The sequence below is a fragment of the Diadema setosum genome, chromosome 11 (genome assembly GCF_964275005.1).
Source record: "Diadema setosum chromosome 11, eeDiaSeto1, whole genome shotgun sequence".
NCBI lineage: Eukaryota > Metazoa > Echinodermata > Echinoidea > Diadematoida > Diadematidae > Diadema > Diadema setosum.
The window spans coordinates 35,300,109-35,444,287 of NC_092695.1; the positions used below are offsets into that span (position 1 = coordinate 35,300,109).

The 144,179-nt window shown below is 38.2% G+C and overlaps 8 protein-coding genes and 1 non-coding gene across 11 annotated transcripts; 6 read left to right on the plus strand and 3 right to left on the minus strand.

The window, feature by feature from the left end:
- Window positions 1-9,774: 9,774 nt before the first annotated feature.
- LOC140235509 (uncharacterized) lies at window positions 9,775-11,418 on the minus strand. The gene is made up of 4 exons (XM_072315531.1): window positions 11,290-11,418; window positions 10,818-11,121; window positions 10,336-10,667; window positions 9,775-10,178 (listed from the first exon to the last, which is right to left on the minus strand). Exons 1-4 carry the CDS (start codon window positions 11,410-11,412, stop codon window positions 10,143-10,145), a joined length of 795 nt encoding a protein of 264 aa, XP_072171632.1. The 5' UTR covers window positions 11,413-11,418; the 3' UTR covers window positions 9,775-10,142.
- Window positions 11,419-16,571: 5,153 nt separating this feature from the next.
- On the minus strand, window positions 16,572-26,625 carry LOC140234714 (protein YIPF5-like). The gene is made up of 7 exons (XM_072314747.1): window positions 26,532-26,625; window positions 24,792-24,948; window positions 24,031-24,194; window positions 23,632-23,666; window positions 22,505-22,615; window positions 21,498-21,679; window positions 16,572-19,415 (listed from the first exon to the last, which is right to left on the minus strand). Exons 2-7 carry the CDS (start codon window positions 24,914-24,916, stop codon window positions 19,253-19,255), a joined length of 780 nt encoding a protein of 259 aa, XP_072170848.1. The 5' UTR covers window positions 24,917-24,948; window positions 26,532-26,625; the 3' UTR covers window positions 16,572-19,252.
- Window positions 26,626-30,449: 3,824 nt separating this feature from the next.
- Window positions 30,450-35,900, plus strand: LOC140235249 (large ribosomal subunit protein uL6-like). Its single transcript, XM_072315281.1, has 5 exons — window positions 30,450-30,495; window positions 33,010-33,057; window positions 34,065-34,270; window positions 34,934-35,147; window positions 35,700-35,900. Exons 2-5 carry the CDS (start codon window positions 33,012-33,014, stop codon window positions 35,801-35,803), a joined length of 570 nt encoding a protein of 189 aa, XP_072171382.1. The 5' UTR covers window positions 30,450-30,495; window positions 33,010-33,011; the 3' UTR covers window positions 35,804-35,900.
- A 2,695-nt stretch (window positions 35,901-38,595) lies between these two features.
- LOC140235250 (mitochondrial import inner membrane translocase subunit Tim8 A-like) lies at window positions 38,596-39,639 on the plus strand. Its single transcript, XM_072315282.1, has one exon. It carries the CDS (start codon window positions 38,703-38,705, stop codon window positions 38,985-38,987), a length of 285 nt encoding a protein of 94 aa, XP_072171383.1. The 5' UTR covers window positions 38,596-38,702; the 3' UTR covers window positions 38,988-39,639.
- A 2,865-nt stretch (window positions 39,640-42,504) lies between these two features.
- Window positions 42,505-42,576, plus strand: Trnap-cgg (transfer RNA proline (anticodon CGG)). The gene has a single exon. It is a non-coding gene; the product is annotated as a tRNA-Pro (tRNA).
- Window positions 42,577-45,004: 2,428 nt separating this feature from the next.
- On the plus strand, window positions 45,005-115,408 carry LOC140235055 (F-BAR and double SH3 domains protein 2-like). Its single transcript, XM_072315093.1, has 19 exons — window positions 45,005-45,079; window positions 47,142-47,239; window positions 48,112-48,157; window positions 55,490-55,575; window positions 66,511-66,655; window positions 69,059-69,195; window positions 77,133-77,325; window positions 83,509-83,631; window positions 90,101-90,196; window positions 97,663-97,812; window positions 98,834-98,978; window positions 100,500-100,693; window positions 101,737-101,862; window positions 103,065-103,148; window positions 103,932-104,148; window positions 104,884-105,092; window positions 111,846-112,026; window positions 114,054-114,166; window positions 115,245-115,408. Exons 1-19 carry the CDS (start codon window positions 45,059-45,061, stop codon window positions 115,335-115,337), a joined length of 2,457 nt encoding a protein of 818 aa, XP_072171194.1. The 5' UTR covers window positions 45,005-45,058; the 3' UTR covers window positions 115,338-115,408.
- LOC140234887 (uncharacterized) lies at window positions 107,041-108,864 on the plus strand. The gene has a single exon (XM_072314930.1). It carries the CDS (start codon window positions 107,041-107,043, stop codon window positions 108,862-108,864), a length of 1,824 nt encoding a protein of 607 aa, XP_072171031.1.
- A 5,145-nt stretch (window positions 115,409-120,553) lies between the features above and the next one.
- Window positions 120,554-133,364, minus strand: LOC140234647 (uncharacterized). Its single transcript, XM_072314680.1, has 6 exons — window positions 133,215-133,364; window positions 130,644-131,644; window positions 129,923-130,052; window positions 129,090-129,196; window positions 124,403-124,499; window positions 120,554-122,639 (listed from the first exon to the last, which is right to left on the minus strand). Exons 1-6 carry the CDS (start codon window positions 133,320-133,322, stop codon window positions 122,526-122,528), a joined length of 1,557 nt encoding a protein of 518 aa, XP_072170781.1. The 5' UTR covers window positions 133,323-133,364; the 3' UTR covers window positions 120,554-122,525.
- Window positions 133,365-133,590: 226 nt separating this feature from the next.
- LOC140234719 (glucosamine-6-phosphate deaminase 2-like) lies at window positions 133,591-140,739 on the plus strand. 3 transcript variants are annotated; one of them, XM_072314755.1, is made up of 6 exons: window positions 133,591-133,861; window positions 134,859-135,042; window positions 137,273-137,374; window positions 138,222-138,404; window positions 139,176-139,360; window positions 140,451-140,739. In XM_072314755.1, the coding sequence occupies exons 2-6, from the start codon at window positions 134,919-134,921 to the stop codon at window positions 140,700-140,702; spliced, it is 846 nt and encodes a 281-aa protein (XP_072170856.1). In that variant the 5' UTR covers window positions 133,591-133,861; window positions 134,859-134,918; the 3' UTR covers window positions 140,703-140,739. The 3 variants fall into 3 exon arrangements, with proteins under 3 accessions (XP_072170856.1, XP_072170855.1, XP_072170857.1); XM_072314754.1 differs by having other exon boundaries at window positions 133,591-133,813; XM_072314756.1 differs by lacking the exon at window positions 133,591-133,861 and adding an exon at window positions 133,871-133,889.
- Window positions 140,740-144,179: the final 3,440 nt, after the last annotated feature.

Sequence of the window (144,179 nt, forward strand, 5' to 3'; positions counted from 1 at the left end):
TATAGAGTCTGTAAACCGGAACTAAACGCACACCTAAGCTACTGCTAAGGATACCATTACATACAGTACGAAATTTATCGTCTGCGCGGAACGGCGGTATGAATTCGACACCTGGCCCGGCAACCTGCCTCTTCCAACTTTTCATTTTGCCACTGAGATATCTTTTTCTCCTTTTTCTTTCTGCCGTTTTATTCTGTCGGGAGCTTTTTTGATGGACGGCGTCTCCTGTTTGATGAAAGAGAGCTGGCCGTGTGTTTCATCTTACAGGCCTTAAGGCTGTATACGAGAAAATACGCTGCTTAGGTATCAGCGATTGATGAAAAGGATATCGAGATATTTACATATATTCCACGTTTCGCGGCCTGACAGAGATTAAAGATCTCACTGCAACAACGACGGCGGCTACGACGAAACCCCTGGCCATCGTGCGTGCCATTAATAAGACAACACCACTCGCTAAGGTTCACGGTGTATCAACAAGTGATGCAATGCCCTGAAGGAAGCCCCTTGTCACTCGTAGAAATTACAGTTGACGAATTAACCCGATTGGAAGCGTTCTTTTCATTCAGGATCAGGAAAGTAACTAAGTTCATGCTTTGCTCTCAGAAAGGTCAGAAAGCAGAAAAAGAGGAATACTAAAGAGAACTGTTAGTCCCTGATTAATTGACCTCTTGACCCCGACATTCCCTGATTAAGCCTCTTTACCAGAGGTGAAAAGCATCAATAACCCCTAGATATTTATTACAAGCCTTGTCACAAGTGAGATACCGCATGCACACAATTCAGTCAGACACCTGCATGAGTTTAATCCTTTAACACTGCTCTCGTAACCACGGACAGGCTTACGTCAATAACGTATGCATAATGTATAATAACAGTCGAAGATGTTTATAATGTTATCTAAATCGGGTTTGCAGGACAAAAGGAACATTGTAAAGTCATCCGTTTTGTGATTATACGAATAATTCGCTTTTTTTCTTGTACCGGTATTTTTTCTCATAATAGTAGTTTTCATTTTCAAGAGTATAGTATCACAGACACACTTTTTGTTGACATACTACACAGAAATACTTGTCATACCCTGAGCATGTATTTAATGGTTCATATTATAAAATGGGGGGGGGGTCTTTGGACGGAAGTGTTACATGGTAGATAATATTATGATGCTGTCTTGGTATTGAAAGTGTCTTAAGTATAATGTGTAAGTGTCGTTCCGTGATAATAGGTGAGAGCAGGTGTATACAGAACTGTAATTTTCATAAAGTGAAAGTGCAATGTTGCCTCTCTGCCTGTTTTCGAAACGAACGAATGTTTTCTGAAGTTGATACAAAAATATGTAGATGACAATAAAATATGATTGTCGCTGGCAAACATTTTTTTTTTCATGATTCAAAGATCCAGAGTATCTGGTAAAACCCTGGGCAAAGCTTCTGATGATCAGTGGCCAGAAATGGGTAACCACATGTGATGGGCGTTTCAGACAGGAGGATTCTAGTTTTCCTCCGGCAGATGGTATTTGCAGCGTGTGGTTTTATTTCTTAATGATCAGATGGGGGAACTGATCGTAGGGCAAACGCATGTTTCATCCATTCATAAAACCAAAAATTAAAACTGGAACCTGCTTTTCTCGTTTCCTCGCTTCTATGTTTAGAAGTTTCTATCGCGGCATGGTTTTTACAGCCTCCAGCCCTATCCCCCCCCCCCCAAAAAAAAGAAGCTTAAAGAGTATTCGATCTACAATACGCTGTGAAAACACACCCCTTGTTTTGAATTTGTGCGTCCCTTAATTTCAGTCGATGCGGTTTTTTTTTTTTTTTTATAAACGTCGTTCTTGATTTATTGGCTGTCATTACGTAAAGTGTTGCCAGTCAAGACCGTATAGTCCTTTCGACCATGGCGTCGATCGGAGAAAGTAAGGGAGTGAGAGAGAGAGAGAGAGAGAGGTATGGGAGCAGCCGTGGAAGATTAATGCTTACACGTGCTTGATAACTGGCACACCTCATTTCAGCTGGTGTAACCAAACGGATGAGAAAAGACGACGACACGAAAAAGAATGGAAAAAAGTGAAGTTGACCATAATGGAGGCTAACCAGACACGCAACGTTTTTCAACACACACACGGTGCTAATCACGAAATTGCTTGTGCGCACACTGACACGTAGCCAACCTTATTTGAAAACAAGCGGGAAGATCGATTTCCCCTCCGAGTCAGTAGAGTCACTTTAAGAAATTGAAGAATTCGTCAGTTAACATACTATGCTACTGTAAACACATTTCCAAAAAACACAGATTAGACTGCTGAAGTGTTTATAAGTCATAAATCTATGGCTAAAATGTCATATAAACAGAAAAAGCTAGTGATGTAATACAGATAAAGGGGGCTAAGATGTTATTGTGAATAATACAGGTATGAGTATATTGACTCGTATGAGTAGTTGCACATGAAAAACCCTAAGGCTATCTTTTTGTGGCCCATTTAGGCACTCATGATTAAAAATGGATTTTCATTTATTATTCCTGCGGGGTTTTTTTTGTGTGTGTTTTTTTGTTTTTGTTTTGTTTTGTTTTTGTTTTTGTTTTTTTTTGGGGGGGAGGGGTGAAGGTCACCTCATACTTTATATATATATATATATATATATATATATATATATATATATATATACATATATATCGATGTGTTTGTATTTCTGGGTGTTGTGAGACAGCGAACCTTTCCTTTAATAGTCACAAGGTGCTTCAACATTTGTTTCTCAGTCTATGATATTTGATGGACAGCTGACATTGGCTCTTCAGGGCTCTTAGTGACTGGTCAGTAGGACACTCTGGGGGACGCGCGAGTTTTTGAGAGAGGGAATTGATCAGAGAAGTATGAGAGAGAGACACTGAAATTTTCCACTGACTTTGTCCTAAGTAATAATAAATCTTCTGAAGGCTATCTGTTATAAAGCGTTTGGTTTATGCGCGCGCGTGTGTGTGTGTGTGTGTGTGTGTGTGGCTGAATGTGTATTCTCTTTTCACAGCCGGTAGAGATAGAGAAGTAGAGCAGTTGTGTTGTTGTGTCGACGGCCTACTCGTCACAAGAATTTCCGTCGGGGAATTATAAGATTGACGCTGAGGGAACCTTTGACGAGCATAAAAGTACACACTGTATATAATTAAAAAAGGGGAATAAGGGGTCATTTAAGTTGTCTAATCATCCCCACACCCAATGTCGTTATTATAGTGTGATTACTTAATACGTTTATCTGCCTTTGCTGTCTATGCAAATTCAACATTCTTATTTATTTATCTATTTTTTCATTTTTGCGCTTCGTACTCTCTGGCAGTGAATGCCGATTGCATTTTACTTGTTAAGTTAAAAAAGATTGCAAACTTTTCCTTTCCGCTTCAAAAACGATATGAAAAAAAAGGCTTTATTTCATAAAGGCTTTCTTTTGTTTCATACGTCCAAGTCATTGACGTATGTCCACACACACATACAAACACACACAAAGGCCAGTACTGGACGGCATGATAAAGCATCGATTTCATTTTATATGGGAATCGATTTTCTCTCAACAGTTTGTCTCAATCACCAGCCGGCGGGAACCGGAAATATTGTTTTCTCAGAACCTCATAGCCAATCAGTTTAAAGGGATATCTCAGTCTTAAAATCATATGTCAATGCAAGTAAGTCCTATTTTATAGCTTAATCGATACAAAGAATCATCATTCACTAAACAAGGGCTAACTGTATGTTTATCAAAACAGGCAATGTTCGTCCGAACGCTACAGAAGGTCTTCATTTTTGGTCAAACATCAGCCTTGTGACATTTCGGTCACAGTAAAATTTAGCACCGGCAACTCGTTTCTTTTGAGCATTTAACATCGCAGCAAAAGTCAGAACAAACCCAGGGAGATAAACAGAGCTAATGCGATACGAACATGTATAGATAAAGACATTCACAGGCACAAGTAGTTCCAGTTTAAGTTCAAATCTAGTAGTGCACTTTTCATGGTCGCGACATGAGCAAAACTAACTCGGGTGGTTAAGGAGATGTTGACTAATACAAAATAATAACATGCACATCCCTATGCACATACACTCGCATTCTCACACACATCATCATACACTGACACACACACACACACACACAAACACAAACACACACCGTCATACATACACATTCTTTAAATCACCTGAGCACAACCAGCATCGAGTCTTTCATACATTTACGAACCTTCATGGATCTGGGTCGAATATACAGTAGCAAGTCGTCGAAGCAGTAACGCTCTTGGAATTGTCTCGTGTCGTTATCAGTTAAGCTTCCACTGCAAACATTAAACAAAGTTACTGCCTCATCCAGCACCCACAAAAGTAGCAATATACGATCGACTCATGAAAAGACAGACATGAAGAAATAATGGATTATTGCTTCCACTTTCTATTCGTCATGACACGCATTACTCATATCAAGTCTGACAGCGACCTTTACGGACGATTCCCACGTTTTTCTTCCTCGACTACAAATTACTTTTTTTTTTTTTGTGGGGAGGCTGCTGCAGTAATGTCACTCAGGTAACCCTTTCGGAACCAATACTTTCGCGAAGACCATGGAAACTCAATGCAGTATCGTTGCGGCGGTGATGAGAGAGTTAATTGCAGTGGTTTGTCGGTTTGCGTCTATCACCGTAGTTTGCAACGAGATCTTTTCAAAATCATGAGTAAATAGTGAAGTGGAAAAGCGATTAGCAGAAGTCCGTGAAACGCACACACCCATAAAATGTCCAAAGTCGAGTGGAGAACTAATGGCGTTACAGCAAATTTATATCGTTCATTAGTACTAAAAAGTTTATTTGCATTAAAAGAAAAGAGCCCTTTTATAGTGTATGTCTACAGACTATCATTAACATTCACCTTTTTAAAGACTTCTCGTTGTGTATCAAACGTCTGTGTAGAGGCTCATTTGACTTAGAAATTACCCCCAGGACAAGTCTGCCTGTCTCATGTTCACGCCAGTAATTCACGTGATCAATTACCTGGTAAATGCAGCGAAAATGATGTCTATGTTGGCGACAAAGCACTTATCATTAAGCTTGAAGACATCATTTTTACGATGCGATATGAACGGAACTTAACGCTGGGCACGCAGCAAATAATGGCAAGCATGTATTTGATATTCTTTTTTTGTTTTAAACTCGAAATTCATAATTTCGATGAGTCATCCGCTCATAGAGGAATGACAGATGGTAAAGTAATCACAGCAGGGTTCCAAACTATATTTTTTGAGACAGAGCTTAGTGTGCATATGGAAATAAAAATGAAAAAAAAAAATCATTAATCGAAAAAGTAATAGAACTATGTATGTATATAGTAATAGAAAAAAAAAATATATATATATATTATGATATCATATACATTAGCTACTGACGTGTATTTTTTTTCAAGCGATAAATATTGCCATAGACATAATTTTATGTGTAATAATTATAATCTACAGTTAAGCGCTCGTTCACATGCACCCACAGACACAGACACACACACACACACACACACACACACACACACAAACTGATCAATTTAATGCTGTTCAAGAGACCTGGTACCTGGCGTGGCAGTGTATTTATATTTGAGATTAATTTAAAGAGGAGCGGGGCTCTATGATGGAAAGGTTAATCTACGGTAGATATGGACATTGCGAACTCGTGGTACACTATATTACGTACGGCATGATTCGATCCCTTTAGTAGGGTGTAAGCATTTCATGTCTTTTTGCTTTTCTTTCTGTGCTTAGTTTTTGTTTTTCATTTGCTTAAAGTCTAGTATCAAGGAGCGCATGATTTTTAGTCCTCCCATAAAGATTAACGTAATCGAGGTTTAATCATTTTCTGAGCGTTTACTGGGAAAATGAATATTGTGTGTATATTATGTGTGTGTGTGTGAGTGTGTAAATGTCATCTGGCTATATAAAGTGAATAAGACGGAAACATGTGAATGCAGCACCATCTGACAAGGACAGAACAACTGACAAGATAATTTCCCCTCATCTTCAGTCATCACAGTTATCTACATTTTAGAACAAGCGGTATTTCTATTAGCTCTCTTCACCGCCTTTCCTCTTTCTTTCTATCTCTTCATCTCTATTTCTGATTCTCCACAACTCGCCCTCGGTCTCGATTTTATACGTTTCTATTATTCTTGTCTCTCCCCTACTTTCTGCTTTTCTACCATATTATTTACCTCTCTTCGCTCGCTTCCCCTTCTCTCTCTCTTTCTCTCTCTCTCTTCAATAACATTTCTCTACATCCGTTCTCATCCGTCGTAAGAGATGGTGCGCTTCTATATGTCTTTATTTTCTTTTTTAAGCACTGTGTCTGCCTTATTCTGCCCTCCCACACTACAGCTTGTCGGCTTATCTCGTATCACGCTCTTGCGGAAAAAGGTCACTGATATTTCGCGCCCTCCTTTCGAAAGCAATTAGAGCTATCTGCACACGCGCGGGGACCCACATACACTCGTGTGGCTGCGTATTGGTTTCCCTTTATATCGCGTCTAGTAGCAGGCTAGTCTAAGGATATAAAGGAAGAGAAAGAAACAAAAATACGGAACGAATCCGAGAACCCAAACTCCTTCTCACTGCTGCGGGCCTAGTTTGAGGTACAGGTGGCAATGCTGTGTTTCGACAAACATTATTGAGCAGCGTCACCGTACAGTTTATCCGCGAAACTGTAGCCGAGTAGCCGAGAAGCCGGCGAGCGGGGAATGACGTGAAAAGCATGGTCAGGGGATTTTTTTTTCTTCTCAATGTTTGTTACGTGCATTATTCCAGTTGATACTTTAGACTGTGGATGAGAGAAACGTAGGGAATGTATACGGATAGAGCTGATAAGGAAATTTTACTCGAACACAAGTAGGAACAAAGAAAGGATTGCTGGTATGTGTGTATAATTAATGTATGCATGATATGTATCTATATTATATAGTCTGATTGAGATAAGATATATTCGAATTATTAGCGAACAAAACAAAAGAAAGCTTCAGTGAAGAATATTATATATCATTGGTATATTTATCATTAGGAACAATGATGTACAACATTCTTTGTTTGGGTTTTGTTTGTTTGTTTTCTTTTATTTTGTTCGCTGATGATTCGAATATATTTTTATCTCATTCAGATTCTCATCAGTTATAGTTCAAATGATTAATGATGAATTATAAATTGTTGCGATTTGGTTGAAGTCAAATAAATAAATGTGTGCTTTCGTGTTTTTGTTTTTTTTTACACATACCAGGGAGTCACTTTACGTATTGGTTTTGCACAGCCCCAATGAATTTCTTGAGAAAAAGACTATTACAAAAGCTTTATGAGTAACGACGAACCTTATATCTATGGCCAAATGTGTCTTTCATCTCTTCCTCTGTTATCGTTAAGGTAAATGAGCTAGAGTGGTATACTCTGACATGGTCGAGACCTCTTCTCGCACACACACACACACACACACCTACACACACGCACTCTCCCTCCCTCCCCTCTCTCTCCCTCTCTTTCTCTCTCTCTCTCTATATATATATATATATATTAATTATGTTTGTGTGTGTGTGTGTAATATGTAAATTAATACAGACTGATGTGTGTAAAAGAACTGGTAAATTTCACAGCACTATCTTACGTGTCGAGCTAACATTGCGTTTGCGCAAAGTGAGGTGAGATGGGTTAATCATTAAAGTTAAGACGTTTATTCTGTACACACTCACACACACACACACACGCACACACACAAACCAAACATAAACGGTCTTAACTGCGTGCTATCCCAGGTACCATACGAAAGCTTGTGTGTGTGTGTGTGTGTGTGTGTGTGTGTATGTGTGTGTGTGTGTGTGTGTGTGCGTATATAGGCATACTTGGCGCAGCCTCGCCTACCCCTAATGAACACAGTAATCATCACAAAATGTCACTGCCGTTCGATAAACGTGCATTGATTGCCGTATACTGGTCATCTATACGTCACATCCCGTGGTCTATTCATAGGTACAGCGTGAGATGTGGTCAATATCTAAATGGGTTGCCTAAATTCACAGCATCGACTTAACACATAGATCTTCCGACCAGGAAATGACACCACGTATATATAGACAATACTGGAGCAGCAATTCTGAGTAAAGCGATCATGGCTCTGCTAATCAACTGTACAGTTCTAATTCCGTATACGTGAACAGTCGGGTTGCGTGACTGACGGGAAAGGTCAAGAGTTTTCTGCCTGGAGGAGGAATGAAAAAATGCTCCATTTTGTAAACAACGGGACCTTTTTTTGGTAAATCGATGGGGAAACTATATTCCCATTGATCACAACAGGCAGCCTGGATTTTGGCTGTGCTTTGTTTTTTGCCACCGAACATCGAAACAAAAAATATTTGCTGATTTTATGCTCACCAGCTTTCTTTGCCTTTTGTAAATGGGTTCGCTTTCCGTCTAACCAAGGAGGTTTAAGAGATGGAGTTCCAACTGGCTGTAATTATTCAAACAGTTGTCACTTTTCTATTGATGTACAAAATAATTCCACAGGTGCATCTGTGCCTTTGGTGGCGGGTTTGATGCCGCCGTCTTGCTGAGCAATCTGAAGATTCATTTTGAACGTGAACTTAATGTTGGCTATATTTTGCTTGTTTATCTATTAAATGAAACGAAATCTCACTTAATGATAAAGCTCACTAAACAAAGGTCAATCCCTTCAAGAAATACGTGCAAAAGTGTAAATCAGAGCTGTATCATGTGAAAGTGTTTAAACTTGTACCCTCCCGGAAAGCCGGTTTTATCACTTCTCCACTTAATTCCTCCAAATAAAACTGATATGGAATAATCTTCGAGTATAATTCTATATTAATAGATATATCAGATTAGTGGCCGGGCACGGCCAGTCGAGTAATTTTCATTTTCATTTCATCATTTTTTGCGCAATTTCTATTCGCGCATCCCCGTGTCTTTATCATTATATACCACCTATCTTTTATAAGTAGGGATGGCGAAAAGTAATTACCGTCACAAAGACATATTTTCGTTAGAAAGTGGCTGATGATTATGCAACGAGACATGAGTCAATTGTCTTCCTATCTGCGCGGCAGATCCAGTTTGCCACATGCTTCAAATACTTTCGAGTGGCGGCATCGAACGTGACTTCAAAGGAAATACGACAGTTGTGACTCCATTCTCTTGAACCTCCTTGGTCTAACAAGTTTGATAAGTATACGTCCTTGCTAACACTCACGAACAAAAACAAACAAAACAAAACAAAACTGTACATATTTTTGTTTCCATACTATTAAAGACAACAGATAGGCCTACATACGTAGAGGCACAGGCTGACTGTCTGTCTGTATGTTTTACACACACACACACACACACACACACACACACGCGTGCGAGGGCAGTAGTTACAATTGCAAGAGAACATTTCAAACGCAAAGTAAAGAACCGACAGCATATACTGTACCTCCTAATCCCACTGTATTTTTTCCGTCATGAGATACACCACAAATATTAGTATGTATGCGCGCTTTTCCATGTATGCTTCTCACACACACACACACACACACACACAAACACATCACACATCGCACATGAGCGAACAACAGACACTTATCACTACTCACGTCACCAATGTTGTTCATACAACCTATAGGAACACACAAGAGCTACGAAGATAAACAATGTGTAAAGTAGTAATTTTATAGTTTATTGCAACTCAGATATCTATTTACTTGAGCATCATCTGACCAAACAAGTTACTGCTGGTAGCTGATGATTACGTCATTTTATTCGTCGATTCAGAAATAGGTCTGGTGGTTCTCATTAATTGTCATTGCTCATATTTTTCAGGTTTGTTTTATTCACTCCAGTCTTCAATAGTTGTCTGCTTCGTTTCAAGTTGTCTTCTTTTTCGAGTTCTCTTTCTCGTCATTTTCATCCTTCTTCTCGCCTTCTGGTCCTCGACTCCTGGTGTCTCCTGGTGTTTGCACAACAACCACTTTCCGAGGAGACATCTTTTTTCCGACATTTTGTCACATTCCCGCTCAGATTCTTCATCTTCTCGCCTTCTCCGTCCTCTTTCCATCTTTGACACGGCCAAGGGTAACTGTCTCAGTCACGCTCAGTCATCCGCTTTCAAAAGAATGTCCGCCGAGTCGCCCATCGTTCCTCCTGTATGAGATAAGAGAAGATGAAGTGAACAATACTTAGTGATTACCATGCGTGTTCATACATTTATAGGGATGTCCCTGAATACTTCTCGATCAGAAAATGAATTTTATTCTTTCACAGGGAAAGTTTCATCATCATACATTAGATCTTGTCTCACCTGCTTATGTTTCTGGGCCTGTATCGGGTGTCTTGCGATGCGTGTCATCTCGTTGCCATGGTTATTCTGCATCTGGCTCCTTCCATTTCTAAGGACGAAGTCAGGGTTTTGGCAACTCGTACGGTTTCCATCAACCTCCTCTGGGTAGTGGAAAGAACGCCTGGGTTTATAGGAAGGTTCAGCTTTTGTCCTGTCGCGAGAAGGGTAGAGTGGTCCAACTGGTGGACGAACATCATCAACGGGGCTGACCACGGTACCCGGAATGTCTGGGATTGGGTTGGCCTGGTAAGTGGTGGTGACACCGGGTCCCGAGTGATCAAAAGTCAACACGTCTGCAAACAGCAAAAGAACAAAGGAATATACATATCAAATATTAAATGGCAATATGAAACTTGCTCATGGTCAATCATCGTATAGATTCAACTGCGAGAAGATATATCTTTAAGTTTAAGCTCCTGGAAAAGTGTCCATTCTGCATTTACCTGTTGCAACGTGGTTCAAGATTCGCTCGATTGCGTCATCTACATCTCCCTGGGAGTACGTCTTCTCCTCAACAGCAGTGGCACTACCATAAGAAGATCCTTTGACCCTCGTGGACTCCTCAATCCGTGCATCCACACTCGCAACCCACTCACAGATATGGGCAGCAGGCTTGGCGGAGCTGGCCAAGGGCGTGGGGATCGCGGTTGCTGGCATGCGCAAGGAGGATGCGCGTAATTCAGGTCTAGGAGATGGTGACGGCACAATGGATCTCGGTTCATCCTGGATGAGGTGAATCGGCCTCACCTAAGGAAAGAGAGATGTAGAAACCAATGTGAAATTTAACGCGATAAAAATTTCATTAATCTTGATCAAAATTGATTTGTCAACAAACATCCTGATTTGGCCACGAGCAAAATAAATATTACGTAAGAAGGTAGAGACAAATACTAGTAGAATGTTTCCTAAAATTACCAAATTTCGATTGGTGAATGGCAAACGCCCCGACCAAATACGCCGTCTACGTCGTTTTGGTTGTTTTCCATCTCGATGTCCAATTGATGGAAACAGGGCAGTCTTTGATAGTTGACAACCCATTTCTAACACTAGTGTTCGAAATGGAGAACTGTCGGTAGAATCAGTTTTACCACCAAAAGGCAATAAGCACGCTAGGAATCTTCCAGCATGAAAAGTCGCACGAAGAAAATCGATAGACTAATGTTTACATTGCAACAGCGCCTTATTTATAGTGTGAGGTGTGTACGCGCACTACGCGCTTTCTGTGACGAAACAATTGCTACCTAACAGGCTCGTTCCTAAATTTTCTCCGTAAAAAGTACTTAGATAATGTGAATTCTTTCAAAGACTCGCCTTCATTGTCCAATAACTTGTCCCACAGCACTTTTTTAAAAGTCAAAACTTAACTGGCAATCTTTTCTGTTTTAATGAGCAAAAGGAAAGGCAATTTTGACAGTGCTTCTTTTGGTATTATGACGTAGTGGGCACTTTGCGCAGTCTTTCCGCGTATCAGACACTACAACCCGCCTTGGTTGCTATTATGGGAGTCGTTGTCATGGTATGGCAAATATGACTTGTAGGCAACATCTGAAAAATTAAGATACAGTACACGGAGAATATCTCTTTGTTGATAATTTACACTTTCTATCTTTATTCACATGAAAAAAAAAAAAAAAAAACCACACACACACGCTAAAATCTCCAGCAATTGAAAGTATATACGACAGATTAATTTCACAAACATAATGATAAAAACATAGAAAACATAGAATGAAGATACACAACGAGTAGAAATACCTTTGCATTTGAATACAATATTTTCGCATATCACTGCATACTGATACATAATGTGGATGACACACTGAGAGTTTTGAATTATGCTTTAAGACTTTGTGGTTCTGATTTATAGCAGTCTTACCGACATGTGAAGCACATGTAAAGCACACACACACACACACACACACACGCAGAGAAAAGCTCTGCTTTTTGGAATATGAATTCAAATTAGATTGAATTAAAAGATTTGATACTTAACTCATATAGTTCGTTCAATTGTATTTGTATTACATACGTGTATATATGAAAAAGAAATTCAGAAATAAAATCAATCAATTAATCAAACTGCGCATACCACATCGCACAAGCAGATGAACACGATTTGTATAACAGTAGAAAAAATATACATTGGAATCCCTCTAATTCCATTCAAGTTCGATTCTAGTTTACTGCAACTCCCAGTTTCTGGGTTACCAGGTACGTCTGCATATGCCAATCAAGGCACCTTAGGAAGGCACGAAAATTCTCGCACGTTTGTCCAAACACCAATGCTATCAATCACTCTTTTGCCCTTCGTCTTTCCTCAGCCCACCTTGAGGTTTCTTCTGCATTTTCTTTCTTCCTCCAAAATGGTACGTAACTCTTCTTTCTCCTTAGTTTCTGTGTTTCACACTCTTTGTGAGTTTCCATTCTTCCTGCTCTTCGGCACTTTCATCGCCACCAGTAGGCCTATCCTCTGCTTCCCGGTAAATTTCCGGCATGCTGCTGTCACTGTCTCCTCGACGCGAAATCCTCTGCTTCACTCTCTCCGTCCACTTTCCATCTCAGGAACGGCCAAGGGTGACACTCAATCATTCAGCTTGTCTCGAAAGAATTTTCGCCAGGTCGCCCATCGTTCCTCCTGTACATTGCTAGGAGATCAGACGAAGATTTCAGTCACGACGCTTGTCTATATAAAGGAGTGTCTTCAAAGACTTCGGAATAGTGATTTGCTTCATTCAAATAAGAATGTCTTGTGCAATGTTGTTTTTATACCTTGTATTCCTGAGTCTGCTTTATGATTGGTGGTCTTGAGATGCATTTCATCTCGTTGCCATAGTTATTCTGCGTCTGGCTGCTAGTCAGGGCTTTGGCAACTCTATCGGGCAGAGTAGAAGGCTAGAGTGTTCACAGGTGGATCTACATAATCACAGGGTTGACAACAGTACCCGGAATGTATGAGATGGGGTTGGCTTGGTGAAGTCAATGTGGTGACACCGGGTCCCGAATAGTTAAATGCCGATAGCACTGCTCCATTAGAATATACAAATAGAATACCAAAGTGGAGATTTTTGGGAGTAAACATTATAAATAATCCCTGTCTTATTTTCAAGTTTGAAAAGAACATCAGACACTCAAAATAGCATCTTTCTCTCAATTTAGACCTGCACGTGAATGCAATTCATTGTATTCAACTGGGAGAAAACACTGAATTCTTTGAAGTTTAAACTCCTGTGAAATTGCCCACACTTACCTGTTGCAACGTGGTTACATCAGCTCATTGGCATTAGCTCAAGGATTATATCAAAGTAAACTTTTTCCTGAAATTTAGTGTCACAATTTGTGAATGAAAAAAAGCATCCTATTCCTTTCTATAGAATGTTATACTTTTTGCTGTTGATAGGAAATGTATCGGAAATGCATTTTATCGTATATACTGCGTGCGGTTGACGAAGAAAAGAATTAGGAAATAGAATATCCACTGCCGACTAGAATGACACCTTAAAGGGACTGTACAGTACTGGTTGAGGTGGGGATTCATGTTTTGAACATTCCTAACTGAGATAATGAAAAGCCTCTTATGAAATATGAAAGAGCATGTAATTTCAAGAAGGATTCAACGTTTATTTGATGAAAATTGGTTTTCAAATGGCTGAGATATCCAAAAAAGTGATATTAATAAAAGGCGACATGCCACATAAACTTATTAGGATCTCTTTGTTTCACCTTATTTTTGGATATCTCAGCCATTTCAAAACCGATTTTCATCGAATAAACTTTTGATATCCCTTAGAGCTGCATGCTCTTTGACATCTCATAGAGTGGTTTCTGAATATCTCGCAAAACGTTAAAAGCTAAATCCTCACCTCGACCAGAACTGTACACACCATTTAAACACTGACTAGAGAGAGAGAGGGAGAGAGAGAGAGAGGGAGGGAGAGAGATGGTGAGGGTGGGGAGAAGACAGAAACTAGCAACAGACTTTCTCCACTAAGCAATCATTTTGTGTAGGTTTTGCCATGTTATCTTTCTCGGTCTCAAAGTTCGTGAAATCAACTTATAGTGAACTTCCGTGACTCTTCTCGCACTGCCTTTCTCTCGTCAATGCATATTCATGAGCATATACAACAAATACTTTGTGAATGTCTATACCCCCAGGAGGGCCAGCATGGTTGTGAGAGCCGGATGGAAGAGGAATACATTTCCCATGAAATTTGCATACTGCGCTCATGATTATCATCAACCCTCTGTCTCCGAGATGTGGCAGTTCGTAAAGGAACTACAATACAGCATGTCAGGTAACTATGTATGCAATGACGTATATTTCGGTCATAACATTAAAAAATTAACATATAGGTGTGGTCAATTTAAAATAAAAATAAAGAAATAAGGAAATAAAGAAATTAAATCACATTCGAGTTAAGCTATACTTTCTATGAAAATATTTTAGCCAGTGAAGGATAAAGATTTTTTTTTTTTTTTTTTTTTTTTTAAGGCAGCCCGAATAGTTTTCGAATGTCTTATCTACCTCGACGTGTTGTCCGCAAGACACATCACTCGTACGTTTCGCGGTTGGCAATCTCGTAGATCACACAGGTGAACAAACGAGAAGCCACTTGTAAAGCAAATGGTATGCGATTTCCAATCAATCGTGGAAGTCAACAGATCGACAAAAGACAAACATCCGAACGGAGTTTCTTGTACACTGTAGTTTCCTGCAAGACAGTGTCGATGTGTTCACATATGCGACTGACATAGGAGAACAAAACACAAAAACAAAAACAAAAACAAAAAGAAATATGATTTATTTTCTTCTAACGCTTATTTTGTTTTGTGGAGTGTGAAAATGCAGCAAAATGTTTAAGAGCACTTGACGTCATATACTTCAACTCTTCCTTCAAAATAGTGAAAGTCCTCAAAGCGCCCATCTGTGTCATCTTGAGGTGTCTCGAACCGAGTGCTGATAAATCAACTCATCGAAAGCAAATCAACGAAATCAAGTTTTAACGATCTGTCAAAAGCTCCCATGAAAAAAAAAAAGAAAAAGAAAAGGAAGTACTATGGGGATATCATTAGAATGGCACGTTACTAATTTTCTCCTCACCTCCCTGATCACCCTCATCCTAATTCTAATACTCACATCAAACTAAATTTATAACCCTGTCACAACCCTAATCCTGACTCCTTGCAGAAAATAAGACCGGATCAATAAAATCTTCGCAAGAGCAAATGCCGTGTCACCTCCGGAGCCAGTCCCTGCATGCGTTTCTGTCCCTCCCTTTTCTGCCGAACGAGTCGGACTCATTCTAGTTAATAATATTCCACCCCCCCCCCCCCCCACACACACACACACAACACCAAGCAAGAAAACGCAGGAAGCTTTGGAGACTTCATTGAAACTTGCAAAATAGAATTAACATACGAGCCACTTCACTGCATTTACACTAATAATACGTAAACGAAACTGTATTGGCTGTTTCTCTCATACCACTTTCACACATTTATTCTTAAAGGAGTTTGCGAAGATCTCAAGTTGTTATCATAGCAGTTACCATGGCAATGTCTCCAATGCTCAAATCTTGTTGGTTGACACTGCGAATATTGCAATTTGTATTTGCTATAAATACACCCTTATGAAACTAACGATCCTGCAGTTGATAGGGAAAAAAAAAAATAAATAACGCGAGATCCTGACACTACGTAGTACTAGTAACTTGGTGTGCTGCCACCACTCGGCTGGCTATTGCCAGCTGGATGCGGCATTTTAGGCACCGCTTGCTCGAGTTTTTGAATCTGCAATACAATTACAATGTACAACACAAACCAAGCACTGTTAGAGTGGAAATTTTCACGTAATTTTTTCGCACCTAGCTGGGTAAAACGAATATGCATGCGTTAGTTCAGCTGCATTGAAGATATAGAATATTTCAAATCATGCACAAGAATATTCGTGAATGTTTATTTTTCAAGCTACACATTTCATGCTGTGCGAAATGCGCGAAAATTTCCACTTTTACAATAAAGGTGAAACCTGGAAACATGATCTCTCTCGATCTCTCTCTCTTTTTATATACATATGTGTGTGTGTGTGTGTGTGTGTATGTGTGTGTGTGATGTGTGTATGTGTTTGTGAATATTCATTCATATGTTAAACTACCAATCAGTAAACTAATATACTAATATTCCTATTGATCTTTCTTTTTTACAGTTCATCATTTATTCAAGCATAATGGATGTTCAGTACTTATACAATACATGTACATTATATTTCTTACATTTGTATGGCCCGGAGGACAGAGAACTGTACATGTTTTCTCATTCAGTTGAAACAGATGGGATAACGCCAAGTCTTGCAATTTCATCAAAAGAAATATCTACTTGTTTTGAAATGACAAAAACATAATGGCAAATTTCTTTTTTGGCCACAACCATTTCGCAAATGAGATCAAGTCAGCCTATCTAGACAGTACACAGCATGAGCTGGCTTTTACAGTTGTACTGATACATTGGGATGCATCCCACAAACACGCTTCATGGCAACTACTGTTATTTACTTTGCCATCATTAGAATGTCCATCAGCATGTTACACAAGAAGAAATATCGTCGATTCACTTTAGTAAATGTAGACATCTTTGAATAAGGATTGTTCCATACTCGGAAAAGAATATTTAGTTCCACTCTATATATGATGACAAATAAAGAAACTGTAGAGCAACAGATTGACAAATTGCCCTACATCAATGTAGATAAGCACTAAATTAATAAGTGCTCAGCAGTAGCCAAGATAAAAAATCATGGGCATACATACTCGTGCAAGATTTGAACCAACGACTCCCTGATCACTGGACAGGTGTCTTGTCCACTGTAGAACACCAAGCTTCCACCTGACAGCCAGTGCTGGTTCTAATCCTTAGAGCATACAGTGGGTACTGCGTACTCATTTTTTCCTTAATTCTTATCAAAAGAAACTGTAATGTTATCTTGTACAGAACTGCAGCATATCCACTATGTGCATTATGCAGGAATCCTGGTTGCTAACATGTGACAAACTGGCAAACACAATCATATTTCTACAATATCACACAAAAGAAGCCTTATTCACAATTTGGCATGGAACCTTCCAAGAGTGATAAAAGTATATGATCAAGGATGTATTCACAAGAAATTAAAACCAAATATATCTGTCTACACTAATACTTTGGAGTTGACAAAGAAATAGTTTTGATAGTTTTAACTTTTTTTCTTTGATAAACTCAAACACAGCTCTTTATGAAAATACAGAAATGCAAACAAGATAGAATTTCACAAACATCCGAGGACATCTATGTCATATCCTCAAATTACATCATAACCTGATATGATTCCTCGATCAAAAGTGTAAGTGTTTGCCCTTGTTAGTATCATCTGGAAGTCCTCAGTTGTTTGTACATATCTGGAAATTGTATGGCAGCTATATCTGTATGAACATGTACACACAACTCCATTGCCAACTTAAAAGGGGGGAAAAGAGATAAAAAAGCTTGACAGACTTTGCATAAAGTTCCTCATTTTGTCAAGAATCAATAAGTCAGAGTTAATCCATGCAGACTGATTACAGAGTACATGTACAATTGTAGGAACATTAGAATGTAAATTCTGAAACTGATAAAATTTCCTATTCTACAGATCGTGACCACGTCACTTGAAATCAGCTTAGGTTTAAGAAATAACTACACATGCACAAACAAAGAGTTCCTAATGTAGGGCCACATGTGACACTTTTGATGACTTGGTCTAGTAAAATTGATGAGCATTTTTTTTTTCTTCCTTTAGAGGTGCTAAGACTACAGGGAACTATCAAGGAGCACAAGATTTTCATCTCAATCTCTCTTTGTGTCTCTCAACATACTCAGATGTTAAATACAGCCAAGGTCATCAATCATATCAATTTTTGGTTAGATCTAAGCCCTGCAATTGTTCAGATGATCTCCTCACTCTTTCACTTAAATGTGACCGAGAAGTGAGTCCTCTATTGTGGAATTAAGCTACTCCTACAGTCCAACTGTACAATCAACCTCACCTAAGTCAACCTCGCACAAGTCAAAAAATTGGCAAAGTTAAAGAAAAATTCTAGCCGGATGGATAGAAATGCATTAATTTCATCATGTAAGTTGAATTTCATATAAATCAAAAGTATTTTCTCTAGTCCAGTTGGATTTGACTTTGGCGAGGTTGACTGCATATGACTTGCACTGAGCTCACTGTAGTCTTATGTACCTGGTTATTCAATATATCACCCTGCGAGGATCAAGCTTCCCAGTCCGTTTGCTTGACTTCAATTTTCAATGTCTTCTAACGTGCTGTGATACTGGTTCCAACCAGTCTTGAGTCCTAGGCGCACTCCTCATTCCTAAATCCAGTGGGTTAATCACATTTAGATAATAATGTGATGTCAGTCCTCGTGTTAATGTTATTTGGTTACTATTCCTTCTTCTGTATCAATTGTTAGTCACGTCCACGCGCTTCTTTCCATCTCTGGTTCTTCTTCAGAGCACCCACTGCTGACAAGATATACATGTACTGTTATACAGTACACGCGGTGTAGCTCATGGTCTTTTTTTTTTTTACTTACTGCAAATTTTGCGAGTCTACCGATACTGTAGTCACAAAATTAACAACTCATAAAAACATTGTCTCCCATTGTCACATACGTGTTGCACATTTGTCTCCGCAGTGGGCAAATGCCTAGCATTTCATTTGACAAATGATAATGCTTCTTTCTCAGTCTGTCAATGAGATGCTCGGTCACGAATTCAACCACTCTCACAGGTCCTGATTCATGAAGAATATCACATATGGAGTGAAAAGAATCCCACTATGCAGTGCTGAAGGTGAGATGGCTGCCTAGAAGACGGAGAGGAGAGCAAAGACGCCATAGAGGAGAGCACAGGGGTAGGCCACAAGGAGCTGCTGGGAGTCCATGGCTAATGCCGTCACAAAGAGGTTGGATGCCGAGAAACTACACCAACCTATGGCCAGGAGCGACGCTATCGTTCCAAATATACCCCTGCGTAGAGAAGAGAGATTAAGAGTGAGCGACTGTATTTGGCGTACATTCCAGAATGTAAACATTTCCGTTGTGAAATCAAGGAAGAGCATCTTGTATTCTTTGCATTAATGCATTACAGTGCTACAAGGAATGATGACTTGAAAGGGTGCACAGGTTGTTGGAGGCACCCCTAGATCTGACATGACTTAGCTTGAAACTGTTATCACAAACATACTTAAAGCAGGGCTCCACACTAACTTTTATTTTTGGTGGCCCAAAGGCAAACATCCGACCTTTTTTGGTGGCCCGATCAGGCCACCAAATTCTTCATTTCTGAAATTTTGGCGGCCCGACGTGCGTTTTTGGTGGCACCGGGCCACCGGGCCACCATTAGTGTTGAGCCCTGCTTAAAGCACTTTAGGTCTATCATTTCTGGCTGATTCTTTTCTTTTCTTTTTTTCAAGATTCTCTTATCTGGGGTTCTGGACCCCTGGTGCACCCAAGTGTGCCCAACTGCACAAATTGAGATCCTATCACCCTCAGGATGCTACCTGCCAAGTTTGGTGAAATTCCTTCATCTGGTTTTCAAAAAGAAACTGAATATGTAAAAAGTCTATGCGTGACACAAGATGAATGATCTCAACAGCTCACTTGAGCCTTTGGCTAAGGGGAGCTAAAAATTAGGAGTAGTCCAAGGTGAATTTACATCATCACCTCATCTAATTTGCATTTGTTATTACCATCAAGATCATTGCTTGACAAAAGTATGAAACTCGCTAACAATTCCATTACTCTCTTATCTCGTGTCTGATCTACAGAAACTTTTATCAATCCCATTTGTTTGATTTTATTCTACCCTCTCAAAGACAATGCCAACATGCAGTTGCTCTTCACTTTAAGTAACTGATCTTTCAAGAGTTGCCAAATCAAATGTTTGGATAGACATACAGATGGAAGATAAACACACAACAACATGCAAAAGTTGTTGCTCATTGAAGTTGTAAAGGAAGAAGTACGTGAATTGTAGTTAACTAGAAATGTCGCTATGGCGACTGGTATGCCTCCGCCATAATGCATGGTTCTCTGAATAGGTCTATAGCACAATGTCTTGACAATGTGTGATGAGAGTTTCACATAACTGGCAAAATATTAAAATGGCAGGTTTGTCAAAAATGCATAGAGTGTTCACTTTCCTTGAACTAGGTTTATTTGGATGAATGGCTATACTGTCTAAGAGTGCAGGTATTTGGGGATTCAAGGATTTGTACCCAACTTTTGACCCTTTTGTAATTCAAAGAAGAAGTGAAATTTAGCACTTTCACTTGACCTTTGACCTTTTTGAACTTTGACCTTTTGGCAAGAAACTTCCAAGAGAATCTGTATTGGGTAATACATGTACATGCATACACTTAAGTTTCCAAAAAAAAATCTTGCAGGCATTGCATAGCTAAGAAAGAAATTATGACATTTTGATGAGTTGACCTCGACCTTTGACCCCTGCCCCCTAAATTCCCTACATGATCACTGCCAGTCAGTACAAGCATATATACTAAGTTCCATGAAGATACCTTGAAATATTTGAGATATGGAGAAAAAAAAAGGAAATTTTAACATTTTCACTTGACCTTTGACCCTCGACCTCTGACCTCATGACCCAAAGCTCTCTCTGGGGAATCTTTATTTGGTAGTTCATGTATACACCAAGTTTCAAGAAAATACTTCCAGACATTGCATAGATATAGGGGAAATAGTGAAATTTTGAGCATTTGACCTTGACCTTTGACCTCGAGCATGTGCGCTGAAAAGTTGATAGGCACAACTTCGCCCACTCATATATATACATGCCAAGTTTCATTAGGATACCTCAAACAGTTTTTTAGATACGCTGTCCACAAAATTGATTACGGACGGAAGGACTGACGGACGGACAGCCCGAAAACATAATGCCTCCGGCGACACTTCGTGGTGGAGGCATAAAAACTTTTCTACTTTCATTAGCATTTACATGCAATGTCCTGTTCCGTGGAGAGGGCAAAAAATATCCTACTGACAGCACCCAGCCAAGAGTGTGAAGAGGAGAGTGAAGATGAGACTACTCACTGTAGGTTGATGACGATGGCAAGGAAGTTGAGGCAGACCATGGGCAAGAGGCAGTATCCCAGGACGCTGATGATGCAGCTGACACTGACTCCCGTCAGACTCATGAGGTTGAGCAGCATCCATATTCCCAGGCAGCCGATCCCTCCTATGCCATAGATGTAGCCAAACTGGACCTTTCCTGCCTGGTGAGGTGTAGAAAATACAATTCAGACAATAACAACAAAATACAACAACCTAACTACATTTACATCATCTTGCCTCACAGAAGGAGATGCAGCTAAAGTAAACTGGACATATCTTATCTGGTGAGGTGAATCAAATACAGTTCAGACAAATGAAAGAAAAACACACACACACACACACACTACTATGCCTATATCAACATTCCTAACAGAAGGAAAACTTGATTTTTTGTTTGTATTGTGTTTGATTTCCACATTGCTGACCTATGCAAAGTTTACTGCAATTAATTAATTTTCTGAAAATAGAGATTTATCTTTTACTTAAGGGGAAATCCAGTCCAAAAATAAGTTAGACTGATAAAAAAAGAGTAAAATCTTACGAGTTCAACGGTAACAATTTGACTGAAATCGGATGAAAAATAAGGAAGTTATGGAAATTTGAAGTCTTGCTAATTTCTGCAAAACAGTTCTTGTACAGTGGATATGAATATGCAAATGAGTTAGCTGACCATGTCATAACCTCAAAATTTTCCACTGATCATGTAAAAAAAAATGAAGAAAATTCAATGTTTCTGGCATTGAAGTCTAAAACATGACGTTTATTCCTGGTTGAATGACTTCAGAATAGTGATCAGTTAGATATATCAGGATTTGATATCAGGATTGGTGGGGTCCATACATTTATTGTAATTGCCACAATTAAAAAAATATCTAGATAATAACTGATGTCAACAGGATTGCACCTGTGCATCTATATATTCTGTTAATCATTAGTGAATAAATTACTTCAAAATTATTTTGAAAAATACTGTAGATGCATCACACCAGTAGCAATGTCCCTCCAAAGCCTAGCGCAAAGACTAGCGGCCCTGCCAGATCACAATCATTGATTGCTGCTGGGTCTGTCGCCCTCATGGGGTTGAGAACAGACAGTGTCTGTGGATACAAAATCATGACGATGACAATGACATTTAATAATAATAATGATAGCTATAGTAGAAATAGTAATACTACTTATATTCACTTTTCATGAGAAGGAGAGGGAGATGATGAACAGAAGGAGGAGGAGAAATAGGAGAACAGGGAGACAAAGAAGAAGAAAAAGAAGAAGAAGAAGAAGAAGATGAGCCTTAGGTCACTCTATTACATCAAGGTGATTTGGAGTGTACTGCACATGCCCCGACTTTCAACAGACAGGCCATCATAAACTTGACTAAAACATACAAACAATAACTTAGGTGACACTAAATCAGATTCACATTTCTGAAGTTCATTACATGAATGGTGAAGTTTCAGAACAGGATCAAAAGCATTGGCTTCCCTAACTTCAATCAGATGCTGCCTTTGATAACAGCACTTGAACTTCTATGAAACACTGTGTTAAATGTTACAATGCTGATGAACACAATTGTTACTTTGTAGAGGGTGAAGTTTTAAAACTTTGACTCAACTTAGGAGTCTACAATTGATATCTAGTCAAAGATTTAAGTCAATGATTGCCCTCCAATTCCATCTCAGTGCACAAAAACAAATGGATAAAGAGTAGACACAGATCACATACACACAGACTACACAACTCAGCAATTCTTTAGCACTATCATGACAACTTCCTTGTAAATTCCAGGGTAAGTTCATAAATTTTACGCAAATATCATGAGACACTTAAGATTAAAGCAAGCAAGATATTGTCTTTTCTCTAGCTATTGTTCTTATTCAAACAATACATTGCAGACAGCTCCAGTGCCGACTTTAAATTAAAATGACTCTCACTTTGCATTGAGCCATTGAACAATCATGCTCCACTGGGACACACACACACACACACACACACACAAAATTAAGAATTAAAAAATGAGTAATTAATTCACTGCATGGTTACTGCATACTCTCCAAGAAGAAGAAAAATCACATGAAAAGTGATGTGAAGCCACTGAATTATTGCGTACACTCACCTTCTGATAGATGTGTTCAAAATTGATCCCAAGTTCTGTTTGTGACAGGCAATGAAGAAAAGGAGAGATGCAGGGGAGTATGTACAAAATGATGCCAGGCATTTAAAAACTATTACCATTGCATGCAAAATATTACAAAGTTTACACATGTGCACACAAATGATTTCCAGTGAAGCAGGTTTGCTAAGATAAATTCATCAATAAATGTACTGTCTGTATCAACATCTAACACTGCATATGAAACATAGCATGCTGTGGGCTAGTTACAATTATGATAAAATCCTTTTAGTCAGATGTCAAATACAAGGTATGCTTTCTATTACTTCTCTTAACACTATGACCCTGGGCTGCATTAGAGCAGCCTAGTATTTCAAAATGAAATCCAGATTTTCTTGATACCTTCAAGAAGGGGAGGTTCATCATCAAAGCTGTCCGAATAGCCACCCGATGGTGGGATGGGCTCAGGGGTCATGATTTGACCTGTGTAGGGCACTTGAGGTGACATCATCTGTGGCTGGCCCCCATAACCCTGCTGGGAGTAGTCATATCCACCACCGTAGGCACTGTATGGAAAACAGGATTATAGAACTTCTACCTGACTGAACATCACTAAATCACTACAGACATAGACATGTGAGCACTGTGAGGAGAGAACACTCACCTTGCAGTTTGTATGACAATTTTAATATGTTATTCTCTTTATAGTATAATTACCTCAAACACATACTGAGAGACATTGGGAGTAAATCATGATTCCTGTGACTTGAGTCTAAATGTGGTATCTTTATTTCCAGTATACTGTTTCACAGCAATAACTTCCTTATGTCATCTTCGCATAATTGTAGCTTTTGGAGACACAACTATATACAACTCTGCATATATTTGCAATCATTGTATCCTTCTTGAATGGCATGTACAATGTATACATTCATGTTTATGACTTGCAATATAAAACTATTAACAACCCCTTCACTTTTGTGGCTTAATAATTACACAAGATTCACTATATCTCTTGTATGTATGACAATCTTAAGGGAAACACTTTCAAAGGCAACAGCATGATGCTTATTGTACCATGGTTGAAAAATGTATGTTACCTTAGATAGAATGCACAGTGCCAAGTATTAAGGCAATCAAGTAGTAGTGCTACTAAGACTTACCTCTGTCCATATGGCTGCGACTGACCACCACCCATATCATAGCCTTGCTGTTGGTCATAGTCTGTCTGGAAGAAACCCTGTTGGTCCATCGTTGGATTAAAACTCTGGTCACCGTATCCAGCCATATGCTGCAAAAGGCTTCACTTCATTCACTGACCTTTTGAATAGACGTCACAAATTTCAGCGTGTTAGAATTTGTGTAAACTGCACTGGAGTTACGACAGTATCCAAGGGTACAGAATTATGTAGTGCCATCTCATGTCCATGATCATAGTACAGCTATGCAATGCTGACGTGGTGACTATTTTCTCATCATCAGCAAGCGGTGATAACTATCCCAATACCGATTTTCCTTCCATGTCAGCTTGTGAAAGAAACTGACACTGTCTTGGATAATAAACAAAATTTAAATTCCAACCTAATTCAAAGCCAACATGATAAAATCAGTACTTGCAATAACATGTACAATAATATTAAACAGTGGAGATTACAACAGAGCATGTAAATGAGAAAAAAAGTTATTACTTGCATGCATTATTTATTGCATTTACTACAATGTACAATCACAAACACAAAAACATTTTTTTTTTGTGTGTGTGTGCATAATATATGTATGTACTAAAAAAAAAATACACATTTCTTGGTAACCCAGCTAGAGTACAGCGCTGCAAAAAAAAAAAATGCAAAAAAATGGCGAATTTTCATTTGGTACCCAAGGGCACCACACATCACTTGTGGAGTTTATAAAAATGGCCAAGCAATCGAACTCAACTTTTAGTTTAACTATACACAGCCCAGTCGCTGTACATGGTACGTCGCGACAGGGCTGTACGCGCGCGACCACCAACCACTAGGAGAGCGACGTAATCGTATTATGATAGCTTTGAATTTTGATACTTAACATCATTTTTGTCACCTCAAACTCAACGAGTATACTTTTCAATATTTACTCTACATCTGATGCTATCAGTATTCAAATGTACGCAATGAAACTTACCGAAATTGATCATCATATCCAGCATGTCCACACGGTACACAATCTTTCACGCCAGGCCTAACTATACACAGCCCAGTCGCTGTACATGGTACGTCGCGACGTACCGACGGTCAGGAATTGCGCCAGAAAGTGTCATTTATTTGTTCCACGGACTAATCGCAAGTGGTCTCCATGGACCCAGTGTGGCGAACTATTCTTCTGTAATAGAAACATGCATTTAACGTGAGTAAAGTATTCTGTTTAAAGGAGAAAAGTATACATTTTCCCAAGTTTTGTAGTGCTAGTTGTGTTGAGGTTCCTCACTTTGAGGCTGCATGCCGCGCTCGTCAGACGCTGTTTTCGCATAGCGTAACAGCGTCTGGTCGGGCTACTTTTAGTTTTACTTGATCTTGACATCTTCTCGGTCTTATCACAGTCAACAGTCAGTCTAGTCAGTCAATAGTAAAGTACAAAAATTAGCAAAATTCTTATTTCATGTCAATCTTAAAATCCAAAATAGGTCTAGAGACATCTGGGTTGCACAACACATTGATTAGAGAGATTTATCTCCTGCACCTGTCAACGTTCAGTTTTACAAACGTGCATTAGAACGTATGGGACTGATATTTACCAACTGTACACTAACTAGCCATCAGCACAGATGCACAGACGTGACAGATGATTGTGAAGGGCAATAAGATATTTCAGAGGAATATATTTCTTCAGCTTTGTTTCTAAATCACACACTTCTAAAAGTAACTCACCAAATTCTTAATCTCCGCTCAGTAGCAGCTGAATATTATCGTATCTGCATTGGTTCCTCTCATCACCACCATCACCATTAACCTCAATGCCTACGTGTCGAATACGCGTACGTAATGCATGCGCATACATTACATGCGTGTTGTATCCACCTCCCTGGTGGTGTCATCCAGTGAGATTCAGTTTGAAAGTATGTAATCAGTTTAGTGTGCGCCTGTTGCCAATCTAAAAAGGCCAAAGTACTTTTTTTTTTTTTTCTTTCAAGGGGTAAAGTGTAAGGAAACTTCCCACTTTCGTGTTTGGAGAAGATAAACTTATGTATGTATGTATGTATGTATGTAGGTTATGTATAAACATTTTCTTGAATAAAGAAATGACTCAATCAAAAAAAAAAAAAAGTGTTTGTCTTTGTGTTCAGAATGCATGTGCGAGACTTGTGTCCAGTTCGTCAAAATTTTCACATATTACACCTGTTTTAATGAAATTACATTGGTTGCCAGTAAGGCAGAGAATTGTATTTAAAATTTTGTTACTTGTTTATAAAGTACTGCATGGTCAAGCACCTGGTTATTTATCAGAATTGATATCAATGAAATCACATTCATATTCTCATAATTTACGAAGTACACGGGATAAGTATAATTGCTTCTAAAGCAACCTCACTTAAAACGAAAGTAACTTTGGGGGATTGTGCCTTCAGCTGTGCTGCTCCAAAACTTTGGAATAAATTACCTGAGAAAATGAGGAAGGCCTCATCACTTGCTGTCTTCAAATCTTTATTGAAGACTTACCTTTTTTTCAGAAGCCTTTGATTAATTTGTTATCTATTTTTCGTGTGTCTAATCAGTAACAATATCAGGAGCTCTGTTACATCACAGCGCAGTAGAGTATAAAATTTTACATAGTAGCTGTGCTATACAAATTTGTCTAATTATTATTATTATTATTATTATTATTATTATTATTATTATTATTATTATTATTATTATTATTATTATTATTATTATTATTACCATTATCAATATTTGGGGATAACGTTTGATTATAACATCGTATTTAAAAAGGCCTTCCGACCAATTAATATTACCGGTTTTATTGTATGGGTGTGAAGTATGGGGATTCAAAAAGCTAGATCTCAAATTGAGTCTTTTTATTTGAACTTTTGTAATATATATATATATATGATACAAATTGGGAGTTCACTGCATAAGAGCACTCCAAATCGTATGGTTTATGCCCGGATTTATGGGGAACTAGGAGTTTATTATTAGAATATGTCATTGCAAATGTATGTTGGTACAGACTCGTCCATGGGAAAGAGGGTAAATTATCCCACTTATTGTATTCTTTTAACTATTCATTATTTGTTGACATACAATCATAGCATGCCGTGGATTCAAATGATTAGAGGACTTTTTGATAGTTTAGGTTTCATTGATATTTGGGAAAATCAAGCACGGCACAGGACCACTATGAAAATATCAACATTTAAATGAACCAGTGTGACTCAGAGGTTATTGGATGTGTATATATATATATATATATATATATATATATATATATATATATATATATATATAAAGACGATGAAGACAAACAAGTTGACATAATGCATTAGAATCCAACTTCATTTATTTGTAAACCAAATTTTCGACCCTTGCACGGATCTTCCTCAGGGTAACAGTGACCCTGAGGAAGATCCGTGCAAGGGTCGAAAATTTGGTTTACAAATGAATGAAGTTGGATTCTAATGCATTATGTCAACTTGTTTGTCTTCATCGTCTTCATGCTCTTATTCCAACACGCGGATAATAATACCATTATTTATATATATATATATATATATATATATATATATATACATACATACATACATACATACATACGTACACTGGGGCGGATCCAGGAATTCTCTAAAGGGGGCGCAACTAATATTTCTGGTGCCACTTCCGGGTTTCATTTCATTTTTTTAATTTCTTTCATTTTTAACGAAAAGGGGAGGGGCGTGCACCGGTTGCGCCCCCCTCTGGATCCGCCACTGCATCCATATGTAAACTTTTTATGCCTTGTAGGCCTATGTTAATGATGACTTTTCCTCATCTTGGCTGAAACATGTACGATCCATATCATATAAAGATCACAGTGATAGCCTTTCTTTCATTTGGATAAATCAAAAGTTAATCTTAATAATCTCAATCTCGGGATTTGAAAATAGAATTCTCCTGAGACCCAAAGATCAATTTTGCAAAAAGTATAATCCTCAGATCGGGGTGCCTATCCAAAATTTCAGCTCATGCTGGAACTGTCAAATCTTTACCTAGTTAATCATAAATTGGAAAATTGATACTCAGCGGTGCCCCCCCCCCTCCACTCTTTATCATTGACTGTTATTAAGATTGTTGTACTAATTACCGCTATTTAAAAGATATCACTCTTATCATTGCTTTTATTGTTGTTATAACAATGTTGACCATTCTCAATGTAATAGGCCTACCAAGCGCGCCGGAACACTTCTGTTTTTTTTTTTTTTTTTTTGTGTGTGTGTTTTTTTTTTTGTGTTTTTTTTTTTTGGGGGGGGGGGCAAAATCTCAACGGGGAGGGTGTGAGAGGGGGATTTTATAGAGCATTTTAAATTAATTTTCTGAGAAATTAAACATAGTAAAAAAAATCACTGCGAAGGACTATGATTATAACTTACGAAAACTTTTCATTTTACTATAAGTACGGGCAGAACGAGCGAGCCACTTTCACTTTGCAATTTATCTGAAATGTACTCATTAAAAGCTTAAACGTGATCGCATCGTTCGAACAATAAAAAATATTCTTATACTGCTAGAAAGCAAAGAAAAAAATGAAAAATGTAAGGTTTACTAAAGGTATGTTTCAGCGGGCACACTCGAGGACACGAGGCTACCATCTATACACTAAATTTACTCATACGTTACTGTAGTGTATAGATACAATAATGTATGTTGTTAGTGTATTATGATTTTCGCCCCGTTAGGGGCAACAATTTTTGCATTTTCAGTTATGAAATTACAATATTTAGACAAGAAATATGCCTTTATTGTTCATTTTGGTCTTTAAATCAGTGATTATTTGTTACAGGGGGCACCTGGGGGGGGGGGAGAGGGGGCAAAAACTCCTTCTGCCCCCCCCCCCCAACATTTTGTTTGGGGGGGGGGCAAGTGTCACCCTTGACCCTTATTATAATAATAATAATAATAATGATAATAATAATAACTGCATGCTAACCAAAACAGGCCTACTATTACTGTATTGGCAAATCAATATCCATAAGCAACAGAGATGGTGCTTGGCCTTGGCCGGGTTCCTTTTTATCTTTTTGCAGGTAGAAAGTTGTGTCCTTGTTCATCCCTTTTGGGGTTTTTGGAAGGATCGTTAATAAAACTGAAACTGGAAGAACTGTAGTACGTGTGCTCCTTCCAACTGACTATGTCCTCGCTAGAGGACTAGCTCAGGGGCGAATCCAGGAATTCCGTAAAGTGGAAGCGCCTTTACAAAATTAAAGGGGGCGCCGCTCCCCCCCCCCCCCCAATTTTTTAATTTCTTTTGTTTTAAAAAATAAAAATAAAGAGGGTCACGCGCCGGGTGATGAGCCCTCCTCTGGATCCGCCACTGCCAGCTGGAAGTTAACTGGATACAGTTGTATAAAAGTACTGTAGTCAGGAGGGCCAAGTAGTCAAGGCTGTCGGCTGCTGCTGGTGTACATCCTGAAACTTTCAACCACCTACGTGTTTATTGCCGCTTAATAGTCTGGAAAAAAATACTCACTGCTTTTGTAAAAGAGCAACACGTATTGAGTAACACACACGTTTTTCCCGAGAATAGTATTTGAGTAGCTCAAGTGGCTGAAAAGTGCGTTGACACAATACTGTAGTATATCCCAGAATGCTACTGTGAGAGTACTTCCTCTTTCTTTCGCGATATCAGGCCCGAAAATAGGTGAGGGGAAAAAGCCTCTGAAATCCCTTTGAATCTGAGAAATCAACTGATGTTAGAGAAAGTTTGAGACGAAAGAATGCAAATTTGTATATGTACTTTCTGTTACATTGGGCATAACATCGTTAAGTCGTTATGAGTCTGAAATTTAACTAAATTTTGTAATAAATCAAATGTATTCCGCAGGTATATGATGTAGTCCCATTGCCGGGAAATCGCGTTGTGTTTCTCTCTGTAACAACGAACATGTGTAAATGTGCCTGCTGCATAATCTGAAGTTAGCTATCTAATATTAATGCGACATTTAAGCTAAAAAATCAATGTACAGTAACCCGATTTGATAATTTCGAAGTCGGTTGAGAAATGCAGTTCTGTGAGCACACATGAACCGGAACACTCACTCTCTGACACTCACAGTCACACAGACACATTCACAGATAGACAGACGGAGGCACGCACATACACGCACCGCACAAACGGCTTCTTTCAACATCAACTTGCCGTAGGCCGTAATTTATGCGTAACCATCGCATTGCACATAGAAATCTACATCGGCATAGAACATATCTACTTCAAATTACTTGAAATGTATACATTTTTTATTGGCCCATCCATAGTTCTAGATGGCTAACTTTAATGGTAGGTAAAACTTATGAGTGATCTTTTTACTTTTTTTTTTTCATTTAGGCCTATAATTAGCCAGGCCCAGGGAAGATGAATTTTGCATGTTACATCTTTAACTCTGCTGATATCAGAACATTAATAGTTCAGTAAATTAGATCTACATATAACACACATTTCCATTTTTACTGTACGCTGCAACACGAGGCTATTGACACATTGTTGAGGCTCGTGAATTTGAAGAGTGAGTTGTTTTGATCGGCACAAAATTCATATTCAAATTCAAATTCAATTCAGTGCTTCCCGAGAAGTGATTTAGTTTGAATTTATGTGATTGGAAATAAACCATGTATGTAGGGTAACTGCGACCAGCCCCAACGTGCAGCGTTGGGGGCTGCGCCGTTTTCGCATTCAGATCTTAATGTTGTACAAAACGGGTGCTGTTGCGGCGCTATATTTCCTTAATTTTTCAACAAAAACTACTAGGAATACTTACATGGGTCGATTAAACCTAAATGATTCTAATCGGCGACTTTTTGATGCATTTCGTTGCTTATGATGCAGAAAATGTTGTCTTATAAGGCGAATTGTCTTCAGCTCGCCGATGCTCACTAACGTTGCTAGCTAGCCTTTGGCAAGGCCCTCTCGCTGTAACGGACGAGCGAACGGACGAGCGAAGCGAGTCGCGCTACCTTACTCGGCTGGGCTCTCTACACCACGCAGCGAGAGGGCCTTGACAAAAGGCTACGTATTACTCGCTACATGCGCAGATGCTTACTAATGGATATACACGTTCAAAATGGTAGCACGGCTCTCCCACTAGGGCAGGCCGCTTACTCCTAAAAAATGTGGAAAATTTTGCAGTTTCCAGATAAATTCGTGAAAAGAACCAAGGCAATGGGGTAATGTGTATTTCATTTTTTATTGTCACTGTGTTTATGATAGAAATTTACCCATGATTTACGAGTGAAGTCGCCGTATGTGGCAATAGGGAGTTGTTTGTGGTTCTCACTTTAGCGAAACTGCGAGGTAGCCGCCAGGACCCCGCCGCATAGCGGCGCGGTCTCCGGGGCTAGTATGTAGGGTAGGGTCTAGTATTTCATTTGATTTTGGTGCAATTTGGTTTTGTGGAATCAAGATATGGACATGGATACGAAAGTACACTTGTGCTAGACCAGCTATCACACCAAGCCCTTCTAATGTAATGCAGTTTCCTATCCTATTCAAACAATTGTTTCAAATTCCACCTGATGAAACTACTCCATTTTAAAATGTAGATCTAGACATTATAGATTTATATGATGCCACTATGCCAAAACTGCACAAAATAATTTCCAACATGTCAGATCACTCACATTAATTTGAGTCACACCAGATGACAGGAAGTGTCATTTTCAGCCTTGCTTGATATTTTTCATTTCAGTTATTGGTATGTCCAGTGACTAGTAGGCCATGTTTGTTCATTATGAATTTTTTCCCTCAAAATGTGAAATTTCTGTAGATTGTCTTATGAGGAATGCTTTCAGCCTTGCATTGATAAACTTAAAATGACATATGCTAGCTTGCAATGTCTACAAACACTGATGACTGAAATGTATCAGCAGCTTTGCCTCTTGAATTTTCAGTTGAAACCCTGTAAGTTTTGTCTTTCAAGAGGAGTCCCTCTCAAATTTGACAAATTTATGGCTACTAGGTAAAGTGTGTTCTTGAAATCATTTTCATCAAATTCCCATCTGAGGTTTGGGCTCCTCATACTGCAGCAGTAACCAGAAAATGCTTGGCAGGTGAAGAACAAGGCAGGTCGTGGTAGATATGATGTCAACCAAGTACTTTCCAGATGTCTTACTCAGCACATTGTGACAACTGTAGTCTTTTATGTCTCTTTTTCTCATCCAGCCATGAAGACTATTTTGGCCAGTCGAAATGTCGAAGTCCCGGAAGGGGGTAAGTCCAGGTTTAGACTATTCAATGTCAAGACAGATCTTAAGGAAAAGTCATTCTAGTGTCCACATTGCTTGAATATTATGTTAGTCCATGATGTCAAGTACAAATCAAGATTCTAAACAGTAGGAATTTTGAAGTGCCAAACATTCCGGCAGAAGTTGCCCATTTGGGAGATGCATGTTAACATGCATGTGTATGTTCAGTTTATATGAAGGAGTTGAGCTCGTATAGAATTGTTTAGATTATCTTTACAGAGTTGTAAGGCGATTATTGGCCAAATACTAAACTCTACATGTACATGTACTACTTGTTTCATTTTAGATCATGATGTAAAACAATGATCTTATCATGTGAGCACCATTCATTTGACTCACATGCTGATGTAATCTATCTTTAATGTTGTATCTATTATTGCACTGAGGTCAAGATGTCAGCAGATATTGTAAAAGTTTAAGTTTTTCCTAATTCAAGTTTTTGTGTGTGTGTTGTTGTGTTTTGTGTGTGCATAAAATGTGAATAGCCAACAAAATACACAAAAAATGCTACAGTTTATATATTCTATGTGTACTGTAGTTACTGTATTTTTGCCCATGAAAGCTTTGTCCAAAATAAACAAATGAAGATTATGTACCAGATACAAACATATGCTAATGGCATATTATGAAATTCTTCACCGAAATCGATTTCTGAATATTAACAGTCATCTGCATGCATTTCATCTAGATTTTGTTTTCCTATATGATGCTTCCAGTGGGAAGAACTTTTCTGGAGACTTATTTCGAAATTTTGGTGTGCAGACAGTTTTTACATAATCTCACAATCATTTTATTTTAGGTTAACTTTGAAAGAGACAAACAGCCTAAAGATATCAGAAATGTACAACAGTGATTGAAAAAAGAGCATCAGAAAGGGATGATGGTCATTTGCTTCAAGCTGTGTTCCTCTTCTTGCCAACACAAGATCTTCCAAAAAATTGAACTGACAGTATTGATAATTTCCCATTGCAGTGGATATCGAGGTGAAGGCCCGCAGGGTGACGGTGAAGGGCCCCCGTGGGACCCTCTCGCGCTCCTTCAAACATCTGCGTGTCGAGATCCGCAAGCTGAGCCCCAAGAAGCTGCAGGTGGTCAAGTGGTTTGGTAGCCGCAAGGAGCTTGCCTGTGTCCGCACCCTGTGCTCCCACATCGAGAACATGATCAAGGGTGTCACGCTAGTGAGTGCCTTTAGAAAGTAACCAACTCTTGATCTGCCGACATCCTGGGTCTCTGATCTGTGTGATAAAGTTTGGATTATACCCGTCTTTGGCACAGCCTTATAATTTCCATACGATTTATGAATGAAGATGGCAGTCGGTTTTGGGTGTCACATGCCAAATTCTAGGTCAAAGAATTTGTGGGTACAACCTGTATAAAAATCACAATTTTTCTTGATTTTTGTTTAAAAATTTCAATACAACGGTCTTCCAGTTGCATTAAAACAAAATTATCAGTGTTGTAAGGTTAATGTTACATTTTTACATTGAGTAGTCATGTAGCAATTATGTAGCAATTATGAAGTTCAAATTAATAGGCTAATGGCACATTTTACTCTCCAAGGACAGTCAAGTTTGGCTTGGTTTAAAAAAAAAGATTGTAGGAATGAAATATTTCAGCCATAAATCAAAAAGAAAGAACAAATCTGATGCGATTGTGTAAGTATATGAAAACAGAAATGAATTTGTTAAATAAACCTGACAGTAGAGGACTAAAGTGCAGTCCTTTTAGTGAAGGGACAAGAACAATGTGCCTTGTCTAAATTTGAAATGCTGAGTGTAGCAAGTGCATTGTCGCACGAGAAGATAATATTGCTTGTCATACATCCTGCCACCATGATTTAGGGCTACCGCTACAAGATGAGGTCGGTGTACGCTCACTTCCCCATCAACGTCAACGTGCAGGAGAGTGGGAGCCTGGTTGAGATCAGGAACTTCCTTGGAGAAAAGTTCATCCGGCGGGTGTCCATGAGGGAGGGCGTCACCTGCATCCCATCAACCAAGCAGAAGGACGAGATCATCCTTGAGGGCAACGACATCGAACTGGTCTCCCAGTCAGGTAGGCAAAGGCTTGATGTTCTCTGTGAACCATATGGGTGCTTTGATTTTGTCAAAGATTGATTTACTTGTCAGTAACAGGTTTGGGGTTCTAGACCCAACCATGACATCACTAGCATTTATTGGCATGACATTCATTCACAGTGTCACGTGAAGGGCGCTAATTGGCCTTGGCCCTGTTGCATAAATGTTTTAGGTAAAAAGTAAGTTAGAAAATCAGAGATCCAATAAGTCACTGAATACTTATTTTTGATTGGCTAACACCTGACATCCGCTTGCTTTTCTGACTTACGTTTGAGTGCATATTTTTTTTTTTAAACTATATGGAGTTGTGTTATCAAGCACAAGGTCCCATTCTTATGAAATTTCTAGCTGTAGAGTCCAAACATTGTGTGGTAAAGACTGAGGTCTACCATATTGATAGGTTTATGTTGTTGAGGGATGTGTGACTATGCCCTTTTCAAATGTCATACTCGAATGATTTGTTTAAAGGCATGTAGCAGTGAACAGAACCTGACATGCAGTCTTTCCCGATTTCTTTCTTCCATTGTAGCTGCGCTCATTCAGCAGTCCACCACGGTGAAAAACAAGGACATCAGGAAATTCCTGGACGGCATCTACGTCTCAGAGAAGACCACAGTGGAGGATCCAGAATAGACATGCAAGTGATTCAGACCGCAAGATCATATGGGAACTTTTAACACCAAAATGTCCATGTGAAATAAAAGATCTTTGACACAGTGCTGGGAACGCATATGAGAAGCCTTTGGTTTCTTTCATTTTTGAGTGCATGTGTGATTGGAAAGCTGGAATGGGTATGATGCATGCGCTGCATTAGTGCTACACAAGGTGACACAGGACTCCATGGTAAAGAGATACATGCCATAACAGCTTGAGCTTTTGAACAGCAAGTGGAAGCAGGATTCTTTAATTTGAACAAAATGGAGAAAACAGAAATTATCACATAATACAATGTATACACAGCCAGCCTGTATGGAAAAGATATTTGCTGTAATATAAATCAGTTCAGGCTTTGTTGACTACAATGTTGTAATGATTTCGAAATTTGGCCGAAAAATATTTTTTAATATGTGTAAGAGCTACATTTCAGTAACCTATTACACCAAGAATCAGAAAAAAAAGAGTTCAATATTAGCAAAGAAAAATACATTTAAAGTTATAAACATACCACTAAAGCCAATGGGTCTGAAAAGAAGACTATAACTTTGCTATTGTTCCCAGGCTGCCTAATCTCTTGCTGGTTCCTGAGAACAAAAGAAAGTTGATAGTCTTTCCTTTCAGACTCACTGATTTAGTTCTTATTGTCTATATCAAAATATACTTTTTCTTCATTTATATGTAACATTTTTTTCTGATTGTTGGTGCAACAGATTACTAAAATACATCTCTTTCACATATCAAAAAATATTTTTTGGCCAAAGATACACTTTAAAATAAGAGGCATTCTTGGTAAGCGAACGATAAAGTATTCATAAACATGGTGAGAAGTTTGCTTATTCTAGAGTTACAGAGAAATAGAACCATTTATGCTATACAATGTATAGAATTTTGGCATTGTGTGATGTAAAAATTCACACGAATTACATGTAGCATCATGCCAACCACCACCTGCTTTGAAATTGATTTGATGATAAAGAGTGAGTGATACAACAGGCTATCCACTGCAATAACCTGTGTATGTGTGTGTGTTGTGTGCGTGTGTGTGTAGTGTGCGTGTGTTTGTGTGTTCAAAGATGACAGGGAACCAGACATTTCAATCCAAGGGTGATTACCTTTGAAGAAAAAACTACAGTAACAATCAGAATTGGTTGGTCATATCATTCATTCATTCATTTCATCTTATTTCTTCCAAGTAACAGGCTCTGCCAATGGCTGTGTTTTGGACAGTCAACATGAACTTGATACACACATGTAATGGGTTAAATTTGACAATTTGTAATTGTTGGGCATGAGGGACACATAATGGACAGAATTGAGATTGCAGTGTGCTGTGCCACAAATTGATTTGGGCAAATATACAGTGGACTCCTGTTATAACGAAGTCCTCGGTACCGGCAATTTTCTTTCGTTATATCAAAATTCCGTTTTAACTTTACCAATAAACAATAAAGAACAAACAGCAGATAATTTTGCGGCCTAAATTTTTACTTCGTCGTAACTGGAATTTCGTTATAACTGTGTTCATTATAACAGGAGTACACTGTACAAGTATTCTAGTGGAAGTCATCTTATTTAGGAATATTCTTGTATACTCCAGTACCTGGTACATGTGTACACAATGTTGGAAGCTCCTCTGAATACTCTTACAAAGTCAGTTCTGTGTGACATCACAAGTTACATTCAATTTCTCTTGAATTAAATCATTTAATTAATCTTGCCTCGGAAGTGAAGCTTGCTAACATGAACATGTGAGTAGGATGGGAGGTTATACATGTTCGTAATTTATTTGTTTGTTATACTGTACATTACTTTATATGAGTGAAGATTGCCAATAGCAAATACAATCTACATGTGCACATTTGCACACGAGAACTTGCCAAGAAAACTAAACCTGAAAACTAATTAGGCTACCTTGAATATCAGTGTACAATTTGTATTTTGGTTTCTGCAGACTGATTTTCCATTGATATATGTATACATTCATCATGGAATAGAAGTGGTCCTACCACGAAAAAAAAAAAATGATAATGATAACAATAATAATGATAATAATAATAATAATAAAAAAAAAAAAAAAAAATAATAATAATAATAATAATAATAATAATAATAAAAGAATGGTCAGGAAAGCTAGCCATCAGATGCACATACTTGTGAGAAAGTAAGAGGTAGTTAACCGTAGAAGAGGCTAAGCAAAATTCAAAATACATGTATAAATTTCAGAAACTTTGAAAAAAGAATATCATGCTGCCAAGTTTTTAGTTTTATTAATGAAAATATCTCGCCTCAAAGTCGTTGAACCATTAACGTTTAGATACCTGAACTAGTCTCAATTTTCATGTTTCAAGCATCTCGTCTATTTTGCCTTATGACTCTGGTCTGACATGTGTCAAGGGAACAGGGTTACAAGTCATACACGGGTTGAAATTGACACATAGAGCATAGATGCATTTAGTTTCTTCTGCATTCTGGTTTCTTCTACATTGATTAATTTCATTGGACATCTAGCGGCACACAGTAGTACATACCTGTTCACTCATCCACCTACTTCAGTATTGTTCAATTGTGAACAACAGTCAAATTCATTGCCCAAGTGGAGCGGATGAGGGAATTTGTGACAGGGCTGCGTATTGCATATTGCTGCGCCACCATAGTCTCCTAAAAATGGTCTCTAACTTCAGTCGGAAAGAAACCGAAATCACGCATCATGCATGTATGTACAGTAATACATGTACGTAAATGCACGCGCTTGCGCCGCGTAACATAAAGCTGTATCTGCAAGCGGCATAATATCCTGCGATCAAAGAGGGATCGTTTGCTCAGTGAAACGTTTTCAAAGGACTATAACCTTACAAGTTTGATACTCCTCTGCAAAATGGCCTTCAACGCTCAACAAGGAGCAGGAGGCGTCGATCCTGAGCTTGCCAGGTTCATCAATTTGGAGTCGCAGCGACAGAAATTCTCTCAGCTGGTGTACGCACTGACCGACACGTGCTGGGAGAAGTGTGTGGCAGACCTCCGCCTGGGGAACCGGCTCGAGAACAAGACGGAAACGTGCTTGGTCAACTGCGTGGAACGATTCATCGACACAACAAACTTCATCGTCAATCGTCTCGAGTCTGTTCAGTCCAGTCCAGGCAGCAAACTTGGCGCATTATGACGGAAATCCGCAGAGCTTTGTAATTAGGGACTGTGCGTCGTGGAACATAGCAGTATTTGTCTGTAACATCAAAATGACGTTTTTACAGTGAGATCGTGCAGCTACGCAGGACAAAATTCAACAAGCTAGTGACAGTCGGCTAGAAACGCGAAACGTCTACTGAGTACTACATTGTCTGCTGATCTTCGAGACAACCGTAAATGGAACAGTGCATGCAGTGTAGTTGGCAATCACACTCTCACTACTCCGGAGTTCCAGTTTCTTCCAACCCAGCCCTGTGTGCAAGAAAAGGAAGCATTCGGTGCCATGAAGGGCTGTTCAAGTACAAATTGTATCACTCAGATTGGATATGTGACTGTGACTCCTTGAACCTTGAAGAAGTAAAGTTTTAGAATCTAAATCCCTGTTGCAGCTTTTTGTAGGAAGCCATACTGGGATGGCACGGCACTCTGTAATCTCTATCATAGGCAGTAGCGAGGCATTTGTATCCACGTTGTAGAAATTTGATGTGATGTGCGACAATGGACAGACATGAATGCAGACATGTTCGACATGTACAAAGTCTAGATTCTCAATTGCTCAATAATTGAACTTTGTTAGTTACTGGGTATTGATTGTTATGGGATAGATGGTCTGTATGGGTCAACTTCAGTTCTCTCAACCAAATAAGCAGGGGTGGGTGGGTGGGGACACTGCATATTGTTAGCAAGAATCGACAAACCTAAGTAGGACTTATGATAATGGTATTGTGAAATTAACAGTACACGTAGTTGTGTGTTTTGAGTGGACTGTAAGTGTTATTATGGTCAGACTTGGCACTGACATACAGTGTTTCATGTTGTGTTTTTTTTAGCCAAACAAACAGACCAACTGACAACTTGGTACCATAGTGTACTACAATTGTTGATTTGTTCAGTCATTGAAAAAGAAGATTTTTTTTTTTTTTTTTTTTTTGGGGGGGGGGGGGGAACAAGTCATGCCAGATCACACATTTAGGGTTAATATGAATTTGCTGATTTCCTTACCCAGTGAGAATGGGACTATCACAAAAACAAAATTCTCTCAAGTTGCAGTCCTACTGAGGTGCTGTCTTCATTATGTGGTGTGAATTAGAATGGTACATGTACATGTACTTCTGTACATGAGCACTACAGTACATGTCTGGACTTGAGATCATATTGGCTTCATCCTCGACAATATAAGATGATTTATCAATGTAATGGACATCTTTTTGATTTTTTGTGAAGTGGACTGTCTTTGACCTATGATCTAGAAATTTGTATTAACATAAAATTATCACAGCCTTGACATTTCAATTTAGTCTGTCAAATTAAGTAACTTACATGTACTTCAGCAAGGCCATCATGGGAATTTTCGTTTAAGGGCGAGTCCTATTATAACAAAGTCCTCAGGACAGGCAGTTTTCTCTCGTTACGTCGACATTTTGTTATATATCCGAAAAAATTAAGTGTATAAAGATATCTAGCTGATACAAATGTACTTTCGAGCCTTGGGCCTTCAAGTTTACTCTGTTGTATACAGCTGTACATCTGAAACTTTGCTGTAGCCGTGATCATTATACAGTGTACAACATGTAATGGGAGTGTACTGTACTGTGTGACATTATGTGGCAATTGGATGGTGGAAAGGAACCTTTCTGATCTGAAACTATGTCGATTTATTGATAATAACAAGATGTACAGTGTAATTTGAATCATAAAGAACTTTACAGTAAAACTTGGTATTCAACCATGTTTATATACGTACAATACAGAACATTGTAGGTCATTTTGCCCATCAATATGAAAATCAAAAACAAAAATGTATTCTAGTTCATTATAAAATATTTCTGTTTGTCAGAAAAATGTCCATCATACTTTATATAGGGCCTACCATATGCAAAACATTGATTATAGTGACAGACTGTTGTGTATAGATAATGTCTATTACAGTCATTCTCAATGAAAATTCATTTTATGTGAATACACATCACAGTTGATGGTTTGCAGCAGCAACATAGATTGTGGCAAGATAAACACTGTACCTGGATATTTGACACATTGTGGAATTGTTATCAGAGTCTGACTGAGTTGGTTTCATTTCATTGGATACAGTATCTAGTGGTATACATGTACTACTCTAATAAAAGATACAGTGTATGTGATAAAGTACATGTATGTTTGCCAATACATGTGCTTTGTTACACATTGATAACATCTAATGAGTGCTGGATACTGTGTAATGCTTCAGTGTAGTTTTGAAAATGTGTATGTATAATCGTGTGTATGAGTATGATGAAATATGTGCCTTCTATAATATGTAATGTAGTTCATAAGAAGAAATTTGTGAATAGTGTGTGCAGTGTACACATTCTAATTTAGATGTATTTTACAATCCATGGGTCTTTTTAGAAGAGGCTTACAAAGTGTGTGTGTGTGTTTGTGTGTGTGTGTACAGGGAATTCAGGTCTAGTCTACAAATGTCAGTTTTTGTTTTTTATTAAGTGAGATGATTTTGGTGTACATTTATGTTAGTTGTGAAGGAAATACCATTTGTATGACAATTTTTACCACTACAGAGCAAACTCTATATACATGTACATGTAAAGAGACCTGAAATTGTATAACAAACTACCTCATACATGTATTATACAGTAGTGTAAAACAAATTACAGTGTACGGTACTTGTAATTTCTTTGGTCCCCAAGAAAATTTGGCTTTATTTTGTATTGTTTATTGACAACTAATACAAAAAATATATGATATAACAAAATATTTTCTGGTTACAAGGACCTTGTTATAACAGTTAGTTTCAACTGAACCTGTAATAATACATGTAATAATAATTTCAATTCATAAAGTGCAAAACCTTTACATTGCATGCACAGTATACATTGTACTATTGAAATATTCTGCCCTGCAAAAGCTTTTTTTTGATATGCTCAATAAAAATGTGTCTTGACTCTTGATTTTGCGGACCTATAACTTCAACAGTTTGGGATTTCTTGACTAAGTAGTAATGGCAAAGTTGTTTCACAGTTTGGCTGGGCAGGCAAATGCACTGTCTCCCAATGTTTTTGTTTGCTTCATAAAATAACACTTGTACATGAAGTGCCTTTGATAGAACTGCACAGATTGTTTTGTTTTTTTTTTTTTTTTTTTTTTTTTTTTTTTTTTTTACTAGTAACTGAGACATGGTGCAAAATTGCCCTTGAATAGTGAGATGACCACACGATGGCAAATCGAAACCTTAGTTTCCATTTCTTTTTTTTTTTTGTTTTTTCTTCTTTTTTTAAAGTGGGGGCGGGGCAGATGTACTCGAATGTGAATGCATGTACAGCTGTACTGTAATGCAGTGCATGGCGGTGCAACCCATCGAGAGCTTATGGAGCTTTGAGCAACACCATAACACTGTTCGATAACTTCAGGTTTATTTAATCTTGAGTTATGAGTTTGCGGCTACCGTACATTATGCCTCTATGGTTGATATTGTACATGAGGCTCCCCGAAAGCGACGAGGCACGTTGGTCTAGTGGTATGATTCTCGCTTCGGGTGCGAGAGGTCCCGGGTTCGACTCCCGGACGTGCCCCTTCTGAACTTTTGCCATTTATTTATATTTGATATACCCTTTCTATCTGACAGCCTTGTTGCACCACGAAATACAATGGAGCTTTTTTTTTTTTTTTTTTTTTTTTTTTTTGCTCGTTTTTTTTGTTTTTTGTTTTTTGTTTTTTAAAGACAACAATAACCATGCACTTCCCCCAAAAAACAGTTTTTGTTTATCATAACTAAAGTCTTGATACAGGTGTAGGCCTATTACCTAAATCTTAGGTTCAAAGGCCCGGTACTTTGACATACGGGAGGCTGTAAAGAGAACTTTTTCTACATTATAGATATTTAGCTGTCACTTTTCTAGAATAATGTTAGTTTTTTAAGTTGTTTGATGAAACATGCAGTCTTCTGTTCAAACATTCCAACATGGAAACTGTGGCAGAATGAAATCATGAAATAGTATTAATGATAAATGAAAATAGAGGAAAATAACATCACTAAAACAATGAACATAAATGAATTATTATACATGTTGATTGTGCGGGATCCTTTGAAAACAAGAACTGCTAATGAAGGTCAAGGTATTTCCACCGTAGGCCTTATTAAGTTGTCACTAATAAACGAGCACACAAATTGATTATGATACCCGTCAGTTATTTTCATAAAAAAAACAAAGATTAAACATTACATTAAACACTATATATCAACAGTGTTTACTAATCATCTTAGGAAATAAAAGCTTATTAAACACCCTATGCAACGATATACAGTGAACAAATGTTTTAATTTGTTCAAAAGTTATCAAAGGTGTGTGTGTGTTTTATTAATGTGACTGCATGGGCAGGGACTTATTGGACTTTTATCTTTTATGGCATACTGCATCGGTTCACCCAGTTAGTTGATTTGCTTCTGATTAATCTGCATGAGTATACACTGCATAGTCTGTTTATGTGCCACATTTTGATAACCAGCAGAATTTTCAAGCCGTTAAACAATGGAGCAGAATGTATATAGTTATGGTCTCTGCAATGGAATGGAAAGATGTATTTTCTCAAAATGTAATAGTTCTCAGCTTTGCAGTAAATGGAGACGACCAACATGACTTCCATAAGAGGGAGCTCCCCATAGTCCGCGAGAAATCGTAGCAAAATCAATGAATCATTAAAAAAAACCCAATGTTCTCTTATCTATAATTATACACTTTGCCCTATCCAATTCTTAGTATTCCTAAAGCACGTGCTTCTGTGATGTTACAGACTCTGTTTATCTTTGCATGTATACGCTTTCTCTTCCTCTAGGCTCTTCTTAAACCAAACAAAATCCCTCTTTGAACAGAGGTAACTGCTATTTTCTCGAAAAGTTAAAATTCCGAGCATTGCACCAGTAGGAATGCATGTTGCCCTACGTTATTTGGTTTTTTTTTTTCCTTCCCTAAAAATCATGTCAAATGGAAAATCATAGGTTGCTCAAATACTTACCGTCGGCAAATCAATATCGGTTAGCTATTCAAGGGAATTTTCATATTTTCCTGTAAAATACCGGTATACTATTGTATAATAGTATGTCACACTTGAGCAATTCTAGTGGCTCGGAAATTCTTCTGTTTCAAAAGAAAGATTAATCCCTAAACTTTCGAAGGTATAAGCATTTCTAGATTTTGGTCCACTCAAATTTTTGGAAATAATTCAAAATTGTATTGGACAGAAAGTATTATTTCTAGTGTTTTGTCATCTTGCCCTGACTTATTCCATTTTCAAGGGGATGAATTTAATCTTTTAACTAACGAAATTTCTTTTTTAAATGAATTTCGGTGGTGCACAAATATGATAAGTCAGTTGAACCTGCAAATATTTGTTCTTCTCAATTCTACAAGCATCTGTATTCAGCTCCGAGAACGTTTAATTTCGACTGTTTTTCCGACTTTTGGCCACATAATTTTTCACGCGTTCTTTCATTCTCATGTTCTTGTCACTTCAAATCACAGGAAATGACGGGTCGTACCGGTATATAAACTTGTCAGCGACAGATACTATAGCGCAATGGAAACTACGTCATAAATATGACAATGTTGTACTGTTCTAGATAGCTAGTTCGGTGAGCGGGACGCTCGCTCGCTCGCTCGCCGTTAGATGACTGCCGCACGATACTGCGCGGTTATATTACTGACAAACCACCACCGGCTTCATCGTCGAGCTGCTACGAGCCCACGAGCTTCCCGACCATTTGCGCCAGTTGTATTGTGAACACATTCCTCTATGTAGTCACTGGGATGCTGTATGCAACGCCTACCGAGCGAGCCACACGTACTCGCATAGCTGCCGGAGGGAAGCCAGCGAAGCAGTAGCAAGCGGCCGCCAAGCGACAGGGGAAGGTACCACTTCAAAGCACACAACAAATGGTCAATTTCGGCTTGGGTATGTGACAACAAGCGGCAGTATAGTACCTCTTCTAAGCGTCCGGCATCAGCCGCATTACAACTGGATTTTTAGTTTGCTTGATTGTTTACCTGCCATTCCAGTATGCAACCTCCGCCAAGAAAGGTAAGCCACGGCCCGGTGGAAAACACCATTAGGCCTACCCGGGGGCGGGGGGGGGGGGGGGGGGTGTTTCACGAAGTTGTGACTAAAAATTATGGCATGCCACTTGTATCCCTGTTCAATTCCATTAGCCTAATCCCACCACACACCTCAAATTATCATTTAGATCTTTACAGAATAATTCCATTCATTGTTATTTATTTTATCTTGAATTATCAATAGCAACATGAAAAAAGTCCCTGTTGTTAAAATCTTAATTTTCATTAGAAAGTTGAGCAATATTATTGAAGATACACATAGCATAGCTTAATTTTTAGTAAATCTTAAATTTTAAGTTTGACTTAAATTCTTCGTGAAACACAGTAAGTTTACAGTACGGTAACGAAGATACACATCACATGACGTAATGCATTTGTATCTAGGCCTACTAGTACTAGACAGAAAGATCCTTCTGTCCAGAGGAGTTTTATTTTTTTGACGTTATCGCTCTCCTCCGTAGACATGGAAGGAGTGGATTCCGTGAAGCCAGACGCAGTCTCTGCGGAACATAGAGTCTATCCCCGACGACCAGATACAGACCGATCTTTCGGTCAACGGTTCTTGAAAGTTGACATAGAATCTCTAACAACGATCGCGTGTCTATTAATGAATACTATAGTAGGCCTAATAGATACGAACATTAGTATGTCATATCGTCGGTCTCCACCATGTCCACCGGCTGTAAACTTGGCGTCTTGGTTGGAGTATACTCGGGGGGAGGGGGGGCGGGTGGTAGACCCTCTATTCTGAAATCCTTCCTAATATTACTAATTCATGGAAGAAATTTCTTCTTAAAGGGAAGATAAACCCCAAGAACAATGTGGATTGAGTGAAAGCAGCAACATTAGTAAAACACATCAGTGAAAGTTTGAAGAAAATCGGACAATCGATGCAAAAGTTATGAATTTTTAAAGTTTTGGTGTTGGAACCGCTGGATGAGGAGACTACTAGAGGTTATGACGTATGAGTGGACTACAATATCAAGAAAATATAAAGAAAATACTACAAAAATCCATTTTTCATGAAAATTACAAATTCCATCAACTTGATATTGACATATGTTAAGGGTAGCAATTATTCCCCCTGCTTTCTGAAAGCGGTTGGTCCACTGCTCTTTCATAATTCTAGAAAAGTGAATTTTTGTTGAATATCCTTTATATTTTCTTTGTATTGTTGTCCACTCATACGTCATATCCTCTACTAGTCTCCTCATCCAGCGGTTCCAACACCAAAACTTTCAAAATTCATAACTTTTGCATCGATTGTCCGATTTTTCTCAAACTTTCACTGATGTGTTCTACTAATGTTGCTGCTTTCACTCAATCCACATTGCTCTTTGGGTTTACCTTCCCTTTAAGTCAGCTCAGTCAGGATTTTTTCCTAAGTGGTAAATTCTGAAAATCTTGCTAAATTTTTCTCTAAGCGTCTTTCTAACTTTTTTCCTAAACTTGGGAAGAAACTTAGGAAGATATAGAGCGTTCTAGGTCTATGCAAATGAGAATGAGATATCTGCAAAAATATGTCCTATGTACATTGTAATAATAGCAACCTGCAAAACATTGTGATAGGCGCTTGTCATTCACTGCGCGCAACATTCACTTTGATGCGCGAAATGGGCACGAGAAAGGGGACATGCCGCGCACACATGTCCCCTGCGTCATAATAATATGCGATTCTCATTGGTTGGTGGTAATATGATACAGCATTTCGTAAAGACGGTGTAAGGATGGCCTAATTTGCATTAAGAAGTTCCTAGGAAGAAATTTCAGAATACCAATTCTGTCTTTCCTAGGCACTTCCTAACTTTAATAGGAAGAAACTTCGGAAGATTTTCAGAATACCACCCCAGACCCAGAGGAGTCGACCCGACCTGTCTAGTCTTTAAACTCCGCTTGAACTCTATGCACATTCATTCAGTAATATATAATCTAAATGTTATTGTTAAGTTCATCTTTGTGTTGTTGCAATCTCATACTACCCTGTCATTTTTTTTTTTACTAACGTGTTACATGTATTTATCACACAGGCGAAAATTGGACAGGACCTTAAAAATGTTCAACATGAACAATGGACAAAATTACAAAGCAAACACCAGGCAGACACGGATATACTGGATGATGTGAGGTAAGAAATTCTATATTAAAACTGTATCCTTTTTTATATTCGTGATTGTTTATGGTTGCCATGGCGAGGAGCAGGTAGATGCCAATCAAGCCGCCCAAAATTTGACCACAACTCCATCCAAAATTTGACTGCCAGCCACAGCTTTTGCGTGCAGTCAAATTTTGGCTGGGGAGGTCGAACCTTGCTTGATGCAAGTTTTTTTTTTTTTTCCATACATAGATTCCAGATTGTTTAATTCATAATGTGACACTCATCAGGTGTCCAAAATTAAGGGAAACTGAAATTAAAAATATGTCTTTGGATCAATTTAACACTCTTACAATAATATTTGAACAGTGTGGCAAATCTAGTTGCAATACAAAATATAGGTTTCCATAGAAAAGTATGCTTACCTCATCCAAGATGACCAGGGGCCCGTTGCATAAAAGTTACAATTATGGTAACTTTGCCATCCAATTGTAACTACCATGGTAACAATACTCAACAGCCAATCAAACTCAAGAATTCCATGGAAGTTACCATTGGATGGCAAAGTTACCATAATTGTAACTTTTATGCAACGGGCCCCAGGTGTCTATCTTACCCCCTGCTAACTTCGTAAAAAAAAAAAAAAATTAACAAAATTGTTTTCATCTGGCATATCTTCCAAGTGTCCTCCTGAGGTCTTCTTGGACAGGGGAACTCTATATAAAGAGGGGGAGGGGGGGGGGGGAGTGTGCTCAGAGTACATTAGATGTGTTTTGGTAGAAGGTATACGTAAGACATTTTTGTCTGAGTATTTCATAGTAGAACAGGATGTGCACATATGTCGTTTTCACAAAGCATGCATGGACATTCTTACTGACCCACTGTTCTTGATTTCCTCTACCCAGGGAATTTTCCAAACAGCGAGCTGCAATCGAGAGAATATATGCGCAGGTATGTTTCATATCCTTTGTTTGTGTCATTGTTGATATATAATACAATAGAACTCTGTTTTAAGTTTGTTTACACTGATTTTTACTTGCCTCATTTCAAGTGTAAAGTAATTAGGATGCCTTCTAATTGGGTTATCACAATTTTATCGAGACCATGTTACAAAAGGGCTGCTCAGAAATAGTTAACATGTGTGCTGTACATTGTAGTACTACAAAGATTGTCCTCCCTTTACAACATATTTGGAAGCCATACATAAGGCCAGTTAATGACGATTGCAATGCCAAGCTGCAAAATGTAACAATTGCTGTATTGGTGTACACCTAAACATAGCTGATAGTGGCTGGTTTTGCCTTGGGCATCCTCTGACCGCACATTGGCTTCTACCCACAAGTTACCCCAGCCACGGCATACCACAGTGGTCAAGGTTGTAGGGGCCAATGATATGTGTGCCTGGCTGTTGTACTCCTGGAATATATGGCGGAATAATTTTATGCTGGTGGAAAAGTTGCAAAATTTTCGGCTTGGTGTGAGTCACATTACATATCAGGAAGCTTTTGATTATCATGTTTTGAAAGCATGCAGCTAATTCCAGTCAGTTGTTGTATTGCTACCAGTAGACTGAGAGCATCGTGTGAAAAGAAGAAAAGAAAAGGAGTTCAGGGATGCATGATTGAAGGGGCCTACTGTGCACAGGAATTTTGGCTTCTCGCTTATACCTTGTGGAAGGAAACCAGTGTGTGATGTAGCAAAGGAACTGGATTGATTACTGAAGGTGGATCATCTGCTGGCAGAATCAAGTCCATTGTCGGATAATTTTGATGTCAGTGGACTTTAAAAAGCACTCATAATCAGCTTCTTTCTGTTGGTCATATTTTCAGTAAGAGTTGCAGAACAAAATGATACTAAGTAATACTACTATTCTGTTAGCATGGTTGAACGGTCTACAAAGTTCAAATGATAGATGTGGAACTATGAAAAACCCTAAAATAAATATAATTTTAAAAATACGTGAAGAGTGAAATGGGAATGTTCAAATCGGCATAACAGCTGTATAAAACTTAAGTTCAGAAAGTATTGCCACACCATTGAACAGTGCTTGGATGTGGCTTGTATGCACGTGCATGGCTGTGTGTACAGAGAGTAGTCTGTTGTCCATGTTCATAGTAGGAAGAGCTTTGTGGTTTGGTGACTGATTGTGTAGTGAGACAAAGGAATGCCTCCAAAGATATGAAGTGGCTTGCTAATCCAGGGATGTCCCCCTCCTTTGAAGGGACTATCTGACAAGACTGTTCACTCTAGCCTGTCATTGCTCTCTGACAAATAGCTGTCCTGCAATTATGTAGCATCATGTGGACTCTTTAAAGGAGTTACTGAAACTAATGAGAAAGTTTTCTAAATGAATGCATTGTCACATGCTCTATTGACTGGTTCAAATCAGGTTGAAATTCAGGCAAGTAATGTAAAAGACAAGAAAGTCATTACTGCATGAAGGTCAATATATCCTGTGATATGCCATCCTAATGGCCACGTATCCAAGCCTGTGAATTGGATAGAAACTGAAAGAGTGAGATATTAATTCTTATCTATCACCTTGAATGCATGCATTGCTCTGGCTGCCTGGCTGAAATAATGACTGCCCTATTTCTCAGTTTGAGTTTGAGCAGTCAATTGATTGGGGAAAAGACTGGTTCCCCTTTTAAAAGACTGTGAGCTTTGACATCTTTATGATAGACATTGAGTTTTCTTACCACTGCTTGCATGCAAGCATTGAGTATGGACTTGTTGCATCCCATTGATAGAGCTATTTTTTTTTCTTTGAAAATACATGTATATTGGTATATTTAAAGTACTCATCATGTTTGTCTTCACATAATGATTTTGTGTGCTTATTGAAAATCTGTACATATTGTTGTTTGATTTTGTTCAGTGTGGATTCAAAGTGTTTGAAATGGTACAAAAGCTTTGCTGAAGGCTATAGATGAGATTTAGGGAATTGCTTTAAGATTTTTGATTGATTTGAGTTTCACAGTCCTAGTTCATGTCATTGAAGAGCTCTATCTAAGTCAGAATTGTTTAATCCAGGTGCATTAAGTACATAATGAGTCTATGTTACAGTAAGACTGAACAGACTGACAGGATGGATAATACGCACTTTACTAGACATACGTCAGAGGTAACGTCAGAATTGAGTCATACTTCCAATCGTGCGTTTCCTCCTGATGCATTATCAGTGCAGGGTTTGGAAACAGGCAATGAGTGCTGAGGGGAAATATGTTATTGTTGTTTTTTTAATTTGTTTATTTATTTGGGTGGTGGTGGTGGTGGTGGTGGTAATGTTTCTTCTAAAGTTACAAGCCAAGTGGGTATTTGTGATCATGCTACAGATATCAGGAATTTAGAGGTGTCTTGTGTCTGTTTCATGAGATTAAGTCTACACAATTGAATAGTATCAAATAATTGAATGGTGAGACACTGAAAAATAAATGCTTAATGTGCAATTCAGTTTAATTGCAACAAGATTAAACTCTGGTCCCTCTTGAACGAATAAATGTGGTAAAATGTAAAGTGCACGACACAGTGTTTGTGTGGAAGGAAGGGTGAGCTCACTAGAGGTCCGGTAAGTGACTTAGTACAAATATCCTGTCTTGCCTGTTTGTGTGTGTAGTCCAAAAGAAACCACTCTACGTCATGGGGGATCAAAACACCCACTCAAGGGGGTGTAGTCTTATTCAAGGTTGCCTGACCGATCACTTTGCTGCTTCTTCCTCTACCTGCAACAGCCATTGAATGAAGACAATAAGATTAAAGGAAGTAATCTCATTTAAGATGCCCAGGTCTATCCCCAACCTGATCTTAAGTTAGCAAGACAGAGCCAAATTTTAAGTGACATACTATCCATATTTATGTCATACTTTGCTATGCTTGTCCCACTGTGCTACAAACATTGTTCTTTCTTTTTTTCTTTTTTTTTTGCATTTTTAATTTGAGAATGCATTTCCTTTTGTTTATCATATCTTCTTGAGGTCATATTATTTTCAATATTTGTATTTTGTATGTTTTCAGACATTTGAAATGAGAATGGGGTTAACCTACTTACTACAACTAGTACCCCATCTTTATAATTCAAAGCTATACACAGGGTTCCCACGGTCGCAGACAACCTGGCAAAGTCATGAAATTTTGTAAAATGATTTTCCAGATCTGGAAAAGTCATGGAAAATACAGACTTATAAATATAAACATGGAATTTAAGTCATGTAATTTACAAATTTGTGTGTCTTTTTGCCTTTTAGTGATCTTTTTTTTTTTTTTTTTTTTGCAATGTTATTTTGTTTTCAAGACAAACATGTCAGCAAATAAAATAAGACCAACTCAACTGCCACAGGCAGTGCTAGAGTGTCTTTATGTTTTAATGAAGTTACTGTCTTAAAAAGGGACCTGGATTTCTGAAATTTGGCATGGAAAAAATCAAGGAAAAATCATGGAATTTGTTTAAATGTAAAAGGTGCAAGAACCCTCTACACAATAACAATGCCTAAATATGATTTACAACAGTTCTGTTAGAGCCAATCTGTGAGGTGTTGTATTATCTTAAAGACAATTGTTGGACAATTGTCTTTAAGACAATGTTTAAAACAACATTGTCTTGGAGACAATGTTGGAAGGTTCACCATTTCCAACCATGGCGCATTGGTCAATAGCTAACTGCCACTGCAAGATAGGAAGAAGTAAAAAGCTACATGTTGTAGACCCAGAATGGGTTCAACTACAACATTTGTGGATACACTTGCATGTAAATGTATAGCATGTTTTGTATTATTATGTTGAAACAGAAAATCCAATTAATCTTTTATGACGTAAGTTCTCGTGCAGTGAAGAACAGATGGTGTATTAATAGGTCAAACAGTGGAAGGTGTTAATTAAGGGCCTTAATTACCTGATGCCAAAGCTCTCTCAATATCACACAGAATTTATAGATGCTAAATGCATGATGATACAGGTTCATTCCACTCTTGATCTCAACTCTTTAAATTTCAATTAAATTGGAAGAACTTTTTCCTTCCAGCTTACCTGCTTAAGCCCATTTTCACACATTGCTTTAGGTCTTGAGCCAGAAGCTTAGCTTAAAATCATGCTTTTGACCTCTCTGTAGGTGCTAAAGATAAAATGTGACATGTGTCTGATTAGAATTTGATAAATGAATGAATAGTGGTGTAAGTATTGCAGCAAGGAAGTTAATCAAGGGCAAAGGATAAAGGTGAAATTAGAGGCGGATAAAATATGCTTATTTGATTAATCTTCTGCCATTGTTTTTATATTGCTTCCATCTACAGTATACATTTTCCCCTTGTTTCAAGTAATGATTTATAAGCTGTGCTTATTACCCCACAGTTTCCATCAAATCAATGATTTTTTTTTTTCTCAGAAAGATCTTATGTTGCCTTGCTTTAATATTATGTCATATCTAAAGAAAAAGCAGAAAGAAACAGCAGGAAGATTAAAAGATTAAAAAGATTTTATTTCCACAAGGATTAACTTATTAACCCCGCACACAAGTTATGGAAATCATTCCTTTAAAGCAAAGAACTGCATCCCAAACTGTAAATCAAATATTAGCCCAAAGTGTGCACGTATGGTTGAGCACAGGTATTTTGAAAAGAGGAACACTTGAGTTACATCTATAGGCTAGGATAAGATAAAGGCTGGCTGTAGATGTTGGCCGATTTGCAGCTTTCTATACCTATTTCATGTAGGAATGTTCAGAAGGCATTTAATTTCTTTCTTTTGTTTGTGTACATCCAGCATAAAATGAATGCCTAGGATACATACAGTGTATATGACCTACTGTACCTTGATTCCCCAGCCCTTGTACCAGTCCAACTTTGATCAATGCACAAAAGACCAAAAAAAAAACAAACAAAAAAAACAAATCAAAATGAAACGAACAAGTAAACAAACAAACAAATAGACACCAAAACAGATGAACTGTAAAATAATCAGCAACAACCTTTTCATATTTTCCTTTTTGTCTGTCATTCAACTACAAGAACATGGCTATTTTCTCCCTTGAGCCATGCTAATTCCAGTCTTGACACTGTCTGGGCAAGTTTGCTATAAATTGTTCTTGATTTAAACAAGCTGTCACAGGGATCCTTGACTTTATTTCTATTTCAGAGTACAGCATAGTTCATATGATTGTGAACTTGCATAGTACAAAAATTTTTTAGACTGTATTGTATGGAGGTAGTAAAAGTTATTTAAGCTTGTCAGTAACCTGACTACCGTGATAGTAACCATGATCTCATGTGCCTTTATTGGAGTGTGTACATGTACTGTAGTAAGCCTCTCCCCCTAGGAGTCCTATGTAGTATGCCTTTACTGAGTTACAATACCTTTGAGTTGACATGATTATCAAAATAAAAAGCTGTTGTGCTTGTTGTGTAGATTTCATATTATTTGTGTATTAACCAGTCCCCTTCACATGATTGGACTGAACTCTACTGGTTTGCAGTATGTGTCTTACTGCAGCGTCTAATATTTTAAGTCAGGGTTCTTGTTAGTCATGGTACATTGAAAAGATCGTTAAAAGCATTTTGTTAATAGCTTCTACCAGCACTCCAGTTGAGATGGTGCTTGACTGTATTAAATGCAACATACACTGTAGTGTGACCTTCTACATGACAGTCTACTGTCCTGTCACTACTCAGTATATGAATGAGATACACGCATAAAAACTCAAGTACAATATACACACCGTGTATCAGAGCAGTATTATCAGACGTGCAATATGTAGTTAGTGCATTAGCAGTGTAGGTTTCTCCTCTGTGAAGTTAGATTCAACTGTGTCATATTTTTTCCTGAACAATTGTGAAATCAAAATACTGTTGATTCCTGCTTAGTTTCATTATTCAATGTATTGCTGGTGAAATGATTGCCCTACATAAAACTAATTCACACAGCAGAATTCTACCATGATAGAATCAATACACCCCAATAGACTTTCATGGCTGTGTTTAGTGTAAAAATCTGAGTGTGCAGTTTGGATACATTTCTAACTTTGCTGTGGATTGACAAGGATGGTTTGTGTAGAAGTTCTTTAACCCATTTAGGACAAGTCCCGAGTATACTCAGGCAGGTGTCTATGGGAAATGTGTGTTGTAGCAAAATCAGTCCATCCTCAACTGGTTAATCACAATAATTGCAACAAATAAGCCTGAATATAACGATAATTTCACCTGTTATTCGGGCAGGTCTTTTAGATAATGTTTTTAAAAATGGAAGAAAAAAAAAAGACATCTCAAACTGATTCCATATCACAGCACAGATGTTGACTTGGTTTTTAATACATGTATTCTAGATAGTCACTTCAATGTTATGATTAATATTCCCCCTTTTTAATGATACCGAGAAAAAGGAAGAATGAGACATTTCAGAACCTTTTCATTTTTTTCATACCATACGAGGCCATATCCTGATGTAATACAAATGTATGAATAAGCAGTATTGGTGTCTGAGCACAATATGCATCCGTGAAAACCACTGGAGTAAAAATGATGCATTTTAGTTGAACAATAGAGGAAGGAATGAGGAAGACGTGAACACATTTCAAAGTCCCCGAGTCAGTGCCCTCCTCGTGAGTTAACTGAAGTAAGATTTCTGTGTGTGAGGGGAAACTGTGACAAAATGATTAATGTTACTCAAAATCATTCAAGATTCAAGATTCAAGATTCTAATTTATTTCACTTCCATCTAATAAACAAAGAAATAATATACAATGCATATGCACAGGATATTTGTAATAATTGCAGAATGTGATTTTACAAAGTACATATGAAAATGAGTAGCAGATGAAAAAAAAAAAGAAGCACAATTATATCTTTGTTAATATATACATAAAGCACATGATACAAGTTAACTAAGGATGGGGATGGAAATGGAGGGTCACACTAAGAAGCAAAGCTTGTACGATATGGGACTCTCAGAAAATACACAAGACAGCAATATCAAACAAAATAAAATAAACCAATGTCAACTGACATGAAATCAAAATAATTGGGAAGGGAAAAAAAGAAAGAAAAAAGAAAAAAAAAGGGGGGGGGGAAACTACAGCACATGCCATTGTGGACACAAGCAAACTGGATTCCATGATGTAAAAGTAGTGATAAAATACAACCTGGATTGAATATAATGCAAAAAAAAAAAAAAAATTGTATAGATATCAGTTGAAGGTGGTAACAAGGCATCAGTCATGTTATGGAATTCAAAAGAAACTTTGCTTAAATTGACAAACTTGTCATACTTTTTATCTTTTTTTTTCCCCCACATGTGCAGAGTCTTACCAAATTGGCATCTCAGTTTCTCCAGAAACGAGACTTCCCTCCTCCGTCAGAAGAAACGGAAGAAGAGCAGCACAACAGGTGAGGGCCTTGGCAGCCATGTGTGAGAGATGTGATGGGGCTATCTGGCAGCCTCTAGCTCTGACATTTGTCTCAGTGAACAAAAAACAAACAAACAACAACAAAAACAGTGGGAGTGTCTATCATTTATACAACCAAGGCTTTAGTGGGCAAAGTTTGAGCCTTTGCTGATACTAACATGATGATATATTATGTGATTTACATCATGATAGATTATAAATGTGATTTTTTTTTCTTTTTTTTTTACGCCATACATTGAAGTATAACACATTGAGTGTCTATCATGTATACAACCAAGGCTTTATTGGGCAAAGTTTGAGCCTTTTCTGATACTAACATAATGATAAATTATGTGATGTACATCATGATAGATTATAAATGATCTTTTTTTTTTTTTACCCCATACATTAAAGTTTAACATGTTGATACACCATAGATTTGTGGGTACATCGATGTAGTTTCTGTACTGATTATATTGGGGATGAAAATGACACCTACTACAATGTATATTCACAGTGAAATTTCATCGCAGAAATTCAGCTCACGATTCATCTAAAGTTGTGGTTGATAACCTCAACAGCAATGTGGTCATAATTTTGTGGTTCATGTGTGATCTTGTTCCCATTCTGTAACTTGTCACATCAAAACTGAAATCTCTTATGTGGTCACATGTGTAACTGCAGTATCTGATCTTTCAAATATTTCTGCCAGTGACTGAACGTGTGGTCAAGTTCTTCCACATGGAAGTGCTATTTGACTGACGAGACATTCTATACTTTTTCATGCTATTTCATTTTTAAAATGAAAAAACAAACAAAAAACATATTGCTTTAGTAAATGTGTTATGCAGGGGTTGAGACTGTATGCGAGTCTTCAGCCATGTGACTGAGAATTGAGGGTGGTTAAGGAAGAGACCTGGTAAGGCTGAGATCCAGACGATCTCGAGGAATATGTCGTCTACCTGGCATTGCGGGACAGTTCCGCTGCTAGCGGCAGCTTGGGATTTGTAGCCAAGAACAGCATTTGAATCACTGAAGAAGGGGACGGGACGGGGCTCGGTGACTCTCAGTTCTCTGACAGCTGATGTGGGGGAATATCCCTTCTCTTGGCTCAGTGACAAAGGAGAGGAAGAGATGGTTATAATACCCTATCTCTCGTGATCTGCGAAGAGTGACTGGATTTGCTGCAAAACCACACTCCGTCCGCCCCACAGCCTCATTTTGTGTGTATTTCGACAGGATTAGCTAAGATGTAACATCACATTTAGTGACTGTGAATTTAGGTTCTAAACATCCGATTCAAAAATATTTGTTCTGCCGTTGGTATAATTAAAACAATGATACATTTGGGGGGGGGGGGTGGAGTAGAAGGTGGAATATCAATCACTTAAATTACATTACTGTACGGGTAGTCTTACTTATACTATGATGTGCATTAATATACCGGATACTGCATAGGCCATATATTTTGCATGGTTTTTATTTTTTCAAATTGTGCAAGTCAGGTGCCATTCACGAAAAAACAACATATGAAAATACCAACTCTGACCACACATGAATGCAAAGTCCACCCATATATTTCTCTGTCCAGTGCAGTACTCAACGATCAGGAATTTAACCACATGCAAAATTGTCAGGAAGTCCTTATTCGCGAAAAATTATACTCGCTAGCTACATGGCGCATGCAGGACTTAGTACAAATTTTCGACACAGAGGGAAAGGGTAGGCCAGTTCAACATTGTGAACGAAAACATGGAGTGAATCATCGGAGAGCAACATATGCATTCAAGCATCCTCGTTTTTTGTTTTTTTTCTTTCTTTGAAGTAAACTGTCTCTTTGTGGTATGTAGATGAACTCCCGTTTGGTGCTTACTTTATTTTTAGGCCAGGCGCAGGGCTCAAATGACATCCTGTTGTGGTCATGAGACACTTCTTGTTTTAGAATCTCTTTTCCAAAAGAAAATAGTGGGAGACCCAGAGTAAACGGCACTGAATACTCTGCTTATCACCCTGGAATGTTTTTACACAAAACATAGATAACATTCTCTACACATTTTCTGTTATCATTGCTGATACATTTGTGCCACTAGATGGTGTGAAAAATGAACAAAGAGTGAATAGCGCCCCTAATTGATGCAGAACATCATGACAAGTTCTGCGTACTTTTCTGTCATCTACATAAAATCATATCACAAGTTTTGATAAACATTTATGGATGTCAACTGTCCTACAAATATATAATGAAAAAAGAAAACAAACCAAGGTAAAGTCTTATTACATCATGTAAATTCATCTCACTTGCTCTGGAAAATTCTATTATATTGTATCTCAAGTTTTTCCATGGAAATTTTAACAAACTGAAAACTAACACCTTACAGTGTAGAAGCAGAGGGTATAGAGAAGTTAAAAATCAAAGGAGTCATAAAAATGTACAAATGTATAAACCATGCCATTTGTGTTTAAATTTACCTCATTGTCTTTTAAATAACATCTCTAATGGAATCGATTGGACTTTGAGATTGTCCCATCAAAGATGACTTCTAAAGTTATGTGGTATTTAGTGGTAGATCAAAGTGTACACCTGAGGCTCATTAGAGAGTCCGATGGCTGGCCTAGAGGGGGCTAATGGCTTCCTCTGTCAGTCCGAGTTTCCTGTACATGGAGGTTGTCTCTCTCTCTCTCTGTCCACTGAAAAAGTACTTTCTCAACTGTGGATTCAGCAAAGGGACTCCTAGTAGCAATTTGATTTCTTCCTCTCAAATATCATTTTCTCTGATGAAAAAAAAAAAAAAATAAAAACCACAAGAAACCTCAGCGGAAATAATGAAAACCAAGAATCCGCATTTCAAAATGAGAGTTTTAAAGTTCTGAAGTAAAATTTCTCGAGTAATTGCCAAATCAAGATATCATTATGCGATAGATCGAAAGGCTCTAAGGATAAATCTGTTGTGACTAAACCTCTTTTGACCGCTTAATCATAACTTTGAGTAGATTTGCTCTGAGCTATTCGGTACACCAAATCTGTTCCCACATATAGATAAAGCAAGTGGAGGTACTTGAACTCTTTGAGTCCACAAGTGACCGCGACTTCACGTGACCAGTTTCACCCAAAAGGTGTCAGTAGACAATTTGAATACAACATTGCCACCAGCTGACATACAAAATGTATCAGGTAGCCAGATGCAATTGAGTCTAACAAAGGGGTCATTTTTTTTTTATTGCTTGATATACAAAACATCAAAGAGAATTTAAAAGATGTATGAGTATAGATGAATTTGCTTAGCTTTTGTCACATTAAAGCCCCATTTCTTTTCATATCATCAATTTGATTGAGTCCTGTGTGGTCTGCTCACTCTTATGTCCAGTGCATCATACTAGGAGAGTTCATTTTCCGGGCTTAAACCCACCTCCAGCCCTTTAACCCTTACCCTACACCAAAACCTTGACGTCAGTCCTCAATCCGTTATCGTAATCGTAGATCTCTAAGTCTCGTCTATGCTGAGTAAATGAAACGAGAAATACACCAAGTGGGATTAGACCAATTAGCCATTTATTAGCCCACTCATTGAGACCTCAATATTCATTTCCTGTGATTGGAAGAGCTAGTGCTCTGCAGACAGAACAAATTTCCCATTATCTTCATTCCCCCAACAAAACAAGTGAGAGAAAGGCATTGAGACCCGGCGCTACCTTACTTTCCTATGCAACTGTCTGAAAATATATGATCTGTTTGAAATTTGGGTAACTGTGTTATTCAATCTTATTTGTGTGATAATTGTATGATTTTATACTGCAATGGAGTTGATGATTGTGTAATAATCTCAGGTCACTACCCAATGTACAGAATTCTGTAATTCAGTTATCTGGCTGCAAATATTGTTTTTTGATAAATTGTCACTATTACCATTACCAGTACCATTAAAGGACAAGTTCACCTTCATTAACATAAGGATTGAGAGAATGCAGCAATATTAGTAGAACACATCAGTGAAAGTTAGAGGAAAATTGGACAATCGATGCAAAAGTTATGAATTTTTAAAATTGTTGTGTTGGAACCGCTGGATGAGGAGACTACTAAGGCCCGTGATGTCATATGAGTACAACAGTATAAAGAAAATGTAAAGAAAATTCAACATATTTTCACTTTTTTTGCATAATAAAAGAGAACTTGACTTGCCTCTTTCTAAAGACAATGGGAATAATATCACCCATAACATATATGTCAGTAACGAGTCAAGGGAATGTGTACTTTTTTCAAAAGATGAAATTTTGTGAAATTCTCTTTATATTTTCCTTGTATTGTTGTACGCATGTGACATCATACACTGCAGTAGTCTTCTCATCCAGCAGTAACTGCACAAAAACTTATAATTTTCATAATTTCATATAAAAATTCATAACTTTTGAACGGATTGTCCGATTTTCCTCAAACTTTCAATGATGTGTTCTACTAATATGTCTACATTCTCTTAATCCTTATGTTAATGAAGGTGAACTTGTCCTTTAATTTTCCCCATGTGTCTATGCTACCTCAAAGTTTGCTCATCTGAACAACAACAAAAGTGACATGCTGCTCCCTGAGAATTATTCTTTATATTACTTTGAGTTTCATCCATCACAGCAAAGGTCAATACTTTAACTTGCAGAATGGTCAGTCTGATAGGACATTTGTAATGATGTTCATATCATGTTACATACTAACTCCAAATCGCCAGCCAAGCCTGCACATTTAAGTTTGTGTGTTATGCAGCTGTAATGAAGAGTTTAACGTTTACTTCCAAAAGTTAATTTTCTTGGCAAAAACTGCAACGATGTGGCTTTCAATTTTTGACAGAATAACCTCTTCAAATTGAAACTGGAATCTTGAATGTTTTGAAAACTATAAAATACAGCTCGTTGAAAATATGTCTGAATTTGAAAAAAAAAAAATGCAGGGAAGGAAAAAGTATGAAGTTCCTGCAAGCTAGGGCTGAAATATAGCGAGATTTCATTGATGCATTGCATACTTACCTGTAAAGTTATTTTAGCAAAGCATAACAGGACTGAAATAGCCTATCAGTGCTTGGCCTCTTTGCAGCTGCTGAATTATGTACTAAACATAGCAGCCCATTTTGCTTCACTCAAATATGTGAGTTTGTCAAATAAAGTTAAGTAAGTTTGTAAAAACAAGACATGTTTTAGCAATTTTTTTTTTCTGCATATACTGCAAAAGTGGAAATTTTCATGTGACCAGAAACTAGCATGAAAATAAAAACATGTAAATAATTTTGCATGCAAGGTGAAATGTAACACTATTCAATGTTTTTATTTTGCAGGATCAAAAACACATGAAATTTATCTTTTACTCATCCAAGGGTGAAAAATTACTGGTGCAAACATGTCCTCTTTTACAGCAATTGTCTATAGTCTTTTTGAGGTAGACAGTATTTCAATCATGGTGATTGATGTGCAGGTCTAATGTTTAAATACTTTTTTTTTTTTAAATGCAGTTGTACATTCACATCTGCTTCATATTGGCAATGTGGTATATGTACTTACCATATTATTAAACTCACACATGCTCAAACTCAGCTGTCTATGTACATGTATACACCTTCCAAATTTGACATCTGTGTACACAACTCTGCATGACTGTGAAGTTTAGTTTGCATCAAAAAGCATTTAAAAACAAAAATGTATGCTATTTGGCATGATATGTCAATAACATTACTCATAGCAGCAACAAGAGAGTGCTGTCTGGCAATATTACCACTTAATTCATTTCTACTCACACATAGATCAGAACAACTAATCACACCATTCATTTGGGTAGGTTCTGTGCTTATCTGGGCCTATCTGAACAAAAGTCCTCTCCACTTAGTATGCAATTTTATCAGCAAATGTAATGCTCAGGAATTAATGTTTCCTGCAAATCAAGGAAATATCAGAGTTTTATTTTCCCTTCACAGGAACCAAACAAGTCCTCTGTAGGGCTTTTCTGAAACTTTTGCCTCAGCTGCACCATTTGCTGGGCTAAGGCCCCCATGCCCTCTAGACCTACCAATTTCTTTTTCTTGTTCCTCATGAAATATAAAAGGAAAGTGAGTTTTGGCTTGTTCCACTGACTGCCCATCAAGGTTCAGTTGTGAATTAGGAAAAGTAGAACTTTGTAGGAAAAAAAAGATGTATAGATTATATGGCATATAGAATTAATATGTATAAATTATATGGCATATAAACTAATGATAATCATCATCAGCTGTCATTCAATGTGACTGTCTTATGAATATTCATTACAGTATGCTTCATGCAGTATGGGGTTAGATATGCAAGCAAGAACAGTGCTCAGCAAGTTTCTTATCCCCAGCTAGTACTGGACTAGATATAAAAGAGTATTTAAGTGAGAAAGTGAGAAAAGGGGTTGAGGAATGCCTCAATGGCTAAGGATAGTACAGTGGGGGGAAATGGAGGGAAGGAGTAAGTCTTCTTTAACTCAGTGGTCAGAATGACATCATTTTTATTTTTTCTTCTCAGATTTAGCTCCAAATACGCCAAAGATAGAAACCCTGGTCATATCATATAATCCCTATCATGCAGAGGCACCATGTCAATCATCTCAGCTAGGTTCCGCCTATGTGTCCTTTACTTATGCCTGTATGGTGATGACTTCTTTGCCCTACAGAGGTTTGGAGGCACCGACATTCCTTGTGAAACAGTCATATTTTTGTCTTCTTATACCCCTTTCAGGTAATCGTGGATGCGGATAATAGGAGCACAAGTCGTAAAATTTCGATTACATGAACGGGAGAGGAGTAGAAAAGTGCGCATTATTTTTATGCTGCTATTATGCGCATAATTGCAGCATGAGGAGTAGATCGAGAATACATGAACGCGTTTTACGACTTATCCGCACTAACATTCCACAGTTCGGTCAAAGGTCACTCGATTTCCCGCACAACCGCTGACTGCTGAGCTTGAGCGCGCGAGAGGTGTGCATACACGTGAGGATATTCACCGGAAACATTACGTCATTATAGAGGCGTGCGCAGTAACCATGACAAATAACTCGCACCATTATATGAACGGGTGCTCGTAAAAGTAGTGCGCACTTCATGGGATATATGAACGCGATTTTGACTACTTCATCCGCATTATTTGGATGCGGATAATTGAACCGCGATTACCTGAAAGGGGTATCACATTTGATAAACCTCAGACAGTGCCTTTAAAGGGATGCTGCAGGCAATTTAGATGAAGAAATGATAATGAAATGTGATAGGAAACTGATGAAATCTTCCTCAGACCTCCCCCGTGTGGTCAGAGTCAAGTAAATTGTGACACGTTCCTATTGTTGAATCCCCTTCGCCCTCCCCACTCGTCGCTTCTCTCTTAATTCAAATTGATAACTGTAACTTTAGTGCTACACACATGCACTTTTCTCTTCATATTATTGAAAAATTAATACATCTACAGTCCATACTAGGTAGTGATATGATATGGTCAACATCAGAAAGGGATCAATTTGCAAAATGTCATTTTCATTCTCTCAGTTTGATTTTGCAAGAAATCGTTCTCAATGATGTCTTCTGTTGATAAGCAAACAATGTTCTTTTGACAGTGACTTGTGATATTGTTTCAGCTTATTACATCACAAGGATTCATGTGTTCCTGATAAATGTTTTCGTTGTAACCTGTGTCACACCTCCAATGCAAATAACCATGCCTCTCTTCTTTGTAGGTTGCTTGTAAGAATGAATCCCTCGGTGAATGCCAAAGCTTTAGACATCAGTGCAAACTGGTATACAGCATTCGTTAACACGTGACGACACTTTCACCAGTCTATGAAAATGCACATTTTACGATAAAACCACAACACGTGCACACCCCTCTCATCAGTAGGTTAATCTTTTTACCCCCTTACGTGGGTGGGTGTTCTAAGCCGAGGCAGCAATAACATAAATTGCCTCCAATGTGAAATTGATGATCTCTGTATTTGTTTTACGATGTTTATTGTATGCATAATCGATATGAAAACAAGAATGAAACTTGTCACCACATAGTTTTTGAAATAATAGATACCAGCTAAACCACATTTTTGTATTGTTGATAAATATTTTCTGTGTGTTTAGATTTTCTGCTTGTGAAATGATCTGCACAGCCTCTTTATGTATATTACACATTTTTTTATTCGTGTGTGTGTGTGTGTGTGTGACATTTTAAAGTCTGCATTCTGCATGAAATGTTTCTTGTTGTTGTTTGGATTGATTTTATAGAGATCAGTCAAGTAAGCTACCATGTATCTGTCACAACCCACCATTTGAGCAGATCAGGTAGAGCTGTTGGTTTTGAAAGTGCAAATTTATCCATAAATTCATTTGTCCAAAGGTAAGAATATTTCACAGCACATTGTTTTGTTTTGTTGAAATGCAATGCCAAGTTCCAGAATCATAAAACTAAAAGCATCAGATAATTGTAAAACTGTACATTTTTGCCCTTTAAATCTGTAAATCTGTACAAGTTTTTTTTTTTTCTGCTCCTGATCGTTTCACAGTAATTTTAAGTGTCACATCCACATCGTTTAATTTTATTTGGATTTAATTAAAAACAAATGTTAAGTTGACACATGCTGATCCTTGAGTTCACCCAACTAGTTAGTGCTTTAAAAGATACAATGAATATAACATGTTTATAAATTGTGGTATTTATTGTCATCAATTCAAGATTTAGGAGAGTGACAATGTTAATATAATTTGCAAGGGCTATAATTTTACTGATTGTGATGATAGTTTAAAGTTGTTTAGAATAGGTTACATGCCAGGCAATTCAAGCAGGATTGTGTGAGTATAAGATATCAAATTTGATTTCTCAAATTGAGTGAAGTACAAGGAACACATGAGGCAAAAATTTTCAAGAATAAACAAATGACCATTTAAATGTTGATAAGCCATCTAACATATCATTCAACTGACATCAAAAGGAAATGATTATTCACACATCAATTTATGATAACACTCATCTTTATATTGCATCTGAAGGTCATTTCTTTCACATTTTGTAAAAATGCATATTTAGATTTCCTTTATGACTTCACTCTAAATCTAGCTATTGTTTTTGGTATACATTCTGCAAGAGCAGAGAAGCAATTTATTCTGTCTTAGATAATCAAGAGAAGAACTATTTTTTACCTTTGGTCTACACACCAAGTGTTTGATGATTATTTAGCAAGTATTGAGGTGATGAGCTGGTTATTTTGATGGCTCCTCCAGATTTTGTAATGTGATCCATGGATATTCATATTATCAAATTTTCTTCATTATCCAATTCAGTATTTGTTTTTATCACATTAAAACAGCTCCTCCTTGATATGAATTACCATGGCATTACCATAGCAGATTTGATAGGCCATCAAAGGATTGTATTATCTGAAATATTTTAGTCACATTTTTTATTACCCTATTGAGAGTTGACAGACCCAAAGGCTTGTCATTCATTTCTTCATTATCCAACTCAATTTTTTCTTTTCATCACGTTACGAGCAGCTTCCCCCTTGACAAGGATTTCTTTTAAGATACTCTTTAGCAGAGGTGATAGGCTATTGTGGGATCATAAAAATACCTAAATGGTATCTGTAATAACTTAAAGCCCAATTTCTTTTAATTGGCCTATTGAGAGTTGACGGAACCAAAGGCTTGCCATTTTTTCGGTTTCACTTCAGTTGAATGTTCAAGTGGGAAAGTGGTCCTGAAGGAGATTGAGTGCCCTCTATGTATGAAATAAAATGTACCCGTGAGGCACGTGAAGAACAATGTGAGAACGAATCGAAACTACATCCTTTTCATGCAGATTGCCTCACATTAAGATGGAAATGCTAATGATCTTTTTTTTTAATTATTATTATGAAATTCATCATCATAGTCTAAAGTAGTAACCTGTAATAGAGCTGTATACAGGACAATGATGATTTGATATATATGCAGTGCATGCTGCATCCATGGTAGATATTGCTGAGTTCAACGAAGAAAAAATTCACGAGAGACCAGTGGTTATTTCTGGCAGAATGGTAGTCTGAGTTGTTTGTGGGTTCATGGCATGATAGTGTGAAATGGAGTGCATGGATTTGCAACAAAATGAAATGAAATTATACAAACACAAAATGTATTTAATTGTTAATTCACCTCCACTTGTTCTTTTAGTGCATGATGGAATTATTTCAGTTTTTGTTCCATATTTTCATTGTTTCTACACATTTCTATATTTTTTCTGTCATTCAACCATGTACACATATTCCCCCCCCCCCTCCCCCCAGTGGCCAGTTTGAGTCACTAGAATCTTTGAAACAGAAATTTTGGTACCCCCCCCAAAAAAAAACAAACAAACAAACAAACAAACAAAACAAAACAAAAAGAAGAAGAAATGTCCTGACCCAAAATAAAAATCCATTTTTTTTTTTTTATTCTAAGTGCCTAGTCGGGCCATAACCTTTTGGAAATCTGGTATTTCAGTAGCCATGGGCCACTGGGGCACTGCTTATGTTGATTCCTGCATGTGTATAGAATAGTTGTCTTAATTCACTATGCCTTATTGTGTGATATGTGACACATTTTGATGCAGGATTTTGATTCAGATCTTGTCTACCCGAAGTGGAACACATTGTGAGCCATGTAGTTCTTTTATCTTTGAAAATGTTTTCAGGAGAGATGATATGAAAGAGATCATGATGTGATGTTTTAGAGTAACCCATCAAGGAGCAATTTCAATGCAAATTGTCGGAATACATTGTATGCAATATTGAATTGCGTGGATTGGTCATAAGTAGGCCAAATAAGCTGCCAGTGTGAACTAATGAGATCGGGAGACTATTCAAGTGATAACATTTACATGTATTTCAGATATGTTTTTATGCATTTGGTGTTGTTAACTGATGTTTGTAAATATTGATGATGTGTTTTGTTCTCAGGACTGTGTGGGAAGTATGGAAGTCTTTATTAGAAGAGACAGAGAAGAATGCGAGGGTGAGGTTGACCGCTGCAGAAACCATTGGTACCCAGATCACAGACTCCGTCAAACTACAGAAGAATTCAAGAGCTAACAAGCTGAAAAGAGTAAGTCACTCTTAACAGGTTGCTGTGTACATGTTTTAAACATTGGATTTGTGATTATAAAAACAATACAAAGTTGGTTATTTGTTCATTTGTTTTTGTGAGGGTTGTGTGTGCTTCTATTTGTTTGCTGTGTGGGAATTTGTGTGAATTGAGAGTTTATATGTATGCATGCAATATGTAGGCCTACATGGCTTTATTTTTTGTACACCTCTTTCTTTGCATCAATATATATATATATATATATATTTTTTTTTTTTTTTTTAATTTGCATAAGTACAAATTATGAGGTTATTATAATTAAGTTATTAAGCACATTTGGTTGAATCCCATCTCTCTGTTTTCCCTCTTTTTTTTTCATCATTGATATGAGAGAGCATTATCCACATATTTTTTAGGATTATTGGTCATGCGTCCATTGCCGCTTTCCAACAATGAGATTACTGTAAAAGTGGATATTTTCGTGTGACTAATTTTTCGCACTTGGCCGGGTGAGAAGAGTTTCGCGTGTTTTTAATTCCGCGGAATCAAGACATCAACCGCTGGAACATGTGGCATGCAAAAATATTTGTGTGCTTTTATTTTCGCACTAGTTTCTGGTTGCGCGAAATGCGCGAAAATTTCAACACCGCGAAAATTTCCACTTTTACAGTAAATGGAATCATTGACCATCACCAACAATCCAGTGATTGCCCATAAGATTTTAATAAATCATATTTTTGATGATATTGTTAGCAGAATGAGGAGTTACAAACATTACATACACATACATTCAAACCAACCAAGAATGGTGCAGAACTCCAAGGCTTTAGAACAAAATATGTCTATTGAGCTTTTCATGAAGGAGATTACGTGATTTACAACTACCCGTAGAAACACTCAACCGTGGGCATATTTGGAATTGGTATTGTGAAGGTTAAAGGTCAGTCTTTGTGTCAAGGAATATTCAAAGAAGATGTTAAAATACATTCATATGTGTATTATTGGATAAAATTGAAAATGTATCAAGGATGAAAAAAAAATTTCACACAAATAATGTAGTTGAATGGAATTAGGTAGAATACAGAAATATGCCATCATTGTTTAGTAAAGGCTGGTATAGATCTATTTGCCAAAGGCACACATTTTGTGCACAGACAGAGAGAGATGGAGAGGGAGAAAAGCAGGCAGTGGTCATATATAGTCCTTAGTCATGAAGAAGGTAAATGATTAAAAGAAAGCAGTGTAGGCTGATGAAGTGAATATTTGAAGTGTTTGAATTATGGGCATGAATATGGGCGGCAAGAAAAACTACATGTTAGCAAATAGTAGCCCATACCTGTAGCCTTGCAGGTACAAGTAGCAAAGGTCAACGGAAATTTCCTTTGACGATATAGGGTCTGTATACATGTATGTACAGGCTTCCAATTGCAGCTGCTGCGTCATTGATTGTTAAACATTATACCGCCATTACTGTATCCCATTTATCCATGAAGATCAGAGAGAGAGAGAGAGAGAGAGAGAGACCAGTGGCTTGAAAAGAGGGGGTGGGGGGGGGGGGCTGGAGAGGGGGATGAGGAAAGACTGGGAGAAAGAGAGGTGATAGCATAGCACACATTCATGCTAAAAATAGCCATGATGCAAGCCAACGCTGTACCTTCCTGACATGGAAAAGTCACCTACAGTTGTAGTTACACTGTGGAAAATGCTTGCTGTTTCTCCCCCCCCCCCCCCCCAACATCTGTTCAAAAGTAACATCAGTGTTATGTCATGGACATTGTTTGGGTTGAGAATGATGATGACTGTTGTATGTTTACCTTTGAACTGCATTATTTTTCCTGTCTAAAGATAGTGATGACCACAGAGTGTGTGCATCGACTTTGCTCTAAATGGAGGTTTTTGGGATGGAAAATTACCATAGGAATTGACCCTGATATGAATGTATGAAAAGAGTTTCTAGTCCCTTTTGAATAGCTGACCCAGTTCCATTTTAGGAGAAAGACCTTAGGAATCTGTACGACAATTTTTTCCCCTTTTTAACCACATAGATGTTGCTACATAGTTTCTCTCTCTTTTTTTTTAGCATAGTGAATGTTGAGGTTACTCGAGCAGTATATGAGGCAGAGCATTGTATACATTATAACATAATACATGTATTCACATGATGCATCCTACAAAATGTAGGGCCTACTTCAGTTTGTGACTCTTGAGAGAGTGTACCTCAGCCACCATTGAGTCAATGTTTGATAAGGCTGCAATTACCTTGTCATATCAGGTTTCTCTCTTTGATAATTAGGGTACAAAAAAAAACCCCCAAAGAAATACAAAGACTTTTGACCTGCAAAAACTGCCCTTTTATAAGAGGGTTGAGTTAGATATCCGACCTCGTTATAATGTGGTTCCACTGTTTATCCTTTTGCTTGATAGTGTGGGGACCTGGCCAGTGTATGGCATGAGGAGGTCCAGGCCAGTGTGAGAGACCTCATCAAGGCGAGGAAGAACTACGCCGATGCGGAGAAGATTGCCCAGGATGCCAGGGCCAAAGCAGCCGAGGCGGAGAACAGGTACGATGTCTGTAAAGTGATTCCTTTCATCCTTAGGTTGCACTTTTGCCTAGGAACAATCATTGTGCGTCACAGTTTGGCAGTATGGCATTTCCACAGTATAAGGGTACATTTCAGGGATGTCACTCTATTTTCTGTTTCCAATGTGCATTACCCCCTTTATACAAAACCATCTTTTAGAACACTTTCTTTAATAACAGATGACTTTGCACCAAAATTGCTTCAAAGGAGCAATCCATTAGAATTCTTGACAAAATGAAAAAAAAAAAAAAATTTGGGTAACGAATGTAATTATGGACAAACATATATGCACTAATATATCAAAGTCAAATAATGAATGCTCATTGAATTTTTTGTTGTTTTCCAACTGAATGGCCTAATATTGATTAGAAAAGATAATAACAGCTTTAAAATTCTATTGAAAGTTGTGTTTTATAGCATTTCTAGACTTAACGTATAATGTACCTAAGATGGACAGTCAAAACTGTTGCATTTTTGTCTGTTCCTTGTTACTGCATTGCTTGTATGCGAGGCTCAGCATAAATTCTCAGCTACACTCCTCATCAAAACTCAAATTACTGGATTTTTTTTTTTTTTTTTTTTTGGGGGGGGGGAGGAATTTTTGTATAGACAATTAAATGGGTCAATCCAGACAGTGTCTTTTGTCTCATGGGTTTCATTCTTCCTTAAAGTTTTTGAATTCTCTTGAAGTATCATTGTTAATGGAGGGTAACCATTGTATATCTTATGAAACTGAAAGTCACTTCATCAATGTTCATCGTCTGATATTCACTCGATGCTTTGACGGTTATAGTGACTGATATACATACCAGTATAAATTTCAAAGTAAAATTTGATCCTGACATACTTCAGAGGTCATTATTTGCATTGTATACAATTTTGTTCTGTTTTGATAGCGTCCATTCATATTCATTAGTATTGTTTCATCCCATTTACTGGGCTATTAATCTCTTCACAAGTAGTTACAACCATCAATAAGTATAATATCCATTCATTCCTTTGTTGTTGTTGTTGTTGTTGTTAACTCACCAGCAATATTCAGCAGTCTGTGAACGGACATGATGGAAGCTGTTCTGTTCACCCGCCCAATGTTTTCTTCTTTTTTTTCCCTCTCTCTCTCTCCTGAGTTCCCTTTGAGACAACCTTTGTCAGTAAATATGACAGTTCTTCTGACAAAATATTTTGAAAATATGTGTTTGCCTTTGTAATTGATGACTAAACTGTGATCTTCATGACACACAGCCAATTTCATTTCCTTTTCCCCTCATATCTCATCCTGCACTGCTGCGTGCTGGCACTAACCAGTGAGGCCATTCAGCCGAAGTGACAACATTTTATGTGAATGTGACTTTTATATAGTTTATTCCCAGTTTACGGCACAAATGTGGCATTCAGAGTTTGCCAAGGTGCCGTACGTGTTCAGTCTCTGTTTCAGTGTAGTGGAAATATTGCCTATTTCTCATTGAGCAACTCTGATTTTTTGTTGTTGTATGTTTGTACATAAATATAAAGCTTTTGGAATGACATCAAGATTCAAGGTTTATCACGAATCATGCTATCATCTGAACTCTTGATATCTACATGTTTAGTTTTGGGCAGTAGCATATATGTGTTGTTGTTTTTTTTTCTGATATGGCATAATTTTGATGACTATCATGGAGTGATTATAGAAGTTTTAAATGGGTTTTCATTTTGTCGGCAGTGTTATTGCGGGAAATCAGCTATTATTGGCTTAGGCCAATTTACAGATACATGCATTCTGCAACCTAACCTAAAGAAATATGGTATTCAAAGATGAATGAGAACATTACTACTTTCTTGTCAATATTAAGAATATTCTGTCACAGCATTACCAGAAAGTGGTCAAATAGGATTAAACTGTGTTTAACATTCTCAGATTCATAGGTGATAGAAAATATGATTACAATATGTTTAATGTTCTCTGCTTCATATGTAGGTGATAAGAGATGCACTTGCAGTATTCTAGATCAAATCTGTGATGTTCCCAAATAAAGTGGTAGTCAAGAAATATCAAGTAAAAGCCCACAAACAAACAGTAAGGCAAGCAATTTTTTCACTGCAGTTTCTATGGTTACTCACAGAGGTTTCCCTGTGAGTACATGAATAGCCAAGTTTGTCATCCTGATGGGAACTCTGGTTCCTAGATTGCATCCCATGCCTTCTGTAAATATGCTTTGGTGTCGACATCATCAGTCACCCAGTCACTAAACGCCAGTTCGTTTGACCACCAACCTGCTTCATTATTGCTGAAGCCAAGGGAGAATTAAAAACTTAGCTAGATTTTAATCATATGGCTTATTATGTTCTCAACCATGGCTAAGATTGCACAGTAAAAAAAAAACAAAAAAAAAAAACTGTCAAAAAGAAAAGAAATGCAATTCAATATAATTTTTAAAGCACAATTTCATTCATTGGTAGAATTCCCATCCCATGTATTTTTTATTCCCCCCTTTCCTGATCTTCTTGATTTTCTTAATTTTCATATATGGCGATAACTTAGGGAAACCACTGTCCTGGTTCCCCAGTCTGTATTGGTGTATGAGTAATGCGGGATAGGGAAACACATTTCTAGTGATGGTTTTTTGAAATAGGAATTGAGAGGAAGGGGTTAGATTTGGGGAGAGGAAAGGGGCTATATTGGGGGAGAGGAAGGGGGTTGATTGGTGAGAAGGAGGGGGAACTCGAGAAGAAAAAAAGGATTTGAGGGGGGAAAGGGAGACCTTCACATGAGGACATTCCATGAAAAACAGGGGGACATGGGGACATTCTTAACAAGGCAAAACTTATTAGATTAATGCACCTTGCCTCACTATGAGCTCAATTGTTTATTCCATGTCAGTCTTTCCTCAGAGAGTGTTTACAGAAAGCATAGTTTGAGTCACATGGGGTGTCATGTGACCAGATACATGACTTCTCTGTGTTCATGTCAACATACTGGTATGTCTGGAATGTTTAACACATCACCAAAAGTGAATAGATAGGGCCAATAGCCTTACGTACAAGGACTTTAGAACAATAACAACAAGACCACAAAAGGCCACAAGGATGTTATGCATTCTTTTCTCATGAATTATATATAATTTGTTTAATATTGTTATTAATTGCTTTCTCACCCGAATCAAAGTAGTGTTTAGTTTCCATAATGGCCATATTTTCAGATTTGAATCAACAGTACTACTTTTGAATGAGAAGCATGGACACATACTGAGAAAGAGTTCAAAAGCTTTGGGATCCATGGTTCTTAGTTTATACTCATAAAGTACACGTAGGCCTTCATTGTATGTTGAATAAGTCTTGACCAGACCCGCCTGAGTAAATTTCATGGGGAATTTCTTAGTGTGGATTCTCCAAAGTTTCTCAGGGAGTGAGTCACCATCATGTGACCTGGTTACCTTGACATCCAGACTTCATTTTCCTCCAGGTCCCAGATATAGAGCAACCTCGTGTCATATGAAATTTGTCTCATGCTGAGAGTGTATACATGTAGGTACCAATCTGGGACAAACATACACTCTATGTCACACTCAAAGTCATTGCATGGAACACTCTAAATATTCCTGCAATCAATTCTACCAATATGGATGCAAAAATTCAATGCAAATAGATAACATTGCACATAAGTATTTGGAATAGGCCTTTGTAGGTACTTGCATTACTGCTCCTTATAAAAATAAAAAAGATTGTTGAAAAGAAGAACTTTTATCAGTCCCAAGCATCATCTGTCAATTCCATCTTGAGTTTGATCATTGCCAGTGGGGATGTAGAAAGCCTGTACATAGAGAGCATCACAGAGGAGAGAGAGCTCAGGGGATTCACACACATCAGTTTGGGATCATTTTACGAAAATCTATTTTATTTGCCACCATTCACATATGACCTCTCAAGAAAAAAAGCCAAGAAAAGAAAAGATAATTCAGCAGCAAGCAGTATTAATTTTGGATAGTGTGAGTTGGACTCATATGTAGTAAGATTTGAAAAAAGAATTGTAAGAAAGACAGGACATGAGAGGAAGGGGGATAGAGGGAGAGAGGGTTTGTGAACTTGATAAGAATGTTGTTGACCTGAGCATTAAGTCCCATGCACAGTACCAGGGGTAAGATTAGAGAAGGGAAGGCTTGCGCCTCAACCAGTCACCTCCTTTCCCCCTTCCTCTTTACGTTTAGGAAGCAGGGAGGACCTAGATTTGAACATTAAAGGTTCTGTGTTACACTGTGTTGGAAGTATTTGTTCATGTGTGATTAAGTATCAAAATTACTGTCACCCTGATGTTACCATTTTGTTACTATTGATCAGCGGCTGATTTACTTTATTGTCCACCATGGATATTCATGGTACATTGGATATTACAACAAATATAAAATACACAACATAAAATACATTCTTGTGTTCTTCTAAAATAGTAAAGTGTCCGTACGTAATAGCTGTGAAAGATTATCACAAAGAACAGACCAAAAATCTGGCAATCAGGGACTACAGTAGTGACATCATTCATAGTTATTTTCATCTGTGAGAGTTCATTAGACTTGTCATCTAGGGAATGTTGGCTGTAGGGGAGCTAGTCCCATGCTATTCATTTTGGAGTTTGTCCAATTGTAGCAGACATGAGAGGTCATTGTTGCAAACATTTGTGGCAAGCTCACCCTCACCTCAACCATGTTTAATCATTCATACTAGTTAAGTAAGACAAAACCTGGGCAGGGGATTGCAGACCATATTGAATTTTACTGGTTAATCCAGTCACATTTCTCATCATTTCTGCACTAATTAACTCGTTATGTGCCATGTTGGAAACCCCCTGTGTGCCACATTATTCTGAGCCACCAACATTGTCATGCTTAGCAAAAACATTTTGTTTTTCATATGTATCTTACCTGTATAGATTTCTGTTAAGGTGGACATAATAGTGAGAAAAATTTTGAGAAAATGACAAGCTTTGCTTTGATGTAAATTGTATGACAAATCCATGATTGGTTTTCTTTCAATTGACTTGAAGCTAAACTACTGTAAAGGCATGACTTTGCACGCAAAACAGTGACAGAAACTTAGAATTTTCACGCAAATCCTGTAGGGAATGCCGCTTGTTAGTCAATAACAACATAAAATGCAAGCTATATGTGAGAGGAACGGAAGGGCGAGAAACGCTTTCACTGTACTGGCATTTGGCGATTTATCGATCGGTTTGGGCGGGTTTGTGCGTTTGAGCAGAATATGCGAAGTTGGCACGCCGTCGACTGAGTCGGACGTGCGAACGTGGCACATAAAGAGTTAACTTCAAAACAGATATCAATATGTACGCTGTAAGCCCATGATCCTTTTTCGGAATACATCCCGTTACCGTGGCAATGATTTCTTCTCTTAATCTATTCTGGTGATGTACTGTTGAAAACTGTGGATGGGATAGCACATATGGTTTGATGTCGTTTAGACAAGTCTACATACCACTATTTGGTGAAGATGAAAATACTGTTTATTTAGAGATGTGTATCTCTAGACAGGTTGTGCACAAACATCCTTGAACATTTCAAAGCCTTGTTGATTGATTACACATTGTAGCGAGGTATAGTTTAGCTATGAGTTATCCAGTTCAGTTCTGGGTAAAACAAACTGTTTTCTGCATCCATATGTCCTAACAGTGCATACAAAGAGTAGCTGAGTGATTTGGCAAAAACTGTTACAACTTCCTGTCATCCTTTGAAGCTAGGTTCTTGTGTAAATGTTGAGGGAAATTATCAATGAATGAAAGTAAAGAGCTGAAGCAAATTGTTGGCAAGTTTTTTCAGCAGGTCAGACTGTTTCATGTGAGTGTGATAGCCATCAAAATGTGCAACCCAAATTCAATGCAGACAAGGGAATACAGTGGGAGAGTTTTCATCCACTTTGGTGTGGATGTGTCACAAGGATATTTAAGAAAATCGCCTGTTCATTACTAAGACAACAGCCCCGCTGCAGATAAGCATCAGGTCTGTTCGGAGAATGCTCCCATCCTGTCTATGTACACTGGGCAAGGTGTGTCATTGTTCAGGGTTTGCATGTAAAATATTAACCATTCGCCACACTTGATCGTAGCATGATCTCTGCTCCCAAACCATCGATGTTCTCTGTTTGTTTGTTTGTTTGTTTGTTTGTTTGTTTTTTAAAGATGTATACTGTAGGATATGATTTGTGCATTATTTGTTGAAGAGACTTTCTGAATGAACTGGGTCTTCTGATTTTCTTTCTAGATGTTTACTCTGCGCACCAGATGTTTGATTCTATGAAGTGGATGTCAAGTTTGTTCTGATTGTGAATCTGTCACCTTTCTATCCATGTTCACTCTGTCTAAAATAGCAATCATTATCATCACTTTAAATCAAAGCAAGCAACATATGATTTTTGTGGAACTGCCATGCTGTCATAGAGATCTCAGTGTATTTTGACGCAGATGATTTATTTTTGTATCAATACAACTTCATTGGCAAGAAACATGGTTTGTTTGGGTTTTTTTCAACCCCCCTGTCAAGTAATTGTGTTAAAATTCAGAATTTACCTTCAGTCTCTGTGCTATAGGCATTGTTGAAGCATGAGTGTTTGTCGACTTGCGTTAATCAGACATAACCCCCTGTTTCCCTACAGCATACAGACTTACATCCCACAAAGAACATCAACACCCAACCGCTGTCATAGGATTGTGACAGGCACAAGCTCAGTCTACTTCCTGGGCCTTTTTCCTCTCATGCCAGCATTTTTTCTCTGTATTACTTAATTATTTTCTTTTCGTATAAAGAGACCTGTGCCAGGAATTCCTGTGCTAATTGCATTCTAAATTTGGTGTGTCGCCTGGTTGTATGAAATGTTTCTGAAAACTGAGTTGTTCTGTTGTTTTTTTTTTTCAGTTTAGATAAATTAAATTGAGTGTAGCACCTTGTTCATTTGACAGGTTATTTGATGGAATCCAGCCTGCAAGGTCTCGTTCAAACTTTTTTTTATTAAGGTTTTGAGGGGTCACTGGATTAGATAGCTTTCAGGACTCCAAGGGGCCACCATCCAGGACATTTCCCTTATTCAAGTGATACATTTTTTTTTTCCATGGAATTTTCCATTTCCCTCCATTAGCCTCATGCCATGTTGGAAAGACTTCAGGCATTAGACCAGAGAATGATGGGTGCAAGCATCAAGAACATGTAGCACGGCATGATCATTACAATGCAAAAAATACTCACATTTGCAATCTCATGCTTGGCAAAACAACATTTTACTGCTCAATATTCAAAGGAATTTCAACTTGGAGCTGTGAAGTTTCTCTGCACGCTGTGCTCAGGATTTACCGATCAACAGACTTCTTTTTTTTTCTCTCTCTCTCACATGACTATTTATTCAGAAATAAGTGAAACTACCCAACAAAGATCTATTGTACATTCGCTTTCAGTTACAATGACATTTGCTAGTAAAACATTGTGCACATATTGTGCCAGTGGCCAACTTGATATACTGGCAAGTTGGTAATTACTGTTTACAACCCCCATACATACATGGGCTAAACAGCGAACAATGTGGCATTTTCAAGTGGCGCAGCATGCTGATGAAATAGCACAGATGCACTATAATATCTATATACATATATATATATATATATATAATATCTCCAAGTTGTGAAATCACTATATATTTCTCAAAAAGAGTAATAAGTACTTTTCATACATTTCAGTGGTTCTTGATCATGAATTCTATCACTTGCAAAATCATATGACAAGTCTCAATTTGTAATATATATGGCGCATGCGGTACATTGTTGATGTTGTTGCATTGATTTGTCTGTGAATGTTTGCGTGTGAAAATAGAAATCATGGCACTTAGTTTTCCTGAAAATGCAACATTTCTAGCTATGGTGATGTCGCTTTATCATTTCTGATGCGCAGATTGAACAAAGGGTCAACAAAGTTCTTCCAGTCCCGATCGTCGCTGGAGAAGACGACGGCCAAGCTGGTCTCCAGACGGAAAACGTGTGACCGCCGGTCGGCCCACATGAGAAATGAGTACTTACTGTGTGTGGCTGCGGCCAATGCGCACCGAAAACGGCTGTTTGAAACGGACGTACCGTACGTTATGGAGGTGAGCTTTGATCCATTCATGCTATCTTCCAAGCTGTCTGTACTGTGAATGAGCCTAGATCTAGGCATGCTTTATACTGAATTAAATTTGAAGTCTTGTGCCCCTTCTGGGGCCATATATCTGATAAGTAATCTCCTCTAATCCAATAAATAGGCCAGGAAACAGGTAACCTTCTTCTTATTTACAGCATGAATCTCAATGAAGTTGCCGGGAATGAAAAATGACAGCTTTCCAGAACATCTTAGAGGTTTATTCATTCCATGCAGTAAGTAATCTCAGAAAAACAGACATGGTAAGGTGTTTCACGATAGACATGTTGTTACCGATGGATGAGAAGTGATGAAATTGGCGATTGGTATGTCGGGAGGAAAAAAAAAAGACTTGGCCTTTAATAGGTGGATGATAAAGTTTTTAGCCATTTCAGCTCTTCCCATAAAATGGGACACGTTACTCCTTCACATCAGGTGCAGCAGGTTGCCAAGGGCTTTATTATCCTCTTCTTCAAGGAGACTTGATTTCAGTCAGAAGCTCCTCAACCCACATTGCAAGTTAATATATCACATGGTTTGCAGACAGCATCCCTGCACATTTCATTGAATGGTTAATAATAAACTGACAAGTGTATACCTCAGAGACTCTAGGCGGTGTTCGTGACCCGTATGAGAGAAGAAACCATCAACCTGTCGATGAGGGGTTGTAGGAACCAATTAACACCAATTTAGTGGCTCAAGTGTAGAGGCATATCATGTCTTGTCAGTGGTCACTTTTTTTTCTTAAGTGGAATAATCTCATTAATTTATCTGGCGTAGACAGTGGACAACTGGCAGTGCATTCCAGTGGAATGACACGGATCATATGATCTGAAGTTAGCTTCACTATGCGACAAGTGAACGCTGATTTCGAGCGTATGTCGCCGAAACGGAAGTGTCATTCCTCACCTGAGTGGATTATCATATCAAAGTCTTAGCTGGCCGCATGTTGTAGACTTCCGTTGTGCAGCCAAAGGCAAATACCCACGAGAGACCGGACTTCTGCATGACCGCATTGGAAGAAAATGCTTATCCTCTAGAAACAGATGGACAAGTAGACAGCAGTGTATTTTCCGTCAGGCTGGAAAATTTCAGACCTTAGTTATGCTTAAAATATGTGTATAGCTGAAATTTCGCTTCAGTGATTTCTTCCTCTTCCCGTTCTTAAAGTGAATTTTTCACTTTAAAAAAAAAAAGCTTCCTTCAAACCTATCAACTTTTTTTTTCTCTGAGAAAGGTGAAGACAGACTGTAAACTACCAATCACACGTCATCTTTGTAAACCAGTCTCCCTATTGTCATGGTTACAGCTCATGTAACTTGGAAAAGTAATTACTTTCTCCTGTCCTAGCTATTGTATGCCATTCAATTGGATTACTTTCTGTTGTTGTAGCTCTTAGTAGAGGTAAGGGAAACTGAAGCAAGAAGATTACATCTCCAACCATTAGAAAATTGTTCAATGTCAAGATATAGTGTGTACATCGCAGATGTAAACATGATTCATAATTTTACTCATGCATAAATAATCAGTATACTGACAAAGGACCAATGCTCCATATCATAGGTTTTCTGAAGGAAGTCAGGACAGAATGCCCACACCAGCTATGTGGTCAGGAGAATATCTCACTATGTGAAAAATAATACATTTGTCAGTCCTGTTATTACATTCACATGAAATAGAAACATATAAATGCATATATGTATATATGCTACTAATTATGGATTGTAGTTCCCTAAAAACAAAGGTAGAATTTCTCATATAGTCATATTCCTTCATTCTATTTCCCTTCCATCAAAGACTGTTTGTTTGTTTGTTTGTTTGTTTTTTCTTCATGCTTTCCTCAAACCCCCTTAGCAGGGTGCATGGCTATTTTTAACTTCTGGTTTGTGTATGATCAGTGCAGCGAACCTCAACTTAGCATTATAAGTGTGTATTTTTGGTATCACTCTATCACCGATGATCAGACCCATAGCTCTGTTGTAAGTCTTGTCTTTTTCAGTGGTGGGCATTAAAGTGAGAGCCCTGTTTCTCATAGTGTGATAGAAGATCTCATCAAACAGGAATGTAGCTCATTGTGACTAAAATTTATGACTTATAGAAATCCTGCCAAGGTTTGTGAATCATCGTTGCTGTTAAAATCTAACACAAAAACAGACATTGACTCGTGTACGATGTTGATATCATACTTACATTAATTTTCATTGCTGATTGTCGATCGTCAATTTGTCACATGCCGTTTGATATCAGATATCATACACCGATAATTGAAAATTCAGAGAACGACTTGATCGCTCATCAAAACTTTCAACGACTTGTGAACACTCTCCACTTGATATTTGCAAAGGGTGTATGGGTTGCAGATTTCAGCTTTCACAACTGCTCTTTGTCATCTGGTTAAATTTACAATTCTTAAGTGCCTTGTAGGAGCAGTCATCCCAGGTGTTAGTTCGAGGCCTGCTATGGCATTCAAATCCTTTGCAAGTCATCTGATACCCTCGTATAGATAGCTCCCAGTGTGCAGAAGGTCAGGATTTGTTCCAGTGAACTTGATAAAACTGTTTGAGAATCATGGTATAATGGAAGAGGGACGTATAAGGATATGAAATCAAATACTGATCATTTACAATGTTTTGGATGGTGATGATAGCCTATGCAGGAGAGATGTTTGCCTGGATTACTGTCTTGTCTTGTTTGATGACTATTCAATACATATTTAAAATTCCTCTGCTCAATCATGTCATAGTTGGGTATGTCACAAGATAGATTTCTTGATTTCACGTTTTCTGTAGCTGCTGGCTTCTACTGTTGTTGGTTTTTGTTAATGTCTTTGTGATGTGTATGATGCTTTCTGTTTTGTTTTGTTTGTTTTGTTTGTTTGTTTTTAATCATTTGGTGAAGCTGTGAAGTTTTTGGTTAACCTGGTACCCTGGAAGGCCCTATTTTAGAGATGATATATATTTTTGATCAGCTATTACCTCAGAGTTTGCCTCTCTTGCCTTATACCTCCCTCTGCTGAGTCATTCTTTTCAATTACCTGATGGTTCCACCCTATCGCTTCAACTCTTCTTTTATTTTAAGCATCAAGTACTTTTTTAGGGCAATTTAACTCAGTCCTCGCACTGAACCGGTTTTTGTTTAAATTTTGTTTGAGTGTGTTGGTGAATATTAACCCGTTGAAGACTAGTCCCGAGTACACTCGCGGGCAGGTGTCTGTGGGAAATGCATGTTATAGCAAAATTAGTTTGTCCTCAAGACTAGTCCCGAGTATACTCGGGCAGGTGTCCGTGGGAAATGCATGTTACAGCAAAATCAGTTTGTCCTCAATGGGTTTGGTACGTGTAGATTGTTATTTTGCCTCAGTGATTAAGTTTTGTCTCTTTTATTCCATGTTTTACCAATGTCATAAAGTAATCTGTCAAATGACGTCAAGTTTCCCTGGTGATTTTAAATTTAAACATTGAGAGGAGCAACTTAATTCCTTGAACAGCGTTCAAAGTACGGTAATCTCAATATCACTGTACTGTGTGGCCAAGCGGTGCATCACATGCAGGTGTCAACTACAAAAAAAAACACAGGAAATTTAAAAGTCAGTAGAAACCAAGAGCTTCTCATTTCTTCTTTGTACAATGTTTCTTCCTCAATTTTCACAAAATGTATTCAATTGAATAAAGCAGTTTGTTTTGGATGTGCGGTAGAATTTGACAGAACTTGACCTTAAATTTAGTTGGGATTGACTACATACTCATTGCTTTAGTGATGTGCAATAATGAAAATGAAAGTGAACAGAAACTTAAGCACAAACACATTTTTCAACATTGCCTAGATTTTCTATTTTAAGGAATATCTTGGTGCCATATGCTTTGTTTGGACCTTTAGATATCATATGTCAAAACTGAAATGAATCGAAATCACGATAGAATTTCTTTGTGTTTTAGCAAACAAAGAGTTAATATGCATGTTTCATATTCAGTGATTTGAAAAATGTTCAAGATATCACATTTCATGCATATGTGTAGGTCTGTTGTATCACAAAACATCCTACCATATAAAATTTTTGCAATAAGCCTAAAATATAGGGAGATATCAGTATTTTTCTCATTAAAATGTAACTGTAGGCGGTTTAGCCTGGAAACATTTTTATCGTAACTATTGTTCACATTTTGTGTATTTAACAGTACTTTACATCGATTATACGGATTCAAATTTTGACAGTGGTTGTTTCTATCCCTAATTCACCATTTTAGAACTATTTTAGAGCACTAATGCCGGGTTTTTGTTACTTCTGCAGAAGGTAAATTAATGCTTTAATAAGGGAAAGAGAAAGCTATCCCTGTGGGCTTTACCATTTACACAATTAAAGGAAAGAGTCAATACTGGCAAAATGCTTGTTTAGACACTTATACTGTAAGCAAGTTTTGGAGGAACCATGAGACTGAAACCTAGAAGAATTTATCATGATCAGTTTTGTAAATGTTTCACCACTTCATTCAAGTACTGTCTTTTTGTGTAATGTACTCCATTTCCAGGACAAAAGCAGGAATCCTATGAATTTATAAGATACTGTAAACTAGCACTTGAAACTACAATGTACACACTGAGTGACTATTACTTTTGTTATAATAAAGTTGAAAAAAGTCCCATTACCACTACAGTGATTCATTGTCTTGTTGTGGTGCAAATTACACTGTGAATAAACAGCCAGATTGTATTATGCTCATTGTGAAACTGCTGTCTGAATGTGCGACTTGAATAGATTCTGCATCGCTTTGATAATGATGATAATACTAATACAACCACATTAAAATAGCACATATCACTTCATAACAAGTGGGTGGACACAGTTTCACATTGAATTCTCATCTTAAAGGACAAGTTCACCTTCATAGACATGTGGGTTGGATGAATGCAGGAATATTAGTAGAACACATCAGTAAGAGTTTGAGGAAAATCGGACAATCCGTTCAAAAGCTATGAATTTTTGAAGTTTCTACTCAGTCACTGCTGGATAAGAAGACTACCATCAGCTTGTGATGTCACATGTGTACAACGATATAAAGAAAGTATAAAGAAAATTCAACATATTTTCACTTTTCTCGCGTAACAAAAAAGGACACTTGAATTCTCTCTTTCAGAAGGCAGGGGGAATGATATTGCCCTTCACATACATCAGTAACAAGTTGAAGAAATGTGCACTATTGTGAAGAAGTAAAATTTTGTGAAATTTTCTTTTCATTTTCTTTATATCGTTGTACGCATGTGACATCACAAGCTGTAGTAATCTTCTCATCCAGCAGTGATTATGCAGATACTTTAAAAACCCATAACTTTTGAACGGATTGTCCAATTTCCCCCAAACTTTCACTGATGTGTTCTACTAATGTTGTTGCATTCACTCAATCCACATGTATGTGAAGATGGACTTGTCCTTTAAGCAGCAAAAGCCTTTCTAAGTAGAAAAGTTTTCACAGCTTTTTTAAACACATTCCACCTGTCTGCATAGTTAATGTAGTCTGACAAGTTGTGCCATAGTTCTGTCAAGATTGTATGAAATGAATGTGACTCATAAGACTTTGTATTAATCTTTTAGAAATTTAAGATGTAATATGTCAGAAATAAGATGTAGTTATGATATAAGGTATAAGATATAACTAAGATTAGGTACAAAATATTCCCAGTTTCTCTCATTGGTGCTTCATATGAATCGTTGTACCCAATACCAGCCACTTGAAGAGTGTCTGTTAATCTTCAGCACTGCTCCCCTTCTGGATATGTTTTTCACATATATGAAGAGTTTAAATGCAAAAAGCAATATTTTCATTTTTATCACCTTGAGAATTTTGAGATTTAATCTGCAGGAAAACGATGAAAACAGTTGAGATGTATGTGATGATTTTAATAATATCTTTAGAAATATTTCTTGTTATGTAGCAAATGTAGTATCTTTGAGATTTTATTATTTTCATTCTAATCTATTATTCATGGGATATATATGCTTCCCCTCCTCTTATCCTCCCCCCCCCCCCAAAAAAAAAAAAAAAAAAAAAAAATGGTTCCAGTCAGCTTTGCTGATGGATCAATGTCATAGAAACTGTAGACAAGGTATCAATGAATTCTGATCTCCATATCAAACTATCTCTGTGTGTTTGCATTGCAGGCTCTGGATGGCGACTTCTACGACAGATTACGAAACTACTTCAGAGTGTTCAGCACCACCGAAATTGAGACCAGTACCTACGTAAAGTCCCGCTTCCAGAAGGTGTCGGACGAAGCAGAATGGGTAAGGAATGTCTCACCCTCATCATTATCAAAGAACAAACAAACAAACAAACAAACAAATCCAGGAGGCATAGGTCTGGTGAATTTGTGGTCTAAAGCTTGTTCTTCTGGGAAGGTCTTGAGTCACATCTCCTTAGCCTTTCGATCCTGTAGATAACATGTTTATGTGCAATCGTCTGTTGAGAATGAGAAGGGCATTAAGTCATCTTGAACACTATGGGTTTTGTGACAACTTAACGCCCTTATCATTCTCAACCGACGAAATGTCAAAAGCTTTTGAAAATGGCTGTCCGGAAAGGGTTAAATGAAAACAAACCATGGAATGGTTTCACTAGTCATCCTCCCTGCAGTGTAGAGAGTGTTGGGAGCTGTTCCAAGTTGCTTTTAAACAGGTAATGTGGTAGTCTTGACATGATCATATCAGTATGATTGCTGGCTCCTGTATCTTTCTCCTCCCATAGGAGGATAATCTCACTGTCATAATGAGTTATGGGTTTGAGCCCGTGTGCAATTCAGATTACAGAAGTGAAAGAAATAATTTGGGAACCAATGCCTAGTAGTATATCACAGTCTGTCAATTCTCCATGCAAGAAGAACTCATGTGTGTAGTAAAATATCTTGGTGGAATGGCATATCAGGATATTCAAGATCATACTGTACTCGGTATATAACATTTCCCGTAGGCCCCACAGCTCCTGCTTTTAGTGTTCTTGGTACAAGGCTTGTTTTGCAGCCTTACAAGTCCCACCACGTGTCACTTATGTATACGTGACTTGGCACGGATGCTCATTTGTAGAACATACAGCTGCTAATCGTCTGATCTGTTGACGAGCCTTTCTGGCTGGTGGGTACTCCAAGCTCTCCCCTAGGTACACCATCGCCATGGTAACTATTTTCAACTTTTGGCAAATAAGAGGCACATGGAAACTTCCTTGAACAAGAAGCCTGCCATGTCTTCGTCCAGAGTTCGCAGCTCATAGTTTGATCATGGAGGATGGGAAGGAGACAGCTCCCTGGTGTGATGTGGAGTTGGTGATGTCTCTAACTAGAGAAGGAAGATCTTTTTTTTTTTGATGGAGATATGTACTGGCACAGAAATTGGAATAAGAGTGAACCTGTGGCATATTTGGCTGTCTTGAATCCATGTTGACACACTTTGATAACATTCATGCTTATCTTTTCCACTGTTTGTTGGAAATTATAGTTATGGGAGTAGGGCCAAATTAAAGTTATCACTACTCTCAAAATGAAATGGCACCATCAGCAATTATGCATGCAGTAATGTGATTCATTCAATGAGGGAATACTGTAAGATGGTTCCACCCTCTATCGAGGTTAGAGAGAATCCCTGTGGGGTGGCGACAGTTCAGATTGGTGGTTGAAGTAGAAGACTTCTGCAGTATTACAGTTTGCAGATATTTGACCATGTGTACCTCTCTCAGCAACATCTAGGTCATGGGGACTGCTGAGTATGGTGGGGAATTACCGGAGAGAGAGTGTGTGCCAACAAAGGCTATGCTCCTCTGAACTGCAGTGGAGATGGCTGACATTTAGACCTAATCTATGTCTGCTTGTGGCTTGCCTGAGGGAAGTTAAGGAAGCTTAGGGAGCGAGCATCATAGTCCAGTCTGTCTTGTGTCTCCTGGATGGAGTGCTCTTGATCACGAGTTCTCAGTAACCCAGCATCACGTAGACGGATCTAAAAATATGTCACCAATGTGGCAAGCTTTGATCACGTGACTTTGATTTACTGTTATCCCTAATATTGTATCACGACTGGTACCAAGGTTAATTCATTGTGACTGATTTTTCTACTAATCTTCTTTTGCTGATTCTTATTTTCTTAGTGAGAAAAGAAGTGGTAACAGTAGTGGTAGTAGTGGTAGTATTAGTAGTAAAAGAAGTAGTAGTAGTAGTAGTAGTAGTAGTAGTAGTAGTAGTAGTAGTAGTAGTAGTAGTAGTAGTAGTAGTAGAAGAAGAAATTATGCATTCTATTAAAGTAATTTGCTGCACAACTTAACATACAAGACAATGACAGCAGGGGTACGTGAGCAAATGAAATTAATATTGGATGCACTGGATATGGCTGCCTAATTGGGGAAAGCAAGTCATTCACAGATAAACGATATATGATGACCATTTCTACTAAACATTCCTTGCATTGATGTATTGTGGTAGGAAACCTGTCAGTGCTTGCCTGTGTCATAAATGTCGAACAGTTTGACAAGGAGTGTAAACACACTGCCTGATGACGGAACACAAATTATCTCTCAGATATATGCCTTGGGCAGGAGATAATGTACCCATTGACCAGTCTAAGCCCAGTACACAATTTAGAAAAACGAGTGTATAAAAAAAGTTAACATTGACCACAAGGTATTTCTTTTTGACATGTACGCATTGTTTTGTAGAACTGACTATACGCATTGTCACCGCGATCGATTCAGAGATTAAAATCAAGTGCTTGGGGATATAGCAGAGACTCTTGTGTAGTTGTTCAGTCTACCCCGAGTATTCATTACCGTTGAGGATATACGGAAAGAGTATTAAATGGCAGGTTTCGTAGTAGAGTTGAATACTAACATCAGAAACTCTTTAAAAGAGACCATATTTCCTCTTCTCCCATAGTTAATGTGATTCTAAAAATTTTCATGTGTTTTTGTTTTTTGTTTTGTGTACACTGTGTGTGAAACCATAGCTGCAATATATTTTGTGGTCGTGTATAACTGCAATGTATTTTGTGGTTGTGTATAACTGCCAATGTAGTTTCAAGTTGTTGAGATGAAATTTGTACAAAGTTCAAGTGAATACCCAGATGAGATGAGAGTTTTGAATTTCTTTACCTCCTCTTCTTCTTCTTTTCTTTTTTTTTTTAGTTGGGGGGGGGGGGGGGGGTAAAATTGCAGCCAGTCACTATAACAATGCATTGAACCTGCAAACTACTTTAAAAACCAGGCATGTTTGTATTCATTTTTAATTTTGCGAATTACGTGAGAGAGACACTATATGCATTGAATGCTAGTGGCAATTCATGAAAATTCTCTGTGCAAAAAAGGCCATTGGCTTCAATTCACAAAAATTTCATACTGCAAAAGTATATTGCTTTACAGTATTATAAAATTGATGGATGTGCTTTCATAGGAAGCTGATCCAACATAACCAAATTTCAAGGTTATAATTATTCATAATAAGGTGCAAAACATGTGGGACTAAAATGTAGAGAGAGAAAAAAAAAACTAGGGAAATATTCAAGGACAACCGGTTTACCAGTGCACATTCATTTGACTGTTAGAAATTACTGCCATCTGCTCTGTCTCTCAAATGCATTTTGTGAACATTAATGTAGACTTGTTTTCTGATGGATGTGTACGATAAAATACCCCGAGGCATTTCTGACAATACAGATTGATCGTTGATTGTTATTGTTCAAAACACAAACATGTTGCACATGAAATTTGATTGTTTTAAAAACAAGATTCTTGTCAGGAATCAAAATAAGCAAGTTTACCTGAGATGTTGTGAGGATATGTGATACCCCCTTAATGCCTGTGCTGTTCATGATCATTGGATAGACCAAAAGGATTGATGTGTGTTTCGTGCAGCGAAAATCACAAATATTAGGGATTTTTGTAATGTGTGGACAAGAGCACTGTTCACATGCTCTAGCGATTCCAATGGTTGCTGTCCCCTCGTTGACATCCACTTAGTTAGAACCCTTAGTGATTTTCAGTTGATACTTGTTCAGTTAACACAAATATAACGATGTCATGCCCACCCCCCCCCCAAAAAAGAAAAAGCTGGCCTGATTTTTATTCCTCATGACAGTCATCGCTCCTAGAACTAAGGTTAAGATGAAATCCCTCATGGACACGTTCTTTATTCTGGTATTGAAACGTGCAAGGGCAGCCTTGGGCATTGGAAATTTCTTCAAATGACAACATCACATCACATCACAGTCCACTGCTTGGATGAGCAAATCAAAAAGTCCTTATTTGTGGTAATATGAGGGGTCAAAGGTCAGCGTGATACAGGTCTACCGTTTTCCCTTATGTGGTCCCCCACTCACCCTCAAATCTGGGTATCTTCTGGTAATTTGGTTACCAAGTGTTCGCACAACTTTGAAACATTTCATAGATAGTTAATGATAACCATTTTCTTTATGGGCTGGCATTAAAAAGAAAATGTAAACCTATAACTTGTGAGTGGATACAGCACATTTATGCAAACTCCCAAATGAAGAAAGCTTTACTTACAAAGATTTGAAATGCAGGGATTGTCACAAAAGTAATTCTTTGTCTTTTAGAAAGAAAGAACCAAACAAATTGTGCGCATGCTCGTGGTATGAGTCATGGATTATCAACAATGGCTGTTTGAAAGGAAGTATTGTCTAGAAAATTTGTCAGGAAACAGAACTTCCTATATCTTAACTACACTTCTGGTAAGGAAACCTTGTTCAGAGAAGGCACCTGTTTTTTGTTTGTTTGTTGTTTTTTTTTAATCTTTAAACATTTTGTTATTAAGTGTTTTCATTGATGAAAGCAATCACTTTTCAGTGTTAAAGTGTTTTATTGTACATTTGCATAACTATTGCCATAGTTAGATTAAAGGATACATTTTACTGAATCACTGACTATACTGTAGGCTTACATTCTTCAGAGAGAGAGAAAAAAATTAGATACATAAAGTAGTCAAGACTTCTCCACACATGTACAATAACAGCTGGGCTCTGTAAGTTCACCCAATTTGAAATCCATGCTCCGGGGAGTGTACAGTCCCTGATAAAAAGAAAAAGAAAAAAGACTATAACTCTGAGGGCCATTGTCTTAAATGATCGTGGGTTGTTACATTCATTGCCCTGAACCATTTCAGGTAGTTGTAGCAGCTCAATGCCAGAAGGATGTTTGAAATGCCTAAAAGCATGCATGGAAGGTAGCGTCCTTTTGGCTCTCAACAGATGGGTCACCATGATCCTCAGACAGGATGGGGATAGGAAGGAGATGGAATAGTCAGGGAAGTGTAGAATGGAGGCAAGCTTGAATACTTTGAGCTATCCTGGAAGGCCGTTGACGCTGATTCCAGATTATCTGATGGAAAGGAGAGACACCAGTCATGCTGTGACACAAATCCAGAAATGCCATCGCAGCTGCACAGAAGTTATCACTAAGGACGCTACAAAGTAGCCAGAGATTCGAATGAATATAATATATAGGCCTACCCATATGCACAACTTGATTCAACCTGTGCTCTGATAAACCTGTCATCACTGCGTTAAGGTTCATTTTATGAGAGAGTTACCAGTGAATCAGGACCAACTCTAACCTCGTGTTCGTAGAGATATGCCCTACATATGAGCAAAGATTTACTGTCTTTCCTGTAAGTTTGTATTGGAGTGGTTGGGGAAATGTACACCAGGTTCTTCAAGTAGCAATGTACATACAAATGTATGTAACTCACATATGTAACTCACATCCAGAGATTTGAATAAATACAATATAGGCCTTTCCGTACACACAACTTGATTCAGCCTGCGCTCTGATAAACCTGTCATCACTGTGTTTCGTTTATTTTATGAGAGAGTAGTACCAATGAATCAGGACCAACTTCATCCTCTTGTTCGTAGAGATATGCCCTACATATGAGCAAAGATTTACTGTCTTTCCTGTAAGTTTGTATTGGAGTGGTTGGGGAAATGTGCACCAGGTTCTTCAAGTAGCAATGTAACTCACATTTGCAAGTCATTGAAGTTTCAAAACTTTCAGTTGTAGTGAATTTATCAACAGTGTTGAGTTTCTCCTTCTGTGAAGAAGTTCTGTTAAATCCACCACAAAAGCAATCAACCCGTATGAACAAAGCTATGTCCACTTACAGCTGTGATTGATGAATGAATGTCATTATTTATTCTCTCCTGGCAAGACATATAAGCAGAGCCCACAATTGATCATGAAATGTTGTCAACTGAATAGCTAACCATGTATTGCACAAGTCATGATTTCTCACACTTAGTTTCTGATTGAGTTGTGATGTTTTCTTACGGTTGCGCTTTAAAGTGACTTTTTAAAAGTCTGTCTCCTGTTGACGTGCCCACTCTGTCATCTCCAATCTGACATATATTTAAGTTGTTCATTGATAGAACAAAACTTCAAATTCATATTTTTAAAGAGATAGAACAAGAATGGTGATTAAATGATATATGCATTGAATAGTGGGAGTACCACCAGTGTTTTGTGTTGGTATCAAACAAAATTCTTTCTCAGTTTTTTGTCCCCCCTTTTGCCCTTTTGCTCATAATGCAGTACATTTATGAGATCACTGTTTTCAATATTATATTTCAATGTACATGTACAAAATGGCTGTTTGTAATAAAAAAAAAAAACTTTGAAAAAAAACCTTCTATTTTAATCAATGCATAAATGCTAGAGCCTCATTTTGTAACATTGGTTTCTATCTGATTTTGTTTTTGTTTCTTCTAGGTGACCAGATGCTACCACCACCAAAAGTTCTTGGATGAGAATGCTATCTTCACAGACCTCATCCAGTATGTCTATGATCCTGTGGAAAATGATGAGGTAAGACCATTACATTGGATGTCTTTTGAGTGTGCTTTCTTTACAATTTTGCAGTTCAGGTGCTATTTGCAAATTTAAAGACACACAAAAATGTTGACTCTCACCCTGATATGAATGTGACATGCATGTATACATTTCTCCATTCAGTACAGTACTCCACCATTGCGAATCGTCTGGAAGTTCCCATTCACGAAAATTTAGACACGCTGAATATATGGCGTATACAGTATAGAGTATTCTCTGGGTTAATAATCAATCAATTAATGAGAGGAAGAAGTTTGTTGTTCATTCTTTCAGGTCATTGCTTTCCTAGTTTTGGTTTTGGTTTTGGTTATTTTGTTTGTTTGTGTATGTATTTGTTTGTGTGTGTGTGTGTTTGTTTGTGTGTGTGTGTCACCCAAAGTCTCTTTTCCAAGAATTATACCGTAAGTCAAAGCCAAACAAACACCACCAATCACAGGTCACATGATGCAAAACAGGCATCAGTGTGGGAAATTGATCCCTTCCTCGTCAAGAAACAGGAAAGGAGGAAGAGTTTGAGGTAGATTTTGATAATGCAGCAGGATTTTTTCTCGGGATATGTTAGCTCTTTTGAAGGTGAAGTTTTAGAGCAAATGTCAATGTTCTGGGAAATCCTCCAGAAAAAAATTCCAAACCAAATATGCCAATTAAGAGATAAAGGGGATTTGAACATAGGTTGGACTTGGAGAAGTAGGTCAGGCACGGTTGCCACGGTGACCATGCCATGTAGACCAGTGGGCCAGGAAGCAGACAACTGCTCACTGATTCGATGGGGAAGGAAGCTAGAGAGAGATTTTGTGGCAGTTTGGGGAGGCATTGTTGCACACAAGGGTGAGATTTTTGGGAGATACAAGTCGAGTGTGGTGGGAAAGCAGGCTTCTTTTTCTGTAGCCCCCTTCCGTAATCAGTTATTAAGGATTTTGGCAAGAATTCTGATATTAGCAATTTCACCACAAGAATGGTCAAAATTCATTGTCCAAAGCAAATAAACTTTTAGTATTGAGAGAAGAGACCCACATTTTTTGCCAAGCTGTGATAAGCATTTTGTAATAAATTTAGTGTATGCTTTATATTCACAATAAACATATCAATGGCAATTGAAATATGTAGTGATAGGTTTATAGCATAAAAGCATCTCTCAAAACATGTGAGAAAAGAACAATTTGATGCATCACACAATAGTCACATGACCCTTAAATAGCATGTTTTGGAATTGAATGGAGGAAATATTGAGTGGCGCGATGACATGCGGCTCACACCCATTGTGTATGACACCCATGACATTGTCCCAATTTCAGTGCTTAGGAGCCTAGATTGTCTCAGCTTTCTTTCTTTGTGAAAGTATTCATCCCTACATTGGCATTCTTACATCTAATTCCTTCCATTCTTTCTTTCTCCTTCCCATACCTTCGTCATTTCTTTACCCTTTCCCTCACTTGATTGCATCCTTCATTCATTGATTCAAATGCTCATGCATTCATTCATTTGTTCATTATTTGATTGATCCATAAATAGATAGATAGATAAATAATTAATTAAATGAATAAATAAATAAATAAATAAATAAATAAATAAATAAATAAATAAATAAATAAATAAATAAATAAATAAATAAATAAATAAATAAATAAATAAATAAATAAATAAATAAATAAATAAATAAATAAATAAATAAATAAATAAATAAATAAATAAATAAATAAATAAATAAATAAATACATACATACATACATACATACAGAAATACATACGTACATACATACATACATACATACATACATACATCCATAAACTCTCTGTAGAAAATGACTAGTCTGACAAGCACCTGGGAGGCAAACGTCTGAAGAATCTCATCCAGTCCACAAAATGCTGTGACAGCAATCTTGTAGGGTACTATAGTAATACTCTGGCTTTATAGTACACCCTCATGTTGTAATAGGAAAGAAATTTCAAGAATTTTTTTACTGTTTTATTTGCAGTTTACATGTAATTCTCTGAGGACCTCTGTCACTACATTCCAAATTCCTGAAAGTGTAGTCTCCAAATGTCACTCTTTAAAGGCGGGCCTCTTTGACCTAAGTGTACGATATTATCAGGCTTAAGGTGTAGGGGGGTGACAAGTAGTCAGAATTCAATGTTGGCATATAGACTTTATAACGAGGATATCCTTTCCAGTTGAATGGCAGGTCTCGATAGGAAAGATGCCCCTTTTTTCTGTCGATGTGTGCTTGGAGTTCATTCGAAATTTCTCTTCACATTCCAGTTGACTTCAGTAGGTTTAGTAGTGACATCATTTGCAAACCAGTTTTGCAAACTAGACAAGGCAGTAATGTAATCATGTCACAACTTTCGCATTGGTTGTCAAAGAGGGGGATGGTGTAGTCAGAGAAAATATTTTGTTGTTGTTTTTGATGGCTATTAAAGCATTTACAATCCCCTCCCCTAAATGTCATCATTGCACTTATGATTTGTGATAACTCTAATAATACAATGGAAAAGATGCAGTTTATTACATTTTGTGTCACTTCAAATAGCAAATTAAATGAAGATTTGTTCGGAGGTTGATGCGGACTTCAATATTTTACTTATTAAAGTATTTATTTCTGCATTTTTTTCATTTCTTTATTAATTTAGTCAAACTTTTTTAAGCAGGGTAGCTCTATAAGTTAGCCAACTGAGCTGTCAAGGAACATGCATGCACATAAACAACTGCCGAGTATGTAACACTACAAACAGAAAACACAAGAGTGACATAAAGATATGGAAAACATAGATATATGCTGCAGGGTGATGACATCATTACCTCATCTAATTTGCATGTTATGTGATCGAAAACAGTCTCAGTTTGTATGCAGAACTTCATAGCTTTCTGAAACCATATCCAATTTCAATGAAACTTTCACCATTTCTGGTGGTTTGAATATACTCTGTTGATTACAATCAATGTGAACGTGGCGTGGTGTCCTACTATAGGGTAGCCATTAACTGTTCCTGTGCCAATGAGTCAAATGTCCACAAATTTTACACACACAAACTATTGACAGATAATTAATGTGGCATGCAAAGGTTTAAATATGACCACTCTCCCTGTGTGTGTATATCCAAACTCTAGGGCTTCTGCAGGCTCAGCAAGCTTTACAAACATATGGCCTGGGATGAAGAATGCAGCTACACACACACACACACACACACACACACACAACAACAACAACAACAACAACAACAACAACAACAAAAACTCACTTTGAACTTACTTAATGATTTAAAACAGTTTTTAGGAAAATGTATTCATCTTAATATGGTAAAATCACACACACACACACACACACACACACACACACAAAAGAGTCTGAAGGCATGCATAGATATTAACATTAGCTGTATAATTAAGACGTTTTTCTTGTATATGTTTTGTGCCTAAAGACTACCGGTAATTAAATATATGTTTATGGGAGCACAAAGTGTGAGAACGTTATCTGAAATATCTCATGCTGAGTCAAGCGTGGGATGTTTCTATTAGGAAAATGCAAATTGCTTTTGGTAGTTCCTACAGAAAAAGAAGACGGAAACAATTTAAAAAGCAATGCTCCAACTCAAGATATCATACCTGACACAAAGACCCGGTCTATCACAGCATGGTTTCCTACAGAACATGAAATGTCACCAATATTCAATCATTCTAGGCACTCATGCTTTTTGCTACTTTATTTTTGTAATCTGCTTGTATTATGACAAAAAGAAAAAGTTTTTTTTAAAGTCTATCTCTCCCCTCCTCTTCCTTTCTAAAGCTCTCTCTCTCTCTCTCTCTCTCTGTTTTTGAGGAACTTCCCTTGAACCTGAGACCTGCAGTACATGACTGTATGTGGGGAAAATTTAAAGAGCATGTTTCTTGTGGTTTCATGCTCAAGATGTATGTCAACAGCTGAACTGAAGTCTAAAATTTGATAAACATTGATTCTAGCTCGGTAATTACAAATTGATCACTGAAAGAAGAATAGCCAAACGATAAGAGCAAGATATCTGTAACCTTCATTGATTCTTGCTATTGTGGTTTGTCGTGTCGTGCCAGCTGAATTTATCTGATATGATTGTTTGTGTACCACATTCTAGCCAGTCACATGCTGAACATTAGTGAACCACAGCTTAAAGGTGTCGGTCAGATTTCAACCTTCCGTTTAAAATGATGTCAATTTGCAGATACCCTTAGAATCTTGCAAAGAGGTACCACTTCATTTCGGTTTGTATTTCCATTTACTTTACTGGAACAAAATGCAAATTGATTGCATGATATGCACAGGCAAGGTTATTGAAATGGGGCAATCTCCAACAGTGTCTGAAGTTTCTCTTCTTTTTAACAGCTGTACAAATTTGATTTGATAGGGCGGCATTTGAACAAAAAAGAAAAACATCTGTTGACTTTTTTTTTATTGTCCACTTGTATCGTAATGCATTGCTTAGTTTCTCGTTGATACCAGTCCATACTATGTCCAACTGATTTAACGAACAAAGTGGTACAGGTGTTGCAAAAATCAGCCCTAACATTGATAGTAATGATAATAATGATACATAATGGTGAGCACTTGTAGGCCTATAGCCCTCAGGTTTGGTTTTTTGACACTTATGGTGCTTTAAATTAGCCCAAAAAACTACACATGGCATGATACATAAGAACCAAGGAGCAACTAAACAACAGTGAGAGATGTATGATTTTCGAGGTTTAATATGTATGTTATAAGTTTTATATGGATTTGTCTGTTTCTGCAATTTGGTGAGTGGTCTTTGGGAGATGGTTCCAAAATTTTAGACACATCTAAAAAAAAAAAAAAAAAAAAAAAAAAAAATCTTCGAGAACCTTCCTCAGCATTGGGAAGATCATTACAAGAAGCAATCATGTCAAAGCCTCTGGCAGTGTGATCTGTAGCTGTATCCCTTCTGAGTAATGAGTTGATACCTTTTAATACTGGCATTTAATTGTCTTTCTTTGCTGTCTAGGCCCATTTAACGATAGATGGAGTTCAAAGCATAGAGAACAATTCCGGGTGTGTTAATGACCAGTGTAAATTGTGATGTAGATAACAATCAGAATCAAGCCTTGTACACCTTGTGATCGCTGATCATTGCAGTTGGCAGGCAAGTGGTAGGGGGAGTGGTAAGCAGGTCACAAGTTTGTTTACATTCCACTTGTGCAAATGTCTCCATTAAAGTTGCTGCAGGACTGTGTCTGACTCACAGTCACATGATGTATGAAGCTCAATGTCATATCTCAAGCTTCATGACTTTAAAAGAAAAAGTCATCGTTAATATGGTCACATGATAGGTTTACTTCATGTCTAACCTAGCTGTCACTTACCTCTTCAATGTCTGAGGTATGCCACAAATTATCACATCTCACAATATCAGAAAATTAAATAGAGGTAGCTCAAGTCAGAGAGGGCCATAAACAGCAGGCATATTATTTTGTAGACTACTAGCATGAATGTCATATTACCTGAATCTTGGGCAGTGCATTATTTTAGACTCCTCATGAAAAACAACAAAAAATCAGACTTTGAAACAGTCTATGCAGATCTGTAAATAATGTTTTTTAGTAGTATGATTTTGATCTCAAGGTCAAGCAATTAGAATTTTTACAGCTTCATTCATTCTGTTCTGGTATCTGGTAGAACTCATAAAACTGTCAGCATCCGGGCTTCTCTATCTGTAAATCAATATGTACCCTCTGACAACACTGGTATGCCGCTGGACCTTCTGTACTCTGTTTTTATGGAGCAGTGTCACTAGGCACGTGGAGAGCCCACAGGGCAAAGTACAACATGTACTTTATTAAACGTTATGTAAGGCATGTGCATTTCATTACAACATCTGGCTACAACATATACTTTATACTAGACACTACAGATGTTGGTCAGGCTTGTACATTTTAGTGGTAAATTTTCCATATATTGGTAAAAATTCATTTTTGTTTTAATAGCTGTCTTTCCTCAAACACTGGTACAGGATTCAGCTACGTGCTATTTTACATGGTGGGGAGAGGGAGTTATGTCATAGATACAGAGATATATTCACTTTGTATAATTCTACCGCAGTATACTGACCCACTGCATTTTCTGGGTTATATGTAAATTACATGTCAATTCACCAACTACAGAGAGAACCCTGTCTGATCCTGAGGTATCATATGCTTCACTCACATATATTTTTCAGTCACATTTGTTTTCTAAATTACACATTTTTTTACCTTTTCACCATTTCAAAATTGAAAAACACTTTCAATCAAAACACTTCATGGAATTGTTTTCCTTCTTTGGTTGTGGTACCTAGGAGTTAGGAGATGAATGCTACAGTAGCATTATCTTTAGTGTACTGTAAAAGTGGAAATTTTTGCGGTGTGGAAATTTTCACACATTTCGTGCGACCGGATGCTAGCGCGAAAATAAAAGCATGCAAATATTTTTGCATGCTGTATGTTCCAGTAGTTAATGTCCTCATTCCGCGGAATTAAAAACACGTGAAATCCATCTTACCCGGCTGAGCGGGAAAAATTACTCGCGCGAAAATATCCACTTTTACAGTATCTTAATATGAAAACCGAGCCATATTTTCAGTTTATCACTAACAGTGAAAGTGGCATAATTGTTGGCATTGCAGTTCACTGTAGGGAAAACAAGGCTTACACCTATCAAACAGGCTACAGATCATGAAGAAATTAATTGGCATTATCCTTAAGAAAGAGGGATTTATTACCACCCTGACCATCTATCTTCACAAATTAGTGATCATCAAATTTATGAGGTTTACTCAAGATGGTGAGATGTATTTAAAAGTTCAGTTTATGACCACTAAAAAAAAAAGATGTTTGTAAAGGCAGTTTCATATGTTCATTTGTGGAGAAGGCTACAAGCACATAATGCTAATGTAATTCACTAATATAGACAATACTACACTCATGCTCTTCTTAACATGGAAAAAAAATATCTGTGTCCTATTAAAGTTTGTCTCATTTTTTAATCTGATAAGATGGCTGGATAGCCCATTTTCAGCTGCACTAGTTCAGCTACACTAGCTGGTTTTCCATGGGGTCCAGTTGGGTGTGAGGCAGGACCACTTCACCGGGATATGCACCCTGCTCTTTACGATGAATGAATGAAGTGGCATCTTTTACATTCATGAATTGTGACTCTCTCACACACGGGACCTACATTTTATGTCCTATCCGAGGGACAGAGTGTCTTACCTCTTACTAGAGGGAGGACAGTGTGATTACAAACAACATTGCTCAGTTAGACCCGGGAATTGAACCCGGGTCCCTGGATCTGGAGGCAGACGCACTACCAGCTGAGCCAAATCACCACCCTGCATGTCAAGTTAATAATGGATATACTCATGATGAATATTGTTTGAAAGCATCCTCATGATTTTGGTGTTTTATTTTTCAATGTTTCTAGGTGGCATCACTGGTCATGGACAGCACCGAGTCTCTGTACCTGGAGAGGGAAGCTAGACGCTGGGCCACTCAGGTTGCCAAAGAATCCAACCGCATTGAGACGCTAGCCAGACGGATGGACGAGTGTCAGCCTTATGTTAATCAACTCAGGGTGAGTCTGCTGATAGATAGATAGATAGATAGATAGATAGATAGATAGATAGATAGATAGATAGATAGATAGATAGATAGATAGATAGATAGATAGCCAGATGGATGGATGAGTGTCAGCCTTATGTTAATCAACTCGGGGTGAGTCTGCTGATAGAGAGAGAGATAGATAGATAGATAGATGGTAGATATAATAGATAGATAGATAGATGATAGAAACAAATATGAATAGATAGGTTGATAGATTAATAGGGAGCTAGATAAATAGATCTAGATAGATAGATAGATAGATAGATAGATAGATCAGAAGATGAATTGAAAGATAGATAGATAGATAGATAGATAGATAGATAGATAGGTTAGTAGAAAGATACCATATTCATAAATGGAAATATAGTGGTAGATTAATGAGGAAAATGAATATGTTGTTAAGTGCCAGTTTGAAAGCTGGATTGATGGATGGGTAGATACAGTGGATGATCAATAAATTTATACCAAGGTAAGAATACATAGGTAGCTGTAGCTTTAGTTGAGGTGTGGATGTTGGGGATGGATAAATGACTGAATTACATGCTACTGTTGATGATTCCTCATGTTTTCAGAATAGATGATGCATAGATAAGCCAAGACAGAGGAATGCACTCATAAAGTGAATAGAATGACAAAAAAGTAACAATTACATCCCAGTCAGTAAATCTGAGCATATTTGTCCTTTCAGCTGATTATCTCAACAGAATATATGGTTGATGAATATTGAATGATTACTAGAACGAGCTCTTTGGAATGCTTGGTTTTCATCTTTGACAGAGGTAAATAGAACACCGGCTGTAACTTTGTCATTTTCTTGTCTCTCTGCTGTATCAATACCATGTCCACTGAACACAGAATAGGCACAGTCAGCAATCGTCTTGCTCATGTCTGGCATCGAGGAGGCAATCTCCTTCCAAATTTCATCATCACAGCTATGAATGTTTGAGCCTTGTATCTGGTATGCATGTTTATTTGGCCTTTATGTCTATCAGGGATCAGATAATTCCTCAGACAGCGGCTTCTCCCAGGACAAAGACCCGGAGACGAAGTTGGACACTTTGAGGGAGGAGCGGAGGATAGCCGAGACCAATAAACTCAAAGCAGAGGCCAAGCTGGATGTCATGAGGAATGCAGGCAGTAAGCATTTAACCCATTGAAGAAGAGTCCCGAGTATACTCCGAGTATACTCGGGCCAAGTGTCTGTGAGAAATGTGTGTTGTAGCAAAATCAAACTGTCCTCAACGGGTTAATCTATCCCTACCACACAAGACTGTCTATTCCAGCATCACAGTCTCCATACTGTGATATCAGAAACATTCGCGACATGAAACTGTCACGAATGGGAGCCGACAGCCTTTTTCATGGCATGAAACTTCAATGAATTGCCACCCAGGAAAAAAAAAAGAAATATGTCGGCTCCTCACAAAATTCGCACAAGTTTCGTGCTAGCTGAATTTTCTGGTTTTACAGTTTGTAGAATGACATTATTTGCCATTGAAGAATTTACTAGTGAGGCTTTGTTTTTTTGGTTTTTTTAAGGCCTGTCCTGCCTACAGTCATTTTAGCTGCTGCTTCCACAGTGAGTGTATAATAGTAATACTAGTAATAATAATAATAATAGTAATGATGATGATGATGATGATAATAACAACAATGACAATAACAACAACAACAATAGTAATAATAATAATAAGAAGAAGAAGAAGATCTTATATGGCACATTATACAAGCATAAGTCTCTATGCGCTTCACACTTTATTTCATTTGTTTTTTTTTTCATTTTATTTGGCAGAATATAAAACAATGTACAAGAAACAAGAAACAAATACATGCCAGGACTCCTAAGAAGCAAATTTATGCTTGTGGCTGGATCCCTCAAACCAAAAAGGATAAAATACTGTACACTCATAACATTCTGCATAAAAAAAAATAAAATAAAGCATAGTCAGGAGTTCCGTTGGCGATCTGTTCATTCTTACCACCATCGAATATGACACCCATTGAAAAGAATATAAACACCGTTCTGCAGACTGCAACTGCAGACCGTGGGTGCAGTGATGCATAATGCGTCATGTGTGTACTTGTCACTCCCTGACTCGAGGCAGGTGGCTGAGAATTGGTGATAGATGTAAGTCTTGACAGCTTGCTCGTTTGTACCCACCGAGACCTCCAGTTGTGATGAAAGGCGAGATTCCTAAACTAATCATTAGGCACTAGACCCTGTATCCAGGGATCGAGGGAAGGTAATTACAAAGTATCATAATTACAAAGTATCATAATTCTCTACTTGACATATTCCACTTGCAAGCCTGGTTTATGATTTATTACAAATTTACTTAAGAAGACCCTGACCAGTGTTGATTGAAAAGTCAGTTGGATGGATCATAACTGTGTTTCAAAACCCAGCCGGTGATAGTGTTCAGAAGTTATTGTTTCTGTACGTGTCTCTTGTTTGCTTTTGCTTTTACCATAAGTAATTTAGTGTCACCATTAGCAAAGTGAGAATTGAAACTGTGACCCCTTGGAAGTTCATGACTTTGAGGCGTATATAAACTTTAAAGGTAGTCTTAGCATTTTTGGAGACAGCGGGGAAAACAGAAAATCTCAGATGGCCTGCTTTTGAGATGCTTATCTTTGTCGCCTTGTTACTTGCCTCAGTTGACGTGGAGGAGTGGCTGAACAGTGCCTATGAGGCGATGGCGAAGGAGGCCGAGATCGAGGCACAGACACAGCTGCAGCAGCAACACAACCTACAACACCAGCAACACCGGCTGGAGGAGCAGCAACACTACGAGTCCTCACAGAACATGGATGATGAGGTGGTAGAGGAGCAGGGCCATGCCCCCCATGTGGTAAGATGTGGGAATGTGTGTGTGTGAGAATGTGTGTGTAAGATATGCTTGTGTGTATTAGTATGTGAGATTGGGTACTTTGGTTTTCCATTGTGTTTGCTGCACGATTACATTTCATTTCAGTTATTATCAGTAAAATAAGTGAGGTATGCAGTGTTTTCATTATTAACTTTTAATTTTTACTTCTAGTGCATGAAAAATGTATATATGGTGCACAGGAAGGAACTACTTGTGATTAAATTGTCTCTAAATTAAGTAAATACTTTCTACTGTTATTTTGTATAGAAAGATTAGTATACTCACTATTTGAATGGAAATGAAATACATACCATTAGGAAAAGAAGTATGTACCTGTGGGTGTGTGAGTGAATGTTTGGGAGGTTGTGTAACCTTCATATGCAAAGGAGGAGGGAGAGGATCCCTTCTCAAGGGACAGAAATATGAATCATTCTGATATTGTGATACCTACCAGTCTGCATGGAAAAGAAAATTTTCAGAAATATGGGAGCGTCAGGGAAAGGTGACTAGCAATATTATATCAGTTAGGAGGTTGTTGCTTTTTGGAAATGGTGAATTTGATGGCAGGAAAGCATCTACGTAAGTCTGAAATTTTCGACTAAAGCTGTTCACAGAGTTGCTTATTGATTTATTTCAGGAACCAAGAATAATAAACATGCATTGCAGTCAAGGTTTGTTTTAGTTTCATGCTCAACAATAAATCAACTTAGTAACATTGTGAGCATGATATAACTGCCATCTTTCTGATTGACTAGTTGTCAAATGACACCAATGTGTCAGCTTATGGATGAATTATCAGGCTACCTGTAATCCACTGATCAGAACCCAATTCTATGCATGGATTGTAAATAATGTAATGCCTGTGTTACTTCCATGTCTCTATGTTGAGAAATATGATTACCACAGTACTAAAACCAAGCACAATGACTTCCAGTATCTTTGCTGTGCTGAAAGGTGGGTTTTGGATGTCAAGGGGTTAATACTCCATCTGTAATTGTTCCTCTGTGTCTCCTCTGTCCGAGCAGCGTGAGTTGCATTCAGACAGCATAACAAGCTTTGACTCGGTAGACGACTTTGACGCGGCGTACGAGGACCAGACCAGCCAGGGTTCCAGCGGCCAAGTCAAGTGTACAGCCATCTTTGATTATACGGTTAGTTGTCTGACAAAACTTTTCTGTAGGTTAAGTCACTCTAAGATATCTGAATACAGGAGTGGAGAATTATTACGTCTGCCAAGTGAGGAGGTTATGTTTTCATTACCATTGGTTTGTTTGTTTGTTTGTTTGTTTGTTTGTTTGTTTGTCCATGTGCAAAATAACTCAAAAGATAGTTAACAGATTTGGATGAAACTTAACAGGAAAGGTCGAGAATGACACAAGTAACAGATGATTAAATTTTGGTAGTGATCCAGGAATTTTTAGGGAATTTATGAAGGATTTTTGATATTTTGGCAGGTAGGATCAATGAAGTTGGGAGTTCAGGCTGCGCGTATTTGAAGTTTGCATGCACGCTCTAAAGTGCGTGCTCTAGTTTCCGTTAAGGCGAGGCGCACCACGCAGCTGGAAGTTTATGACGTATCAAAAGCCTTCTATATTGGGAAATCAGGCTACTCTAAGCACGCATACGTATGGATGGAAGTCACTGATCTCTGTGGAAGAACAAGATGTGGAAATGAGCTGCATGCTTGGTGAAGGTCTGCGCTCTCAGAGTGCTTCTCTAGTTATTCTTATTTATTTGGCTTTTAATCGCAAAGATCAGTATTACTTATACAAAACATCAGAACATGCAATGATAATGACTATATCAAGTCAGTATCATAAGCTGTAATTTCAATACTGCATTTGCCATCATATTGGCAATAATATTTGACACACTTCAGGATCCTTAATGACTAATTTTGTAAGTAATTAACAATATACATGTCACAAGGAATACTGAAGAAGTACTGTACGAGCTGAAATTTTCGCGTACAGATATTTTCGCGAATTGCTACTTGGAGGACATTTTCGCGTGTTGTTAATTTCGCGGTTGCGAGGGTCTAACTGAACTTAGCTGTTAGCGCGTTGTTATTTTCGCGTGTTGTTATTTTCGCGGTTCAAAGGCGATTCGCGAAATTCGCGAAAATAAAACCACCGCGAAAATTTCAGCTCGTACAGTAGTCTATTTGTTCTAAAGATGTGTGAAAGATAAATATAGCACAGAAATCAATTGATTAATGAATCACTCTTATGATGTAATCTCCAATTCATTTGCCTCTATATAATAACAACGCAAAAGGATACAAATTTTCATCAAGAGTTAAGTCTTGCATATTTTGTTTCTCACTGTGCGTCAACAACAATGCGATCTACAGGCTCAGCGAGATGATGAACTCACCATCCGGGAGAATGATGTCTTGGAACTAATCGAGGAATCAGAGGGTGACGGATGGGTCAAGGTAGGTCAGCGACCTTTAGGTCAAGTGAAGGCATGATACAGTTTAGCCAGTATGGAACATGCCAGTGAAAGTACTTTCTCCATAAAACTTCTCTTCGTAAAAGTGTATTTTGATACTTTTATACATGGAACCAAGAATATGACAATCATTCATTCATTTCATTTCGCTTTGATATACTGTAAAAGTAGGTCTTTTTGCGCGAGGAATTTCTTTAGCTCTGCCGCGTTGAAGACAAATTCCGCATGCTTTTATTTAAATCTGCAGGATTGGGACATTACTACATAGTGGTACATATAAACAGCAAAAATATTTGCATGCTTTGATTTTCGCAGTAGTTTCTGGTCATGTGAAATGCGCGAAAATTTTCACTCTGAAAATTTTTCACCTTTTACAGTACGCTACTGTGACATGGCCATATTGGGTGAGCTCATGCCAACCTTCCATAATAGCTTCTCAGTGAGATACAGCTGAGCTATGAAGTCCTGCATATTTCGTAATTATTTCAGTCCAAGTTCATTTTGGTCTCCGTTGCCTCCATGTGCCTTCCCACTTTATTTGACATGGCAATCACGCAAGGTTAATTTCCCCCAAGAGATCATTTCTATTGGAAGGTGATATTTGCAGGGGATGAAGTGATTTGAAACATAATTATGTAAGGAAATCATTCTCCTGGGGAGATGTTGTCGCAGAAGAACAGTCTCTTGAGTTTGGGGATATAGATTTGTGATGCATGAATGCTGCATGCCACAGTCAGCCAAGAATTCTCCTTTACTTCACCACCAGGCCAGGAATCAACGGGGCGAAATGGGCTATGTCCCAGAGAACTACATCGAGGTTGAGAAGCAGCGGCTGTCCTTCAGCTCCTCCCCCAGGGGAGATGGCAGCATCAGTCAGCAGGGCGGGGTGCTTGGACACGGCTCCTCCCAGTCCTCGGTAGACTACGAGGTCCAGGCTGTCATGGCTACTCAGGGTGTCGAGGAAGACTCTGGGGAGCCTGGAAGTAAGACTAATTTTTATACATTTGTCTTTTGTGTGTGTGTGTGTGTGTGTGTGTGTGTGTGTGTGTGTTTCTAATTTTCTTTCATAGCTTATGTTGCTTTAGAAACTACTGTAAAAGTGGAAATTTTCGCGGTGTTGAAATTTTCGCGCATTTCGCGCAACCAGAAACTAGCGCGAAAATAAAAACACGCGAATATTTTTGCTTGCCATACGTTCCTGTGCGTGATGTCTTGATTCCACGGAATTAAAAACACGCGAAACTCTTCTGACCCGGCCTAGCGCGAAAAATTAGTCGCGCGAAAATATCCACTTTTACAGTATACATCATTTGATTGTATGTTTTGGGGGTCATTTATGAGGACAGTGGATTTTATACATGAGTGGCTTAGATCATTTACTCGTAGTACTGTTATTGATGTGAGTGTCTCTTCCTTTACATTGTATTTTTAAAGCATCAAAAACATGTAGTTATGCCTATCAAGTTTTGTCTTGGTTGCGAGTAAATGAGTGATGTATTCTGAAATGAGCACTATAAATGTAATATCTGTATGTTATAAAGTTACTATCAGCCGTAATAAAACCATACCATAAAAGATCAGTCTTTGTTTTTTGTAATTGATTGAGTTGGAAGTAAATGTAAAGGTAGCTTCTTTGAAAAAGAAACAAACTTTGAAGTAAAACAAGTATGCTTGATGGATGCTATCACAAATTATATTCAATGACATTTGCTTGACAGTCTGCATGGTGAGAGCACTGTACGACTATACAGGGAGCTGCAAGGAGGAGCTGTCGTTCGAGGAAGGAACAATCTTCAAACTGCTGCGGCGCGACGAGAACGGGGTGGACGATGGGTTCTGGGAAGGGGAGCTCTGTGGTAGGATCGGTGTCTTCCCCTCCCTGCTGGTGGAAGAGCTGGTGTCAGATTCTAGACAGGGATCAAGCGATGTAAGTTATGGAACAAATTTTACCCCGTTCACACTCCTTGTTAACCCATTCCTGATTCCCCTTAACTGTTAAGTGCAGAATACTCACCAAGTAATATCAGTGTGAACTCTCTATGTCCTTCCCCTTTGGTTTGATGTGAAATGCTCCTACAAACTAGGCATGCAAGACATAACTTGAAAGATAAATAATTTCTTGTCAACATGAAAAACACCTGATGTGATAATGTATGTCTATATACTACTATTCAGTGCATCAGTATTGTACTAAAGTCAAAATAACACCCGTCTTGCATGAGGAGTTTCTTCAGTATTACATGAACAGTTTCATATATTTGTCTGTTTGCTTTGATGCAATGAAATATCTACTTATGTAGAGATTGTTGATTAAAAAGTGATCATGAAATATGTTGGAAATGCACCATGAAAAAGGAAATGGAATAATTGAAGCCTCTGAAGATTATGCTGCATAGTTACTCCTTAACAAGACAGTGATAATGTATTCCCCAGAATATAAAAGGGCAATCATGGAAATGTCTTTTAGCTGTGTATTCATTGACATTCGCTATGTGATTCTTGTGATGGAATTTTCATCTAAAATTGTTTGAACGAATAAAAATAGCAATTCTGTGGTCTTAACCATTTATATACTGTACAATACGGATCATATTACATCTTTATGCCCGATGTCTTGTTTTGTCAGCTTACCTATTTAAAGTGATCAAATGACAATTACTAAGTAATCATATGTCTTATCAGTTCTGAGAAAGTTCATGAAAATATTTATTTATTTATTAGGTTATTTGTAAAATTAAGGCTTCACCAGTCAAGCATATATGCTTCAGAAGGTATGTGTAGTTCATTGGTTGAATTATGATGAATGGAGATGAAGTTGCTATATCTTGTTTGTGTTCACCCAAAAGACATATCGTCAGAAATGGAGGGTAAGCTATCCTAATGACAGTATTTACTTTTACCAAAAAAAGTATGCAAAGATTTTACCAGCAGACACAACACTAACATCAATGTGTTCTATTTAGTTTTATATTCAGCAACAAGTCTGTTTTTGTTCTGTGTATTTCACGTATAGGCACTGCACAAATATTTGTATTCTGTTCATTTTCTTCCCCTGTTGCTTACAGCTGAAGCACAAGTCCAAGTCTAAACCCAGAATCAGTCCCTACCAATTCAAGCGAGTTCCCTCAATAGTAGTCAATGACTCACACTGCTGTTCTCGTGGTGGCCACATTTGTCCCTCTGGTCACTCAATGCACTATGACAATGGTTTTGTAGAGGAATACTTGAAAAATTCTTCAAAGACACGATCCTCAAACCGTCCCCCTCCTCAGACCCGCCACGCCCCTCCCCGCTCTTCACCCCGACATCAAGGCCCTTCCCACAAGACCCGCAGAAATTCTCTTGGGAGATTACCCAAGGGAAGCAAGCGACCAGTCCCAAAGAGGTCTCCCAAAAAGGGGGCCTCTCCATCCCACAATACCTGCTGCAGCAGCTCAACTCTATGTAGAGCTGATGTCCATGCGGGCCAAGTCAGACAACCAGTCCAGTCACGTCATGCGGGTAAAAAAGCTCCCACAACTTCGCAGTTTACACATCATCATACACAAAACTCTCCAGCACCCAATCGAAAACGTCTGCCGTCTCCAGAACCTCACCGAAAAAAATCCCATGCGCATGATATTCGGCGGAGCCCAAAGGATCTTGGTACTCACAACAAGTGGTTTCGCATCCAGTCTACAGATGACATTACACTCAAAGCTCACTGTCTCACTTCTTCTTTCTCCTCGTCCACCTCTTCTTCTTCTTCTTCTTCATCATCATCGTCCTCTTCCTCATCATCTTCCTCGTCATCTGCATCATCATCTGCATCTTCATCTGTCCTCCACCTTCCGCGCCACAACCACCCTTTCTCTGCACATTCCCTCAATCGCTCGATGAATCCCTCCTTGAACAACAATGTGAACCAATCCTGTAACTTCACACCATTTCTCACACCGGGGAAACAGAGTGGCAAGAGTCATACGCTGACTCGTTCCAAGAACTGCTGGGATTGCAATGACAATAGCCTCTGCTACTGCAAACCGCAGGCCCCGACGATCTTGCCAACACGCAGATCCCCGGTTCAAAACCCAGTCGTTAGCAGGCAGCTCTCTGATGGGGATTGCAAAACTCTTCCCGACGATCTCATGAGTGAACTGAAGCTGACCAGCATTTTAAAGAAGAGCTCCTCGAAACAGAACTGCAGAGATGGAGAATCTTCCAGCAAGCTAGGAAAGTCAAAATCAGTAGTCTTATGCGTGGACCAAGCCTCAGAAGAAAAACAAAGCGTTGCCTGTCTGAATAGACGCGAGGAACTCAATGACCCTGATCAAGATGAGCTCAATAACCTTGATAAGAACTACAGCAAGGATATTAAGTCCCTGAAGGAAGCCCTGACTAATGAGGTCAATAGGACGAGTAAGGCACAGATCAGTGTCGCAGACAAGAAAGAAGGAGAAGAAAAGGGCCGATCTTCAAGTAGTCACGATAGTGGTTTAGGTCTTCCAGAGGATGACAGCAATGGCACAAAGGCCATCTCTAATTTTTTGAGTGGCAGAGAAGGTAGAAAGTTAAGTGCAAGTTTCAACAATGGCAGGCCATCCCAAACGGTGAAAAGTTTACTAGAGCAAAAGCGGTCGACCTCGATCCCAGATCTCAGTCTTGTGGAAGGTATGTACAGCACCAGGATTGCACCCCCTGTCAACCCACGAACAGACAGTCTGTTCAAAGGATCATCCGTTGCATCTACCCACCCCAAAAGCTCAGAAAACTCTGCCGAAGAAACTTCCTCACCACTGAGAAAGTCGGCAGAGACCAAGCTTGTTCACAAGGAGAACCAGCAAGAGTCGAGCCTTCCCAAAAAACCATCACAGACCCAGGCAGCAGTCCAGGAAGATGAGAGTAGCAAGACAAAATCTCAGTCAATCACAAATCAGTATGCAAAAGTAGCTAGGAATAGAGATGACAAACAGGTTTCCAAACAGAGGAATGCTAAGACAGAGGATAACTCGAGCCTGAAGCCGGACTACACCACACCATTGTCCCTGATGGACCGTCGTGCCGTCTCCCTGGATGATGCTAATCCCACTCAAGAAAACCTGTGGAATGAAGAAGGACCGAGTAACCATGATCGGAAGACAAGTTGTCCAACAGCCTCCTTGATCTTTCAGCAAAAGCAGAAGGCTCAGATTCCTCCTAATTACCGCAAAGCCAGCTGCCCTAATCCCTTAGGTGGGAATAATGCGAGGCGTATCTCCAGTCGTGTCATTAGCCCAACCTTGGAACGCCATCTCCGAAATCTGAACTCCTTTTGGTCCCAGAATCGTGCCTCTGTAATCGTTAATAACTCGCAGGACCAAGATTCCAGCAACACTTCCCTTGCCCCACCTCAAGGCACCAAAGCCCGTAGCCTCTCACTTCGGGCCAACACCTTGCAGGATCACAATCGAGAGAAATCTAATAGGTCCCGCAGCTGCTCCCCTGCTAGGAACCGACAGAGTGCCCCTTCATCAAGCCTTGGTGCACTTCTAAATGTCAAGGCATCACCCGCCACACAAGATACACCAAGCAGCACAACAAATGTCATCTTTAACCCCTCCACCACTGCCTCCACCACGACCACCACTCTAAGCAACGCCACCACCAGCACCTCACCCACATCCAACTTCAGCTCCAGCCCCGGGAACAGCCCAAGACTCTCCCGGAAGCAGGCACGCTAGTCCATTCCTCTTTCTTGCCTGCCTGCCCGTCCACTCTCAGGTGCATTATGCTGCATTCATGACAGGATGAATGGGGAAAGGCTTGAGATTGACTTACATGACTCCGGTGGCACCAGAGTTCCATTTCCTTCATCTAGTGCATGAATTTGCAATGAACAATGAATGAAAATTGTCTTGAAAGCCACACATTATTTGTGTGAATTACTGCTATTGAGTAAGAGTCATGTGTACACATGCATTACAGAGGTTTCTATGTCTCAAACATTCCCCAAAGTTTAATATCCACATTTCCCTCAAGAAGTTATTGGTTTCTCACTTAGGTTCATTTGGATGCTGTTCTGTTTGCAGTTTATCAAAACTTTTCTGGAACTTACTTTCCCCTTTTTGTGCACACACACACACACACACAGACACACAGACACGCATACACACGCACACGTGTGCATCCATGGATTCAGATACAGCTGCAAACATTCCAAAAATCTGTCCACGACCTTGTATCATCCTGCTGTTGAATGATGCTTCAATGCATGAATTCGTCACGCATGCACTCTTTCAATGACCCATTCTCCCCTTCCCCCTCTCCCTCCCCATCCCACCCTCCCCACCCCACCCTCCCCTTACCCACCCTCCCTTACCCCACCCTCCCTTACCCCACCCTTCCTTACCTTTAATTCTTTAAGTCATACCTCCAGTGTGTCCAAGTGAAATATCCCACAATGCATATGATCCCGAAGATATTCTAATTACTACACATCCATTGTTATTCACAGTGTTGCAACTGTTACATGTCATAGCATACGTGGATGTATATTCCTCCCCATGTAAAAGAAATGATGAGCTTCTATACCTTTGCCCCTACTTCGGTCTCAAGATGTGCAATCTCAGGACAGAACTTACATTTTATCCAAAGTAGGTGTCAGAGCAAGATGCAAATTTGATTGTTTACCTGCAGTGACATTTTTAGCACATCAAAAAGTCTCCCTATAAAACTCTCCAAGATTTGATGGTTGGTGTTACAAACCTCCACAAACATGAAATATATTGATTTTGAAGATATAATTGAAAAATTGAGGTTCAACTCGTCTAAATAATTTAAAAGCGAATCCTTTAATCTCCTTCCTTGTTGTTATCTATGCAAATCAGTACCAAACATCTCTCTGTAAGATTTATTCTTTCTCTTATGTCAAAGTACTTATCACATAGTATCACTTTTTGCTGAATAATTTTAGGAGTTTACCCCTTAGCCCCAGCCCCCCTCCCTCCCCATCAAAAAAAAAAGAAAAAAAAAAGTGTCCTCAAAATCCTTCTGTGAATGTACTTCTGTACTGTCTTGAATTACGTGTTTCATGAATGGTTGCATGTTTGCATGGCCTGTGCACTGGTAGACTGCAAAACAAGCTTACACATGCTTGGGTGAGATACGATAGTGTTCGAACCTATAATCAGTAGGTCTCAATGCTGTCATCACATGTATAGTAACTTCACCACCGGAAAAGGTCACAAGCCAGGAGAAATGGAGGCCATTATGATATCTATCATTTAAAGTTTGCATGTCACGACTGTGTCCTTTCAGCAGTTTATCGGGATGTTAGAAATGACTGAATGTCATAGATATCATTTGTATTTATTTATGCTGAGTCATGTCCAATACAGTGCCATATACTGTAAACAAGCACTGTCCGCATGCATTTCAATTCTGCCAATGTCGCGAGAGCCAAGATTTGCCAAATTTAGATGCACATGAAAGTTCTTGTCTACACTTTAGGTGCTAAATGCCAGTGACAATTTGCAAAAATGTCATGCCATGAAAAATACCGTCAGTCCCATTTCGAGTAAAATTTCATTCCGTGAGATTATTTTGTTTTATAGTATAGTGATTTCTTTTCCATTACATTTTTCTGCTTGAAGAAATCAGAAGAAAATCCTTGACTGTCAGAAGTAGGGAACACAGTAATTCTAAGGGTTGTAGTGTTCTTTTATGAATTGTTTGGGAAAGCACCCCTCACATACCAGGCAGGAATAGGGCCTACATTCAACCTGAACTTGAACGACATCAAATCTGCCATGCAGTAGATATGTCAAAGCTCTTCGTTCATGATAAAAATGGATTAGAAGTATTGTAAATTGCTGTTTTCTTCACAAACCAATTGAGAAGAAAAAAAAGTGATAGGCCATTTACACAGTGCATTCATTTTCACTGCTTTTCACTTTCACTGTCAGACATAGAGAACGCATTATAACTGAAGTTGAGTTCGTATGTGCCCTATGTTATTCTGATGCAAAGTGCCATCTGAAGATATGAGAGCATTTATTAATGGTAAGGGCCATGATGCTGTCGAAAGTGCAGTTTATGGCATGTGACAAAATTAAACCAAACAAATCATCCTCAGTGGCAAGCATTGCCTCCTTCTGTGCATGAGGGCCCTCATAGAGTTTCATCTATTTTGGCCAGCTGCCAAAATGTTCACAACGCTCCCAAGGAAGTTTCCCTTGGGAACAGTGAAAGCTGGCATCTATGAAGAAGCACACTGATAGATTTAGATATGCACAAACAAAAGGAGAAGAGTTGATCAGCCCTGCTCAACATCATAAAGGGTGGTTCCATAATTATGACAGTCACAACTTCCCGATGATAGTGTAAAACTGCTACTTTCAGTATACTATCAAGGAAATACACCGTTATGCCCTTCATCCAGTGCATTGTGTAAACTTCGCCTGTTCTGTGAGTTTGAGCACACCTTTCATGGAATGCAATATTTTCTGATTTGCTTTGAAGTGACTGGCTCATTCTGACTCTACTATCATATTTTGTTGATGCAGTTACAGTCTAGACATCACATTGCTCTTTTGCTGCTTTTCAGGCAGCATTTCAGTATTAGCTGATGGAATGTCAAGATGACAGAATGCTCAAGTTGCTTGTAATAATCCACATAAATTTCTTCTTGATCCCCCCCCCCCCACCACTACCAATCTTATAGGGAGAAAGTCTTACGTTGTCACCAGATTACGAGAGTCCAGAGCCAAGTTTCCCTCCGCCAGACTTTTCCCCGCCGGAATACTCACCGCCGCCTCTACCGATTACCGTCAAACAAGACCTGGTTCATGATCCGGATTACGAAGAGGTGGACAGGACACGTCCTTCGTCTGTCACTGAACTTTGTAAGACTTAAGACTCCTTGGTTTTCACTTTGTAGCAGTGATTAAAATCCAACATGCAGAACATAGATAGTATGCGTATTCTCGCAAACAGCTTCAATTGGGATATTGTTATATTAAGTGGGTTAGTCAAATACCGGTTAGTGATTGGCTAAACACAGTCACGTGATGGAGGCACATTCATTATGTTCGCCCATGGGCGATTTTTGTAATGTTCTCCCATTTGAAAACATTTTCATGTAACAAATGACAGAAGACGTAGGACCGCGCACGCACAGTGAATTTGGCTCTGCGCGAGCGAGCGATCGAGTGCGTTGTGCTGGTGGCTGACGTTGACGTATTTGACTAACCCATATAATATAACAGATGATGACTTTTGTTGTCGGGAACATGTACCAAACATTCTACCCTCAGGGTTTGAAATGCTATTGAGGGAGGTTATAAGTCCCGAGACGAAGCCTCCCGAAATAGCATTTCAAACCCTTCGGGTGGAAGATACGGTATATTCCCTCCCCCGCCAGTCATCATCTATATAATGTTTTACTCCAGGCAACCAGGGATACATTTCGCACTGGGCATATGCATGTTTGTTCAGAGTATCTAAAACAAATGAAAAAGCTCCCTCTTAAGGTCGTAGGTATACCTTAGGGGTGTATTATGCACCTTCCCATTCTGCATATTTAGGAACTGTATGTAGGCAAAGTTTTCACACTATTCACATGGGGGAAATATGAAATTTTGTATGTACAGTATTCATCGCATAATCGGGCATCTGATAATTGGGAACCTCGCTTAAATGACATACGCTTCCCAGAAACATTTCCAATGTATGTTATTTTCACTGGATAATCGGGCGGGGACCTCTGATAAACGGGACAATTTTTCTTCAAGCGATCTTTGATTTTGTTGATATTTTACACAAAAAATCTACCAAAATACCACAACAATATTTCAAAGATTCCCTATCAGTTGTCTTTCACATCGAACATACAAAGCAAGCTTCGGACTGGTGTGTTTTGACCTCCGTCCATCCAGTACACGTACATGCATAGCCACGAAAGCGCCATGTATAAGTATCCATGCCATTGCGAAACACATGCTTTCGCAAACATTCTTCTCCCCTACATAAGCAAAGCCATGTGCTCGCTTGCAATTCCTACTCACATCCAATAAAAAACATGCCTCGCTCACACAGCTCAGGCTGTGTACGTTGTTTAATCTCAGTCATACGCTTTGAGGGCAAAGTCCAAATTCCTTGTCTCTGAATGTTTCAACTTTCAATACACTGTGATCTGTGTGTACGTCATAATCTTCCTCAGTTGTGAATGAGCTAGAGGGTCGCGCCGAGGGGTAGCGTGGTTGTGTATTCATGTACATGTACAGTACGTCAGTATGCATGTGTGTGTGTGTGTATGTTTTTGTGTGCACTACATGTACATGTCGTATGCCGTTAGTGTATGGTGAGTGCTCATCTCGAAATCGGGCACCCCGCTTAAAGGTGCCGTGTTTGCTACTCCCAACCTGTCCCGATTATGCGATGAATACTGTATTTATCTTTGATTGTTGTGTATGCACCCATACACGACATTAAGCCTGATTTTTTTTTTTACTCACTTAACTGAATTTAACTATTAATTTTTATTTTGTTCAATTTTATTTCATCTATTAGAAAAAAAAAATTAAAAAATTTTTCAGAGACATATAATGGAATAGGACCAGTTACCTTGAGCAGATTATCATATCCCAAATTGAAGCATCTTACAAGAATGTATATATGTTTGTGTATTAGGTATAGGTGAAATGAAATGCAATGTTCACTGAATGCTGCTGTAGTTTACTTAGCAATGCTTTGACATTTCTTCCAGCTGAATATTTTGCCACATAGCAGAGCTTACTCTTAATGAGCATATTTGCCTGACAGTTTAACATTGTCAAATAAGATTTTCTACAACTTACTCCACCTACTTGTCTACATCTTTGCAAGGTATAAGTCCCATGTGTTTATATATTTTTCTCTTTGATATCTATAGCTACTCCTAGAGGTGAATATGGATACATGATTCCATCTCCCAGTGTTGAGATGGCAAGGTCTGTGCCTGCTAGCCCTGTGTCCTCCATATCATCAACAGGGTCTTTCAAACCGGTAAATAGTCTTACAACAAGTCTGAATCTATTTCTTTTCTTTCTCTTTGAAGATTACTGATGCCTTCCTGTGTTTATTTGTTTACATGCATTAGGGGAAGAGACATTGTCATCTGCTGTTGTTATTCCCACACACAGTGGCAAGCTATGTGATGTTACTGCAGAATGCACGCTATCAAACTGTCCATGACCCTTTTCCCACAAAATGACAGTGAATTGTATGTAAATTCACTGCAATCAGGGTTTCAGTAGGAATTATCTGCAATTGTATACTCTCGAACAGTCCAAAGTGATGCCATTTCAGAAATATAAGTCAAACCAGGTACAAGAACAGGACTCTGAGTATGTTTATTGCTTGTGAGGTGTCATTATTCAAGTACATGTATTTACTCAATTATTCATTCTGTATTAGCACCATGTGAACCACACCATATTAGAGTATCAATTTCTTTCTTTGAATGGCAGTTTTCTACTCCATTCAAGACTCTTCAAAATATTGAGATGGCTTAATTCTAAATATTACTGACCTTCGATGACTGAACTATCCAATGATGTTTAAGGGCTCAGTAAATACTCGGACATACAGAAGTTTTGAAGAGTTTCAAACGTTTTAACGAACAAATATCACTCTGCAAGTAAACCATTTTTGAAATGGTCAATATCGTCTGGGGAGGTATCCAGTATGGCAAGTCTGGTCACTTACAGATTTTGTCTTTGTTAAGTATTATACCATCACTGTCCTGTGCATTTTTTTTTCCAGCTTTAATTTGACAACATAAGGAAACACTAGCTGCATGTGTAGTAGGACCGTGCAGCTCACATTTGTTCTTGTTTTTTTGTTTGTTTGTTTGTTTTTTTTTTTTTTCAAACTGAAAGCACAGTGGGTTTAACCCATTGAGGATGGAATACTTTTACTACAACACGCATTTTCCACAGACAACTGCCCAAATATACTCGGGACTCATCTTTAATAGGTTAACAATGCCTTCAAAGCAAAAAACCTTTATTCATTTGAATTAAAAATCTTTTTATTCCAGCTTTAACATCAGTCTTCAAACATTTCCTTTGGTTTCTTCCAGGCACGGGCCGCACCGCCTCCTCCATCAGGGAAGAAGAAGTCGGAATCCGCCAAACAATTGGAGTACGAAAACACAGCAGTATCCAACACGTAGCCCTCTGACAGTGCCACATGTTTTCTGATCTCAAGTCTTAGCGTTATGTTGGATGGAGTATTTTGTGTCAACAGTGATTTTCTTCATCTAATTCTTATTGATGAAAACGCAAGTTACCAATCCTAGAAGTTCTCCATTACAATACTGCATTGAGCCTGCAAGCTTGGTATAGTAAACTGTGACCCTGTAGGATTTCATTCATTATGGGCATTCCTTAGAAAAGCATGATGGTATACAATGTGTGAGGCTCATGGAGAGTTGTGATATTAAAACATGGGGTGTATTTCTGGTAGATATATGTTAATATTAAGTAGGGTTTTTTTTAGATCAAAACTGGCAGGAATTACAAATAACTATGCCTTTGAATTTTATTACTCTGTCCAAGAGATGTAAATGAAAGATATTTTAGATTTATCCTATACAAATCAAAAAATGTATTGTAGTAATGGTGCCTTGGCCTTTGCATAATCCATTTACTCTCAGAGTCTCATATCTGAGAGTCGTAGAAATTCTACAATTATATTTAAATACTTCTGAATATTGTAATCACTTTTAGAAGATGAACAGCGCAATGACCACTTTCTTTTAATTTCATTTTTAAAAAGAAATCTGTCTTTCTAGAATTATGATCAGGGTAGAGCAATTGTTACTAAAATTAGGAAATGTCACCATTAATCAAGAATTCTTCCTTATCTTTGCATTCATTGAGTATTATTTGAAAAGGGTGTGTCTGTAGGTGAAATGTTTTGATGTCAGCCTCGCAATGTGAACAAGTACATTTGTCTCTCTGTGATTTTGTGGTGCTTCATACACTTGTAGGAGTATGTGAAATATGCTCTGTAAGCAGCAGAACAATTATTTGCCATGTGTGTGCTCTACAGTAATCCTGTAATTATTGCGAGAAGCAATATCTTTGTTTTGATTAAATCATTTTGTAGATCAGGGTGCTCAAATGCTATCTAGCATATATACATTGTATATTGTGCATAACACTATAGTTGTGATCACAGGAAGAGGAGCCTGCTCTGAATTAATTATCTTTTTGATACATGAATGTTTAATTCATTAGTAATTATGTGTACATAAGAGTTTATCAGATGAAACAATATTTTTCATACTTCTCTTTAAATTTGTATATACTTTTTTTTTTGTTCTTCTGACAGGCATCTTTTTTAGAATGATGATCATGTATATATACAACAATGTGAAATAGAATATATTTTATGGTATCTTTCATAGCTCCCATGTTGGAACTTTGTATGTACACTGTGAAGCACAGTGAGGCATTTAAGTAATCATCATGAATAGTAGGTATTGATTCCTCTGATGTTCACTTAGTATCACCCTGGTTGCAAAATGAAAAGTAATACCATGTTCTCCTAGCCAAGTTGTGGGAGTTCCATAACACTAACAGCAGAAGCATCTTGGCTTTAAAAAAAAAAAAAATAATGATAATTTAAAAAAAAATCAATTTAATTGAAACCATACATCTGTCAGAAGGAATCATGCTTTGTACTACTATATGACTCTATAGATTTTCTATTGATTGCTTGTTCTTTGATATGGAATGTACTTGTAAACCAAGCAAGTTATATTTTGATATGTATTATGGTAATCTGTGCCTCTCCAGTTACCACATGAAGGGATGTACAAGAGAAATACTCATTAGCTGTCTTCAGTAGAGTTTTTCAAATCTGACACAAATTAGCAAGAGCTATGTGCATTGACGTTAAGACAGGAGGAACTCTCCCCATATCTCAATTAATAGCTCAGTCCCAGACAGGCCTTGATAGAAAAAAATTTTGGTTTACTACAGATATAGACACTGCTTGAGCATATTTCGCTTTATCAATCTGGCTATATCTCTTTAAATACTGGGTATATGGATGGCCACTGGTCATAACATGGCTGGATAACAGAGGCTGGACTGTACATGTGTATGGGACTGGTGTCCAGAGTGAACCTTGTATTACTCACATCTGTGATCTGTAAAATCCATGTACTCGTGGACTTTCACAAAACATGGTCCATTCCAAAGGGCTGATATTTGAAAATTTTGTCAGCTGATGTGTCATTGAAACTATGAAAAGTGTGGTATGCCAGCAGTCCCCTCGTAGGAGCTTCTTCTCAAATGTGTGTTCTGTTTGGTTTCAATCAGGACAATTTGTCACCACCAAAATTTTATCAGCTTAAAGGAAGATCCTGCAACCACCTTTCAGTAAAATGCGTGTACATCAATGTTTTTCTAGTCACATACTTTGTACTTGACTTTGTTAAATTCTTGAGCTCTCTGACCTATTGTAACAAGCTTGCTCTCTCTGTTCACTTTGTACAAAATGTGTCTTTAAGAATTTGTCTGAATATTCAGAACAACTCGAGAAGACTTTTAGTGTAATCTTTTGACAGTGCCTGGAATAGTGCCATGTAGTGTTATTTGCTTACAAACTATGCTGGCGTGCTAGTACTTACTACAAATGTGTGCAATATGAGAAATTCAGATTTCTCACATATTTTTCTCTCAAAACTTGAAGGCATTGGCATGGAAATCAGTCGAATGATCGACTAGTACAAACAGTCTCTGTCGACTTTCCTGCATCTTTGTGACATAAGAAACTGGCAAGATATGCAGATACATCTACAGGTACATCCCTCTTTGCCTTTTGTCTTGCAAAAAGAGAAAGTAAAGACTTTGTTCATATCCTTCAAAATGTATAATTATATGAAATTTGTGTGTGGTCAAATATTTAAACACCTTTTTGTTTTTAAACTGCTCTCAAATTCAGTTGGTCAGAAAGAGATATGTAACCCTTTTTCATTTTTCAACATGTAAAAGACAAAGTTTAAAGAAAATGTCACATAGGAGTCAAGGTCAACAGATACATTTTGTTGTCACAAGTTGCCTTTGAATTCTCAAGGAGTTTTGTTAAGAGGTTAAGGGCAAAAACATCATTTTGTGTGGTCATATTATGTGGGCAAAAAACATCATTTTGTGTGGTCATATTATGTGGGCAAAAAACATCATTTTGTGTGGTCATATTATGTGGAAATTCTCATACACATTATCATGAGGAGTATGAAAATTGAGGTAAGATTTCAAAAATGTGCTATTGTGTAACCAGAAAAATTAGAAACTCTTCTTTAAATAGGCTTTGATGCAGCTCAGTCTCCACTTTACAGGCAAATATGTCTGACCACTTTTGTCAATAATACGTATAGGACATGTAGAAGCCACTTCATTTGATCATGGGCCTACAATGAATTAATTGACCTATTATTTAATTGTTCTGAATGATCTGAATGATAATGAAATTCCAAAATTGTTCTAAAGTGGCTTATGTATTACATATCTGTATTTTAGTAAAATTTGACAAATTCCACCTTCTAGGTTTATGCACATCATTCTCTTATATTCTTTGATAGCATCTAGAAATTACAAGTATGTCATCTCCTGTGGCTATATACATGTAAATCCTGTATTTATCATACACATTGTAAATACTTGTACACATGTAAAATACGTAAAATCATGTCTAATACATTCTGATCAAAGCCACCAATCAGTCTTGTTCATTACAAAGGTTATAGTTTATGGCATCTTTATTTGATGTTTGTCATTTGTCAAATTGTGTGTATTTTATTGTGTCAATTAAAGTCGCCATTTTACCCTCTACCTGTGGAGTACGAGTCTTTATGAATTGTTATTATTCTAGGATGTGTGTCTGAGTGCAGGCAACTCCCATTATGATGAAGTCTTCGAGATTGGCAGTTTTCTTTCATGATATCAAAATTTTGTCAAAGCAGAACATATTATAATATATATAAACAAAGATATGTAGATAGTGATTCTGAGACCTGAATTTTACTCTTAAAAAAAAATATGTTTTGACTATGTGCATTTTAATAGGAGTGAACTGTATTTACACCTCGTTGCAATTGTTTTTCATGGTACAGTGTAATTAGAAATCAAAACAAATCGTACAAATTTCCGTTGCAAATTTTTCAGGGGGACAAACAAAAATAACACATATCTGATTTGCAAACACATAAATGGATATCACTGCAGACATATTACAGACAACTTTTGCCATACACTAATAAATATTTTGTGTAAATGAATACACAGAATGTAGTCAAATTTCAAGTAGATCAGTATGTTCAATGTGTTTCACAGCTTTGACATGAGAGAGGTGTAATACCTCTGTTTGAATGTTACCTTTCCTGAAATCACTCTCGATAATTTCTGAAGGTTTACAGTGTGTCCCTTTGGAACCCTGATTATTAGATTTTTTTCATATGCCGGTATGTTGTGGAGGTAGGGAATTCAGACCTTTCCTCAGAATAACCAAACTGGTAAATTGTTAAGGATGGAGGAGAGATAAATACAAGTACTACAGATTTCCAATGAATTTATTCGGACCCCCCTCCCAAAAAAAAAAAATAAATAAAAATAAATAAATAAAAAATCCAGCTGTTATTCTCTGCACAAAAGGGGAATGTATTCTCATGTGACATAAGTTTTGTTTTTCATTTCTTATTTATTAAAAAAAATCACCAAGAGGCGTATTACCACAAAATTTCATTTCATTACATTAACCTGTTGAAGACGGAGAAGATGGGAAATGCATGTTGTAGCAAAATCAGTCTGTCCTCAACGTGTTAAGATGACCACTTGATGTGGCAATGGAATACAATAGTATGTTACCTGGCTGGGGATAGCAAGGGCATATCTCTATCTCTCTCTCTCTCTCTCTCCTTAATAAACAAACTTAAAGGAGAATGAAACCCAAATATAATACTTACAGTATGTAAATTGAGGGAATACAGCACTATTAGTCGAACACATTAATAAAAGTTTGAGGAAAAAGCAGACAACCCATTAAAAAGTTATAATCTTTAAAAAGTTTTGCTGCTGCCATTACTGGATGAGAAGCCTACAACACTTTGTGACATTGTGTATGGTTGTGTATGGAAAAAATATGAAAAAAAAATATCCAACCTATTTTTCACTTTTCTAGCTTTGATGCAGTGATGGCTGCACCAAAACTTTAACATTTTTATTTTTTCATTAGTTTGTCTGATTTTCTACATTCTTTCACTACTGCGTTCTACTAATATCGCTGCATTTACCCAATCCACGTGTATATTTGGGTTTTGTTTCCCTCTACGATTTCAAGGACACTTTTAGACAGAGAAACGATGACTTCTAATGATGCCTTTAACAAATCATTCTGTATTTCAAATACACTCGATACTAGCTCGTATGCATAAAATAAAACATTTCACACTGTGGATAAAAGACATGATTTCTTAAAATCATTTTCCTCCAAATAGTAAGCTACCATATTCAATATGATTACAGAAATAAAGAAACAATACAAACTGCATTTTTTAGAATCTATTTTGCAAGTCAGATAATCACAGGACGTGGCATTGTATTCAAATCCGAAAAATAATGTTAGAATACTCCATTCACTTCTACACATGAACAGATAATAAAATGCTAAAAATAAGAGACTTGGACAAAGCATGTATTTAGTTTGTGTAGGCAAGAACACAATAATCTTGATGCATCTCTACCTTGATGTATCTCTGGCAGGGTCATAAATGATATAAGATTTAAAAAAAAAAAATCATATAAAACGTCAACAACTGAAATACTCGGGACCGATAGTGTGTTACTGTAATACAAAATTTCTCTAACATGGAAGCCTGTAGGTAGGACTGCAAACAGTTCTTTATCTCTAATGGCAGATGTGAAAGTCATACAGCATATTTGTGTCAGAGTATTTCCTGAGGCAACTTGATAATCATGTATTTCTAAACTTGCATTAAAACTTATAAAACTATTTATTAAAAATATTCAGGATGAATATTCAGTTTATTCATTTACCAGAGGGAAAGCTAACCTTGAAAATTCCATATTCATTTTGTTATGCCATTTTGTGTCAATTCCAGGACAGTGTGACTCCACTGTAGTCAACTTGCTGTCATTTGTTCATATGCCTATGGTATCTTCCAGTATTTTTTTTTTTTATTATTATTATTTTAATTGCAGTAGATTTCATTTCCCAATTGCTATCAGAATGTGTAGGACATTAGGTTCCAGAAACAAGAGTGTTAAGATCATACCTTGAATGACAGGACTCATTCACAACACAGAAAGACGTTCTAGGCTGGACTCGGTGTCTCTTTATAACTTTGGGATTGAAATTTATGCAGACTATAGCAGACGACAATTGGTAGGTCAGTCACATTTTAATAGGTCATTTACGGAAGCAACTAAGGCCCTTCATTGTGTGTAAGAACACTCAAGCAAACCGATCATTTAAGCATTCAAAGAACCTTATATAATGGACTGAATGTCATGAGTTATTCTGTGTCCATATATTTAACAGGGATCAACTATGATGCTTTGTTAAGGGTTACTGCCATTTTTCATCAAAATACTTAGCTGTGAGCTGATTGTTGGAAGCAGATGAAAAGGCAAAAATAACAAGATCAAAACAGAGACGTGATTTGTATAGCTCAAAATGTGTTTTTCATTTGCTTGTATTCCTTTTGGCAAGCTGTAATTTGAAAAGGACATCTCACATTTGGAGGTGGCTATGCAGTCAAAAACTTCATAAAGAAAAGATAACAAGAGGCAACACAGTGCACACGGTGACACCTTTAATTTGTCTTCTTGAAAGGGCAGAGTATCAAGGTGACACATTTGCTGTCTTTTCTTGTACAAGCAGGGCACCAATGTTTGCCTGTGCTATTTGTTCTTGTATAGACAGGGTACCAAGATGACACCTTTGCAATTGTTCTTGTACATGCACGGTGCCAAGATGACGCCTTTGCTATCTCTTACTGTACAGGGAAGGTTTCAAAACAACACATTGGTGTCTCTTCTTATACAGGCAGGGTACCAAGATAACACATTTGGTGTCTCATCTTAAACAAGCAGGGTACCACAATGACACCTTTGCTATCTCTTCTTGTACAAAATACAAGATGATACCTTTGCTATCTCTTCTTGTACAAAATACAAGATGACACCTTTGCTATAAAATCATCTTCTAATACAGGCAGGGTACAGTACCAAGATGACACCTTTGGTGTCTCGTCTTGTACAGGCATGGTAGCACAATGACACCTTTGTTATCTCTTCTTGTGTATAGGCAGAGGTCCACAATGACACCTTTGCTATCTCTTCTTGTACAGGCAAGGTTTTAAGATGACACCTTTGGGTAAAGGTGCTGAAGTTGGAGCATGTTTCTTCTTGAAGTCAAAGAGGTAAAACATCTTGTTGGAGAGGTCCTGTGGAATCAAAATTGACATAAAGAAACCTTAATCCATAAAGGTTCCACTGTATAAAGTACATACTATTAACAGTCAACAAAAATTCAAATACAGTGGACTTCCATTATAACGAAGTCCTCGGGACCAGCGGTTTTCTTTCCTTACATCGAAATTTCATTATAACAAACAAATAAACAATAAACTAGAAATGTCGCTACAGCGACTGGTGTATGCCTCCGCCATAATACATGGTTCTTCTAATAGGTCTATAGTACAATGTCTTGACAATGTGTGATGACAGTTTCACACAATTGGCAAAATATTAAAATGACAGGTTTGCCACAAATGTGCTGAATGTTCACTTTCCTAGAACTAGGTTCAATTGGATGAATGATTAAAATTTCAGAGTGCAGGTACATTGTATTTGGGGGAACTGATGATTTTCACTTGACTTTTGACCCTTTTACAAGTTTATGCATTGAGTAATTTTCAAGGTATTGAGAAAAAGTATAATTTCAGTATCAAATGGTAAAATAGTATTATCGAAACCTGGCCTTTGACCTTTGACCCCACAGTTCCAAAGAGAATCACTGTTAGGTAGAACATGCATAAATATGTAAGTTTCATGACAATACCTTGAGTTATTTTTGAAATATGGAGGAAAAAGTGCAATTTAGCACTTTCACTTGACCTTTGACCTTTTGGCAAGAAACTTCCCACAGAATATATATTGGGTTATACATGCATACATCAAGTTTTAAAAAAATCCTTCAGGCATTGCACAAATATAAGGAAAGTAGTTATATTTTGAGGAGTTGACCTTGACCTTTGACCCATGACCTTTGACCCATGACCCCCAACTTCCCTAGATAATCACTGCTCATCGGTACAAGCATATATACTAAGTTCCATGAAGATACCTTGAACCATTTGCGAGATATGGAGAAAAACATGAAATTTCAATTTTTTTTCTTCACAAAATAACCTGTGACCTTTGACCTTTGACCCTGTGACCCAAAAATCCACACAAAGTATTATCCCCCAAGGATATACCCTCACACCAAGTTTGATGCAAAACCGCCACACGGTTCTTGAGATATCGCCAAAAACAAAACGGGACGGACGGACGTACGGACGGACGGACGACCCGAAAACATAATGCCTCCGGCCACTTCGTTGGCGGAGGCATAAAAAGCAGAGTGGATAACATTATGGCCCGAACTTTTACTTTGTTGTAACTGGAATTTTGTAATAACCGTGTTTGTTATAACAGGAGTACACTGTATACGACACAGAAGACCTGTATGGAAAGCTCTGCTGACAAGAGAAGTTTATGGAATCTGCCTACCGGAACTGAAATTTTATTTTCTTCAATATGTCTTGACAACAAAAGACACAGAAATGAAAGAGCTGAGAGGGCTGTTGCTTTTGTGCATACATATATCGGCTCTTGTCTAATCACGACAACTATGTACATGGCCATTGATAAAGACATTCTTTTTTTTTTTTAATCCCATGAAACTTCTCTTCTATAGTCCTTGTGGCATTTCCAACCTTCAATGATTAGTTTCTGTGGCAGCAAGTGACAATATCCAACCATCTGTGAAGATTTTGATTGCTGCTATGATGGGATATGTAGCTACAAGCAGGGCATTGTACAATTGAAAGTGCCCATTTTATGAAACAGGTCCACGCGGAGAACCAGCTCTACACTCCAGTAATGAGGATTAATGGACAGGAAGCTAAGCAGATTGCAAATGACTTTGAGTGATTCTCCTTACCTTTGACTTGAGATGGAATCCAAGGGTCTTCATGACTGACAAGAAGGAGGCCAGTGAGGTGAAGCGACTGGCTACTTCAGCCACTTTTAGTAGACCACTGAAAAGAAAGGTTAAAGGTCATCTATGGTAGTCTTTTTGTCATACATATCTTCTAAATCCTAACTTATAATCTCATAGCTCCTGTACCAGGTGCACACATGGCAACAAATCATAATGATATATTGTAGAGTGAATAAAACAGCACCCTGAAAGTGTGTTGGACTAGTGGTTTGTGCACTGTGCTTTTAGTAAAAACCAAACAAACAAACAAAGTCAAGGGTTCAATCCCTGCCATTGCACTTCTGTCCATAAGTTAAGACAGCTTATACATATATCTATATGTCCATGAGTGGAAAGTGCACCCAGAAAAAACTAGAAATGTCGCTATGGCGACTGATGCCTCCGCCATAATGCATGATTCTCCAAATAGGTGTATAGTACAATGTCTTCACAATGTGTGATGACAGTTTCACATAAGTGGCAAAATATTGAAATGACAGGTTTGTCAGAAATATCTTGAATGTTCACTTTCCTTGAACTGGGTTTGCTATGATTGTCTAAGAGTGCAGGTACACATATTTAGGGAATTGAGAATTTTTACTTGACTTGTGACGGACCCTTTTATAAGTTTATGCATTGAGTTATTTCCAAGGTATGAAGAAAGAGTGTAATTACAGTACAAAATAGATTATTTGGGGGGCATTGAAACCTGGCCTTTGACCCTTAACCTTTGACCTTTGACCTTCTGGCTGGAAATTTTCCAGAGAATCTCCATTAGGTAATGCATGTATATATAAAGTTTTTAAACTAATAATGCAAGCATTGCATATACTAGTATATGAGGGAAATAGTAAAATTTTGAGGAGTTGACCTTGACCTTTGACCCCCTGACTATTGACCCATGACCCCTAAATTCCCTAGATAATCCCTGCCAGTCAGTACATGCGTATGTACCAAGTTCCATGAAGATACATTGAACCATTTGCGAGAAAAGTGATATTGCAACATTTTCACCTTACCTTTGACCTTTTGACCTTTGACCTTATGACATGAGACTCTCTGTGGAGAATCTTCATGCAGTAGTACATGTCTACACTAAGTTTAAAGAAAATACCTTTGGGCATTGCATAGATATGGGGGAAATAGCAACATTTTTAGCATTTGACCTTGACTTCTTGACCTTTGACCTCTTGCCAATGTCCCTGTGACTCTCTGTGGAGAATCTTCATGCAGTAGTACATGTCTACACTAAGTTTACAGAAAATACCTTTGGGCATTGCATAGATATGGGGGAAATAGCAACATTTTTAGCATTTGACCTTGACTTCTTGACCTTTGACCTCTTGCCAATGTCCCTAAAATCTACTCAACTAATTGTCCCATCATACATCATCCTTGGACCAAGTTTGGTGAAAGCTGCTTCATCCAGTTTTGAGTTATCACATAAAGAGATAAATTTTAGGATTTGACCTTGATCTTTGACCTTTGATCTCTGTCCAATTTCACTAAAAAATTATTGAAGTAATTGCCCCATCGTATATCATCCTCCAACAAAGTTTGGTGAAATTTGCTTGATCCAGTCTTGAGTTATCGCGTAAACGGATACAATTTCATGATTTGACCTTGACCTTTGACCTTTGGCCGATTTCACCCAAAATCTAATCAAATAATTGCCCCATCATACTTTATACTTGGACCAAGTTTGGTAAAATTCCAGTCAATATTACTCAAGTTATCGCGTAAACGAAAGCGGACAGACGTATGTACGGACGGACGGACAACCCGAAAACATAATGCCTCCGGCACCACTTCATGGTGGAGGCATTAAAAAAAAAGAATTGAATGTTATTGTGGTTAGATTTGGCATATTTGCTCCATAAGACCAGGCGTCCACTAGGGAGCGGACAAGACGCGGACAAGCTCCGGAATGCAAATTTGGTATTCCGCACTCCTTCGGGAACCTGTCCGCACGTTCCTGAACGTGTCCGCTCACTGTCCTAAACATGTCCGGGCGTTTCCGCGCCTTCGGGAGAGAGAAAAATTTCCGCGTCCAAATTTTGATCGAGACCAAAATTTGGACGCGGAAATGAACTTCCTGACACCTTCGGCGACTTGTCCTGACGATGTCCTGAGGATGTCCCGCTTGTCCGGAACCCTTCCGCTCCTTCCGCACACGCTCCGGAAAGAATCCCGCGGTGTGGGGAAGCTTCGCGAATGAAAGCGGAAGACATCAGGAATGTTTTAGGACAGCGCGGAGCCGATGCGGATCTATATATGCAAGTGTCCGGAACCGATGCGGAAATGTCGTGATCCAGACACGAAAATGTCGACAGTTTCCGCGAGCGTCATGCCAATGAAACGCAAAATGAGCAAGAAGGGAGGCGAGGCCCCCATGCAAATATCCCAATCACAGGCACACCTTTCGTCTAGTGATGAAGAACAGGTAAATCTAAGGAATTTCCGGTCCCAGAAGGCAAAGAAGAAGGTAGTATAGAGACTGTGCCAAAAGCAACCAGAAAGAAGTGAAATCAGCCCCCTAACCTCCTATTAAGTTTGTGTTGATTTGATCTTTCCAGAAATTATTTTTCATCTGAGTGACTCTCCTGGTTCCTATTACTTACTATGGTACATTTTCCTTTATGTTGTTTTCGTATTTTATTTGCAAACAAACTAGGTTGTCCCATGTGACAGCCCAGCTGAAAAATCACAAAAGTAGGTGGAAGTACACTCAGAAAAAAAGCCTAGAATTTTTGGCTAAATATTAATGTATTATATAAACATGAACAAGTTGTTATTCATACGTAAATGCTTTCTAATGATACAACATATTAGAACAAAAGACAAATTCATCACACTAAAAAGCATGAATTCAATTGCAAAGATATACCTGTGGTTTCATTACAATGTAATATCTTTGAAGCCCAGAATAACAATGAAAGCTAAAGATGATGGAGGACAATGAAGAATTTTCTGTCACTTCAAAATTCAAGTGAAATGAGAGAAAAAGCAATAAATCATGAACTCGAAAAAGTGTTAAATTTCTGTCTTTCTTTCGTTTTTTGCTGAGTGTATATATTTAAGTACGCACATTAAGCATCACAAATCATTTCAGAAATATTCATTACCTGAATAATTTTTGTAGTTGTTATTACCTAATATTTTTTCTTCTCTTTTTGTTTTAGTTGCAAATAAACTCGATTGTCCAATTTGACAGCCCAGCTGAACCCCCCCCCCCAAAAAAAAAAAGGAAATTAAAGCAGGTTGAAAATATTTCCCCATTTTTACACTTCATTGACAATAGGCTAGTAAGCTCTAAGCATGAAAAAAAAAATTCTCGGACTTGAAAATGTTCAAAAGTGATCAAAATAAGAGAGGGTTAGAGATGCACAAGGGTAAAAATGAGAGAAAGAAAAACAAAATAAATGATTAGGATCATTTTGGCATGCTCTACAGAAGTATCAGACAAAACATGTATATACTTCACGATGGATAAAGCACAGGTCAAAAAAAAAAAAGGGAATAAAGAATATATATATATATATATATATATATATATATATATATATATATACATGTAACAAAACTGCAACAAAGTTCATGCTGTATTCACCAACAGTTTATTTCTTGTGAAGAAATAAGCCATTGGTGAATACAGCATGAACTTTGTTGCAGTTTTGTTACTTATCTTTTAATCTTGCCAACACGTGGACTACCTTATCAACATGATATATATATATACATATATATATGTACATACATTTACATTTACATATATATATATGGTTCAAAAAGTTTGCGAATATCATCCATGTGACTGTAGGCAGAGAAAAAATTGTTCTCCCAGATGAGACAAATTAAAAAGAAAAAAAATGAGTCGTCAGCCGACATGCAGACAATCCTATTCTTCGACTTTTGGTGGTCACATTTGTAAAATAATATTGACCAATCATATCAATATAATACCAGCAGCTACTGAGGAAGCACAACAAGGAGCATCAATGACGGCTAGCAGTCAAATGAGGAAAAGCCAAAGTCAGCGCCAAATTTATACCTTTCTATTTTCCTGGTATTGTCCGCAGTTTGTCCGCATGCCTAACTTGTGTTGTCCGGAAGGCATCCTGATTGTCCGCGTTCATTCCTGGTGTAATCCTAGATGTTTCCGCGCTGCTCGGCTACAATTAGCATATTCCGAGGTATTTCGTGCTCTTCCGGAGTGATTCCTAGGAATGTCCGCAGTCAGTCCGCGGACAGTCCGCGGACAGTCCTAGGAATGTCCCAGGACAAGCCGATTCACAAAGTTATTCCGCGTCTGTCCCGGACAGAATGCCGAAATGACAAAATTTGCTTCCGCAACCCTTCCGGGGCTTGTCCGCGCCCAAGTGGACGTCCGCCCTAAGAGGTTATCTGGTTGTATGCCCCATAGGGAATGCAGTTCCTGCACTGAAGGTTTGGGTTTGATTCCAGTAATAAGGGTCTTTGCATATATATGTATAGCACTTTGAACGCCATGATGTAGAATGTTTCTAAATGGTAATTAGAAGAAGTATTAGCATTAAAACAATATCGATAGAAATATCTTCCCGACTTGTACAGTGAGATGTCAATTAAAAACACACACTAAAAGAAGATACTTTTGTAAGGTACCTACCCTTGTTTGAGTGTTCTGTTGGCTTCCATCACAAAGTCAATCCAATCTGTACCCATCAGAGAGAGACAGAAGATTGCCACATCCAGGGTGCTTGGTTTCAGTGGCACCTGTTACAGCAATTTATATCAGCATTATAACTCCATGAATCACATTCAATGGCACAGGGAAAAAAACTCACACATTCCATTTATATCCAAGTTTCATTCCACAGTAATCTGGAGTTTGAGTGAAAGTGGGGTGTTAAACCTTTGTCCAATAATCTACATCAGGTCATTATGCATGTGCAGTTCAGAGTACAAAATGCACTTCATGTAACAGTTGACTTGAATACACAGATTAAAGTGAAATGGATGCAAACAAGGCTGTTGGGGGAATTCAAAGGTGCACTTCTTTTCACAGAATGTTATCTGTTGCAGCCATGTATGCATATTAGAGGTGATGATGTCATCACTGTAAAAGTCTCCCCACTGACTTTAACAAAATTCTGCAATAAATTCCCCTTTAGAAATACAATGACAACACATTCCAGCCCATTCTGATTGAATTCATCCTACACAAAACCACTTCCCTCCCAAAAGCAGCAAATTTAATCTAAGGCAATACAATGCAAGTCTGCAGTACAGTAACAGGTGGCACTCAAATTTTTCTCAGTACATAGTAATACTTATCATGTGGTTTACAAAAAAAAAAAAAAATTCTTTAGAACAGCTAGATAATGTACTGTACATAATTATACCGAATGATGGTGACTAAGAGAATTTAAACTAATCCCCTGACAGTATACAGAGTGAACAACTTCTGAAGTTTCTTTGAAAGAAATTGCGAGTCATTACCTTGGCAATATTACAGACAGTCACATGCTTGTTGACAGGGTGAAGGTCAAATGAGTGAACTTTCTGCCTGACAGAGCGAGCAATCTTGGCATCTCCACATCCAAAGTCACCTACCACTTGTGATGCTGGTCTATAAACACAAAGATTAAAGGAACAAAAAAAAAAAATATCAAAGTCAATACAACAGGTCTTGCTGTACAATTATCAGAGTGAAAGACATTTTCAAATGAAGATCAAAATTTATGCAACAACAAAAGAAATTCATTTTGTTGGTAAGTTCTGTCAATTTGAACGTAATTGTGGTTATGACACTTGTCAGATTTGCCATTACCAAAATAATGTTGTATGTTTAATTTTAAAATCTATCCACTGTATAACTACAAGTTAAGGAATATAGGAATTGTATAATGGATTGCTATCCCAAATAAATTATCACAGAATGGTTTGCCACCATTTCTTACAATAACATTGTTTCTAGAACTAAAAGTGAATATTGTATTTTTTTGTGTGTGTGCTTGAAACAACACTTTATGCTAATAATGAATATGAAATATTTTTAGCTAATACGCCTGGTATTCTATATTCAGCAATTTGCTCTATTTGAAGCTGGTGTAGTAAGAAGTTCAGCAAACTGATTTTCAAGCTGGCTTTTAGGTACGTTTCATGGTTCGTACATTCCAGATGTCATGCAATTATCAAGACACAAAAACAAAGCACTCACCTCCTCTTCAACACCTCTATGATAACATCGACTGGGTTGACTGGCCACTGCTCAACCTGTTGGGTGAAGCCTTCGTGGTAGGTGACAAAAGCAGCCTTGTCACCAGCAAAGAGCTGCTTAGCCTCCTCACCAGTCACTTTGTACAGATGTTCATTCAGAAAACGAAACTGGGACGACTTCAACTGAGATTCCATCTCAGTTTTTAGACTGGACTTCGAGTTTGACGACTTTTTTGACTTCACCAATATAAGCCCGCTACCACTGTCACTTTCTTCTTCATTGCTTTTGGAATCCTCATCCTTGTTGACAACTTTTTCTTCATGCTGTGAGGATGGATTTATCTCTAGCTCATCACTAGTTCTCTTCATATTTTTACTTGGGGTTTCACTCTCTGGGGTTTTGTCGTGAAGATGCTGTTTTGCCAGTTTTCTCTTCAACTTTCTCCTCTCTTTCCTTGACAGACTGGGGTTTGAATCTGTTGAGATATCATTAGCCTCTAATTGTAGTCCATTTTGAGGCTCACTGACTTCACTTGCTTTTTCCTCATCTCCACAATTACTTTTCCCCACCCGTTCTGATTCAACCTTGAATTTATTTTTTCTTGCTTTCCTCTTGCGTTTCTTCTTCACTTGCTTCTGCCCCTGAGGTTCTTCATGTGTATTTTGTTTGAGACCGGTCTCAGTATCCTCTGTTATCGTGCTTGGCTCATTTAGCAAACCATTTATCTCCCCATCTTTGACGCTCCTCAAATCTGGATTGGTGGTGCTTGGGAAGCTCTCCTTTGAGCCAGAAGATGCTTTGTCCTGTTTGCTAACTTTCTCTGAGACACCCATCTCTCCCAAGTTCCGCTTCTTTTTCTGTTTCTTACTGCTTTTAATATTTTGACTCAAAGACTTATCCTCTTGTTGCATATCCCTATCATCTGGTGATGATGCCAGGTCTTCAGCAGTCTGTATCTCAGCCTTTCTCTTCTTCTTTTTCTTCTTCTGATTTCTCTTGCCCTGTGTGAAGAAAGGCAAAGAATGAACTCTTCAGTGCATTGAACTGCATAGCAACTGATCAGAAAGTACAATAATAACGTTTTAAATGTACATCCTCACATGATCACAGACTCTACTTAGACAAGGTCTTTATTTTGTCCATTTATTAAAAGTGAACAATTTTTTTTTTCAAATTTCTTTTTCATTACTGGATTTCAAGACAGAATCTTTTGTTGGATCTTTTCAGTGTGTTGATCCCGTATGTGCCTAAATCAGCATTATAGGTACTTTCGTATCCATGTATGCAGATCTCAAATTCCCCATGCCCCAAACTTACACCAAAATCATTTGGTACATTGCTTGTTAGCTCCCGGTTACATGAAAGATCTGTCCCACAATATAACTTTAAGATAACTTCAGTTTCAGATTGTGCAAGCAGCATTTTTTAAAATTTATTATTTTTTTTTTTTTTTTGGGGGGGGGGGGGCAACGACATGAAATTCGACATTGATATCAACCAACTTGGTTCAAATTTACATGAGTGATTGAAAATATGCCATATGGTATTTCCTGGGTTTTTTTCTTCTTTTTCCTTTTTTGTTGTTAAACAAGAAATAAAAAAAAAAATGGGGGGGGGGGGGGGCGTGCATCCCCTTTATAATTTTGTAAAGGTGCCTCCCCTTCATGGAATTCCTGGATTCGCTCCTGTCACATACAATTATTACAATAAATGTAGGACTATATACACACATCACTCACAAGCCCACAAAAGTTACACTTCTCAAACTAGTAGAAAAACACATTTGCAGTACCGGGTGGTAGTATTGCCATTGTAGTTTGTTGTACACAACTTTACATAAATTTAGCTGTAGGGCCTATTCATCATCACCGAGGATCGCGAGGAGGGGGTATACTATTGGCGATCAAAACAACCTGTCACCATGTCTGTCATATAAGGCCAGATGCATTGCTATTTATTAGCTTATGTATAGGGCATACTCGTGAAATAGGCCCCACCACTGCGTGTCCGTACAAATACTACGGCGGCTCGCCTGTTTATACTCGTGAATTCAGCCCCACCGTGTGGCGTTCATCGGTAGGTAAGCACGGCGGTGGGGCTTTCTTCCACAGTATAATACTCGTGAATGCGGCCCCACCAAACGGCGTTTACGCGAGATGCATACGGCGGTGGGGCCGATTTCCACAGCATAGCATCTTTCGTCCTCCCTTTCTCCCGTTTTTTTCTTTGGTCTTCTACTTTTTATTCTCGGAAGGACTCCCTGAAGTCCCTTGACTAATTTAACGGCCAATTTAACCATAAATACAACCCTACCTAACCCTAAACCCTAACCCTAACCTAACCTTGCTTGCTAACGCACGGGTGCACGCGCACTGCGGTGGGGCCTATTTCACGATTTTGCCATGTATAGGCCGCAGCCCGGCCTACCATCATTATTTTGATAGTTCTAGAGATCAAGAACTAAAACTTTATACATCATACATGTGGACGTAGTTATAAAAACGAGCAAGACATGGCAAGACATTATCTTCAAGGGATGGGACTGAGCTGAAATCACTGTTGCTTTCATACCTGGGTTGCCGATTCTTTAACCTTGAACAAGGCATCATGCAGCTCATTTGAGAGATCGTCTTCTTGCCATGAACTTGATCCATCTAGGGTCCAGAAAGTCATGCTCATTTCTTCGACTGCTAGCTGCTACGAAACGCCTAGTAGACTATAAGTGACTATCAAAAGAACAAGTAGACAACGCTGAAGTCCAAAGGGAATCTATCCATCCGTACTTCGTCCTGCCTAACATCAGTGCACCATACCCGCGCCGCCGCCGTCCCCGGGGCGCCCGGCCCGCAGCGCGCGGAGACCGAGAGAGGCAGGCTAGGCAGCAACAATGCGCTGTGAAAGCACGCGATTTGTGTGCCAATGATCACGCACGTGGTCTGGTGAGATGAGGAGCGACAAGGGGAGGTACCCGGTTGTTGAGTTGACTCCCGACATCAACCTCCAGCCCGATTTCCAGTACGCACGAGCTGAAAGCCGAACTTGTGGTGGGACCGACTGGGCAGCCTTAGCCTGGAACATCGCTATGTTTCATTCCCAGCTGCTGCAGCACAGAGACACATCTCCAACCTGTTAAAATAGCTCCTGCTCCCAGCTCCGACTCCTAGTCCCACGTACGTGTAAAACTTTATATCGCCAAACAAGGAAGCTGAAGTGAAGTGGTACGTACATGCTAGGCTGTGGCAAAATGTAAGTCAGTCAGCCACAGCATGCAGCATGCAGCACTGCACCCCTTCATTGTTGACCTCAGCCACGACCACCACATTGTGGTACAATATGAAAGTACTTTCGTAGTCATTGATATATTACTAATTATTATAGTGTAAAAATTTATTATGTCGTTTTATATACTCATTTCCTGTAACAAAGCTAGACAACGTGCTACTGCTAGGTCTAATTTTTTTTAGATCTACCACTAGTACGGTACCCGGTAACCGTTTGGTGTGATGATTCATGTAATACAAGCCAGAAATTGTAGATCCCCATTAAACACTCTAAAATTTGTTTTAGTGATGCCGCAATGTGCCTGTTTTTCTCTTTGAGAGAGGATTTGTTTTTTTCATCTCTTAACAGCCTTTTTGGAGATAATCAAGGAGAGAAAAGTCTACTGACCTGAATATAGCTTTGTACAAGGAGCCTATTTGCGACGGGGCATTTCGTTCATTGATGAAAAGGCCCAATCAGGTGTGACTTTAATAATTCCCTTAACACTTGCGAGTATAAACTCCTGCCTGTGTTCTAATGTGGGACTAAGCACACATGATGTTCATTTATCTGTTGGTGAATGAAAGTGGCCCTGCCAGAAATGGGCACCCTGCCACAAACTAGGTATTTTACTTAAGGTCAGTTTGCAAATGCCTCTCTATGACTATGTTTATCTCAATCTCTTCAATAAGGAATACAAATTTACATGTCTTTGATCTCTCCTCACATTTTACAGAAATCCCTGTCAGCTGCTCCTCAAGATGATATGTATTGATATGTTGTAATTGTTTCACACTAAGATGAGGGGCAATCCAACTTTTTCATATTTCATGAAATGTATCGACATCACACAAATTCCACATTTTCAGGTATAGACCCAGTCCATGTGATATTCACAATGAATTTCTCCTATTCCTAAATCGTCACAAACTGTCCTCAAACTTCTCACTGCAGACAAGCGTGGTTAAAAGATCGTCATTATAAGAGACCCATCTCATCACAGACCTTCCCAAAATGAGACTCGTAATCCTTGATGACTACAGCAAGGCCAGTGAGTGGGCTGCCAAGTATGTCCGCAACAGGATCCTGGAGTTCAACCCATCTGCAGACAAGTACTTTGTACTGGGACTGCCAACAGGTAAGGACACAAGCAGACAGCTAATACCATTGTAGGTATTATGGTACGGGCCTATGATGTAATACCTAACAACTCACCGAATGGCGAACAGGACGACAGGACTGGGGGTACCACCAACAGGAAGTGTAGACGACCGTATGACACTTAGAGTAGTGTAGAAAGCACCAGGGCACCAGTAGAGGTGAACAGTGTCCTTGAAATGGGTATTGCACTTCCCGAAATAATATGAAAGAATATGGACTAACTCCGAATGCACTTAGGGTGTCCGAAGACGACAGTGTCCCATAGAAGTATGTACAAAATATCCAGCAGCAGCGTGGAATATCCTCCGGGTGCCGCGGCTAGCACAAGCGAGGGTAGAGTCCACCGCTGGGGCGCTGGATAGATGAAACTGCGAGGTCCCTGGTAGAGCCTGCACACCACGAACAGTACGCTAGCAGGACCGATGCAGTGCAATGTAGAGCGCAGGTAGATCGCGTTGAATGAAGCGATGTAACGAAGCGCTGATCGCGTTGAATGTAGCGATGTAAAAAATCCCCAGGTTGGAGTGTAGAGTATGAAGAAAGGGCGAATCGCGATATGAAATGTAGCGAAAGTCGCGAAGTATAAAATCCGGGAAGGTGTGATATTCCGAATTGAGAATAATCCGTATAGGTGATATGCGGACGTGAGTGACTCCAACGATTAGGACGTGCTCTCGGGATGAAAGCTAATCGTGAAGTGAGGAAGCGTGGAAAATGAAACAGCGTGGTCGGAGAAAACATGTCACGGACAGGAGTTTTGAGAGTGGTAATTGGCTGATGAAAATGCGTAGCTCGTCACTAATTGGTAGCTTGTTTCCGTGACAGCAAAACAAGAGGTGTGTTTATGAAAATCCGACTACTGTTGGAATGTGAAATACGCGTACCTCGGCACGATGACAAAAGCGAAGAATGTAGTGCGCACCTGTCATGTGTCGGCGCACAAAGAAAGCTCGCGTGGATGTTGACAAAATACTGTGGCCGCCAGACAGCGTAATTTACAACAGCCAGAGTGCCAGACAATATGATACATAGATATAGAAAACCGCTACACCATCACTGCTTGATTATCCAGCAAGATAGGAAAATCCCCAAGCTTAGCTAGAGGTCCATTTTAACTGTGCACTTTTGTATTATAGCTAGATCTCAAAAAATAATTCAATTTTCTTTCCAGTCATCCAGGTTTCATCTTAGAGTACTCTTTGCTAATTACTGTAAAAGTGGATATTTTCGCGTGACTAATTTTTCGCGCTTGACCAGGTCGGAAGAGTTTCGCGTGTTTTTAATTCCGCGGAATCAAGACATCACGCACAGGCACATATGGCAAGCAAAAATATTCGCGTGCTTTTATTTTCGCGTTAGTTTCTGGTTGCGCGAAATGCGCGAAAATTTGAACACCGCGAAAATGTCCACTTTTACAGTACAGCTTGGTTGCAAAAAGAATTATTAATCAGTCTGACTTAATGACTTTTTCTCATGATGGCAAAGTATCATGAGCATTCTAGAGCTGTATATGCCAAGTATTTCACAGGGTTTTATTCTTGCGAGTTGGGTGCTGTTCATAAATTTAACAAGTGAAAATATTAACTCTGATCCCAAAATGAATGCAATGTACATGTGTACATGTACATATTCTCTGTTTGATACTGTACACTCCCATGATCACTAATTTAACCACCAGCAAAATTGTCAAGAAGTCCTCATTCATGAAAAATTAGATGCACTTTATGTATGGCATGTACAGTATTTGAGCTTTGCATTTCCATTATGAGATTATAATTGCATTCATTTCTATTCCACAATGAAGTAAATATTGTAAGACACATGGAAACCATCCTGCAGAATAAGCAGCTTGTTATGGATATGTGTAAAATATGACCATAAGTGGTGAGTTATGACCTCTTGTCAGTAACTATATTTCTATGTGTGTAGAATAAGATTGTTAGTGGTTACAATGTAGTTATTGTCAGTAACTTGATTTATACAGTGTGTGGCACTCTGTCAATGTCTCAAATTACAGCTGTGGAAGTATGCCCAATTCAGCTTCTTCACTCTTTTTATTTGCTTTCCTCACAAAGTTACTGCAAATTCTTGTCAGTTTTCTTAAATCTGCATCATACCGATTGTATTGAGAGTGTGTATGTTTATGTATTTTCCAATAAAGAATAAGCCCTACTAAAGAAACATAAAAAATCCCTTTTCCCCTTTAGGCAGCACTCCCATTGGAATGTACAAGAAGCTGATTGAATTCCACAAAGAGGGGGCACTGTCTTTCCGATATGTGAAAACTTTCAACATGGACGAGTATGTAGGTGAGTACTTGCATGTCATTAGATGATGATTTAGTCAGTAAAATATATCAATATAGAGGTTCTATTTTTTGAATGCCAACATGCAAAATCAATCCCATTGAAGGATTACACAAATGTGTGTCAAAGTTAATTGTATTTAAATCATTCAAAATCTATGCATTTGTGTGCATAAAATATTGCCATGAAAGATTAAAGGGTGTGTACAGTTCTGGTTGTGGTGAGGATTTAGCTTTTGATGTTCTGGGAGATATTCAGAAACCACTCTATGAGATGTCAAAGAGCATATAATTCTAAGGGGAGGGGTATCAAAAGTTTATTTGATGAAAACTGGTTTTGAAATGGCTGAGATATCCAAAAACAAGGTGAAACAAAGAGATCCTAATAAAAGGCGTGGCCTGTTGCCTTTTATTATTATTATCACTTTTTTTTTAATATCTCAGCCATTTGAAAACCAATTTTCATCAAATAAACGTTGAATCGTTCTTAAACTTACATGTTCTTTCATATTTCATAAGAGGTTGCTCATTATCTCACTTAGGAATGTTAAAACATGAATCCCCACCCAAACCAGTATACTCTACAGTCCCTTTTAGATTGTATAATTTGTTAATGTGATGTCAGCAAAAATGTTTATGACCAAGTACATGACAGAGTATGACCTGTGTTTCTGATTGAATTCATCACAAAAGGTGCAAATCGAAAAGAAAGTTATTATTCTTTGTGTGTATGTGTTTGAACAGCTTATACACGTCAAAGAAATACAGAAGAAACTACTATAATATCCTCTGTGTGGTAAGCAAAGCCTGATATTTGTTGATAGACTTTTGAGTGATGGTATCATCCACAGGCTTGCCTCGAGACCACCCTGAGAGCTATCACTCCTTCATGTGGGATCACTTCTTCAAACACATTGACATCCTGCCCGAGAATGTCCACATCCCTGACGGCAACGCCAAGGACCTGGATGAAGAATGTCTTAACTACGAGAATGCAATCTCCGAGGCGGGCGGGGTAGAACTCTTTATAGGAGGTTTGTTTTGTCTTTATCCTCCTTTACAAACATTTACTACATACAGCATGGTGAGTCAGCTGTTATTGTCCAGCTAGTTTTGATTCTTACCTGACCATCCTGTAAATCTGCTATGGGAAACAGGAATCTAGACATCCCATCAGATTGCATCTCTTGGGGGTTTTCCACAAAGGGGCGAGACCATGTTAGTAATAAAGTATTCTGGTATATTTGGAGATGAAATTTTGTCTGCCAAATGTAATTTGTCATAATGTGTGTTTGTATTATAATTGTTTTGTCCATTTGTACAATATTTTGATCTGTTACAGTCACTTTTTGTGCCTTCTATTTCTGGCATACTTTCATGCAAAATACCAGTACACTTATGAAAATGGAGCAGAAATACTACTGGTATGCAATTTAGATCACATTCTGTCCAACTGATGGGCCACTGTGGTCCTACACCACCTCTAAGTTTGAGGATTTTGATTGGTTTCCCTCGTACCCACATTCCTTGTAGGGGCTTTTTGCTATCTTTGAAACCTGACAGTCCTTGTTAAACTTGCCCCAAACCATTCTTATTTGAGTTTTTCATGTTCTGTGCAATTGCAGTAAATGTTCTTGCTGTTCAAATTTGTTTTCTTCAAATTATTTCAGTAGATTATTCATGTTCTAACTAACTCTTATTTATGCTGCAATGATATAGTGAGATGATTTACCAATGTGTCACATTTGTAGGCTGGAACTTGAAAGGTATCCTACTCCTGTTTTAACCTTTGTTGACTTCATTAGGAATTGGGCCAGATGGTCACATAGCTTTCAATGAGCCAGGGTCTAGTCTTGTCTCCAGGACCAGGGTCAAGACGCTGGCTCAGGACACCATCATTGCCAATGCCCGTTTCTTTGACAACGATATCAGCAAGGTGCCAACCATGGCTTTAACTGTGGGTGTAGGCACAGTGATGGATTCCAAGGAGGTGAGTGTCTTTGATGTGTGCTTTATGTGTGCGTCTGTGTTCTCTCTGTCAGTCTGTCTGTCTGTCTGTCTGTCTGTCTGTCTTTATCTTCATATGTCTTTGTCACTCTCCCTCATTATGAAAGCATTTCTGTCTTTTTAATCCAGGGATCCACCATGCAAGATTGAGCTTTGATCAGTTATGAGGGTTGCTTATTGTTATAACAACTGGAGGTCTTGAGAATCCCTTGTAAACCCCTTGTCCCTATCTCTGAAATCTCTTGTCCCCATCTATGAAAATCCTTTGTCCCTATATCTGAGAATCTCTTATCCCTATATTTGAGAATCCTGTGTACCTCTCTCTTAGAATCCCTTATTCCTATCTATGAGAATCACTTGTTCCTATCTCGTAGAATCTCTTGAACCTATCTCTGGGAATTCTTTTCCCTATCTTTGGGAAGCCCTTGTCCCTATTTTCTGAGAATCCCATGTCCCTTTCTCTGAGAATGCCTTGTCCATATCTCGTAGCATCCCTTGTTCCTATCTTCTAGAATCCCTTGTCCCTGTCTCTGAGAATCCCTTGTTCCTATCTCTTTGAATCCCTTGTCCCTATCTCTGAGAATCCCATGTCCCTCTCTCTGAGAATGCCTTGTTCCTATCTCGTAGAATCCCTTGTCCCTATCTGGTAATCCCTTGTCCCTATCTCTGAGAATCTCTTGTCCCTATCTCGTAGAATCCCTTGTCCATATCTCTTAGAATCCCGTGTCCCTATTTTCTGAGAATCCCTTGTCCTTATTTCTGAAAATCCTTGTCCCTATCTTTAAGAATCCCTTGTCCCTATCTCTGAGAATCCCATTCCGAATTCCCAGAGAATCCATCGTCCCTATATCTGAAAATCCCTTGTCCCTATTTTCTGGGAATCCCTTATCTCTATCTCTATCTCTATCTCTGGGAATCTCATTTCCCTTTCCCTGAGTATGCCTAGTCCCTATCTCTGAGAATCCTGTCCCTATATCTGGAAATCCCTTGTCCCTATCTCTGAGAATCCCATCTCCCCATCTCTGAGAATCCTGTGCCCCTATATTTCATAATGCTTTGTTCATCCCTACCAGGTCATGATTCTTATCACTGGGGCCCACAAGGCCTTTGCCCTCTACAAGGCTATTGAGGAAGGTGTCAGCCACATGTGGACTGTCTCTGCCTTCCAGCAGCATCCTCGCACCATATTCGTCGTCGACGAGGATGCCACCCTCGAGTTGCGAGTCAAAACGGTGAAGTACTTCAAGAGCCTCATGTACGTCCATAACAAGCTGGTGGAGGACTCGCCCGACCTGCCAGAGGTCAAGCGTCAGAAGAAGAAGTAGCCACACATCACAGTGAAGTCATCAGCTCTGATAGCACTTGGCCTTACCAAGACTCATGCAAACAAAGTCTGTCTACTGGACTTGCTTGCAGCTTAGTCCGTCATACAGTTTGTTTGTATAATATGTATGTGTGTGTGTGTGTGTGTGTGCATGTGTGTGTGCATGTGAATTTGCGTAGGTCTCTTGCGAGACTGTGTAATAAATTCTGCTCGAGTATTGTAGAAATTATCAACTTCCCATCCATCTAGTTTGTCGATATGTGACGGACCAACCCAACAGTCCATGGCATATTGGGATGAGAAATGCTTCAAAAGCTAGATAGATCCTGACAAGTGAGTGCTACCCCCTGATATTACTTGGCCACTTTAAGCCACCGATGACAAAAATTTGAAAGCGCCACCAAAGATATCCAAATGTACCATTCCAAACTGACAGATTATCATAAATGCTGAGTGGCAAGGACACTCTTGCAGTAGCAGTACTATACGTACAGGTGTTTGAAGTCTTCTAACATACGTCTCGTCGATCAATGACTTCCGTTTTGCCACCTGGTGAAAACGGGCAGCAGGCACAGTACTCGTCCAGTCGTTATCACTTTGCTGTGCAGTTTGAACAAGTAGTGATGTGCCATGTTTCATTCATCTTTTGTCAATTCTCCAATGTTCCACATGATATGACATCTTAATGTCCACCAAGGACATGTAGCAACCACAAGATAAAATCCTACTCTATTCTATATTTAGTCATGGGAACATGTTATCTGTATGTAGCAGGGTGAATTATGTTAAACATTTCCACTGACTACAGCTGTGATATCGGCCGTAAAGTCAGGATTTCAAACCCACAATATTCTTTGAGTGCTGTACATCAGTGCTGTGGATACATGTGAATATCGATTGGAAAAAAACTTTTTTGTTTATTTTCAGTGTACCTTGATATAAAATACACAATCTCGTAAGCATTTTTCTTTAATCACAGTCTGATTTGTATTTTCTATCTCTCTCTCCAAGTAAAAGCCTGTAATTGCCACTGGCTGTAAGATTGAAATACAATTTACTGTTTTGGGACCCTATAACTTGCCATGTAATTTATTTGTACACACTCTTGTAGTTTGAATGGCTAACATGAAATATAGCCTTGGTATTAGGACACTTTGTACATGTCATATTTGCTTGTTTTCTTCTGTGTTCTTTTTTTTTTTATTTTGACCCATTGCTTTGATTATGTTTCATTTTGAGAAAATGGGTGTCTAAAAAAATTGCATGATGAGGTCGCCGCTGCATGATTTCACTTTGTACGCAATCACTCAACAAATAGCACAGCTAAATTTCATTTGTGTCACAAGGTTTAGATTATTCATAAGCACAATATGCACCTGAGCGATGGCTTAGGTCAGCTAAATAAGCATTCTGTGTGAATCAAAAATGTGTTGAATCATTTCGCCCATTTCAATTCACTTGTTGCTCTTTGCGTTCAATTCAGAGTGCTCTTTGTTTTGCCTTATTTGATGCCCGATCAAGACCAATGTATGATTTTCAGGTCTTAGTTATCACTGTTTATTTTCATCTTGCATTTTATTAGATGTGAGCAGATGTAGTGTCCTATTCATTTGTCACTGTTCACTTAGTAATATTATTCAGCACTAGCATTGCTTGATGTGTCTTGTGTTAAAACACATGCATATGGGGCTGTTACAACAGTAAGTAGATCAAAATTTCATCTTACTTTCGATTTGATGAGGTTATGTTATGCATAGGTTCTGCACATTTGTTGGTGTTCCCAAGGTTTTGCTTTAGTAGATTTTTTTTTCTTATTTTCCAGAGGACTACACCTGACAAAGAGGCTCTTAATTCAATCATGGTTAAATGGCAATGTCTGAAAAAGTGTACATAATTACAAGTATCAGACACTTGCGACAGTTGCAATGTCAGTATTAAAAGTCAGCTTAATCCACAGAACATTTGACTACTTTAAAACTAGAAATTTTTGCAAACATGAAATTTTTGCAAATTCGCGAGGAGCTAAGATTCACAAAAGTAAAATGCACGCAAATGTCTTGGTCTACACAATGCAATGAATGCCAGTTGCGAATTTGCAAAAGTTTCATATCGCGAAAAAGGCCGTCAGCTCCAATTCACGAAAGTATCATGCCGCTAATGTTTCTGGTTTTACAGGGGCTAGTTTGGTCACATGGCCGTGATGTCTTGTTGCAGAGTTTGTCATTTGTTGTGAAAAAATTACTTTGACTTGGTATAAGGTTATTTCCTCCTTTTGTTGGAGAGGTGATTGAGTGGTAAGTCTCTTCAACAGACACATGAAATGAAATAAAATATGTCTGCTAAAGAAATATGAATTAAAGATATTGCTATGCCCTGAAAAAAAAATCAGACATTTATGCAAATAGGATCAAGATATCTAGCGTGTTGGGTCACCACAAAACAGTTCATTAGCTGACAGAGACGCTTTGGCAATACATGGGGTTGTCACTTTCTCAATCTGACTTCGCTCAACTGTTCTCTTGTTCACTTACTTTCTGCTCATCTTTCAGTGTGTTCTCATAAGAAAATTGTCTTCTGGATGCATCTTCAGAGATCCTGTCATCTTTACTAGCAAGTTACAGGCTGCATGGTTATCCAATCTCATATCATTGGCTGAAAATGACAAGGGCGTCAAGTTGCCACTAAATCCGTAGTGTTCGAGGCACCTTAACGCCTTTTTCATTCTCAGCCATGTTATTCTGAGGCAGATAAGTATGTAATACTTTATGCCGCAATCAGTTGAAACACACTGAGGAGAAAATTGCCGAAAAGCCCACACTATTAGGGGGCTGGTTATAATCGAGAAATTTGATGTGATACATGTATATCGTAAAGAGCTTTTGGTGTCACCTATTGTAGGAAGCTCATTAACAAGATGAATTGAACTTTTTTTTTTACTACATTTGATGGTGCAGTACCCTTATATTGTTGTGTTCTCTGTCAACACATAAATGTACTTTCTTTCTTTTTTTCTTTTGCACTTAATGCTTTCATTCCACACACTGCTATGTATGGCTAGACAAGGTGATTGTGGATCCCTGTAAAAGTCCAGGCAGTCTGACATACAAGCCAAGAATCTCACAGAGTTTTGTGAGGTATAAATGTTATTGGTGATGAGATGAATATTTAAGTTAACGTAGACATTTTTTATTGTGAAAAAAAAAAATGATGATGGTAATTAAATTTGACTAGGCTTGGGTTTTGTTGTTTTGCATAATACAAATTGATCAAATCATGCAATTTCTTTGTCCAAAGTTTGACAATAAAAACACAGTATCTTTTAAAACAGTTTACATTGAGAATTTGTTATTCTTTGCAGGTGTCTCTGTCCTGATGCAGTGAAGTATACCGGTATTTCCCTGTGTGCTCTTTAATTAAAGGGGAAATCCAGACCAAATGTAAGTTAGTCTAATAAGAAAGAGTAAAATATGAGTTTCAA

What these genes read in the sequence shown, in the direction of transcription:
- LOC140235509 (XM_072315531.1), bottom strand. Translation starts at nt 11,412, where the DNA reads ATGGGTTGTCAACTATCAAAGACTGCCCTGTTTCCATCAATTGGACAT. An exon ending in CTTGAACCACGTTGCAACAG is followed by an intron (nt 10,668 to 10,817) that starts GTAAATGCAGAA and finishes TGCTGTTTGCAG; the next exon opens with ACGTGTTGACTTTTGATCAC. An exon ending in AGGCCCAGAAACATAAGCAG is followed by an intron (nt 10,179 to 10,335) that starts GTGAGACAAGAT and finishes TATCTCATACAG; the next exon opens with GAGGAACGATGGGCGACTCG.
- LOC140234647 (XM_072314680.1), bottom strand. Translation starts at nt 133,322, where the DNA reads ATGAGCATGACTTTCTGGACCCTAGATGGATCAAGTTCATGGCAAGAA. An exon ending in ATAGAGGTGTTGAAGAGGAG is followed by an intron (nt 130,053 to 130,643) that starts GTGAGTGCTTTG and finishes TTGTGTTTATAG; the next exon opens with ACCAGCATCACAAGTGGTAG. An exon ending in GATTCCATCTCAAGTCAAAG is followed by an intron (nt 122,640 to 124,402) that starts GTAAGGAGAATC and finishes TTGATTCCACAG; the next exon opens with GACCTCTCCAACAAGATGTT.
- LOC140235055 (XM_072315093.1), top strand. Translation starts at nt 45,059, where the DNA reads ATGCAACCTCCGCCAAGAAAG. An exon ending in AGGGCCATGCCCCCCATGTG is followed by an intron (nt 100,694 to 101,736) that starts GTAAGATGTGGG and finishes CTGTCCGAGCAG; the next exon opens with CGTGAGTTGCATTCAGACAG. An exon ending in CAGCCATCTTTGATTATACG is followed by an intron (nt 101,863 to 103,064) that starts GTTAGTTGTCTG and finishes TGCGATCTACAG; the next exon opens with GCTCAGCGAGATGATGAACT.
- LOC140234887 (XM_072314930.1), top strand. Translation starts at nt 107,041, where the DNA reads ATGAATCCCTCCTTGAACAACAATGTGAACCAATCCTGTAACTTCACA.
- LOC140234719 (XM_072314755.1), top strand. Translation starts at nt 134,919, where the DNA reads ATGAGACTCGTAATCCTTGATGACTACAGCAAGGCCAGTGAGTGGGCT. An exon ending in TGTACTGGGACTGCCAACAG is followed by an intron (nt 135,043 to 137,272) that starts GTAAGGACACAA and finishes TTTCCCCTTTAG; the next exon opens with GCAGCACTCCCATTGGAATG. An exon ending in GGTAGAACTCTTTATAGGAG is followed by an intron (nt 138,405 to 139,175) that starts GTTTGTTTTGTC and finishes TGACTTCATTAG; the next exon opens with GAATTGGGCCAGATGGTCAC.
- LOC140235250 (XM_072315282.1), top strand. Translation starts at nt 38,703, where the DNA reads ATGGCCTTCAACGCTCAACAAGGAGCAGGAGGCGTCGATCCTGAGCTT.
- LOC140234714 (XM_072314747.1), bottom strand. Translation starts at nt 24,916, where the DNA reads ATGGCTGGATACGGTGACCAGAGTTTTAATCCAACGATGGACCAACAG. An exon ending in TTGAACACATCTATCAGAAG is followed by an intron (nt 22,616 to 23,631) that starts GTGAGTGTACGC and finishes TTGTATCCACAG; the next exon opens with ACACTGTCTGTTCTCAACCC. An exon ending in TTGGAGGGACATTGCTACTG is followed by an intron (nt 21,680 to 22,504) that starts GTGTGATGCATC and finishes ACACCTCACCAG; the next exon opens with GCAGGAAAGGTCCAGTTTGG.
- LOC140235249 (XM_072315281.1), top strand. Translation starts at nt 33,012, where the DNA reads ATGAAGACTATTTTGGCCAGTCGAAATGTCGAAGTCCCGGAAGGGG. An exon ending in TGATCAAGGGTGTCACGCTA is followed by an intron (nt 34,271 to 34,933) that starts GTGAGTGCCTTT and finishes ACCATGATTTAG; the next exon opens with GGCTACCGCTACAAGATGAG. An exon ending in CGAACTGGTCTCCCAGTCAG is followed by an intron (nt 35,148 to 35,699) that starts GTAGGCAAAGGC and finishes CTTCCATTGTAG; the next exon opens with CTGCGCTCATTCAGCAGTCC.